The sequence below is a fragment of the Lonchura striata genome, chromosome 32 (assembly GCF_050655825.1).
Source record: "Lonchura striata isolate lonStrDom1 chromosome 32, ASM5065582v1, whole genome shotgun sequence".
NCBI classification, from domain to species: Eukaryota; Metazoa; Chordata; class Aves; order Passeriformes; family Estrildidae; genus Lonchura; species Lonchura striata.
This window is the reverse complement of record NC_140734.1, coordinates 5,264,451-5,400,888: the sequence shown is the minus strand read 5'-3', so window position 1 is coordinate 5,400,888 and position 136,438 is coordinate 5,264,451. Positions and strand designations below refer to the sequence as shown.

Sequence of the window (136,438 nt, the reverse complement as noted above, 5' to 3'; positions counted from 1 at the left end):
TGATCTTTGCGGGATCCGCACCCATCAGTTGCCAACACCACTGCCGGCATTTGATCATCAAACAAGCAAGGAGCTCAGACGATGAGGTTCCCGTCTTCTGTGGCTGATGGGGCAGGAAAACCCATTCCAAGATGTGCAAGGGATTGGACCATTTGTCACTCCATTGACCAGTGATACCTGTGGGATGAGAATCTGGAGTGGTAACAAACACAGTGATATCAACGGAAGACCAATGTGATAAACCTGGCAAGCAGAAACAGCTTGCTGAACCTCCTCCAGCACCTGACGTGCCTCAGGGGACAATGTGCAAGGTGATTTTAGATCAGAGTTTCCTTTCAACAGATCATAAAGAGGAGACAGTTGTGCATCAGTTAGTCCCAGGTATGGACGTAACCAGGTGATGACACCCATCAATTTTTGAGCATCATTCAGTGTCTTCACCAATGCACAAATTGCACCTCCTGGTGTCGGATTGTCCGTTCCAGAATTTTGACCCCCAAATACTTCCAACGAGGTTGCTACTGAACATTTTCTGGAGCCACCTGCAGCCCATGAGCATGCAAAGCATCGAGCAACCGAGGCTGAATCCTCAGCAGCTCATCCTGGGTGGACACAGCCACCAAGATGTCGTCCATATAATGATACAGACGTGCATCAGGGAACTGCTTGCAAACTCCAGACAAGGCATAGGCCACATATCATTGGCATGTGGCATGAGAATTGCACATCCCCTGGGGCAAAACTTTCCATTGATATCACTGTGAGGGCTCAGCATTGCCGACTGCTGGCACTGAGAAAGCAAATTTTGGTCTGCCATTGGGATGCAAAGGAATTGTAAAGAAGCAATCCTTCAAATCCACGGTGAAGATCGGCCAGCCTGCAGGAAGCATGGTAGGCGGTGGCATGCCCGCCTGTAATGTTCCCATGCCTTCCATGACAGCATTGACCTTCCAGAGGTCCTGTAACAACCTCCATTTCCCAGATTTCTTTTTGCTGCAGAAGACAGGAGTGTCCCAGGGAGTGGTAGAAGGCTGCAGATGACCCTGGTCCAACTGCTCCTGCACCACATTTAGAAGGGTGATCAATTAATCTTGAGGGGGGAGCCACTGGTTCTCCCAGATGGGTTTGTCCACCAGCCACTGTATAGGAGGTGTAGAACACTCTGCACCCTTCACTGAAGTGGCCCCCATCAAAAACCCATCCCGATGTGCACCCCCTACACAGACAGAACATCCCTCCCCCAGAAATCAGCAGAAGTAACATGAGGCCTGATCCAAGCCGTCTGTCCCTCTGGGTTTGTGACCAGCACGGGCCGCTGGCTCACATAACACCATGCTGTTCCTCCCAGGCCCGCAACAGATGTCTCCACTGGATCCAGGGGCCAGTCTGGAGGCCAGGCAGCAAGGGAGAGAACCGTGATGTCAGTGCTGCTGTCAAGAAGCCTTCAGAGGTGGATCTCTGACGGTGTCACACCAGGAATGACAAGGTACACAGCATCTCGGGACGGTCTTTGGTCAGGACAGTGGTCCAGTGAACTGGAGGCGGTCCAGTGGATCCAAAACTGCCATCACCTCACGACCAGTCAGCCATCCTGCGAACAGAAGACTTAAAAGGCATAAGTTGAGCAAGTTGTTGTCCCTTTCGGGATCATGATGGGAGGGGGTGGGTGTGGAAACCATTGCACAAATCTGCCCTGTGGAGTCTGCATCAATGAGCCCCAGGTGCGCAATGACACCCTGAAGGGTGGCACTAGACCTCCCTATAAGGAAGGCACTCACGTCCTCCCCCAAGGGACCAAAGGCATCGAGGGGAACCTTGTGTACTTTAAAAGATTCTAAAACAACTATTGCTGCTGTGCAGATATCCACACCTGCTGAGCCACAGGTGCTGGCTGCAAGCTAGCTGAGCAAACCTCCATGGGCTCCGGGGTCTGGAGAGGATGTCTGGGCGTGCCTCCCCTTTGCCCTCCGCTTCCCATTTCCTGTGCCTGGCAGTGCTTGGCCATTAACATGCACAGTCGCCTTGCAAACATCTGCTAGATGGCCTGGCCTTCCACACCGGCCACACACGTATGAGGGAAATTTTTCCTTCTGTGCTTTCTTCCCCTGTTTGGTGCTGGTCTGGGCATTCCCCTGCTGTTGCTGCCAGCCCTGCGGCACCGCCCAGACCGGCTGCGAGGCAGTAGCCCAGGCAGCCACCTTCCGAACTGAGGGGCTGAGGTCTGCACAGGCCTGTGCCATCTGCGAGACAGTAGGCTCACCAGGAAGAGCCTCTATGATCCTCTTACAGTCTGCATTGCAGTTACTTCTTGCCATGTTCGTAAGCACAAGTCTCCTTGTCTCAGGATCTGCCACCTGCCTCTCCACAGAGGCAGCCAGTCTCTCTGCAAATTCCATGAAAGGCTCATAGACCCCCTGGACAATGGTTGCAAATGGCTCCAGAGGAGCAGCCATTTCCAGGGTCTGAACAATTGCTGCCATGCCTAGTGTCCGGCACTGGTCAAGCACGAGGGGATCGTATCTGGCTTGTCCCTGAGGATCAACATAATTGCCTGTGCCCATCAACATGTCAGTGGTAACCACACGCCTGGGATCCTGCGGCCCCAGCGTAGTGTTCTTCTGCACTGTGCTGGCTGCCAAGTGAGCCCACTTGTCCTCGAAAATGTCAAACTGCACAGAGTTAAAAAGAGCACGTGCCAAAGAACGGATGTTGTAGGGTGTCAGCATGTCAGCAGCAAGCATTCGGAGCGTCTGCATAACTTCAGCAGACCCGACACCATACCGAGCAGCTGTATCATAGACTTCCTTCAGTACCTTAAACGATAAAGGCCGATGGGTGTTGTAAGTAACATTCCTGCGCTCAGGGAAAGCCTGGGGACCCCTTGGCAAGATTGCCACACCTGCCGCGTCCCATCCCGTGGGCTCCACAGGGACAGCGGCCGCCGCTTGACCGCGAGGCGGTGCAACATCACCGGACACCACGCTCCCCGCAGCATCAGCAGAGCCAGAGGAGCCTCCCCCGTGACCCGGCAGGCTCCGCGAGGGACCAAGGTCACACATCTCCTCAGCCTTATCCAGGATCTCCTGCCAAAACCGCCCGTGGTCCTTCGGACGCACGGTCACCTGGCAGGCGAGGAGGGTCCGCAAAGCCGCCGGGGAGGATCCGCTGCCCCGGGAACTCACCGGTCTCCCGCCGGCCGCGTCAGCAGTCGCGCTAAAGGCAAACATCCCAGCGCCCCGTCGCGCCGCAGCCCCGACCCCCGCGGCAGGCGGGGCAGGAGGGGCCGAACCGGCCGGCACCTCGGCGGCGCCGTCCGCAGTATCAGCAGCGGGCACGGCGGCGGAAACCGGCGGCGGCGCGGACCGCAGCCCCGGCACGGACCGCAACTCCGGCACGGACCGCAACTCCGGCACGGACCGCGGCCCCGGCACGGACCGCAACTCCGGCACGGACCGCAACTCCGGCACGGACCGCGGCCCCGGCACGGGGGAGGGATGGGGCACAGGGAGAGACGCGGTGCGCGGAGCCACGTTACCGCGGGGCGACACGAGGGAGTCCGGCCCAGGCTCGGAAACGAGAGACGCCGCTGCCCCGGAGGACGAGCCCGAGCTCGGAGCGGGCGAGCCCTCTCCCGCCGCCCCCAGGGGGTGTGTCGTAGCAACACCGCAATTTGGACAAAGCATCGTCAGCGAGTCAGACTCGATCAGAGGCGGAGGCTGATCCAAGGGCCCCCCGTCGCTCCCGGCCGCCGGGAAGGCACAAAGAGAGGACGGTCCTGCCCCCGGCCCGCCACCTCCACGGCGCGGGGCGCGGCGGGGCGGCCGAGCCGGCTCCACCGAGCCCCCAGAAGCTTGCGGGGCTCCGTCCGAGAGATCGCTCGGGGCCAGCTGGCTGGGAGCCCGATCCACCCCGGAGGCGGAGCCGTCTTTCGGCTCACCGTCCCGGGGAGAAGGGGAAGCGTCTGAATCCCGCAGAAACTCAAATTCCCCTTCGTCCACGTCCGAGATGGCAGGTTCCCCCAGGGAACTCCGAGAGCTACAAAATCCAGACCACCGCCAAACCGCATCCAACCTCTTTCACTGCATCAGCAGTGGTCTCCCGTCTGCAGAGCAATCTTCAAACAGGGCGTCCATGAGACTGCCTCCCACGAGAGACCACGTCTCCCTAGAAAGCGCCTCCTCAGGGAAAAGAGCCCTTGCTGCCTCGCCCACAGAAACAATCTCTTAAAATCACTCCAGGAAATGGAAACACATTTCCGCTCCAGGAGGTCCCTCCAGAGGTCCAAAACCAGAGTCCATCATGAAACCCGCAGGCAAAACGCCAAACAAAGGGGGGGAGCGGGGGGGAATAAGCACGATCTCACCCGGGCTAAGCTGCAATGCACGGCGGCGGTCACCAGATATCACTACAGGACACGAGAAAGCACGACGCGACCCGCTGCTATTGTAAAGGTAAAAAAGGCAAGTTTTATTTCCGACTCCAGCATTTATAGTTTTGCAAAGGTGACAGTGGATTGGAGGGTGAAAGTGCCACCTCTCCAACGACACTGGACAAATTACCAGTCCATCAAATTTCTCCACCTCTATGAAGGAATGCAAAAACAATAAGTAGTTTACAGAAAGTGTGTGAGAAAGTTTGCTACAAGAATGTAAACTCAGAAGGCTTTGGAAAATCTTAAAAAATCAGGGCGACAGGTGAGGGCAGTGAGCAGCAGCTGGGCTGGCAGGAGGCAGGGGTGCCATGGGGCGCTGCACCTTTCCTGCCCCTCTGCCAGCGGCTTTCCCCTCCAAGCTGTGCCCCAGCATGGCAGCTCCTCTGCTGGGCACCCTCCAGCCAGGATCCTCATGGCAAAGCTGTGCTAGCAGAACAGGCACAGACCAAGGTGGAGGGCAGATCTTCCTGTTATCGGTAAAAATTAATCCAGCCAAATTAAAAATAAAAAAATAATTTTATTTACCAATCAAATTCTATCTGAGGCAGCCACAAAGAAAAGGACGGTGCTGAGCCCGGGATCGGTGCTGGGTGAGACACAGGTCTGACCACTACAGCATAGGGTCCCCTATGTTTCACACCAACCATCCTGCGAAAGCGATTTTTACATGGTTTATTTTGCTTGAGGCCGGGATTTCAGTGATCAGTCTTTTCTTTCCATTCAAAGTCCCACAAATTCATAGAGTCTCTTTTCTCTGCGCTGAGTTGTCCAAACCATGGTGTTTGGGAAGCAATGTACATCCTTGATGGAGTTACAGGAACCGTCATTGAGATGCATCTTTTTGGTGGTTCCAGCGCTCTCAATCTTGGGTAGTCATTGGGATGATTATTGCCTGGGAGTTCCTAGATCACCTTGAGAAATGACCCATCTCCGGATGAGCTATGTGTATTAACTTGTAAATAAAGTTTTATCAGCAGTAGTTTCAACATATGTGAAGCAACCCCCTAGCTCTGGCTCATATGCTTTATGTCAATTATTTCAGTAATATGAAACATTACATACATATCACCCTACAGGCGCAAATTATCCATTTACACATAACATTCCCCTGCTCTCTCCCATTGCCAGATCCTCTGTGGCCCTTCCTTCTCTCTGTTAGATGCCCGTGGGTTACCTGTGTATGAAGAGGAGCAGGAAGCCATGGCATTCCTCCAGACCTGTGTCAGGCTCTCTTGCCCGGTAACCGCAGCCATCGGATGGTGGCTGTGCCCTGCTGCTCCCCCAGGGCTCTGGTTCTGCTGGCCATGTGTCCCCCCTCAGACCCCCGTGGTCTCTCTGTCCCTGGCTGCCAGATGAAGGATAACAAGCTGAAATTCCTTGAGAGCATCTGCACCCTGTGCAGAAGCACCACAGACTGTGAATCATTACCAGGCCTGCAGCTCGTCTGCTGCAGATATGAGCTGGCAGAGCAGATCAAGGTGAGGGCACACCTGGGGAAGGGCGCAGGGAACCCCAGCACCCTGTGAGGGCAGTGCTTGTGCAGGGCAAGGAGCTGGTGGCGCTGGGTGCTGGCAGCTGCCAGGTGCCAGCCCAGCTGTGCTGCGGAATGAGAAGCCCCAGAAGCAGATTTGCACAGAGCTGCAGCTGCTCACCATGCTGGCCATCATCAAACTGAGGTACCTGCTTATGCCTCTCAGAGACCCAGCCCAGCATTCTGTGTCCACCTGCACAAGGCCCTGAGACGCTGCTCCCATCACCAATATCCAACTGGAACCTCTCTCTCTGCAGCTCTGTGGTGTCAGTGCTGCAGGACAGCACACAGCTGATAAGCTCCTGCTTTCTGAGTGTCCTTTGTCTTCCTCCAGAAGAGGAAATGATGAGCCTGGAGGCTTGCATCTATGCTCAGGTAACTGCTGGGTGAGCTGCAGGAACCCCAGGCCCTCTGGGCTGCTCTTGGCCACGCCGTGCTGCCTCGTGATCAGAAACCCAAGGCATGGCAGGGTCTTGCTTTGTTTTCCCACCCCCATCCCTTCATCCCCTTCCCAGGGCTCGGCCATGGGCATCACAGGCTGCTGTGCCTGCAGAACACTGCCTGTCCCAGAATCACCCAGGCAGTGTGGACATCCTGCCCAAGGAATTCAGTCTCCAGGGTGGGAGGGACAGGAGAACCCCTGCTATTGCTCTCTGTCTTCCCTGCAGACCCTGGATGCCATGGGCATCATGCTGAAGGCTGTGGTGCTCAACTCTTCTGGCGAGGTGCTGCAGGACGTCTTGGAGGTCTGGGCTGTGCAAAGAGTGGGGGTCTTGGGACTGTTCGGTTCCCTGGGGGGGTTGCCCACTCCTGGGTGGATGGTCCCCAGTTCTGAGCAGGCAGAGCACACTGTGGGGAGGGTGCTGACCTGCCCGGGGGCTCAGCTGGAGTGCAGGGGCTGCAGAGGGCGGTGGCACCTGCCTGGCCACAAGGTTGGCCCAGGGCATTTGTCCCAGGCACAGGAGCCTCCTGAAGCTGAGCTTGAGGTGAGAGAAAGCCTTGAAGGATGGTAGGAGTCCAGCCCAGGAGGAGAAAGCCATGCTGCCACCATAGGAGCTGGTGTCTGCTCCCAGGGCTCACCTCAGCTTCTCTCTGCGCAGGTGCTGCTCACCTTCAGCAACTCTGAGTGATTTGTTGTATGGGAGAGAGCCTTGAAGAGGATTTGCATCCTGAGCCACTGGCTGGCCGGCTGTTCTACTCTGGAGGTGAGGACCAGGCACCCTCCAACCATCTCCCTGTGCCCGTGGCCAGTACAGCTGCAGCTCCAAGGTGCCTTCAACGCCAGCCTGGGCACAGACTCTGAGTTGAAAGGTCTTGGTCCCTCCATTTCCCCTGGGCTTCCCAGCCAGGAGCCAACTTTGCCCCAGCCCTGTGTTGGACAGGACTGCCCAAGCAGCATGGAGGGAGCTCTCCCTGCTGGGGCTGCTGTCCAGTGGATTCTCTGAGAGATGGGGCCTGCAGGGCCCTACCAAGCTCTGACCCACCTCCAGCCCTGGAGACACTGGGTGGGTCAGAGTTTTGGCTTCAGCTGCCACCTTCAGCCATTCTGCTCTTCTGCCTGCCTCCCTCAGGCTGGTCAAAATGAGGAAAGAGGTGATGCCTATGGACACATCCAGATCCCAGTCCTTGGGATGGGATCTGTTTGGATGCCTCATCCTCATGTCATTTGAGGAAGAAAAGACCAACCGTGTGGTTCTGGATGCTCTCTAGACCCTCCTCAATTTCATCTGTCAGCAGAAAGGTAAGAGAAGCTATGGTGGGCTGCATCCCTCCACACAGTGACACCCCCTGATAGATCTGATGGCCTTCCCCGGCATTTTGATGGACCCTTGTGCCTGGTGCAGATGCCACCATATCCCCAGCACTGCTATCACCTCTGTTCCTTCCCCACACTCTCTGTCCCAGGTTCTTGATGGTCCTGTGCAGCTGAGCTGCTCCTCCACACCGGCCTCAGCCCCATCCCACCCATTCCCCATGTCCCCCGGAGATCTCCTGTCCTTGCTGGTTTTTGTCTTTTTCTTCTTCTGTTGAGACTGGGAAACAAGGTACAGGAGACGATAGTTCATGTTTAGTCTCATTTAAGACTCGTGTTTAACTTATCAGTGTCGCAGCCTCATGGGCAGTGAGTTCTGTAGTCTTTCATTAACAAGGCACAAAATGGCCATCTCTTGTTACAAGGTCTTTTAAGGCTAAACTATCTAATTAAGAAATGACACCTAAATTATTTTCACTTTTAACCTAATAACTAATCACTTGAAGTCCACAATGCAGACTTTTCTGTCTAATTACAAAATACTACTCAAACTTATGAAGAAGAAGGCAGAAGAAGGTAAAGAAGAACAACTATTCACTGCCCTAAAACTTCTGTCTTGCCCTATATATATTTCTATATTCTAAAACCTTAAACTCTTAAGTTTTTCAGCCTGTGAAATTACATATTTCTAATTAACTACACACCTATAATCCCAGTGCTATCAATAAATTTTGGAAGTCTTTTTCACGGCCTCAGGTCAAATGTAGTGCTCTCCTGGGGGTCAGAGTTTGTCAGCACAGAAAGTCTGAAATTCTCAGCATGCAGATCTCCAACAAGGATGTGGCTGTCTTGCTGGCACCACTGCTGCATCCCATGGACGTGTCCAAGTTTCTCCACTCTTCAGGTGTGACACTGCCAGAGGGTAATGCACAGCTCCAAGCATGCTGGGAAGCTGGGATCACCTCCTTGCTTCATTCTCCCAGTGCCAAGGACTTCATCGAGGTATTGAGAGCTCCCCTTGCTGGGACTCTTGTCCACAGCCTTTGTGTAAGCAAAAAGTCCCAGAATCAGCAGGGCTCCTGTCCTTTCTGCCACAGGCCATTGGAAAATACCTCAGACCTTCTGAGAGGACACGCATCATCCTCTCAACCATTATGATGTCCCACTACTCATCTACCTGCAATCAGCAGGTGGCTCTCAGCATGCTGGAGGTGACTGGGAGAGACCCTGACTGGTGCCTGATGGATGTAATTGGCCTGTGTCTGGGTTGCCCTGCCATGTTGGCTTCCTGCCTCCCTCCATCCCTCCCAAATCCAGATGTCTCGGGCACCAGAAGCCACCCTGAGGCAGCAGAGAGGGATGGGAAGGGCAGCTGGGCTCCAGCGGCAGCACCACCCTCACCTGTGTCCCTCCAGGTGCCGAATGTCGTGAGCCACATCTACCACACTGGGCTGGTCATGGACACCCAAGTCCAGCACAACCTCCACTCCCTGCTCCTCTTGATGGCTGACAAGACTCCTGGGCAGGTGGCCACAACCTGCTGCAGATCGCTCCATGAGGAGACAGGTACTGGGGACCCTATGGGAGAGGGGCCCTGAGACCCTGAAACCCAAGAAACACTGCAGGACCCCCTGAGGAGCAGGGCTCTCCATCCCTCCACGCTTTCCAGCCCTGGTGAGGGTCATCCAGACCTGCAACAGCCCAGCCACGCTGCTCCTGAACCCTCTCCTGCCTGCCTGGGCAGGATCCCCAGCACCCCACGTCCTGCAGGGCTGGCCCAGGCCCTGCTGACAGCGCCCTGCCTTGCAGGAATGCTCTCAGTTTGTGGGAGGTGATGTTCTCAGTGCCCCACATGGTAGAAAAAGTCTTGAAGGAGCTGCACATCCAGCTCCAGGACCTGAAGCATGGCATTTTCCAGACCTCTCTTGAGAGCCACTGCCTCACTTGTGTGGCTGTGAGTGAGCAGGAAAAGCCCTGGTGACCTTGTCCTCAGCTGCGGGGGGAAGCAGAAGCTGTGCCAGAGGAGCCCTGCTGCCTCTGTGTCGTGCTTTGACACAGAAGTGAATTTTCTCAAGAAGTTAGGGTCAAACCCATCAGTGGTCAGGTTTAAATATTAGCATTTGGAGTGACCACTGAAGGGGACACACCTCTGAGAACACAGGGGGTTAAAAGCAAGAACTCCCAGGGGGAATTTTCTCTTTAGTTCCAGTCAGTGTGGAGTGCAAACTCTCCCCTGCCAGCCACAGGGGTTGGGGAGAGGAAACCATGCAGCTCGAGAGAAACAGGCCCAGAGTGTGAAAAGACTAGAACTGAGTCAGCCCCCACAGGACAGAAGGGTGGAGAAAATCTAAGATGTCTGTATTCCCCCACCAGAGAGAGAGAGAGCAAAAAAAAACCAAAAAAAACCCAAACAAACAAACAAAAAAAACCACCCCGAAAAAACCCCAACAAACAAAACAAAACAAAAAAAAAACAGAGACTGTGCTGCACTACGCCAGCAGAAGAAAAAAAGAAGCCGGGGGAAGGTGCCCAGCTGTGGGAGTTAGAGTTCTGGCTAGAAATTTCAGCTGTCCTTGGGAGTCTGAGACTTTTAACCCCCTCTTAAATAATAAAAGCTTTGTAAAATATTACTCCTCCTTAATCTGAGAGAGAAGAGAGATGGCCTGAGACTAAGAAAAAGATGGGAAAAAGAATCCGAGGTGAGAGGACATGATAGAGTAGCTTTTAGCTGAACTTTTCTTATATAGCCATAGACTAAACTAATTTCTCCTGCAACAGAGACTGCATTTTTAGGAAGATGCAATAGTTAGAGCCAAGAAAGTGATCTACTGCAGTGATGAGGAGGGTGTAGTAGTGCCCTGTCTTCAAGAAAAAGAAGATCTCTGTTCTTGAGACCCTCAGCCCCAGGGGAGGAGAAAATGGAGAGGAATGTTCTCCTAAAAATGAGAAACTAAACTGTTGTTGTTTTAATCCTTAACAAGCATCCTTAAAAGAGTGCTATGAACAGTTTTAGTGCATGCAGGGTGGTGAGAGCACTGTGACATAGAAAAGAAGGTGTCACACTAACAAATTTTCTCTGGGCAGTGCCATGTGTGACATGGAAACACCAGAAGTAGCAATTGTGTTTCCTGGGAGTCTATAGTGCAAGAGAAACTCCTCTCTCCCTTGATAAACTAAGTACTGATTATCTGAAGAGTAGTAACTTGATTGAAGATCCAAGCTGTGTCTCACTGTTAGACTTTAAGTGGGGGGAGGAGGATTGTTTTAGAAAGTTTTCATCCTAAATTCTGTGTCTTTTATTATAGTAGTTACAACTTAATAAGTAGTTATAATAAGTTAATAAGTAGTTATAGTTATACGTTAATAAAGTTTTCCCTTTGTTTTTAAACCCAAACCTACTCTACTCTGTTCCTAATCACATCTCACAGCATTTATCTAAAAGAGGTACATTTTCATGGAAGCTCTGGCACTGCGCCAGCGTCAAACCATAACGCTCTGCCAGGGGCAAAGGCTGCTCACTGCAGGGCTTCTTTCAGATGCTGGCCTCTGAAGATGTGCAAGAGGAGGAATTCGCTCCCCTGTGCAGTATCTGCAGGTTTCTGGTGCATTCAGATGAGAACGCAGACAGACAGATGCTCTCCCTGATGCTCGGGGCCCCCATCACAATGTCAGAGACAGATGACAGGGTGAGCAGCGTGGTGGCAGGGGCAGACACGTGGAAGCCAGGCTCTTGGCCTGGGCTGGTGTCTTGGTTTGAAAAGACAGGAGTCTGTGAAGGAAGGCAAAAGCCTCCTGTGAAATGGAAAAGGTAAACCCCCTCCCTCTGAATTACCACAATTTTAAAAAAGGCTCTCAGGCAAAGATATGGGAATGGGAATAACAGTTCTTTACTAGGAGAAAAATTACATAAAAATAATATTAATTAAAAAAATGTAATTGGTACAAAAGAAACTAGTCATGGCGTCAGAAACCTGACCCCCTGAGGAGTCAGGGTGTTGGGAATAGTCCAGTTAAATGGTGGCTGCTCCTCCTGGAGTGGCAGATGAAATCTGCTGAACTGGTGATCTCCAGAAGGGTGGAGTTTTCTCTGAAGGTCTCTAGTAGTTGGGCCTGGTCTTCCTCTGGGAATTCAGCAGAGAAGAAGCTGCTCCTCTGGGAATCCAGCGATGTGGCTGCCAGGGTCTCAAAAATGCTGATTTTATGCAGGTTGGAATGCTTGGCTCCTCCCTCTGGGCGGATCATCTCACAATGGGATGATGTAAATTGATCGGTCATGCAGTGAATTATTTAATAGTTTATTAACAGAAGATTCTCCCCGGAGGGCAACATTGTTCTTGGAAGAGATAAGAAAACTGCCCAACCTCCAACAGATGGCAATAGAATCCATGCTGATCTTACAAGCCAGGACATTCGGAGACCTGGTGAGGATGGTGGTGGGGAAGGAGAAGTGGATGAAGAACTACGTGCACACTGTCCTGGCCCCACTCATCCTTCGCATGGACGATGAGGCCCCCAGAGTGGGCCAGGTACTGATGTCAAGGCTGAGCAGTGACACAGAGAGGGGTGGCTGACACCCCTGGGGCTGTGGGGCATTGGGCAGCACCCACCCAGCACAGCCCCTGGCAAGGGTCACACAGAGGGGTGGCTGACACCCCTGGGGCTGCAGGGCATTGGGCAGCACCCACCCAGCACAGCCCCTGGGAAGGGTCACACAGAGGGGTGGCTGACACCCCTGGGGCTGCGGGGCATTGGGCAGCACCCACCCAGCACAGCCCCTGGCAAGGGTCACGCAGAGGGGTGGCTGACACCCCTCGGGCTGCGGGGCATTGGGCAGCACCCACCCAGCACAGCCCCTGGGAAGGGTCACACAGAGGGGTGGCTGACACCCCTGGGGCTCTGGGGCATTGGGCAGCACCCACCCAGCACAGCCCAGCCCCTGGCAAGGGTCACACAGAGGGGTGGCTGACACCCCTGGGGCTGCGGGGCATTGGGCAGCACCCACCCAGCACAGCCTCTGGCAAGGGTCCCTGCAGAACCAGTGCAGCAGGAGCAGACCAGCTGGCACGGCCATTTCCAACCCCTGCTCTGCCTACTCCTGCTGGGCTCAGCACCAGCCCAGCACCACCAAGGTGTGGACAGTTGCGTCCCCAAAGGGGTTGGAGAGCAGGGATTTGAGCCTCAATCCCTGTACCTAGGGGCCATTCCCAGGTGCTTTGGCAGGGACACGTCCCAGTTCTCTAAAGGCAGAGTAACCCCAGGTCACCTTTCCCAGGCCCTGGAGCCATCTCCCAGCTTCTGCTGTTCCACAGGTCTCCAGGAATGCCCTCCTTGCTGTTGCAGAACTCCTCAAGTGGAAGCAGATGAAGCATGTGGTGAAAACATGGCAGACCTGGAGGAAGGTGGACTGCTTGGTGAGGATGCACCCCTGGGACTGTGCCGGGCCATGGGCTCTGCATCCAGGCCTGGGGAAGAGATCCCACAGCCTGGAGCTGCATCCTTGTTCCTGGCTCAAGAACAGAGCCCCAGGGGCTCTTCTGCAGGCCCATCTCCCCTTCCTGCACCTCGTGGGAGGAGGAGGGCTCTTGATAATGGAGGTGCTGGAAGGAGGGGCTGCTCCATCCACCTGGAGGGTATGTGACGATGCTCACACCTTTACGGCCTCTCCAGATGGAAAAGGACAGCAGCAGGGCTAAGCAGCACCTTCATCAGAGCCTGCAGTACCTGTCGGACCCTGACGGAATGCGTGCCAGACTGGAGTGTCAGGTTCATGGGTGAGCCCCAACCCAGGGTCCCACTTTGGGCAGCTCCTGTCGCCCCCAGCCCTTCCCCAGTGCCACATCCAGGCTACTGGTGGTCCCTGGCTGCTGGGGCCATGCTGGGGAACAGCAGAGGCTGACAGAGCTCTGTGCTCAGGGACCATTGCACAGCATCTCAAGGAGCAGGAGCTGCCTGCTCTGGTTTTCAGAGGGGAATGGGGAGTGAGGGCTGGGAGTGTGGGGTGGTCTCTGCAAACACCAGAGCTCATCTCGGCTCTGTTGTGGTCACAGAGCTTCAGGCCTTGGAGGAAGATGGATCTGAATTCATCCGCTGCCTGGCGGCTCAGACCAGCTGGATCCTGAGGAGGTCAAGGAGCAGCGAACACTGGGAGAGTCCCGATGCGCTCTGTGGCGCTGGCACCGCTGAGCTGGGGGCCTGTTGTGTCCAGATTCAGGCAAGAATGATCAGGGACAGCCTCCAGCTGGTTCACAAGGAGCAGAAAGGACTTCCTGACTTCCTAAGGTCCTTCTCAGAGAAGGCTGGGTCCAACCCAACCCCAGACCTGGTCAGCATTTCATGTCTGAAGGGTCATGCAGGCATTGTTGAGCCTGGATATTACTTTGTCCTAAGGATTATGGCTGGCAAACCAGCTGTAGTTTTGTAAATAAAGTTAGGTTTTTGTTTAAATATTAGCTTTTTCCTTTTAAGACAAAGTGGCCCACCTGGTTGATCAAGGAAAGCCACAAGATGTAATCTTTTGGGATTCCAGCAAAGGTTTCCAGACTGTCTCTCCCAGGATCCTTCAGGACAAACTGTCCAGCCCCAGCTGGATAAACATGCCATGTGATGGGTGACAATGGGCACAAGGGCCGGGCACAAAGGGTGACAGTGACTGGGGTGGCATCAGTCTGCCACTGGTCACTCGTGGGGTTCTGCAGGGCTCCATCCTCGGCCCTGTGCCCCCCAACGTCTCCATAAATGACTTGGACACAGGAGTGGCAGGGATCCTGAGTTCTGCAGGGCTCCATCCTCGGCCCTGTGCCCCCCAACGTCTCCATAAATGACTTGGACACAGGAATGGCAGGGATCCTGAGTTCTGCAGGGCTCCATCCTCGGCCCTGTGCCCCTCAGCGTCTCCATAAATGACTTGGACACAGGACTGGCAGGGATCCTGAGCACTGCACAGCCAGTACAAAATGGAAGTCAGTTGTGGAGGGCAGTGATAGAGAGGATTTAGTGTGTGCCTGGTCTTGTCAGTGTCACAGCAGGGTGTCCCTGAACTGGTAGGGATTAGCATTGACCCCATGATTCACAGAAGGCTGATCAATCTCTTTATTATAGATATCATTATTAAGAAATCCATTGCTTTTATAGACAGTTGTGATACACCTGGACCTAACTGGTTAATCGTAACATCATCACCATTGGCTAATTAAGAAACCACCCTTTGGTAAGCAAATCTCCACAACACATTCCACATGTTCACAACAACAGATGCAGCAGGCTGAGATAAGGATTGTTTTTCATTCTTTTCTCTGGTCTTCTCACAAACTTTCCCAGGACAGTGCCTTGTGCTGCTCTCTGTAGCCACATGTCAGGGTCAACCAGCACAATAACTGCACACACAAATGAATAATTTAAAAACTACAGATATCTGCACATCCCAGCTCATCCAAGCACGGGGTGCTCAGCTCTGCCCTCCAGACCCCTTCCAGCAGCTGCTTCCCTGTGCCCAGGCCATGGCTCAGACACCTCTGCCCATGGTCTGGGGTGTCTGGGCTTTGGGGTTCAGCTCTTGGGGCAGCACTAGTTTGAGCTGTGGAAACCAAGGGCACCTCAGGACTGCTCAGGACACCCCAACAATCCCACCTGGTGCCTGACTGTTGTCCAAACACTCCCAGACTTCTGGCAGCCTTGGGGCCGTGACCATTCCTTGGGGAGCCTGCTCGGTACCCAAGCACCCTATGGGAGAAGAATCTTTTCCTGATATCCAACCTAAACCTTCCTGACATGGCTCCAGCCATTCCCTCAGGTCCTGAATGTGGTCCCAGAGAGGAGAGGTCAGAGCTGCCCCTCAGGGGGAAGTTGCCAGGGCTCTGCTGACTCAGATCCAACTGGCCATAGGATGGCTCAGGTTCCCAGCCCCTCATTCCCCAATCTGTGCATCCTACCCCCCATCCCAGGGGCAGAAGCCATCCCTTGTGTTTGTTGGTCTCCACATGGTTGGTGGTTGTCCCTTTCTGCCCTGTGCCCGTGTCTCTCTGAGGGCATTCAGGTCTTCCAGGGAGCCGACAGCTTTTCCCATTCTGTACTGGCTGTGCAGTGCTCAGGATCCCTGCCAGTCCTGTGTCCAAGTCATTTATGGAGATGTTGGGGGGCACAGGGCCAAGGATGGAGCCCTGCAGAACTCAGGATCCCTACCACTCCTGTGTCCAAGTCATTTATGGAGACACTGAGGGGCACAGGGCCAAGGATGGAGCCCTGCAGAACTCAGGATCCCTGCCACTCCTGTGTCCAAGTCATTTATGGAGACATTGAGGGGCACAGAGCCGAGGATGGAGCCCTGCAGAACCCCACGAGTGACCAGTGCCAGCCTGATGCCACCCCAGTCACTGTCACCCTTTGTGCCCGGCCCTTGTGCCCATTGTCACCCATCACATGGCATGTTTATCCAGCTGGGGCGGGACAGGATCCTGGAAGAGACAGTCTGGAAAGCTTTGCTGGAAGGCAGATTCCCCATCTGCACCCCGTGGGCAGCCAGGGGGTCACCGTGTCCCAGGAGGAACCCAAGACAAAGCCCCCAGGAAAATCTTTTCCAGAACTTTATGGGCAGTGAAGTGAGACTGCAAGGCTCATACTGGGGCCATGCAGCTCCTGCACTGGCCTATACTGGTCTCATACTGGTTTGTGCTGTTCTTTACTGGCTCATACTGGTTTGTACTGGTGTGTATTTGTCGTTTGGGTCTCTACTGGTCCCATACTGGTCCCATACCAGCCCTACTGGCTGCATAATGGTCCTATATTGGTCTAGTACTAATCCCTTTCTGGTTCCATACTGGTTCTTACTGGTCCCATTCTGGCTCAATACTGGCCCTTTTAATAATTCCAGAAGCAACTGAGCCATTTTCAGTGGGATCTGAATAATTTTGGAACTGCTCCATTTTTAGGAGTTACTGAAAAATTTTGAATAATCGTGTAAGTTTGAGTCATTGCTCAGAGCTTGAGGAGGGTCCTCTACAGGGAAGGAGTTTGGTTTCTGGGACCTTTTCCCCTTTTTTCCCCTGTTATTTTTTTTTCTCCCAGAACTGATAGATAAACAGAAGGAATTTGAAGCCAGCACTTGGAAATTAACTCAGGAAGAAAAAATTCCCATTGCTGTGCAGTACAGTGAAATCAGAGAGGAAAATCCAACATGATAAATGGATCTTTCCCTTCACCTGTGTAAAATTTGAGGTGATTTTTGGGATTTTCCCAGTTTCAGTATCTCATGATGCTTATTTGAAGGGCCTGGCAATGCAGGCTGATGAATTCCCACAACCTAGAGAGCTGCAGAGAGTAATGTCCATGTTTAATCCCAAAAATCACCCTAAGGAAAGGCCCCAGAGGAGATACAGGTGTAAAATTGTGGATTATTTCAGAAAACACCAACTGCACCTGGAGCAATTGCAAAGGTGCGGGCAGGTGGGCACACGCAAGTGTGATGGAGCTGGGTGGGATCAGGCCAGGAATTAGATCCTGATTTTGTGATTTACAGCTGGATTTCTCCTCTGATCCCAATTCTCAGTGCTGTGCTGGTGCCAGGTGTGCTGCTGGTGGGTCTGGAACCCTTAAACTGGGATCTGGGACCCCTAAACTGGGGTTTGAGTCTCTCAAATTGGGGGTTCAGGACTCCTAAACTGGGGTCAGGGTCCCTCAAACTGTAATCTGGCTTCTTTAAATTGGATCTGTGCCTCTCAAACTGAGATCTGGTACCTGCAAATGGGGGTCTGCAGCCTTCCAGCAGGATCTGGGATCCTCACACTGGGGTCTCAGCTCTCCAAACTTGGACCTGGGCCTCTCAAACTCATGTCTGGAATCCTTAAACTGGGTCAGGACACTCCCACCAGGAGCTTGGGCCCCTCAAAGTGGGGTTTGGGATCCTCCAACTGGGTGTGGGGCCCTTCAGCTGAGCTCTGGGACCCCTAAACTGGGTCTGGGCCCTTCAAACTCTTGTCCCAGCTATGGGGTCATTCCCCAGGTGCCAATTCCCTCACCAAGGCAAAGGATTTCTATTTTTCATTCCAGTTTCTCAGGGAGGAGATGGGGGTTCCTTGCAAAAGGCCGATCCCAGTACTGACCAGCAGAACTGACACTGATTTGGAGTAGGGGGTCAACGGGTCAGTGGTCACAACCCCCCCTTTTGTTGGTTATGAAGTGGCTGGTTTTGCATTGAGGGCAAAACTTGAGGGTTTTGAGGGTGACACCCTGTCGTGGTTCGACAAGACAGGAGTCTGTGAAAGAGGGCAAAGCCTCCTGTGCAATGGAGAACGGCAAACCCCCCTCCCTCTGAATTACGAGGATCTTTAAATTAAAAGGCTCTCAGGCAAAGATATGGGAGTGGGAGTAACAATTCTTTACTAGGAGAAAACTAGACAACAATTTAAAAAGGCAAATGCAATCGGTACAAACAAAACCAGTGAAAGAAAAAAAAAAAAGTCCAGAACCTGCGGGGTGCCAGTATCAGTTCTACTGGGACAATTTGCTTCCCTTGCAGTGGCTGGTGAATTGTAGCTGCAGTGGTGATCTCTAGAAGGGTATAGTTTCCCTCTGCAGATCTGGTGGCAGTGGGGCCGGTCTTCCTCTGCGCCGGGGTTGCCTCTGAGCTCCGCCGCCGTCGGCTCAACGCGCCGGCTGCTTCGCTGCGAGTGCCGCCGAAGAGAGAGCGAGAGAGAGCTGCTTCCCCAGGAATCCCGCGAAGAAAGAGAGAGAGAGAGCTGCTTTCCCCGGGAATCCCGCGCAGAGAGAGAGAGAGAGCTGCTTCTCTCGGAGTCCCGCGAAGAAGAAGGAGAGAGCTGCTTCCCCCCTCTGGGTGGGACCCCCTTCATTGAATCAGTCGAAGGTGTATACACAAACCATTGTCTCTGAGAGAGATAACAAAAAACCTGTCCAACCGGTTCGCCTTCGACAGATGGCAAATGGAATACAAGCTTATCTTACAACCCAGGACATTATCCACCCCTTATTCTATTTCCATCTGCACACCATGAAATCTTACACCCAGTTTTCTCTTAAGACCAAGTTTCCCTGTGGTACACAGCGGGTCTCCCCATCTTCCTGCATTACCCACTAAGTGTAACCAGGTCCTTGAGCAAAGACAATCCCACGAATGGGTTGGTCTTTGCCTGAGGTGGGATTAATCCAAACAGTTTTCCCTAAAATACCTTTCATATGTACTACAGGGACCTTATCTCCATCTACTGCGTGTAAGGGTTCTGACTGAGCAGGGCCAGCTCGATTGACAGACCCCCGGGTGTTGACCATCCAGGTTGCTTTTGCCAGGTTAATTTCCCAGTTTCTAAATGTTCCCCCACCAAGTGCCTTCAGGGTAGTCTTAAGGAGTCCGTTGCACCGTTCAACTTTGCCGGCAGCTGGAGCATGATAGGGAATATGATATATCTATTCGATACCATGTTCTCTGGCCCAGGTGTTGATAAGGCTGTTCTTGAAATGGGTGCCGTTGTCAGACTCAATTCTCTCAGGGGTGCCGTGTCTCCACAGGACTTGCTTTTCCAAGCCTAAGATGGTGTTCCGGGCAGTGGCATGAGGTACAGGGAAAGTCTCCAGCCATCCAGTGGTGGCTTCCACCATGGTCAGCACGTAGCGCTTGCCTTGGCGTGTCTGGGGCAGTGTGATATAGTCAATCTGCCAGGCCTCTCCATACTTGTACTTGGACCACCGCCCACCATACCATAGGGGCTTCACTCTCTTGGCCTGTTTGATGGCAGCACACGTCTCACAGTCATGGATAACCTGGGAAACACTGTCCATGGTTAGATCCACCCCTCGGTCTCGTGCCCACTTGTAGGTGGCATCTCTGCCCTGATGACCTGAGGCATCATGAGCCCATCGAGCCAGGAACAACTCCCCCTTATGGTGCCAATTTAAGTCTATCTTTGACACCTCTATTTTTGCTGCCTGATCTACCTGCTCGTTGTTTCGGTGCTCCTCATTAGCCCGACTTTTGGGGACATGGGCATCTACATGACGGACTTTCACCGTCAGCTTTTCCACCCGAGAGGCAATGTCTTTCCATATATCAGCAGCCCAGATTGGCTTTCCTCTACGTTGCCAGTTGGCCTTCCTCCACCTTCCCAGCCAGCCCCACAGAGCATTGGCTACCATCCATGAATCAGTATAAAGGTAGAGCTTTGGCCACTTCTCCCTTTCAGCAATGTCCAGAGCCAGCTGAACGGCCTTGAGTTCGGCGAGTTGGCTCGATCCACCTTCTCCTTCGGTAGCTTGTGCAACTTGGCGTGTGGGGCTCCATACGGCTGCTTTCCACTTCCGGTTCATCCCTACAATGCGACAGGAACCATCAGTGAAAAGAGCGTAGCAGGTCTCTTCTGCTGGTAGTTGGTTGTATGGTGGAGCCTCTTCAGCCCTTGTCACTTGTACCTGCTCTTCATCATCAGTGAGACTAAAGTTTTCACCTTCTGGCCAGTTCGTAATTATCTCCAAAATCCCAGGGCGATTCAGGTTTCCAATACGGGCGCGTTGAGTGATGAGGGCAATCCATTTGCTCCATGTGGCGTCAGTGGCATGGTGGGTAGTAGGAACCTTTCCTTTAAACATCCACCCCAGCACCGGTAGTCGGGGTGCCAGGAGGAGTTGTGTTTCTGTGCCAATTACCTCCGAGGCGGCTTGAACTCCTTCAAAGGCAGCCAAGATTTCCTTCTCTGTGGGAGTGTAGTTGGCTTCAGACCCTCTGTAACTTCGGCTCCAGAATCCCAGTGGTCGGCCTCGAGTCTCCCCAGGCACTTTCTGCCAAAGGCTCCAGGACAACCCATGGTTCCCGGCTGCAGAGTAGAGCACATTCTTGACCTCTGGTCCCGTTCTGACTGGGCCAAGGGCTACAGCATGAGCGATCTCCTGCTTGATCTGGGTGAAGGCTTGTTGCTGCTCAGGGCCCCAGTGGAAATCATTCTTCTTTCGGGTAACCAGATAAAGAGGGCTCACAATCTGGCTATACTCAGGAATGTGCATTCTCCAGAAACCTATGGCACCCAGGAAAGCTTGTGTTTCCTTTTTGCTGGTTGGTGGGGACATAGCTGTGATCTTGTTGATGACCTCAGTGGGAATCTGGCGCCGTCCATCTTGCCATTTCACTCCCAGGAACTGGATCTCTCGGGCAGGTCCCTTGACTTTGCTCTTCTTGATGGCAAAGCCAGCTTCTAGTAGTATCTGGATGATCCTCTCACCTTTCTCAAACACTTCTGCCGCTGTGCTCCCCCACACAATGATGTCATCAATGTATTGCAGGTGTTCTGGAGCCTCACCCTTTTCCAGTGCAGCCTGGATCAGTCCATGGCAGATGGTGGGGCTGTGTTTCCACCCCTGGGGCAGTCGGTTCCAGGTGTACTGCACGCCCCTCCAGGTGAAAGCAAACTGAGGCCTGCATTCTGCTGCCAGAGGAATGGAGAAAAACGCATTAGCAATATCAATGGTGGCATACCACTTTGCTGCCTTGGTCTCCAGCTCGTACTGGAGTTCCAGCATGTCCGGCACAGCAGCGCTCAGCGGTGGAGTCACTTCATTTAAGCCACGATAGTCCACAGTCAATCTCCATTCTTTGTCAGATTTGCGCACAGGCCAGATGGGGCTGTTGAAGGGTGAGTGGGTTTTGCTGACCACCCCTTGGCTCTCCAGCTCCCGAATCATTTTGTGGATGGGGATCACGGCATCTCGATCCGTCCGATACTGCCGGCGGTGCACTGTCGAGGTCGCAATTGGCACGCGTTGTTCTTCCACCCTTAGGAGTCCTACTGCAGAGGGGTTTTCTGACAGTCCAGGCAAGGTGTTCAATTGCTTAATGTCTTCTGCCTCTACAGCGGCTATTCCAAAAGCCCACCTGAGTCCCTTTGGGTCTTTGTAATATCCGTTCCGGAGGAAGTCTATGCCTAGGATACACGGAGCATCTGGGCCAGTCACTATAGGGTGTTTCTTCCACTCCTTCCCAGTCAGGCTCACCTCAGCTTCCACCAGAGTCAATTGTTGTGATCCCCCTGTCACACCAGCAATGGAAACAGGCTCTGCCCCCACATGTCCCGATGGTATCAGAGTACACTGTGCACCAGTATCAACTAAAGCATCATATTTTTGTGGCTCTGATGTGCCAGGCCATCGGATCTACACTGTCCAGAAGATCCGGTTTTCCCGTGCCTCTCCCTGGCTAGAGACAGGGCCCCTCTAACACTGGTTATCATTCCTTCCCTGGGCATACATACTAGAGGTCCCTTCAAGGGGGTCTGACAGATCGTACCCACAAGCTTGGTCACGGGAGGTTGAGGCTACCTTCACTTTGGTGGAACTCTCCCGGTTAGAGTTTCCCTCCTTGAGTTGACGGACCCGTGCTGCCAGGACAGAAGTGGGTTTCCCATCCCACCTCCCCATGTCTTCCCCATGGTCACGCAGGAAGAACCACAGATTAGCCCTTGGGGTGTACCCTCTCTCTCTAGCTGGGGATTGTTGGGTGCTGATTCTGGGGCCTGTGACTCTCACGGGTGCTGTATTAACCTTCCTTATCTCCTCCCTCATCTCCTCTTTAAACTCCTTAATCACAGCTGAGATATGAGCCTGCATTGGGCCATTAATCATACTCTCATAATTCCTAAGTTTGTTGGCAACAGAACCTATTGTCTCCCGGTGGGTGTCAGCATTGATCGTTGCAATGAAGGTGGCGTATTGAGATGGCCCAAGATTTGCCAGACTCCACAGCATTTGTCCCGTACACCTGACCTTGTCAGGATCATTATTGTGTCGTCCATCCCTCCCAAAGAGTACCTCCAATACTGCCACTTCTCTCAGCTGTTGGATCCCTTCCTCGAGGGTCTTCCAGCGCATTCTATGATGGTGCTCTTGCATTCTCTCTCTGTGGATAAACTTCTCCCTGACACTCATTAAGAGCCGCTCCCAGAGAGAAAGGGACCCTGGTTCCCTTACAAAAACCTGATTTATACCTGAGTCCTGGGTCAAGGGTCCCAAGTTCCTTGCCTCACCACCGTCCAGCTGCACGCCTGTACCCATAAGATCCCAAACCCGGAGTAGCCAGGTAGCATAAGCCTCACGCCCTCGTCGCACAATGTCTTTATGCAGATTGCGAAGACTTTCGTACGTCAGGGACTCGGTGATGATAGCAATCTCTGGCTCCCCTGTGGGTTGTGAGGTTCCTCCATTCCTGTCCCTATCTGCAGGGTGCTCTGCTTTCACCTTAGACTTCCTTGTTTCTACCGGGGCCACTGCTGCTGACCGTGACTGCCTTTGTGGTTCAGCTGGAACCTGGACAGTTGTAACATCTGTGGGTTCCACAGCTGTACTATTAGACTGTCCCTCCTCAAGGCAAAGGGCCGGTTTCTCACCAGCTGGGGAAATGCACTCCTTCAGCATCTCTCGTATCTCCTTAACCAGAACCCTCACCCAATCTGGGCGGTTCATTTCTGAGGTGGGCTGTGGGGCAGGGTCAGGCTCTGGAGCAGCAGCATCTCGAGTCTGTGGTGTAGGTGTGAGGGTAGTTATCCAGGTTAATCTTCCCTTATCTCTGAATGCTAAATATAACAGGACTATCAGCAACACCACCCATTGTATGGTATCATTAGCACTTATAAAGGATCTTAACCCTTTGAGAACTGGTGGAGCAGACCCAAAAAGATGGTTAAAAGGTTGAGAGAAAGTTTGCCCAGGTGCTATTTCCTCGCAGTAGGTACCGTTATTAAAGTAACCCCAAAAACATACAGTTAACGTGTGATAGCTATGAATCCATGTACCTGCCTTCCAGAGGAAATTAAAGATCCATGAATTCCTCACCCAATTAACCCAGAAGCCAAACTTGATAACAGACACCGTAGCTTTAGTTATAGGACCCATTTTTAGATAAGGGTCTGCAAATGGGAAAAGTATAGCTACGATCACATGCCACCCAAACCAAGGTAAACTAGACCACATGGTGATGCTGAAGATGTTTTTACACACAACAAAACCAAATTACTTAAGAACTGTTAATCCTTTTTCCCTCTCAATGCCCTCGGGCCCCACGTTGGGCGCCAAATTCTGTCGTGGTTCGACAAGACAGGAGTCTGTGAAAGAGGGCAAAGCCTCCTGTGCAATGGAGAACGGCAAACCCCCCTCCCTCTGAATTACGAGGATCTTTAAATTAAAAGGCTCTCAGGCAAAGATATGGGAGTGGGAGTAACAATTCTTTACTAGGAGAAAACTAGACAACAATTTAAAAAGGCAAATGCAATCGGTACAAACAAAACCAGTGAAAGAAAAAAAAAAAAGTCCAGAACCTGCGGGGTGCCAGTATCAGTTCTACTGGGACAATTTGCTTCCCTTGCAGTGGCTGGTGAATTGTAGCTGCAGTGGTGATCTCTAGAAGGGTATAGTTTCCCTCTGCAGATCTGGTGGCAGTGGGGCCGGTCTTCCTCTGCGCCGGGGTTGCCTCTGAGCTCCGCCGCCGTCGGCTCAACGCGCCGGCTGCTTCGCTGCGAGTGCCGCCGAAGAGAGAGCGAGAGAGAGCTGCTTCCCCAGGAATCCCGCGAAGAAAGAGAGAGAGAGAGCTGCTTTCCCCGGGAATCCCGCGCAGAGAGAGAGAGAGAGCTGCTTCTCTCGGAGTCCCGCGAAGAAGAAGGAGAGAGCTGCTTCCCCCCTCTGGGTGGGACCCCCTTCATTGAATCAGTCGAAGGTGTATACACAAACCATTGTCTCTGAGAGAGATAACAAAAAACCTGTCCAACCGGTTCGCCTTCGACAGATGGCAAATGGAATACAAGCTTATCTTACAACCCAGGACACACCCTGAAAAAACTGGAGGGACATGTTGGGGGGCAGGGAGTGAGGTAGGGGTTTATTTGGGGATACAAAGAGAAAAGGGAGAAGGGGAAACCTCAGGATGGAATTTTGGGTCCACCTTAGAGGAGGGAGATGAGTGGGAGAACCCCAGGATGGAGATATGGGATCCCCAGGGTGGGCTTTGTGGGGGTCTCAGGGGAGATTTGGGGGTCCCAGGGTGGGTTTTGGAGGGCCCCAGGTTGGATTTTTGGAGTCCCAGAGATTATGTAGGGACTTCCAAGATAGACTTTTGGGGTCCAAAATGGATTTTGTGGGTCCCAATATGGATTTTGGAGTCACAGGTGGGGATGTTTCAGGCATAGGCACCCCTGGAAGATGGGAGGACTCAGTGCCAGATTTTGCAGTCCCCTCAGCAGGGGGCCTTTTGGGGTTTGAGGATTCCCAGGGTGAATTTTGGATTTTCACGGTGAGTTTCACTCTCCCTGGGATTGATTCGGGCATCTCAGGTTGGGTTTTGGGGTTCTGGAGTAGGTTTCTGTGGGTCCCAGGTTGGATTTTGTGAGTTCTAAGCTGGGTTTTTGGGGTTCCGGGATGGATTTTAGGGTTCCAGCACCCGCAGTGCGAAGTCCAGGGCAGGAGCGCTGTGGGTCAGACACCCCATGGACACCACGTCGATGTGGGGCCCCAAGAACTGGGGGAGGGTCTCCAAAACGATGCCCCCGCTGGCCTCCACCGTCACCCCGGGGTGTGCAGCCTTGACCTTCGCCGCCGCCGCGTGCAGCTCCTGGGGAGGACACCCCGTTAGCAGGGAGCACTCCCTCCCCAAAATCTGGGGTCACCCTGGACATCTGGACATACAATGCATCAGGGTTGTGCAGGATTCTCCCCCAAAATGGGGGTCTCACCACCCAAATCTGTCCCATTTGGATCCCCCCCCCCCCCAAGAAACCACCAATTCAGGGATTACTCCAGCCACAGAGCTCCAAAACTGGGGTGTCCACCCAAAAATCCTCCATATCAAGGGTAATCCCCCTTAAACCAGAACCCCCCAAAAACCAGTTGTTTCCCACCCAACATCTGCCCATTTGGGGGCCCCACTCACCACTGACCTCCAGGAGAACCCGAAATTTGGGTTCTCCAATCCACTGACCAGCCAAACTGGGGTCCTCTCTGCTGAACCCCCCAAAGTTGTGGCTCCCTACCCAACCCCTCCAACCCAGGCATTTGCCCACCCACTGAGCTCCAAATTGTGGTTCCCCCACCTAAACTCCCCAAGTCAAAGGTCCCTCCACCCAGAAACCCACCAAATTGGGATTACCCAACCCTCTGACCCCCCAAAATTGGGATTCCCCCTTGTATCTTTGGGGCTGCCCCACAATTACAGCAAATTCCCATTTTACTGGTGTAGCCTCACCCCTGGGTGTCCCCCACTTTTGCTGCTCCCCTCGATTTTGGGGGCTCAGCTGTGAAGAGCTTTTTTTGAGGTCTTAACCCATTTCACTTCTCTGCCTCACATTTTGAAGGGTCCAGACCCCGATTTTTGGGGTCCAGCCTCACACCTGGAGGGTCCTCCCAGTTCTTGGGGGTCCCTGCCAGATTTTGGGAACTCACCTGGTGGGGGCAGAGGTCAAATCTCTGGCATTACCACCCGCATTTTTTGGGAGATCTGTGCCCCATTTTTGGGGTTTGTCCCCATTTTGACAATTCAACCCCTCCATTTCTGGGGTCCCACGATTATTGGTCCTGCTCTGATTTTGAGGCTCACCTGTGGGGCCAGGTTGTCCAGCAGGACGATGTCAGCCCCAGCCCCCGCAGCCACCAGCGCTTCCTCCGCACTCGAGCACTCAACCTCCAGCCGGCGGGTGAAGCCCCCGGCCCGGCGCACCCCCAAAATCATCTGGGGGAGAGGGGGGTCAGGGGGAACCCCAGAGAAACACCCAATCCCTCTGACCCAATACGGGGTGGGGTAAAATGGGAGATCCCCCCAGTGGATGACTCAAAATTGGAGTCCCCCCCATCGCCCCCCACAAATTGGGGTTCTCCTCCCAGATCCCCCCAATTCAAAGGTGTCCCTCGACCCCAAAAATTTGGGTTGCCTGACCTACAAACACCCAAATTTAGTTACCCAACACACGATCCCCCCCATTCGGGGGTTACCCTCTAATTTCCCTCCCAAACTGGGACCCCCCCCCACCCACATCCCCCCCATCCAGGGGTCCTCCCCCATCAGTCCACACCCAGATCAGCCTAATCCAGGAGTTTGTTCCAAAACCGGTGCTCCTTTCAAATATTGGCACTTCCCCACCACCCTTGAAATTCAGGGTTCCCCAAACCATCACTCTCCACAAAATCGAATCTCCTCCACCAGACCCCCCCATTTCCTCCAAACCTCATGTTCCCCCCATCCCACGCCCCCAAAATCGGGCTTGTCACTCCTACCACCCAGAATCTGCCAATTCAAGGGCCCCCCCACCAATGTCCCACCAAAACTGGTGCCCTGACCCCCCCCCCCCAATCTCCGCTAAGCACCCCACAACCCAGGGGTCCTGCCGCCACTACCGCCCAAATTCTGGAGACCCCCCCGCAACCAGAACCCCCCAATTCAACGCCCCCCCACCATTATCCCCCCAAAGTTCGGCGTCCCCACCTGCTCGAGCCCCCCCGCTGCCGCCGCCAGCGCTCGATGATTGTCCTTGAGCATCATGAGCCCCCCCAAACCTCCCCGGTGGGGGTCGGCGCCCCCCACCCCCAGCGCGTATTTCTCCGCCAAGCGGAAGCCGGGTGTGGTTTTTCGGGTGCCCGCCACGACCCCCGCCCAGCCCTGCGCCCGGGCCACCCCCACGGCCCTGGCGGCCATCGAGGCCACCCCGCTGCAGCGCCCCAAAATATTGAGCGCCACCCTCTCCCCCGCCAGCACCCCCGCGGCCGGACCCTCCACCTCGGCCACCACCGCCCGCCCGGGGGGCAGCGCCGCCCCCTCGGGCACCCTCCAGGTGACCCGGCACCCCGACACCCCAAAAACGGCCTCGGCGAAGGGGGCCCCCGCCAGGACGCCCCCCGGGCCCCCCCCGGCCTTGCTGAGCAGCTCCGCGCGGGTCGCGGTGTCCCCCGCGGCCGCCGCCGCCGCGTCCGGCCAGGGCGCGTCCTCGTCCAGCCACGCGTGGGCCAGGGCGCGCAGGCGGTGCGGGGGCGGCGCGGGGGCCCAGCCCCGGCCGGGGGGCGCCGAGCCGGGGGGCGAGCGGGCCATGCTCCGGGGGGCCTGGGCACAGAGACGGGGGCGTTACTCGGGGCCGGCGCGGGGAGGAGTTGGGGTCGTGGGGAGGGGTCTTGGAGGGGCTGCCGGGGTCCTTCGGAGGGTCCCTGAGGGGATACCGGGCTCCGCGGGGGGATTTTCAGGGAGGTGTTTGGGTCTAGAGATGATCTGGGGGCTACTGGGGTGCTGAAGAGGAAATTTTGGGTTGGGCTTTGGGGGATGAGGGGGTCCTTGGGGGAGTTTTGAGGGGATGCTGGAGGGGTTGAGGAGGGTCCTTGAGGGGATACTGGGGTCTAAGGAGGGGTTTTCAGGGAGATATTTGGATCTAGAGATGATCTGAGCGTTATTGAGGTGCTGAAGAGGAAATTTGGGTTGGTCTTTGGGGGGTTTGGGGGATACAAGGGTCCTTGGGGGAGTTTTGACGGGATTCTTGGGGGGTTGAGGAGGGTCCTTGAGAGAATATTCGGGTCTAAGGAGGATTTTCAGGGAGATATTTGAGTCTGGAAGGGATTTGGGGGTTACTGAGGTGCTGAAGAGGAAATTTGGGTTGGTCTTTGAGGGGTTTGGGGCATATGAGTGTCCTTGGGGGGATTTTGAGGGGATTCTTGGGGGGTTGAGGAGGGTCCTTGAGGGGATATTGGGGTCTAAGGAGGGTTTTTCAGGGAGATATTTGGATCTAGAGATGATCTGAGCGTTATTGAGGTGCTGAAGAGGAAATTTGGGTTGGTCTTTGGGGGGTTTGGGGGATACAAGGGTCCTTGGGGGAGTTTTGACGGGATTCTTGGGGGGTTGAGGAGGGTCCTTGAGAGAATATTCGGGTCTAAGGAGGATTTTCAGGGAGATATTTGAGTCTGGAAGGGATTTGGGGGTTACTGAGGTGCTGAAGAGGAAATTTGGGTTGGTCTTTGAGGGGTTTGGGGCATATGAGTGTCCTTGGGGGGATTTTGAGGGGATTCTTGGGGGGTTGAGGAGGGTCCTTGAGGGGATATTGGGGTCTAGGGAGGATTTTCAGGGAGGTATTTGGGTGTGGAGATGATCTGAGCATTATCGACGTGCTGAAGAGGAAATTTGGGTTGGTCTTTGGGGGGTTTAGGGATCCTTGGGGGGATTTTGAGGAGATTCTGGGGGGGTGGAGGGTCCTTGAAGGGATACTGGGCTCTGCGGTGGGATTTTCTGGGACATATTTGGGTCTGGAGATGATCTGGGGGTTATTGAGGTGCTGAAGAGGAAATTTGGGGTGGTCTTTGAGGGGTTTGGGGGATGGGGGGGTTCTTGGGGGAGTTCTGAGAGGATTCTGGGGGGTTGAGGAGGATCCTTGAGGGGATGTTTGGGTTCAGGGAGGATTTTCAGGGAGATATTTGGGTCTGGAGGGGATTTGGGGATAATTTAAGGGGAAATTTGGGGCGGTCTTGAGGAGCTTTGGGGGATATTTGGATCCCTGGGGGGATTTTGGGAGGGAGGCCTGGTGGCTCCTCTGTAGGATTTCTGTGGGGTCTTCAGTGGGACCTGGGGAGGGGCTGTGGGGCCGTTTGGGAGGTTATTGGGTCCTGGGAAGGGGATTTTGGACAGGTCCTGGAAAGAGGCTGGAGGTCCTAGGAGGGTCCGGGAGGGGCTATTTGGCTCCGAAGGGGATTTTGGATAAGATTTTTGGGTGCAGGGGGAATTTGGGGGGGTTATTGGGGTTCCGGGGTAGATCTGGGAGTCCAGGAAGGAGATCATATGTTGGGTCCCCAAATGTGGGTCCCCCTCCCCCTCCCCCCAGCTCGGGAGATCCAAAGTCCGGTCCGGGTTGGCCACATCACCCTCCCCTCCCCCTCCCCTTCCCGGGACTCCCGAGGGGGGAGGGGCGCCCCACTGACCTGGCGAGAGCTGGAGGCGACTGCAGCCCGAATTGGGGTCGGGGGGGTTCTTACCTGGGGGGGCGTGGCTCACCTCGCCCCCACGCCCAACCCCGGGCTGTGATTGGCTGCCCCGAGGGGCCCGCACCCCCCAAAAAAACCCCAGGCGGTTTGGGGTGGGGGAGGGAAAAATCCCTTTATTGACAATAAATGAGCGGGGGCGAGGGGCGCTGGGGGACACCGGGGTGGCGCCCCATGGCCGGGGGGACACTTGGGGTGACAGCAGAGGACTCCCCCGACTGACCCCCCCCAACTGAGACCCTGTCACGGGTGGGGGGGGGGGTTCCGGTGGCATCGGGGGGTGGCTGACACGTAGGGTGACAGGAGGTGACAGTGGCAGGGGCGTTCCCACAGTGGCCGTGATAGGAACACTAAACACTGGGATGTGATAGGGCAAACAGGCGGGGTGGGAAGGGGGTGGTGACAGTGCCAGGGCCGTGGGGGTGACGGTGACAGTGCCAGGGGCCGAGGGCAGAACAAGGTTGGGCTGAGGGGAGAAGATGGACATGGAGGGGAGAGGAGACTGCAGACATGGTGGGAGTGGGACAGGGAGGAGATCGAGGTGACTGGGCTGTGGTGGAGGGGACAGCAGAGGAGACATGGAGATGACAGTGGGGACAGGGACAAGATGGGACCGAGACATGGAGTTGGGATGTGGACATGGTGGCAGGGTCATGGAGCCAGGAGGAGATGGTCAAGGTGACAGCAGACTGCGGAGGTGACACAGAGATGGTCAATGTCACCTGGAGATGATGGTGAGGACATGTGGATGGTGATGGGAAGAGGGATCAGATGGTTGAGCTGACCAGGAGATGGTGGGGTAAGCAGGGAGGGCGGAGACAGGGTCAAGGACACCTAGAGGTCATGGAAGTGACCAGGACATAGTGGTGGTACATATGGAGAGGACAGGGAGGAGGTGGAGGAGACAGGACGATGGAACTGGGAACATGGAGATGGGCAGTAACATGTGGAAGGGGTGGTTGGGACATGGGGAGGACATGAGGGGGGATATGGGGATGTTCAGGGTGAACAGAACAGGGTGGTGGGACATGAGGAGGAGACAGAGAGATGGTCAAGAGGGTCACAGGAAGGGACAGAGAGGGTGCGGGGAGGAGCTGGAGGTGACCATAGACCATGCAGATCATCACAGAGGAGACCCGTGAGCAGAGGGCATGGTTCAGGTGGGACACGGGGCCATGGGAATGGGGGGATTGGGGATGCAGGGACATGGGGCTGTGGGGACATGATGATGATGGTGTGAGTAGTGTCATGGTGATGGTGTCAATGTTGTGGATGATGGAGATGAAGGTGATGATGAAGAACATGACAGTGATGATGGTACTGTTGGAGTTTTGGTGACGATGATGGAGGTTGATGGTATGGGATGATGATGATGGAGTTGTGGGTGATGAAGATGATGGTGTTGGGGGGGATGAGGTTGATGGTGTGGATGGTTGTGGTGATGAAGATGATGGTGATGATGAAGGCAAACCCTGCTAGCTGTTGAGGGAATTTCACATCTCGATGGGGCCCAGCACTGACAGCGCCATCGGCACTGGAGCCTCAAAGATGTTGCAGTCCAGACCCTCAAAGACCACGCTGGAACCTGCATGAAGAGGGGCTGGAGGGGGTCGCCAGGGGTCACCAGGCTGGAACACTTCGGGGACACCTTGGGGACATCCAGGGAGGACTCCTGGGGGCTGGGGAGGCTCCACTGGTGTTGGGATTCAGGAGCAGCAGTCACCAACCCAAACACTGTCACCACAGGAGGACTGTGCCGTGAGACAAGCGCAGAATGGAGCACCCTGAGATCAGGTCAAGGTGGGACAATTGTCCTGGGCTTACCTTGGACCTTGGGGGAGGTAAACAAAGCTGGGGGAGCAGAATGGATCCCTGGTGGTGGACAAGGAAATCCAACCCAGCACCCCTGCTGGAATTGGCTCCAACTGGGTCAAAGGGAATTGCAGAGGGGCAGATGGTGACCACCCTCTCACGGCCACCGAACCCAGAAACCTCCGGCTGAAGAGAAGGGACAGCCTGAGCTGGGACTAATTAGCACCCAAGGGCAGGGGATTGTTAAACCTATGGCATTGGAGAGCTGTGTAGCCATGAGCACCAACTCCTTCGTTTGCCAAAATGGAAAAACAGGGAAAAGTTCAGAATGACCTCAGGACCCCCCACCATCGAGAAGCTGTGGGGGAGAAAGGCTCAACAGGACGCTGCTGGATCCACGGGTGGTGCTGACCTTCTGAGTGACCTCTCTCCCTTCCTTCTCCATTTCTCACCCACACATTTTATTGCCCAGTAAATTCTATACGATTGACTTTGGCACAGGGTCCATTGTGCCCCTGGATTTGGGCAGAGGCACCTCAAGGATGGGATTGGAACAGCTGGGGATCCTTTAAGTGACCTCAACCGCCTCATTCCCACCAGCCATGAGCCCGGGAGTGCCGATCCTTGGGCAGGGAAGCGCTGTCGCTCCCCAGTGGGCCAGGGGAGCCAGGGCTCCAGGCTCCTGTCCATGAGCCACTCCTGCCCTGAGCCCAGCCTGTGCTCCCTGGGGATGCACTGGGGTGCCCAGAGCCCCGGGCAGAACCTGTTTCCCTCTGTGCCCCAAACCCTGGGGGTTCCAGAGGTGGCTTGGGGTGCCCCTTGTTCCTCCAGCTGTGGGGGGACATTCCAGGGTGTCCCAGCCTGCCCGGCCCAGGGTACGAGGCAGGGGGGAAAGGAAGGGGGACCCCTGGGAGCCCCCAGAGTCGCTCTGTTCATGGTGGGGGAGAAATTGGAGACACCCGGGGATGAGAAAGGGGGCACAGAACACACACGGACATGGAACACACAGGGACATGGAACACACAGAGTATAGTAAAAAAAGTAACCCTGCCAGGGAAGAAATTATGATGTCTGGCTCCAGAAGGCTGAAGGATCTGCTATATTAAAACTATATTCTATTACATTAATATACTATTTAAAGAGAGACTATCCTCTTCTAGATACTACTTACTTACGTATCAACTAACTACCAATTAACAAACAAACTCGTGACTGCTGAGAGTCCGAGCCACAGCTGGAATTGACTGGTCACTGAACCCAAACAACCTTCACCAGAATCCAACCCAGCAATCACTTCATGGAAAACAATCTCCATACCAAATTCCACGTGGAGAAAACAAAGAAGTGGAGATAAAGATTGTTTTCTCTTCTTCTCTCTGTGCTTCTCCTGAGAGACAGAATTATGTCTCTGCTCAGAGAATGTGAATGTCACACAGAGGGACATTGAACACACACAGGGACGTGAGAAAAGCACACATGAATACACAGAATTGCTTTGCTGAAGGGGTTTATTGATTATTCCAGGGAAATTCCCAGGGCTCCCAAGGAATTAGGGGGGTTCTCCAGGGATGATCATCTCCTCATGCCGCTGGAGAGGGACAGGACGCAAGTGTCACCACCAGTTCCAGGCCTGAAAGGCAGAGCCCAAATTATCACCTTGTTCCCTTCCCTCCCTCTGCAGGGACAGAGGCAGGAGAAGGGATTTGGAGCCCTGGGTATACCTGGGACAGGACTTGGCTCCTGACATCCCAGAGCCCCTCAGCCTGGAATATGCCAAAAGCTCCCAGAGCCCCCCCTGCTCCCACAGGGACACTGGGTGTCCCCAGAGCCCCCCAGTGCAAGGAAAGCCTTGGGGACAGCTCTGGGACACGGATCAGGGACAGCCCCCTCCATGTGCCTCTGCCATGCCCAAGCTCTGCCCACCCCAGAGGGCTCAGGGATTCACCCTGGCCCCCGAGGATCTCTTTGTGGAGCTGGGGACCCTCCAGGATTTCTCACCAGGGCATCCAGAGGGGCAGCCGGGCATCACTCCTGCAGAAGCTCCACCTGCTCAGCCACGCGGGGCCGGGGAGGAAGGCAGGGTTAGAGACACACCAGAGGATACTGAGGCATGTTGGGAGATACTGGGGCAAGCTGGGGTGTACTGGGGCAAAGTGGGGTGCACTGGGATGCCCTGCAGTGTCATGACCATGACAGGAGAGTCTCTGGGCCAGCAGAACTCCAGCTACCCACCTCAGCCATCGGTGGTGGAGGGAATTTTGGTTTCTGTAGAGAGATGGGGAGATGTCACTGGTCACTGGGGTGTCCCCAGTGCCAGCAAGGCATGGGGGCACCCGACTGGCCCCCAGTCCCCACACTGGTGCCCCAGGTCCAGGACTTACCATAATGCATCCACCTATCGCTCCTACAGCGCCTGACTGCAGAAGGAGAGCAAAGGTTTAGTCTGGAATGGCCCTTGTGGAGCTTAGGGGGTCACAGGTGTCCCCAAGTCCCGTGTCTGCCCCTGGCCTGAGAGGAAAAATCCCTTCTGCTCCCCCCAGTCCCGCTCGGGCCAGTTTCACCTGGCCCCTGTTCCTGCAGGGAGCGCGGCGGGGATGGAGACCAGGAGAGTGAGGGGGATTCGGAGCCTCCAAGGAGGGGACGGAGTGGGACAGGGGGGCTCCAAGAGAGAGAACTGGGGGGAGCTGGGGCCCCAAGGGGTGGGGCTGGGGGTGTTGAAGGGGTGGGAGGTGGGGAATGTGGGTGGGGAGGCAGCAATTCCAGTGTGGGGCCATGGGGGCTGAAGTGGTTGGTGGGTGGGGCAGAGGACAGAATGGATGGGTTTGGGAGGGGCTTTGGGTGTGGCAGTCAAGGAGGGGATCTGGGGGCACCCCTGTCATGGAGAATGAGAACAGGAAAGGACAGGAGGGAGAGGGGAAGGAAATGGACTGTGCACGATGCTCTTCGGATTGACTGGGGTGCACTGGGACGGGTGGGAGCACAGGGGTGACCCTGGGAAGGTGCAGCCTTGGGAAGCCCTGGGGTGCACTGGGATGTGCTGGGGTGCACTGGGATGCCCTGGAGGGGCTTTGCCATGAGATGGGAGGGTCTGGGCCCATCAGAAGAACTCAGGCTGCTCACCTTGCCGTCACTAATGCCACCAACTTGCTGTGGAGAGACCATGAGATGTCACCAGTCACTGGGGTGTCCCCAGTCCCAGTAAAGGCTGCGGCTGACCAAACTGGCCCCCAGTTCCCTCACTGGTGCAGCCAGCTCCAGGACTTACCCCAGCACATATGGTGTCACCACTGCCATCCATGGCTGCCTGGGGAAGGAGAGCAAAAGGCTGGTCAGGGTTGGCCCTGCTGGGACTGGGGGGACACAGGTGTGTCCCCAGCCCTGCTGGCCCATGCCTGTCCCCTGCTCTGAGCAGGGGGTGCCAGGGGATTTGGGGACACCAATGCTGAGTGAAAGGCAATGGACTGAAGGGAAGACTGGGAAGAAGACCCTGGGAATCACTGGGGGTGGGGGAGCATTTCCCAGTTTGGCCAAGTTCAGCCTATCCTGGTCTTTAGTTAGTTTGCACCTCTCAGCCCCGCTTCAGCCCAGTTCGGGAGTGGCCTCTGTCCTTGGGTAGCAAACAGGAGATGCTGCGGAGGTGGCCGAGGGGACCAGGAGGGTGGGATGGGGAGGCCCAGAAGGCCAGGATTTGGGGGGAGCAGGACAGGAAAGCGCTGGGGTCCTGCCAGGGAGGAGCTGGGTCCGACCATCCGCAGGGAAAGCCGGGCTCTGGCAGCTGGAGCTGAATTGCGGGAAGGGGAAGGACGGAGCCACTCGTGGCAAGGAGAAAGTGGCAGCGCCCGGGGCTGGGAGCCCGGGGCAGCCCCTGCCTTGGGAAGAGCCCCCAGCCCTGAGCCCCCCCCGTGGCCTTGGAGCCTCACCTTGCTCTGTGCTGGGAGGCACAGCAGGATGGAGAAGAGCAGGGCCACGCTGAGCACAGCCACCTTCATCTTCCTCTGGCTCCGGGCAGCGCTGGGTGAGGCTGCAGCAGGTGAGGAGCACCTTTATCCCTGCCGGGACTCCTCCCTGCACCCTCCCTGCCAGCCCCCAGGCCAAAGCCCGGCTTGGCACAGCCCCCAGCCCTGGCTACAAGCCCAGCCCTGGCCCAGAGTCCACCCCAGCCCAGCTGTGGCACAGGTCCAGCCCCCTTGCCCGGCATCCCTCCAGCTTCCTGCCCGGGGCAGCTGCCCCTGGAGGGGCCCAGGCACCTGGGGGGGCAGGGGGGCAGGCAGGGAGCCAAAGGCACCTGGGGACCCTGTGGGGACAGCCCCCAGTGCAACACAATCCATCCTCCCACAGCCCCCAGAGCCAGATCCCCCATCTCCTGCTGCCCCTTCCCTCCCAGAGCTTTCCCTGTGGGACAGCCCAGAGCGGAGCCCAGCGCCAAACCCAGCGTGGCTGAGCAGAATTGTCCCAGTTCCCACTCCAGCCCCATGGCTGAACTGGGGGCTGGACTGACCCCTCTTCTTGGGGCACCAGGACCCCAAGATGAGGGAAAACAGGGAGGTGTGGGGACAGCGGGGTCACAGGCCATGGAAATGCTGAGTGACTGGGATCTCCAGGTCCTTGAGGTGCTCTGGGGAGCAGTGGGGAGTGGTGGCACAGGGACACCAGGGCTGGGTTGGGGCAGGGCCGGGGTGGCCGCAGTGTCTGGAATGGTGGCACAGGGACACCAGGGCTGGGTTGGAGCAGGGCCGGGGTGGCCGCAGTGTCCGGCTCCAGCCCATTCCTGGCACTGCTGCCCCAAACTGCTCCAGGCCCTGGGGGAAGATCCCCTGCCCGGCCCCCCCATCCCACCCGGGACCTCTGTGTCCTGGTGGATCACCCCAGTCCCGCTCTGCTGAGCTGTCCCACACATCGGCTCCCAGGGGCTCTGCCCCAGCAGGGCTGTGGCTCCAGACTGGGCTGGCCCTGGGACACGGCTCCCACAGAGCCCCTGGCCCCAGCGCTGGCCCTGAGCAGGGCTCACCTTCCTGCCCGAGGGTCCCGCGCTCCTGTCCCAGCTCAGAGCCCTGCCAGGGTGAGCCCCGAGGGCACAGATCAGGGACAGGCCCTGGCAGGGCCTCCCGGGAGCTGCCAGTGCCTCCATTGTCCACTGACATTCCCTGACATTTCCAGGAGATGTTCCCTCCTCACGGGACACTGACCACACTGAAGGGACCTGTTGTGGGACAGCTGGGGAATCTTTCCGGCCCCTGGCTTGACTGTTTGCCTTGGGTTTTCCCCAGGAGCCGGCAGTGACCTGGGAGATTTTCCTTTTGCCTCTTGGTGCTTTGTGCCTCCTTTGCTGGAGAACTGAGGAGTGTTGGTCCTGGAGGTGCCCAGGGACATTTCCAGGCCTTGGACACAAAAATTGCCATTCTGGAATATCCCGGCTGTGGGTTCATGGGCTCTGCACAGACGTGTTCCTGTTTCTGGGTCTGCAGCTCATTGGAACATGGAAATATTCCCAGTTTGGTGTCCGATGGAGAGATGGGTTAGAGAAGTGACAGGGGGGTCATAGCTGTGGCTGATCCATCCTGGACTGTGTCCCTTCCTTTCCCTGAGCAGGACTGTGAGCAACATCGAAAATGTCTGATTTTACTGTCATCCTTTCCATGGGATTTTTTTGGAACTCAGATTCCAAATCAATTCCTGGCCTGGCCATTCTCCCCAGGCTGTGACCTCAGGGAGGTGTTGTGGTGGGTCACAGTGGGAAAAGAGTTCTGTTCTCCCCACATTTACATCTCCCTTGCAAATGTCCCAGAGCCCTCCAGCTCCCAGACTCCCTCAGTAGCTGTGGTGTGGGGGAGAGGAGGGGAGACAGGACAGGAGCAGGGGTCTCAGTCCTGTTGCTGCCTTGGCTGGGATAACTGGCTGGTGCACAGCTGCTGGCCATAGCAATGCCTTGCTGGGTCTCCCCTTCAGTTTCTCCACCTGTGCCATGCTCCTTTTCCTGCTGGAATTGTGATAAGTGGCTTTGGGCTGCAGTTGCTGCGCTCCGTGGGGGCTTCCTGGGAAGTGCTGTAAAATCCTGGCCTTGATCTTTGTCAGGCATTGGAGCTCCATGCTGAGCCATCCCTTTGCTTTGGGGATGGAGACAATTCCCAGTTTCACTTTTTTCCTTTTGTCCTCCAAGGTGTTTTCAGCAGAGGGCACACAGCATGGCACCTGCCCCACCTCCACCATAGGTGTGCTCTCCCTAATTCCAACAATTCCTCAGTGTCTTGAACATCCTTGTGAAACTAAATCCTCCTGGTGTTGCTCCTCTGTCGCCCTATTCTTTTAAAAGTTTTAAAGTTATTTTAAAAGCTTTCTGTGCCTTCTGATATTTACATATTTCTACTGGAGTTCTCACCCACTGTTCATGTAAATAATGATTGTTTTGCATTTTTCTTTGTGAGAGGAGAGAATTGACGGACTGTTGGTTTGACCAGTGTGGTTGGAGAGGTGGCAATTCCATCCTCCATTCCACCATCACTTTTGGAATTCTGTATATTGCGAGGTCAGAAATAAAAGTTACTTCCTTTTGCTCTTTTGATCTTGGTGTGAGTGCGTGCATGAGTTATTTCGTGTCGTAGTGTGACACTTCTCAAGAAGAGTTCCCCAGCTTTTCCTAAGGTTCACCAACTCTTCAGGAAGATCCCCCAAGGATTTGCCCCACCCCAAAGCAGTGCAGTCGTGGCTGACAAGGTGGGGAAACACAGGCAGGTCCCTCTGAAGGCTGTCACCTGCAGCAGTCTGGGACTTCAACCACGTGAGTTCAAGAGGGAGGGAATGTCAAGGGTTTGAACCAAGGGAGCCCCAGCACCAGCTCTGTCTGACACAGCCCCTGCTCCGCATCCAGGGAGGGGAACAGGGCAGATTTGGGGCTCTGGACACACAAACAGCAGACCAGGGCCCTTGGCTGGAGCCAGGAAGGATCCATGGAAACACAGGCTGACTTGGGAGATACGCAAAAATATTTCAGCCACTCTCAGGGAGAGCAGATCCTCAGCTGGTTATTCCAATGGCAGATACAGGGGCCAAGAGTAGGGAATTCGAGGATATGGAGCCCAGCTGGGGATTCCTTACTGGAGATATGGGAATTGACAGTGGGATTGGGAATGGGGCAGCAGTCCTCAGCCCCCAGTAGCATCTCCTGCTCACTGGGAAGGACAGGAATCTCTTTGAGCAAGATCTTGTGAGTTGCTGGTGAGGGATGTACCCAGGAATAGAGGGAATCACCTGTAGGGGAGACAATTTACAGCAGCCTGGAGAGCAAGCAGCCATCCCAATACCTGGATGGAATCTGCCCATGCAGAGAGAGTTTGTGCAAAGTGCTGACTGATGGTGTTCACCAAGAGCATGGGGATAATGAGCTGGGAATGTCCCTGCCTCCCTCGGGAACGTGTCTCAGCTGTGGAGAAACTGTCCCTACAGCCATCCCAGCTGTTAAGGAAGGATTTTCCTGCTCCTGTTGTCTGCTGTCTCAGCTATGAAGAATTTCTGCTCAAGACATGGGTCATGCATGTCACCCCGTGGTTCTGTCTGTGATACAAGGGGTTGGACATGAGGAAGTGGGATGGGGAACCATCCTGGAGACCCTGGGGACGGGAAGCTCAAGTACAGGACCTGGAAGGGGAAAAGAAAAAAAGCCAAAAAGCATTTCTCCAGTACAATCCCAGAATCCTATGATCACTGTGGTTAGAAAAGCCCTCCAAGACCCACAAAGCCACCCTGTGACTGATCCCCACCTTGTCACCAGACAGAGCCCTGAGTGCCACATCCAGGTGTTCCTTGGAACCCTCCAGGACAGGGACTCCATCATCTCACTGAGCATCCCCTACCAACTCCTGACAGCCCTTTCCAAGAAGGAATTCTTCCTGATGTTCAACCTAAAAGTCCCCTGGCACAGTTTGAGGCTGTTCCCTCTCATCCTGCCCCTGTTCCCTGGGAGCAGAGCCCAACCCCACCTGGCTGCTCCCTCCTCTCAGGGAATTGTGGAGAGTGAGAAAGTTCCACCCTGAGCCTCCTTTTCTCCAGGCTGGGTCCCCTGGCTCCATCAGACACTCCTGGTGCTCCAGCACCTTCCACAGCTCTGTTCCCTCCCTGCTCCAGCCCCTCAGTGTCTCTCTGGCCATGAGGACCCAGAACTGGACACAGCCCTCAAGGGGCCTCAGCAGGACCAGCACAGGGACTGTCACTGCCCTGCTCCTGCTGCCACCCCATGGCTGGGACAGCACAGGTGCCCTTGGCCTCTGGCCCACCTCAGCAAAGCTCTGCTGATGTTCAGGCACTGTCACCAGCACCCCCAGGACCTTTTCCAGTTTTCCAGCCTGTCTGCCCCAACCTGGAGCATCCCATGGGGTTGTTCTGACCCCAGTGTGGGACCTGGCCCTTGGCCTTACTGACCCTCACACCTTTGGCCTCAGCCTATCGATCCAGCCTGCCCAGGTCCTTCTGCACAGCCTTCATGTCCAGCAGAAGATCCACAGTCCCCCCAGCTGGGTCTTTTCCATGAATTTGCTGCTGGTACATTCAATCAGCCCTGAGCCCTGTTCCAGTGAAGTGCTGAACTGGAAAAAGGAGCACCTGAACCCCCAGCTGGGGTCATCTGGAATGGCCCCTCAGGTGTCCAAGGGCTGTAAATTCCTCTGCTGAGCAGCGTCATCTCCCCTGGGCCCTTCCTGGGACAGCGCTCCTCACTTCTCCAGCAAAGGAGGCACAAAGCACCAAGAGGCACAAGGAAAATCTCCCAGGTCACTGCTGGCTCCTGGGGAAAACCCAAAGCAAACAGTCAAGTCGGGGGCTGGAAGGTTTCCCCAGCTGTCCCACAACAGGTCCCTTCAGTGTGGTCAGTGTCCCGTGAGGAGGGAACATCTCCTGGAAATGTCAGGGAATGTCAGTGGACAATGGAGGCACTAGCAGCTCCCAGGAGACCCTGCCAGGGCCTGAACCTGATCTGTGCCCTCGGGGCTCACCCTGGCAGGGCTCTGAGCTGGGACAGGAGCGCGGGACCCTCGGGCAGGAAGGTGAGCCCTGCTCAGGGCCATCCCTGAGGCCAGGGGCTCTGTGGGAGCCGTGTCCCAGGGCCAGCCCAGTCTGGAGCCACAGCCCTGCTGGGGCAGAGCCCCTGGGAGCCGATGTGTGGGACAGCTCAGCAGAGCGGGACTGGGGTGATCCAGCAGGACACAGAGGTCCCGGGTGGGATGGGGGGGCCGGGCAGGGGATCTTCCCCCAGGGTCTGGAGCAGTTTGGGGCAGCAGTGCCGGGAATGGGCTGGAGCCGGACACTGTGGCCACCCTGGCCCTGCCCCAACCCAGCCCTGGTGTCCCTGTGCCACCATTCCAGACACTGCGGCCACCCCGGCCCTGCCCCAACCCAGCCCTGGTGTCCCTGTGCCACCATTCCAGACACTGCGGCCACCCCGGCCCTGCCCCAACCCAGCCCTGGTGTCCCTGTGCCACCATTCCAGACACTGAAGCCACCCCGGCCCTGCCCCAACCCAGCCCTGGTGTCCCTGTGCCACCATTCCAGACACTGAAGCCACCCCGGCCCTGCCCCAACCCAGCCCTGGTGTCCCTGTGCCACCACTCCCCACTGCTCCCCAGAGCACCTCAAGGACCTGGAGATCCCAGTCACTCAGCATTTCCATGGCCTGTGACCCCGCTGTCCCCACACCTCCCTGTTTTCCCTCATCTTGGGGTCCTGGTGCCCCAAGAAGAGGGGTCAGTCCAGCCCCCAGTTCAGCCATGGGGCTGGAGTGGGAACTGGGACAATTCTGCTCAGCCACGCTGGGTTTGGCGCTGGGCTCTGCTCTGGGCTGTCCCACAGGGAAAGCTCTGGGAGGGAAGGGGCAGCAGGAGATGGGGGATCTGGCTCTGGGGGCTGTGGGAGGATGGATTGTGTTGCACTGGGGGCTGTCCCCACAGGGTCCCCAGGTGCCTTTGGCTCCCTGCCTGCCCCCCTGCCCCCCCAGGTTCCTGGGCCCCTCCAGGGGCAGCTGCCCCGGGCAGGAAGCTGGAGGGATGCCAGGCAAGGGGGCTGGACCCGTGCCACAGCTGGGCTGGGGTGGACTCTGGGCCAGGGCTGGGCTTGTGGCCAGGGCTGGGGGCTGTGCCAAGCCGGGCTTTGGCCTGGGGGCTGGCAGGGAGGGTGCAGGGAGGAGTCCCGGCAGGGATAAAGGTGCTCCTCACCTGCTGCAGCCTCACCCAGCGCTGCCCGGAGCCAGAGGAAGATGAAGGTGGCTGTGCTCAGCGTGGCCCTGCTCTTCTCCATCCTGCTGTGCCTCCCAGCACAGAGCAAGGTGAGGCTCCAAGGCCACGGGGGGGGCTCAGGGCTGGGGGCTCTTCCCAAGCCAGGGGCTGCCCCGGGCTCCCAGCCCCGGGCGCTGCCGCTTTCTCCTTGCCACGAGTGGCTCCGTCCTTCCCCTTCCCGCAATTCAGCTCCGGCTGCCAGAGCCCGGCTTTCCCTGCGGATGGTCGGACCCAGCTCCTCCCTGGCAGGACCCCAGCGCTTTCCTGTCCTGCTCCCCCCAAATCCTGGCCTTCTGGGCCTCCCCATCCCACCCTCCTGGTCCCCTCGGCCACCTCCGCAGCATCTCCTGTTTGCCACCCAAGGACAGAGGCCACTCCCGAACTGGGCTGAAGCGGGGCTGAGAGGTGCAAACTAACTAAAGACCAGGATAGGCTGAACTTGGCCAAACTGGGCTCGACTGGTCCAGTGCCAAGCCAGGCTGAACTGGCACAAACTGGGAAATGCTCCCCCACCCCCAGTGATTCCCAGGGTCTTCTTCCCAGTCTTCCCTTCAGTCCGTTGCCTTTCACTCAGCATTGGTGTCCCCAAATCCCCTGGCACCCCCTGCTCAGAGCAGGGGACAGGCATGGGCCAGCAGGGCTGGGGACACACCTGTGTCCCCCCAGTCCCAGCAGGGCCAACCCTGACCAGCCTTTTGCTCTCCTTCCCCAGGCAGCCATGGATGGCAGTGGTGACACCATATGTGCTGGGGTAAGTCCTGGAGCTGGCTGCACCAGTGAGGGAACTGGGGGCCAGTTTGGTCAGCCGCAGCCTTTACTGGGACTGGGGACACCCCAGTGACTGGTGACATCTCATGGTCTCTCCACAGAAAGTTGGTGGCATTAGTGACGGCAAGGTGAGCAGCCTGAGTTCTTCTGATGGGCCCAGACCCTCCCATCTCATGGCCAAGCCCCTCCAGGGCATCCCAGTGCACCCCAGCACATCCCAGTGCACCCCAGGGCTTCCCAAGGCTGCACCTTCCCAGGGTCGCCCCTGTGCTCCCACCCGTCCTAGTGCACCCCAGTCAATCCGAAGAGCATCGTGCACAGTCCATTTCCTTCCCCTCTCCCTCCTGTCCTTTCCTGTTCTCATTCTCCATGACAGGGGTGCCCCCAGATCCCCTCCTTGACTGCCACTCCCAAAGCCCCTCCCAAACCCATCCATTCTGTCCTCTGCCCCACCCACCAACCACTTCAGCCCCCATGGCCCCACACTGGAATTGCTGCCTCCCCACCCACATTCCCCACCTCCCACCCCTTCAACACCCCCAGCCCCACCCCTTGGGGCCCCAGCTCCCCCCGGTTCTCTCTCTTGGAGCCCCCCTGTCCCACTCCGTCCCCTCCTTGGAGGCTCCGAATCCCGCTCACTCTCCTGGTCTCCATCCCCGCCGTGCTCCCTGCAGGAACAGGGGCCAGGTGAAACTGGTCCGAGCGGGACTGGGGGGAGCAGAAGGGATTTTTCCCCTCAGGCCAGGGGCAGACACGGGCCTTGGGGACACCTGTGACCCCCTAAGCCCCACAAGGGCCATTCCAGACTAAACCTTTGCTCTCCTTCTGCAGTCAGGCGTTGTAGGAGGGATAGGTGGATGCATTATGGTAAGTCCTGGACCTGGGGCACCAGTGTGGGGACTGGGGGCCAGTCGGGTGCCCCCATGCCTTGCTGGCACTGGGGACACCCCAGTGACCAGTGACATCTCCCCATCTCTCTACAGAAACCAAAATTCCCTCCACCACCGATGGCTGAGGTGGGTAGCTGGAGTTCTGCTGGCCCAGAGACTCTCCTGTCATGGTCATGACACTGCAGGGCATCCCAGTGCACCCCACTTTGCCCCAGTACACCCCAGCTTGCCCCAGTATCTCCCAACATGCCTCAGTATCCTCTGGTGTGTCTCTAACCCTGCCTTCCTCCCTGGCCCCACGTGGCTGAGCAGGTGGAGCTTCTGCAGGAGTGATGCCCGGCTGCCCCTCTGGATGCCCTGGTGAGAAATCCTGGAGGGTCCCCAGCTCCACAAAGAGATCCTTGGGGGCCAGGGTGAATCCCTGAGCCCTCTGGGGTGGGCAGAGCTTGGGCATGGCAGAGGCACATGGAGGGGGCTGTCCCTGATCCGTGTCCCAGAGCTGTCCCCAAGGCTTTCCTTGCACTGGGGGGCTCTGGGGACACCCAGTGTCCCTGTGGGAGCAGGGGGGGCTCTGGGAGCTTTTGGCATATTCCAGGCTGAGGGGCTCTGGGATGTCAGGAGCCAAGTCCTGTCCCAGGTATACCCAGGGCTCCAAATCCCTTCTCCTGCCTCTGTCCCTGCAGAGGGAGGGAAGGGAACAAGGTGATAATTTGGGCTCTGCCTTTCAGGCCTGGAACTGGTGGTGACACTTGCGTCCTGTCCCTCTCCAGCGGCATGAGGAGATGATCATCCCTGGAGAACCCCCCTAATTCCTTGGGAGCCCTGGGAATTTCCCTGGAATAATCAATAAACCCCTTCAGCAAAGCAATTCTGTGTAGTCATGTGTGCTTTTCTCAAGTCCCTTTGTGTGTTCCATGTCCCTGTGTGTGTTCTCATGTTCCTGTGTATGTTCCATGACCATGTGTGTGTTCCCATGTCCATGTGTGTTCTGTGTCCCCTCTCTCAGCCCTGGGTGTCTCCAATTTCTCCCCCACCATGAACAGAGCGACTCTGGGGGCTCCCAGGGGTCCCCCTTCCTTTCCCCCCTGCCTGGTACCCTGGGCCGGGCAGGCTGGGACACCCTGGAATGTCCCCCCACAGCTGGAGGAACAAGGGGCACCCCAAGCCACCTCTGGAACCCCCAGGGTTTGGGGCACAGAGGGAAACAGGTTCTGCCCGGGGCTCTGGACACCCCAGTGCATCCCCAGGGAGCACAGGCTGGGCTCAGGGCAGGAGTGGCTCATGGACAGGAGCCTGGAGCCCTGGCTCCCCTGGCCCACTGGGGAGCGACAGCGCTTCCCTGCCCAAGGATCGGCACTCCCGGGCTCATGGCTGGTGGGAATGAGGCGGTTGAGGTCACTTAAAGGATCCCCAGCTGTTCCAATCCCATCCTTGAGGTGCCTCTGCCCAAATCCAGGGGCACAATGGACCCTGTGCCAAAGTCAATCGTATAGAATTTACTGGGCAATAAAATGTGTGGGTGAGAAATGGAGAAGGAAGGGAGAGAGGTCACTCAGAAGGTCAGCACCACCCTTGGATCCAGCAGCGTCCTGTTGAGCCTTTCTCCCCCACAGCTTCTCGATGGTGGGGGGTCCTGAGGTCATTCTGAACTTTTCCCTGTTTTTCCATTTTGGCAAACGAAGGAGTTGGTGCTCATGGCTACACAGCTCTCCAATGCCATAGGTTTAACAATCCCCTGCCCTTGGGTGCTAATTAGTCCCAGCTCAGGCTGTCCCTTCTCTTCAGCCGGAGGTTTCTGGGTTCAGTGGCCGTGAGTGGGTGGTCACCATCTGCCCCTCTGCAATTCCCTTTGACCCAGTTGGAGCCAATTCCAGCAGGGGTGCTGGGTTGGATTTCCTTGTCCACCACCAGGGATCCATTCTGCTCCCCCAGCTTTGTTTACCTCCCCCAAGGTCCAAGGTAAGCCCAGGACAATTGTCCCACCTTGACCTGATCTCAGGGTGCTCCATTCTGCACTTGTCTCACGGCACAGTCCTCCTGTGGTGACAGTGTTTGGGTTGGTGACTGCTGCTCCTGAATCCCAACACCAGTGGAGCCTCCCCAGCCCCCAGGAGTCCTCCCTGGATGTCCCCAAGGTGTCCCCGAAGTGTTCCAGCCTGGTGACCCCTGGCGACCCCCTCCAGCCCCTCTTCATGCAGGTTCCAGCGTGGTCTTTGAGGGTCTGGACTGCAACATCTTTGAGGCTCCAATGCCGATGGCGCTGTCAGTGCTGGGCCCCATCGAGATGTGAAATGCCCTCAACAAGTAGCGGGGTTGGCCTTCATCATCACCATCATCTTCATCACCACAACCATCCACACCATCAACCTCATCCCCCACAACACCATCGTCTTCATCACCCACAACTCCATCATCATCATCCCATACCATCAACCTCCATCATCATCACCACAACACCAACAGTACCATCATCACTGTCATCTTCTTCATCATCACCTTCATCTGCATCATCCACAACATTGACACCATCACCATGACACTACTCACACCATCATCATCATAATCATCATCATCACCACAAACCTCATCTTCATCTCTCATGCCGTCACCCACTCTATGATGAAATCCAACAGCAATATCTTCCTCATCTAACACTGTTGACACTGTCACTATGACACCAGTAACACCAGCATCATGTCTATCATCTTCCTCACCCATACCATCATCTTCATCATCAATACCATCATCACTGCAGTCAACTCCAACACAACCAACACCATCACTGTCACCATCATCGTTACTATCACCCACACCTTGGTCTGCATCATCACCACAGTGAACTCCATCACCTCCATTATCATCACCCAACACCATCGACACCGTCACCATCTTCACCAACAGCAGCACCATTTCATCACTTAACACCATTGTCACCACCCCCGTCTTCAACACTCAAATCCCTAATCATCATCATCGCATGACCACCACAACCACCATCACCATCACCACCATGCCCTCCATGATGTCCAGTGTCCTTTCAGTGCATCCCCCCATGTCCTCCCCCATAGTGACCCACACCCCTTCCCCACCCTCCATCCCCTGTGCATGTCCAGCTGTGTGCCCCACCCCCATGGTGACCCCCAAATGTCCCTGATGCACCCCCCATTGGAGAACCAATCTCTGGCTCGAATGTCTCTTGCTACCATGTCCCCCAGTGTCCTTGTGGTGTCCCTCATCCACCTGTCTCCCCCAGGGTGACCCCTTAATGCCTCAAATGTCCTTCCCAACCTGTTGGAAAACCAGATGTTGTCCTGGGTAAACATCTGGCTGATGGGCTCCATCCATCCTCTGCTCCTACCATGTCCGTCCCAATGATGACTTCCCAATCTCTCCCCCCATGGACATCCCCCATTTGTTGCATCCCAAGACATGGAAGGGGATGCTGAGGCAGGGATGCCTTGGCAAGAAACATCCCTTCAAGTGAGGGTGACACAAGAAGATATTTTCCTACAGTTCCTTGTGCCTTTATGTCAATGGGCCCAGTTACATCATCCCTTTTTTCCTCCCCACTTCTAGAACGTTCCTCGTTGATGCTTTCCCAGTTGGACCCCATTCCTTGCCACTCCTCCCCTGGATCCCAGTGGTTGTTACCCTTTAACCCCGTCTCTGTTCCCTCAACCCATTGGCCCTCAGCCCTGATGCTCCACCCCCCTTGTCCCATTTATAATCCTGGACCCCGCCTGGTTCTTGGTTCTTTGTCCCTGGCTGCTTTTGCTGTGCTGTCAATAAACACCCCTGGAATGCAAAGAACCCCTCCCATCTGCTTTTCCTCCCCGTCAACCTTCAAATACCAACATGTGGCGCGAGCGTCCGGAGCGCTGAGCTGTCCCCGTCTCCAAGAGAACGCTCTCAGGAAGGAGGTTGCTCCAGGTCAGAAGGTTGAAGGACATGTTTTATTAAAACTATATTATATTACATTAATATACTATTTAAAGAGATACTATACTATTCTACATACTTCTTACCTATCTAACTTCTAAAAAACTTGTGACACTCTGCTGAGAGTCCAACACACAGTTGTATCTGATTGGTCATTGAACTTAAATAACTTTCGCTAGAATCTAATTAAGCAGTCACTTCAGGTAAACAATCTCCATACTAAATTCTACATGGGGAAAACAAAGGAGCAGAGATAAAGATTGTTTTCTCTTCTTCTCTTAGTGCTTTTCCAGAGAGACAGAATTATGTCTCTGTCCAGAGAATGTGAATGTCACAGGCGGTGGCTTCAGCAGCTCCTGCCCCACTGCCACAGCAGTGTCCAGATGTCCCCCACAGCCCGTCACGGGATAGAACCAATCACTGGGCTGGTGTCTACTGGGGTGAACATCTACCAGGCTGAACAGCCCACCTGGCTGATGGGCAGGACCCCTGGATTGTGGGCTGCTAGGCGAGGAACCCCAAGGTGGGGGTAGATGGGTGGGGGAACCCTTGAACTGGCAGGTTCTGGGTGGTAGGAGTGACAACCCCAATTTTGGGGGTGTGGGATGGGGGGAACAGGTTTGGAAGAATGGGGTGTTTTGCTGAAGGGGGCTCGAGTTTGGAGGGAGTGATGATTTGGGGTACCCCAAAGTTTGAAGGTGGTGGAGAAGCACAAAGATTTGAAGGGGGTACCAATTTTGGGACACACTCCAGGATTGGGGTATTCTCGGCATGGACTGATGTGGGAGGACCCCTGGACTGGGGGGGGATGCATAGGGGAGGTTCCAGTTTGGGGGGTAACCCCTAAATTGGGGGAGATTGTAGGGGGGGGGTGGAGTCCCAACTTTGGGGTCAAGGGATAACCTTGAATTGGGGGAATCTAGGGAGTGGACCCCAGTTTGTGGGGAGCAATGCTGGGGGTAAAAGAGGATGCTCATTTTATCCCTCATTTTATGTCAATCACAGGGGGCAGCCCCCCATTTTACCCCACCCCATATTGGGTCAGAGGGATTGGGTGTTTCTCTGGGGTTCCCCCTGACCCCCCTCTCCCCCAGATGATTTTGGGGGTGCGCCGGGCCGGGGGCTTCACCCGCCGGCTGGAGGTTGAGTGCTCGAGTGCGGAGGAAGCACTGGCGGCTGCGGGGGCTGGGGCTGACATCGTCCTGCTGGACAACCTGGCCCCACAGGTGAGCCCCAAAATCAGAGCAGGACCAACAGTGGTGAGACTGGACCCCAAAAATGGGGGGTTGAATTGCAAAAAATAGAAGATAGACCAGTAAAATGGGGGAGGAAACCCCTGGGAAGTGGGGGGTAACCACACAGCTCAAGGCTATGCAGAGCGCCGCAGGTGAGACCCCAAAATTAAGGGTGTGACAACAATAGGGGACTCTAAGGTGTAAGGCTGAACCAATAAACTGGAGGGAATCTGCTGTAAAATGTGGAACAGCCTCAAAAGATAAAGGGTAGAACCCAATCTTTGGGGGTCAGTGTTGGAAAATCCCAGTTTTGGGTTTTTTTTTTGCTGGAGGGACTGCAGTTTTGAGTAGGTGGAACATGCCTGGATTGGAGGGATTGTGCAGGGAACTGCAATTTTGGGCATTTATGGAAGTTTTGCACCCTGGATTAGAGGGTGCTAGAGGGAGAGAATTTGAATTTTGTTGGCCAGTGGGTTGACAGCTGAAATTTGGAGTTGTTCTGGGTGCTCAGATCATAATTCTGGGGATCAGTGTGCGGTGGGGAGCCCCCATTGGGCAGATAATTGGGAGGTTTCTGGTTTAGGGGACTCTCAATTTTGTGGTGTTAACTGCTGATTTGGAGGGTTTGGGTGAGAACTCCCCATTGTTGGTGGTCGATGGATGGAGTAACCCCTGAAATGGTGGTTTGGGGTAGGGGGGCGTGTGAAATTGGACAGATTTGGGCTGTGACACCCCCCCAGTTTCAAGGGTACAGTGTACACCCAGCTTTTGGAGAAGGATGGGAAGTTGTGAAAGGTGGAAGGTATCCCCCCAGGAGCTGCATGGAGCAGCAGCCAGTGGGGGGATTGTTTTGGGGACCCTCCCCCAGTTTTTGGGGCCTCACATCGGTGTGGTGCCCATGGGGTGTCTGACCCACTGTGCCCCTGCCCTGGACTTTGCACTGCAGGTGCTGGAACTCTCTAATCCATCCAGGAGCCCTCAACCCACCACAAAACCCACCCTGACATCCCAAAATATGTCCTGGGGATCCCCAAAATCCACCCTTGGAACCCTCAAATCCCAGCCCCGGTGAGGGGAAACCCATCCCCAGGTCCTCCCAGTGAGCAGGGGGTGCCAATGCCCAGGAAACCCTACCCCCACCGACCCACCCTGTCCAGGGGACCCCAAATCTACATCCTGGGGTCCCCAGGGCTCTCCCATCACATGCCCCACTTAGGAGGGACCCTCCTCTAAGCCCCCTCCTCCCCCTGTAAGCAGGACCCCCACCATGGGTCCTTCCATCCAACACCTGACATGCCAAAACACAGCCCAAAAACCCCAAAGCTTGACCTGGGCTCCCTCCAACACCCTCCCCCACTTAAGGGAGATCCCAAAATCCACACTGGGGTCTCCCCATGCCCTTTTGTCTCTGTGCCCCCAAATAAGCTCCTCCCCTACACATCCTCCAGTTTTATTGATGTGTGACCCCCAAAATCCACAAAGTGCAAAACCAGCCACTTTATAACCAACAAAACAGAGGGCTGTGATCACCGACCCACTGACTCCCTACTCCAAACCAGTGCCAGTCCTGCTGGTCAGACTGGGATCAGCGTTTTGCAGACAGCCCCAGCTCCTCCTTGAACAACTGGAATGAAAAATAAGAAATCCCTCAGTTTGGGGTGGAAACTGGCAGACAGTGAATGAGCTCTCAGGCACGAGAGTTCAAGGGTCCAACCCATAGTCTGAGGATCCCAAACTCCAGTTTGAGAGGCCCAAACCCCAGGTGAAGGGGGCTGGAATCTGAGTTTAGGATCTCAAACCCTGGGATGTCATGAGAATGTCCAGGACAGGGCAGGGGACAGTCGGGTCTCCCAGCCCATCCCTCGGAAAGGCAGCGCTGAAATTCCAGTGCCACGTGCTGAAAGCCAAGGAGGAGCAGCTGGCACGGGACAGGGAGGTGCTGCAGGGGGCCTGGCAGAAGCTGAGGCTGGAGGAGGAGCCATACAGCAAGAGGAGGCGATCCCAAGTCTGACCAAGAGCCGTGATGCACCTGCGCTGCAATTCCCAGGTGTGCCAGGCTTGGTGTACAGCTGGGCTCCACATCCCTTCCAAATCCTACTGCTATCCCAGGAGGGGGACAAAGGGAGCCCAAAGGAGCAGTGCTGGCCCTGAGCACCCTCCCCAGTCGCTCTTCCACAGGGCTGATCCCATGGAGCAGGATCCATGAAAGAGCAGCTCCACCTGCTTCCTTCACCCCCTTGCACCTGATGCGCTGGTGCCAGTGCCCAGTTCCCCATGGAATGTCCAAGCTGTTTCCTCCCTGGAAGGGTTCTGCTGGTCTCTTGTACCATCATTCCTTTCCCAAGACCCCTCCCAGCTTTCTGGGCCCACCCACACAAGCTCCTGTACCCCATTTCTCACTGGGGACACCTTCCCCAGGTAGGTTCTGCTTTCCTTGCATCCCAGGGTGCCCAGCACAAGCCAGGGCCCCCCGAGCCCCTGGGGGTGTAGGTGGATCCCAAGGCACCCCAAGGTGTGGGTGGAGTGCACATGAAGCACAAACACCCAAAATGAAGTGGGGCTGACTGCAAGAGAAAACTTCCCAGGGGTGCAGAGTGGATCCAAGAGCTCCCAGAATCAGTGGGACTTAAGCCACCCCACTGCTTGTCCCTGGTACAAGAGCAAGGCCCTGGGGACTCAGCTGGCAGCTCCCCAGGAATGGGTGATGACACCCTGTGCTGTGCATTCCCAGCTCCCAGGAGTGGGTGACACCCTGTGCTGTGCATCCCCAGCTCCCAGGAGTGGGTGACACCCTGTGCTGTGCATTCCCAGCTCCCCAGGAGTGGGTGACACCCTGTGTCTGTGCATTCCCAGCTCCCCAGGAGTGGGTGACACCCTGTGCTGTGCATTCCAAGCTCCCCAGGAGTGAGTGAAACCCTGTGCTGTGCATTCCCAGCTCCCAGGAGTGAGTGACATCCTGTGCTGTGCATTCCCAGCTCCTCAGGAGTGGGTGACACCCTGTGCTGTGCATTCCCAGCTCCCCAGGAAGCTGCAGACAAGGTTTACAGGGAAGCCTCTTCTGTTGGGTCACAGCCTGCAGGAGGGATGTCCCATCATTCCAGAGGCCAGAGAGAAGCCTGGGATCCAACCCCAGCCCCACACAGGATCAGGCGTCTGGATCATAGCTCTGGGCTGGCCGGAATGTGCTCAGTTTAACTGGAGACCTGCAAGAAGCACAAAACATTCCAAGTTTAGGGCCACGCTGACCACAGATGCCACTTCCTGCCTGCACAATCCCACCTGCAGCTGCACCAGCCCAGCTGCACACACAGAACCTGCACAGCTCTGACAGCTCACAGGGGCTCAGGGACACCCTGAGACAACACTCCCACATGCACGTGGACACAAATTCCAAAACCATGGAATTCGGGACATGTGAGAGATTCGCAGGGGCACAAAACCCACAGCTCAGCCCAGAACTGCACCTGCCCCACCTGGCAATGGGGCACATCCCAACTGGGACCTCCTCTCCTCAACCTGGCTCCAATTCTGCATGAGGACTCCATCCCACAAGTGCCAAAAGCTCCACTGACACAGGGATCGGGGGCTTGCCGGGCCTCAGAGTAATTCTAGAGCTAAAGCGGTGAGAGACATCAGCTCCGCTCAGATAATACATGCCAGCGCTCATCCCGGGCCCGACAACTGCCGCTTCCTCCTGCTCCTGCCCGTCCGCCCGGCGCTCCCAGCCCGGAGCCGCCGCTCCCAGCGCGGGGCGCTCCCTGCGCCTGCAGCCGGGCCCCGCCAGCGCAGCCCCGGGCCCGGCGCTGCCGCCAGCGCCGCCGGCCGCACGGAAAACCCCCCCGGCCGGAGCCGCCCCGGCCCGGGCCCTGCCGCCGCCATCGGCCCCGGCCTCCTCCCGCCGCCGCCGAGCCCGGCCCGGCCGCTCCGCCCTGGGCCGCGCCGCTCCGGCAGCGCCGCGCTCGGCCCAGCGCCCGCGGCTCCGCGCCTCGCCCCGGCCCCTCCACAGCCCCGCCGGCCCCACCTGCCCCGGGCCCGGCCCGCACCACGCGGCGCTGCCGCCTCCGCTCCGCTGCCGCCGGCATCCGGCCGCGCTGGGGCGGGAACAGCGGCCCGGGAGCCGCCCTCAGCCGCCTCCATCTCCCTCATCCCCGCCCCGTCCCATTCCCCGCCTCTTCCCCTGCCCCGATGGAGTTTGGGTACCTCCGGCAGCCCCGCAGTAGCGCGGGGTGGGGGCTGTCCCCGGTGGGTCCTTGCCCAGGCCCTCCCTAAGACGTGTAATTTTTATCTTTTTCTCTTTCCTGCAGCTTTCCAGTTTCGTGAAACTATCCCCTGTGAGCACGAAGGTTTTTCCACGTGTTTCCCTCACTTGGCCTCCCTGTTCCTCACCACTGCTGTGACCAAACCATTGGGAAAAGCTCTCTAACACTCCAATTCCTATATTAAAAGCAGACGTAGCTTATTTTGGCGCTGAGATCACACAGCTCCACCTATCTCCATTTGCTACCTATGTCATAGGTGAGATGATCTTGCCCCACAGATCTGAGTCCAAGCGCCCTCAGCCGCCTCCATTTCCCTCATCCCTGTCATTGCCACTGCCATTGCCTTCCATCCACCTCCAAGGGCATTCATCCCCATCCCATACTCTTCCTTCCCCCTTTATCGCCTTCCATGCCCACACCATCCCCATTCATCCACCCCGTCCTGCTCTCTACCGCCTCTATCTCCATCCCCCTCCATTCCCACAGTGACCTTCTCCTCCCCAGGAGACTCCATCCACACTACCTCTATCCCCATCCCAGCTGCTTTTGTCCTACTAATGTCTTCATAAAAAACTCGATGTGGAAAGATGGGTGTGGGGTTCTTCACTACTGTCACAGAAATGGATATTAATGTCTTTTAAATGAGTATTAATGTCTGTGAACATCCACCCGGGCAAGTTTGTTACAGAGCCCAGGCAGCCTGACCTAGAGTGAGCTCCTGAAATGTAGGATAATAGGACAAACGGAAGTGTATTGCACACGGTATGAACTTCTGATGGATCTGCAGAACCCAGACAGCCTGCACTTCTGAACTCCAGGGGGAAATGGTGACACATGTACAAGGGGGGATGTGTGGCAGGTGGTTTGGGAAAGCTGTACCTTCCTGGTACCTCAGTCAATGGGGAAAGGAAGAGGACAACATACGTCAGGAGTTTAGAATAAAAAGAGACTGCACTCTCCAAAACCAAGAGAGAGAGACCCCCCCACGGGTCTTTGCCCCAGTGGCCTCTCTCCCTTTGTTCAAATAAAGTTGCAGGACTCCTCTCCTTTGGCTTTTTGTAGCATGGCTTCTTTGCACAGTCCCCATCCACTTCCATCCCCATTCCATCCTCCCCTGTCCATTCCCAGCCCACCCCATTCCCCCCATAAGCTCATCCTGTGCTGGGACCAACACGTGGCGGTGAATCCCACCAGAACCTGTGAGGAGTGCGGGATCAGGTGCTCCTGCCCCGTCAACACCAACAGCATTTATTGGGACCTGGCAGTGGCTCCAGGACAGCCTTTTTCCAGGGAAATCCTCTGCACCACACGAGTCTCATTCCTGGCCTTTATCAGTCTGTCAGGGCAAGGCCCAGCTCAGCTCACACTGCCATGCCCAAGCCCAGCTCATTTCCTGCACACTTTTCCACAGGATGAGTAAATTCACGTTCCCATTGCTCCATCCTTCTTCCTTCCTCCCAGGACATATTTAGCCCCTCTCACACACCGTCATTACCACTCACCCATCACAAGGAATTCTGCTTCAAGGCACGAGAAACATGGATTCACTTTAGTTTTCCTTTAGATTTGGCTGTTGAAAGGCTCCAAACTTAGTGTTTCCTACGGATCTTGGGAACTGGGGCCCTGGAGCCTAAGTGCCAGAGCCAGCTCAGCCCTTCCACAGGAGGAAAAGTCAGGTTTATTAAGTTCCCTGAGGTTGATCCAGTTGCCATCACCTAAGCCCCAAGAATAAACGAAGGGAGTGGATTGGTGCCATTAAAAACACAGAAACATCCCAAATCTGACTCCTGGGATGTGCTGGATTTTTGCTTTCACTGACAAAAATAAATGTTAAAAAATGAGAATTTTGTTCACTCTTTGCTCATCCAGGTTTGCTGGGGAAGGGTTTTGTCTCCTTTGCTGCTGAAGGCCAAAGGGAGATTTGGAAAGAGCGATGTGATCCCTGTGGGATTTTGGGATGTTTGGGATCGTCAATCAGTGGGATGGGCTCAGGGGATGGATGGGGTCCCAGAACTTGTGCTGGATCAGGCACAAGAACAGGAGTTTGATGGAAAAGGGCTTTCCCCATGTTTTTCTAATGGAGCAATGCAGCACAATCCCTTTCCCTGGAATACCAGGCCTGGAGCTGCCGCATCCCTCATGCCTTGTGTCTGCCCAGGTGCTCACGGGCAATGATCACTCGCTGGATCTGTGCCGTGCCCTCATAGATCTGCAGGGAAAACCAAAAACAGGTGAGCCAGCAGCTGGGAAAGGTGCTTGACCAGAGTCTGCACACCTGTGACCCCTCCCTGTGCCAAACCAGGGGGCAGGAAGAGGGGGAACTTGAAAAATGAGTGTGACAATGACCCGTAAGAGGCAATAACCCATGCAGGTGTGTGTTCAGTGCAGGAGGGATCCAGGGATTTCCCAGTTATCCAAACACCTCTGTGTGCCCAGCACAGGAACAAATTCAGAGATCCCGCAGGCAGAGCCCAGGGCAGCTCCAGGATAGCAGAATTTGGGGATTTCAGTGTTTCAGCTCCCAATCCTGCCTGAATTTGCTTTGGCAAATCACTCTCATACCTGCAAATCCACTTTCTCTGCAGTCACAAAATCAGGATAATATTCCCCAAACTGTGCAAAGTTTCTCCAAGTAAAGCTGCTGGAATTGTAAGGTCCAACCCCTTTCCCAAGTTCTTGCAGGGATTGAGGGTAACAGGAAAAACACCCCAAAATTTCCCACTAAATGAGAGTAATTAGAACAATTTCAAAATCTCAGCATGCCTAGCCATGCATTGACAATGGAGCTGTGTGATGGAGAATCTTGGTGGAAAAAAACCCCTAAAACAGGAAAGGAGCCCAATTCTGACAAAGTCTTATAGCTTGTTAAGTTCCTCTCTGAGGACTGAAATCAGGACTGAGAACTTTTTCATTCCAAACATCTGCTTTCTGTCCTTGGAGAGGCAAAAATTCCTGACTGGTGAGAACAGTTGGAATTTTAAAGTCAGCTGTAAAAGGAATGTCAACCACCTGAAATCTCAGCAGCTGTGGTCACTTGCTGCCAGGTCAGAGCCCATATGTGTTCCCTGAGACCTGTTTGGATCAGTTCCAGGCAGTCATGGTTAGTGTTGGAAAGAGGGAAAAGGTGAAGGTCGCTGGGCTTCCTAAGGAAATTAATTCATTCCTGCTAAATAACAAACTTGAACCAGCAGAGGAATTCTGGCATGGGATAATTTCTTGGCAATAACATTGCAAAAAAAGCACTGGGGATTAGGGGTGTCTGTGGGCTGAAAATGAGGAAATATGACCATGTTTTGTTCTTTTGGAAAAGAAACCAATAAATAAATATCTGAAGAAGTGAATCACCATGGGCTGTGCCCCATGGCTGTTTCTGCAGCACACAGAGGGTAGTTAATGCTAATTAATAAGTCCATGGACCTCAATGCTGGTGACATCTCAACCAAAGCATCTGCCTAGTGAGTGGTAAGTTCAGAAGTGATTTAATGATTTAATGCCTTTCAGTCTCTAAATCTTTTTAGCTTGTGTGCATCCTTATTGCAACTAATCAGCAATTAATTACTTTGTATTGAGTGCTCTGTCCAACTCACCTGATAGATTTTGGCATCCCTCATGAGCTTCTCCACAGGATATTCTGTGTTGAAGCCATTGCCCCCGAAGATCTGCACAGCATCAGTGGCCACCTGGTTGGCGACGTCCCCGGCGAAGGCCTTGGCGATGGAGGCGTAGAAGGTGTTGCGGCGGCCGGCATCCACCTCCCAGGCGGCTCGCTGGTACCCCAGCCGGGCCAGCTCCACCTTCATGGCCATCTCTGCCAGCAGGAATGCCACGGCCTGGTGCTGGGAGAGTGGAGACCCACCGGGTGAGCCTCAGAGGGCTGCAGGGGAAGGAGCTTTCTGCTTAGGATCATGGAATTCTTGGGGTTGGACAAGATCGTTATGATCATCAAGGCCAAGCCTCACCCAGGCACCATCATGGTCATCATTAAACTGTGTCCCCAAGTGCCACAAGGACAGGGACTGGACCAGAGACAGGCCTTTCTGGGAATAAATGTTCCCTAATATATAATTTTATCTTAATTTCTTAATTTGCAAATTCAGTGCCCTTGGGAAGTTGTGTTCAAGGAGTTCTATGGAATTGGGATCTGTGTTGAGATCAGATGTTCCCATGTCTAACTCTAAATGTGTGGGAGAGGTTTTACAGCAATTTCTGTGAGCCAGAGAGAAGTTTGATAAGAGGATTCATGTTTACCCCTGAAAGAATTTTCTACCAAGGTCGTTGACATAGAAACCAAGAAAAAAAGAGGGATAAATAAGAGAAACCTGCAACTGTCTATTCCAATGAGCACTTTGTCTTTCCTGACCCATGAGTAAAGTGTAAACTATGAGTTTTGTAAGAATGTATAAAAAGCATGCATGCTATAGTAAAAACAGGTTTGAAGCCCTCTGAAAATGGGATTGTTTGCTTTGTATTGTGACTGTCTCAACTAGGACATAAACGCACCTCCACAATGGGTTTCCCGAAGGTTTTCCTCTCCAGCGCGTACCTGGTGGCCTCGTCGAGTGCTCGCCTCGCCAGCCCCACAGCCCCCGCTGCCACCTGGGTGGGCACAGTGCGGGGTGAGCAGCAGAAATTCCTGTCTGCTTTGTGAACAACCCTCTCCTGGCACTCACCGGGGGCCTGGTCTTGTCGAAGGCGCCCATGGCGATCTTGAAGCCAGCGCCCTCCGCGATCAGCACGTTCTCCTTGGGGACGCGCACGTCCTCAAAGACGATCCCGCGCGTGTCCGAGCAGCGCTGGCCCATGTTCAGCTCCTGGAAGAGGGAGGTGACACGGAATCAGATTGTTCCCAGGCGCAACCAATCCCATCCTTTAGTTCGCTTAAAGAATAAATAAAGCTTTTTTACAGTAAAAAACCCACTTCTGTTTTAGCTAAAATGCACCAGAGAAATAGGAAATACCAGTTTGGCCTCCCCAGCCCAGCAAGCCCCTGACCTGTCACAACTGAGCAGGTCATTGGGAGATCAATTCTGAGACTGGAATCCCTCCTTTGGCCCCTTCTGGTTCAATTTATCCCATGGAGGATTCAATTCTACATATAATTCAATTCTATCCTCTCACATGGGAGAGAAAACAGTAAAGAACCCACTTGCAACAGCTGCGAGACCCAGGTGTGCTGCCAAAAGACAAATCCATAAATAAATCAGTTTTTCAGGCTCCAAATATAAGCAAAGAGAGAGAAAACCAGGGCCTCCGTGGTGCCTTACTTGGGCAGGAGCAGCTGAAATTGCAGAAAACCAGGTGGTTTTGGGGAAAGTTCTGCCAACTTCACTCCCCCTGGACATCCTTGGCAATTCCATGTTCTCAAAGGCTCTTTTGCAGCTGGGTAAAATTGTCTGCTTTAGGCCCTTCTGAGTAATTCTTTATCTAAATTCATACAATTATAATTCTATTGTCATTGTATCTGATTATATACATTACATATAATTACATATTATATAATTATATGTAATATAATATGCATATATAATTTCATAAATATATATGTATGTAAATATAATTATTAAATGTGCCTTATGAACAGTTTCTGGGCACTGTGAGAATTCCGATATACCTGTCTATGAGCCCTGACAAAGTTCAGTCATTAATCTCTCATGGCAATTTATCATGTTATTGGTTCAGGAAGGAGCAAGAATTCCTGATGGTTACCTTCCTGCCAATCTGGATGCCAGGGCTGTTGGCCTCCACGATGAAGCCCGTGAAGGCTTTGCTGGCTGGAGCCCGGGGGTCAGGATCAGTGCGGGCCAGCAGGAAGTACCTGGGAGGACAGAGAGGGGGGTTCAGCTCATCCCCAACATCAGACACTTCGTGGCAAAAATGCTGAGTGGTCTTGTCCATATTTGTATTGTACAAGAAATTGAGTGGTAAAGTAACAACCCTTTTTAACTGGCCCTTCAAAAGAAAAAAAAGAAAACAAATGAAGGGGAAGGAGTGTGAGAAATATCAGTGCCTTCTGGGCATCTCTTCCTGCAAAATCAAGGTTTTATGAAATTTCCTCCAGTAAACTTGCAAAGCTTCTCCACCTCTTCCATGTACTGTCTCAATATACCACTCTGCCTCCCAAATAGCCCAAAATAAGACAATTCCCAGCATATCTCTAAGGATTATTTTACTGGGAATGTAGCATTGTGTGTAAGGCCTTTTCCTCTCAATTGAAAATATTTCCATTTTAGTCTTCCCAGTATCATTTGTAAATTAGGTTTTTGTATCAGCAATTGCTGTAAATCCCATTTAGGGGGGTCAGGAATGTGCTGGGAGAGTTTCTGTGATGGTTCTGCCTCGGGCAAGAAGTTAAACAGGGAGAAATCCCAATTTTCATAGATAAATGTATGAAGTTTTTCCTCTTGTACTGAGAAGTGTTTGTGTGTTGGGGTGAGGCAAGTGTAAGCCTGAGGAAGGGTCTGTGCTGCCCTCCCCGGACTCTGCAGCACAGCCTGGACTCTGGGATTTCTTGGAAATGTATTACTTAAGACAATTAAATCCCAGAGTTTTTCTGTTTTCCCTGTGAGTGGGAAGCGTTCCCAGCTGAGTCAGAAGCAGCTGATCCCTGTCTGGGAGCCAGGTCAGGGCTCTGTAACCCGAGCATTTTGGAGTTGGCTCTGAGTCTGCTCCAAAGGGAAAGAGGAGGGAGCTGTGTCTGGTTTCAACCCAAATGAGCGGCATTCTGACCGGAGCTGTGGCACCATCGAGCTCTGGTGTCATCAGCCTGTTCCCTCTTTGGGCACCCACAGCACTGGGGCTGCTGGTGCCTCTTCCCGATGGACTGGTGGCACACTGAGCACTCTGGTTTGTGGCACACCCTTCCAGGAACCCCAGTACAGACCAGTATGCCCCCAAAGGAACGCACCAGTTGGCCTTCCCGCCGTTGGTGATCCACATCTTCTGCCCGTTGATGACGTACTCATCCCCTTTCCGCTCCGCCCGGGTTCTGATCCCGGCCACATCCGAGCCCGCGCCCGGCTCTGTCACACAGTAAGCCTGGAAGAACAACCCCCAGATCCCAAGGGATATACATTCTGGGTCTGGGAAAGCACAAAACCATTGTGGAATGTGAGCCATGACCAGCCCGGGTCACACAAACATCAGAGGCTCATCTGTCATTAATTAATTACTGAAGTCATGGGATTCCCTGATTAAACACACATCAGGGGTTCTTCTGTCATTAATTAATTAATCAATAGGATTCTCTGGTCACACTCACACACATCAGGGGCTCCTCTGTCATCCTGCCCAAGTATTTTTTCTTCTGTTGCTCATTACCAGCGATGATCACGGGCATTTGCTGGAAGAGAATGTTCAGAGCATTAACCTATCACCTCAAGGGCCCAGAGCCCAGTTTGGAGGACTCAGAGGCCAGTCTGGAGAACCCAGAGCCCAATTTGGGGGCCCCAGCCCCAGTTCCAGGTGGGTGCAGGACTCACCCCCAGGGAATTGGCCTCGATGGCTGTCTGCACCCCAGTGCATCCGTATGCCAGCTCCTCTGTGATCAGACATGCCTCAAAGGTGCCCAGCCCCAGCCCACCTGTGGGGGGACAGGAGGGGACTCAGGGGGGTCTCGAGTGCAGAATATTAATGTTTTGCAAGCATTTGTTATCCAAAACATCTCGCATGGGCACCGAGTTCCTTCAGATGATCTCCCCTGGGAATGCCTTGCGCAATAGCGTGCTGCCAGATTGATATTTTTGTTATTTGTTTCTTTTCATTGAAATCAGGTGATTAAAAATCCCATTTCACCATTCTCAGGGGGATTAACTTTGTGCTCAAGGTGGGACAAGTGGCACAAAACGGCGAGAAGGTGCCACCAGGATGTGTGACTTCTTTACATCTGAGCATTCCCTGGGAAGTTCTTGGGAGGTGGAAAAGGGCTACATGGGCTCTGATGTCTCTCAAAACTATCAATTATATCCCTCAAACCCCTTTTTCCAGAGGCAGGGATTAGTGCAGCAGACACCATTTTATCTGAGAAATTTTAATCACTTCTTCCCTTTCCCATCTCTTTTTCCATTTTGAATTTCATTTGAACACTCATTTCCATGACCTTCTCCCACAACTCTTCACGTCAACCTCAACTTTTCTGCACCCATAAGGCTCATCAGTACCTCCTTTTCCAGGCTATATATGGATATCTAGCCAAACTGTGCTGATGATTTCCCACTATGAAACCTGATGTTTTTTCAAATTAATTCCTGAATTTCAAGTGTTTTCCACACACCCAGCCCCTCCCTCTCACTGCTGGGGGTTAGATAAGGGGGACCTTTAAAGGCCACTCTTGATTCAAACCTTCCCATGATTCTCAGGCTATGCTGCAGAAAATCAGTTTTTGATACCAGATACACCAAATCAGCCAAAAACACCCAACAGGACCTGCTCTGGACACTTCACAAGTCCACTTTCAGGGAATCTGAAATGTAACATTTTTGTCTGTGTTTACATGCTGGCTGCACCTCGGCTAAACTGGTAACTGATTCTCAGGAATGAGCCCTAAAATCCCTCCATCCAGAGGAAGGATCAAAGTAAACCCTTGAATTCCTGACACGGGGATCATAACAATTGGGATCATGGGAGAAAATCTGGCCAAAAGTTACCACATCAGAATCTAATTCCTCGCCTGATCCCATCCAGCCTCATCACAGCCACGTGTGCCAACCTGCCCACAGATTGCTTTGGGATTGCTCCTGTGTGCAACAGGTAATTTTACATGTAATCCACAATTTCACACCACAATCTCCTCCAAGGTCTTTTCTTTGGTTTATTTTAGGGATTAAAAGGGATCACGCTCACCACAGCTCTCTGGGATGTGTGAATTCATCAGCCCAAGCTCCCAGGCCCGTTTAATGAGTGGCACTGGATACTGAAACAGAAAATCACAGGTGATTATCACAGGTAAAATTTCAAATTTAAGAGAAGAATCTGGTTTTTCCTCTTGTAGGGTGGACTTACCTCCCCAGTCCTGTCATACTCTGCAGCAACAGGAATAATTTCCTCCAGTGCAAATTTCCGGGCAGTAGCTTGGAATTCTTTCTGCTCATCTGTCAGTTCTGTGGAAAAAATAAGGTAACATAGTCATAAAGAAACTCCTTCCCTCTGAACCCCCCTGAGCTCTGAGCAATGCCCACAACAGCATTAGTTATAAAATTATTCAAAAATTACTGGGAATGGAGCAGAAAGTGCCAGGTAATAAAATGTTTTTACCAAAACCATCTGTCAAGCATCTGCTGCTGCACCAGAGAATTTGCTGTAATAGCTCAGGTGTGGAGAAAGTTGTGTCGCATCCCTAGACCCACTATGCTCCCCTGGTGCTGCTCTCAGTTATTCTAATGGTTTAAAAGCCAACAGGGGATATTTGCTCAGTTCTGAGGCCATTTGTGAAGTAAAAAAAGCTCAAGACTGTTATAAAAAAGAAGAAAGCCTGAAATATCACCCCCTGCCCTGGCTGTCCTGAGCTGGAGACAAAAAGGGCTTTTTGTTTTCAAATAGTTTTTATAAAAAGAAATCTATTCTGAATAAACACTTGTCTTGGAAATTCCTCGTGAGTTGCAGTACTTTTGCTTGGGTTTTTTGGTCGGTTGCTTTGCTGGGGTTTGTGGTGGGGATTTTTGGTCTGCTTATTTTGGTTGTTTGCTTTTCCCCCCTGCGCTGCCATCTGTCCCTCCCTGTTCTCTCCCTTCCCAGCCCTGCCACACTCACCAAAGCTGAAGCCGCTCCCAGGCTTGCTCAGCTGCACGTTTTGGGCAGGTTTGCTGGAGTGTGACTTCCAGCCGGGCCAAACCAGGGTCCGGAGCAGCTGCAGCAGGAAAGGACCATGAGCATGAGGGAATATCCCAGACCAGAATGAGGGGCCTGTCCTAAAAGGGTTGGTGTAGCCTCACAGCACAGCAAAGGACACAGGCTGTGACAGATGGCACACAGGGAAAAAAGGTATTGTCAGAGAACACTGAAAATAGCTGTAAAGCCAAAAAGTGAACTGTGGGGAGAGCTGGGATCCAGCACGGAATTCTGAACAGTGTGTGTGCACAGCTTGGGGGTGTCCACAAGATTAAGTTTTATCTGTGGGGTTTTCACAAGACACAAGTGTTGCAAAACTATCCTTTCTTACCCATGTTTTCCCTTTGTGCTTCAGTTTTCTTACCAAACTGCTGCCACAGATGTGTAAGGAAATAAAACAACACCACACCAAGAAACAGCCCTCCCAAGTGTTTTAGACATTGTTTGAAGTATAACTGATAAAAAGATGAGGTAGGAAAAAAAGACAGGGTATTGCAATCATGGGGGTTTGTTTCTGCTTTGGTTTGGGTTTGGTTTTGCTGTTTTTTTTTCTTAAGCATGATCCAGTCCTACACAGCATCTCCACCAAAAAGTTTACACAAAACTAGGAAAAGCCCAGAATTCTCAACAAAGCTGAAGGTGACATACCCCACAAAGGAGTTGCCAAATACCCCTGCACTGCTGAAGGTGAGGGTTGGGCAGGGGGGATCTCCCCAGGGGTAACAGAGAGTGGCAAGAGACCCAAATCCTCTCACAGGGATGAGGCACTGGAGTAGTGGGGGTGCCCCACGCTGGGAATATTCCAAGTCAGGTGGAATAGAACTGGTCCAGCTACTCCAAGTTGTCAGTGGGGTGGGACTGGTGGTCTCTGAGGTTCCTTCCCATCTAAACCAGTCTGGGATTCTGTTATGAGGGTTTGGGCAAGCACCTGCTCACTCCATCAGCCTCATTGTCCACTCCATGCTCAGACCCAGCTCCTCATGCCCTCCACCTGCTCTGCTCCCACTGAACCTCAAATCCCGGTGCCAGGAATATAATCCATTAGATCCCGTGCCCTCGGGGACAGTTGCCCCCGCCGCTCCCGCTGTCACTTGAGGCAGGTGGCCACGTCCCAGCGTTGGGAAGGACACGATGGACACGGCAGAGCGGGCGCCCTTCACCTTTCCCCTACTTCAGGAATGACGGGGAGAACTGGAACTGCCGACGCGGTTCCCGGGGCGGGCGATCGATAGATCCCGATAAAAGAAATGTTCCCAATTTCCAACGGGACGGGCAGCGACTCCCGGGGGAGCAGCGGGCAGCGATCCCCGGGGGAGGAACGGCGCGGCGCAGGAGGGGCAGCGCGCACCGACCCCGATTCGGGACCCCCGGGATTGAGGCTGGCAGCGCCGCCCCAGCCCCAACACGACCCCGGCCCCGTCCTTCCTCCCCTGATTCCCCCCGTGTCCCTGTGTCCCCCGTGCCCCGCTCACCCGGCTGGCGCTGAGCGCGGACATCGCTGCGGCGCTTCCAGCGCTGCTGGCGCGGGGCGGAGCGGGGCGGTCGCACCGCCCCAGACCGGCGGGCGGCGGCCGCCCCCGAACAAGGCGCTGCCCCCCGAACCGAGCGCTCCGAGGTCTCCTCCGCGCCCCTTACCCTCCTCTGGCCCGTTCTGTCGGGATGACAAAGAATCGGCTGCTTTGATTTCCCTGGGAATAACCTTTTGCCGTGTGAAATTGCCTCGCCGTGGGTTCGGGTCTCGCTCGCGGGTTTCTCACGGAGGTTTTGAGTCTGCCTTGGGCAGACACTTCTCGGGTTAAACCAGAAGGTTAAAAAAACTGATCGTGGTCTCACACAGGCTTTGCTCCGACCACGCCTGGCTTTTCACTCCGGTATCGGTGGAACGGCGCGGCCAGAGATGGGACCGGAGCTGCGGCAGGGACTGGCGCACCGGGAGCGGCTGAGGGAGCTGGAAAGGGGCTCAGCCTGGAGAAAAGGAGACTCGGGGGGGACCTTCTGGCTCTGCTCCACTCCTGACAGGGGGGAGCAGCCAGGAAGTGGTCGGGCTCTGCTCCCAGAGAACAAGAGGAAACGTCCTCAAGCTGTGTCAGAGCAATTTTAGGTTGGACATCAGGAAGAATTCCTTCATGGAAAGGGTTGTCAGGCCTTGGAAGAAGCTGTCCAGAGAGGTGCTGGAATCCCCCAACCCCTTGAATCCCCGCGGTTCAAGGAATGACCGGGCATGGGACTCAGTGCTCTGGCTGAGTGAAGAAGTAGTGTTTGATCAAAGGTTGGACTCACTGATCTTGGAGTCTTTTCCAACCTTAGAGATTGGAAGACTTTATGACTTTTTCCTCCCTGTAGTTAAATAAAAGTTAATTTATAACTTTATGTTTTTTCAATATTTAATTAAGATTTTCACATGTTCTTCCTGTTTTAAATCCAGTCTCAAGCCCACAGGATGTGTGGGTTTGGGGCTATTAAACATTCCCTGTCCAGCACTGCAGGTTCTGCTCCACAGGTCATATTTCTGACAGCAGCTGTGAGTTCAACTCCTGAGCAGCCCAGCTTCTGTCCATGGATTATTTATGCCTTACTTGTACAGTTCCTGCACACCTCAATAGTCCTCAGGTGATTTATCACCACAACAGCCCCAGGATGCAGAGACATTTCTCCATCACATTTAAGAGAAAGGTTCAGGTGGGTTTTCCAATGAGAAGCATGGATTTCACTGGAGTTCACTAACCAGGATCACACACCCCAGAATCACAGAGGCAGGTAGGAAACTTCTGTATCCCTGTGGAAAGGTAATAGCATAGGCAATATCTGCTCTCCTGGTCACAAACAGCTGCAGCTGCTTCAGGTGCCTGAACACCTGTAGGGACAACCCCACCCAGCGTGCTGCAGGGAGTGGTTTTGGGAAAACATGGGCAGAATTAAGATGCTGTTTCCAGATGCCATCAAGAACATATCAATAACTTTTCTGGAAAGAATGAGCTCCCGAGATTTGTGACCCAGGTATGTGCTGGTACAGGGGGGTTTTGAGACAGTCCAGGTGCAGAAATAATTAATGGGGCTGGAAGCAGGAATGCACGTCCTGGTGTGGATAAGGGAACACACTGACAAGGTCGATGCTGGTCCTGCTATAGGGGACCACGCTCTTGGTGTGGGCACTAGGCCCATTGTGGATAAGGGATCACGGTCACAGGACGGATGCTGGTCCCAGGATCAGGGATAGGACACATCCATGGGGTGGATGCTGATGCTGGGATAAGGGATTGTGGTCATGGGGTAGATGCTGGTGTGGGATGGAGGTCCTGTGCAGGGGAGCAGCGGGTGACTCCCTTGCTGGTGGCAGGTGTGGATCTGTCTGTCCTGTGCCTCTCTATGTGTCTGTGTGGCTCTGAGACACCTGCTCACCATGGCAGGTTGAACCTGCTGACGGGAGAGGCTGCAGCCATACTGGGCTGGATTTACTGGCAGCTCAGGACACCCACTCTGCAGCTCCCTCACCTCCACCTGGGCGCTGGGACCCAGACAATGTGGGGCAGGATCTTCTCCTGCCAGTGACATAGATACCAACCTGTGACATAGATACCAACTGGTGTGATATAGCTGGGGCTGTGTGATCCCAGTGCCAAAAAAAAGTTACCTCTGCTTTGAATATAGGAATGGGAGTGTTAGAAAGATTTTCCCAATAGTTTGGTCACAGCAGTAGTGAGGAACAGGGAGACAACGGCCAAAGCAGGGAAACACGTGGAAGAACCTTCGTGCTCACAGGAGATAGTTTCACGAGCCTGGAAAGCTGCAGGAAAGAGAAAAAGATAAAAATTAAACATCTTAGGGAGGACCTGGGCAAGGACCCACCGGGGACAGCCCGCGCTACTGCGGGGCTGCCAGAGGTACCCAAACTCCATCGGGGCAGAGGAAGAGGCGGGGGATGGGACGGGGCGGGGATGAGGGGGATGGAGGCGGCTGAGGGCGGCTCCCGGGCCGCTGTTCCCGCCCCAGCGCGGCCGGATGCCGGCGGCAGCGGAGCGGAGGCGGCAGCGCCGCGTGGTGCGGGCCGGGCCCGGGGCAGGTGGGGCCGGCGGGGCTGTGGAGGGGCCGGGGCGAGGCGCGGAGCCGCGGGCGCTGGGCCGAGCGCGGCGCTGCCGGAGCGGCGCGGCCCAGGGCGGAGCGGCCGGGCCGGGCTCGGCGGCGGCGGGAGGAGGCCGGGGCCGATGGCGGCGGCAGGGCCCGGGCCGGGGCGGCTCCGGCCGGGGGGGTTTTCCGTGCGGCCGGCGGCGCTGGCGGCAGCGCCGGGCGCGGGGCTGCGCTGGCGGGGCCCGGCTGCAGGCGCAGGGAGGGCCCCGCGCTGGGAACGGCGGCTCCGGGCTGGGAGCGCCGGACGGACGGGCAGGAGCAGGACGAGCAGGAGGAGGAGGCATTTGTCAGGCCCGGGATGAGCGCTGGCATGTATTATCTGAGCGGAGCTGATGTCTCTCACCGCTTTAGCTCTAGAATTACTCTGAGGCCCGGCAAGCCCCCAGTCCCTGTGGCAGTGGAGCTTTTGGCACGTGTAGGATGGAGTCCTCATGCCAGAGTTGGAGCCCGGTTGAGGAGAGGAGGTCCCAGTTGGGATGTGCTCCATTGCCAGTTGGGGCAGGTGCAGTTCAGGTTTGAGTCATGGATTTTGTGCTCATATGTGGCTCTCACGTGTCCCAAATTCCATGGTTTGGCAGTTTGTGTCCTGGTTGATGTGGGAATGTTGCCTCGGTGTGTCCCTGAGCCCCTGTGTGGTGTCAGAGCTGTGCAGGTTCTGCGTGTGCTGCTGGGCTGGTGCAGCTGCAGGTGGAAGTGGCACCTGTGGTCTGCATAGCCCTGAATGTTTTGTGCTTCTTGCAGGTGTCTGGTTGAGCGTGGGCTGTTCTGGCCATCCCAGAGGTATGATCCAGCATTTTTGAGCGTCCCCATGGCTGCAGTTCCCATTGGTATGTATCAAGTGAGGTTTGGGATAACTCAGGGGCTGGTGATATCACAGGTCTCCGGAGGCTTAGGTTGTGCAGTGAGATCTGCAGCACCTTGGAAGGTGTTGCTGTAAGTGTGCTCCAATGCATTTTGATTCAGGAGAGCCAGGTGGGAATACCCAGAAACCTCCCTGGGAGGGAGGCGTAGTGGGAGGAAATTTTGACACAGTGTATGGCAAGAGTGTGGATCTGTTTTGTCATATGTATTGGTGTGGTAATAGGCACAGAAATGAAAATGGGCCTGAGGAGCTTTGGGCATCCTTGAGTGTTTCTCACCCCTCCTCAGCTGCCCTTCACGTGAATGTCCCTTGTACATGGGTCCTGCCTGGGATGGGGGTTTTACAACAGAGCCCTTCTGTGTATGGGAGGTGTTCAGTGCCTCTGGCCAGAAATTTTGCCACACACCAAAAACCTCTTTTTGAACCCTTTGGGTGATAGGAGTGTGTGCCAACCTCAGGGCATTGTGTCTGTGGGCCATGGCCTCCACCACGCCAAAGCCAGCCAGAGCTGATGTTCTGGAAATAGCTGTGTTTGGCTTTGTCTTGGAGACTTGCTTCTCCCTGAGCATTGTTTATTTGTCTCTATGCCTGAGATAATTGAACAACAGTGTCATCTTCATTTATCTCAGGTTCCCTTAAGGGCTTATGTCTCAGTCTAAAGTTGCCCTCAGGAGGAATCCTCAGAGATGGGTGGGCTTCAGTGGCCGCAGCCTCTTTATGCAGTTTAGGCAAAATGAGCAAAAAATCCTTCATAGCAAAGTTTGAGCCATTGCTGAGGGTGTTTCAGTCTCTCCAAGATGGGAAGAGAGGGGATGGGAGTGAAAGGAGGAGGCAGTTGTCGGGCCCGGGATGAGCGCTGGCATGTATTATCTGAGCGGAGCTGATGTCTCTCACCGCTTTAGCTCTAGAATTACTCTGAGGCCCGACAAGCCCCCGATCCCTGTGGCAGTGGAGCTTTTGGCACTTGTGGGATGGAGTCCTCATGCCAGAGTTGGAGCCAAGTTGAGGAGTGGGGTCCCATTTGGGATGTGCCCTATTGCCAGGTGGGACATGTGCAGTTCAGGTTTGAGGCATGGATTTTGTGCCACTTTGGGTCTCTCACGTGTCCCGAATTCCGTGTTTTGGCAGTTTGTGTCCTGGTTGATGTGGGAATGTTGCCTCGGTATGTCCCTGAGCCCCTGTGTGGTGTCAGAGCTGTGCAGGTTCTGTGTGTGCAGCTGGGCTGGTGCAGCTGCAGGTGGGAGTGTGCAGGAGGGAAGTGGCATCTGTGGTGAGTGTGGCCCTAAATCTGGAATGTTTTGTGCTTCTTGCAGGTGTCCGGTTGAGCCTGGGCTGTTCTGGCAATCCCAGATGTATGATCCAGCATTTTTGAGAGTCCCCAAGGCTGCAGGTCCCAGTGTGCTGTGTCAGGTGAGGTTTGGGGTGTTTTAAATTCTGGTGAGGTCCCGTGTCTCCTGGGGCTTTGGATGCACAGTCAGAAAAGCAGCCCCAGAGAAGGTTTTGCTTTAAGTCTGCGCCAATGGATTATGATTCATGACAGCCAGGTGGGAATGCACAGGTACCCCCCTTAGGGAAAGGGATGTGTGTGGCAGCACGTTTGAAACAGTGTCTGGGAAGAGTGTGTTCATCTGTTCTGTCACATGTAGTGCTGTGGTAAAGGCCTCTGAAATGAAAATGGATCTGAGCATCTTTGGGGGTCTTTGATGGTTTCTATCCCCTCCTCAGCTGCCATTCACATGAATGTCCTGTGTGCCTGGGGCCCTTCTGTATGCTTCTGTTGTACAGCTGAGCCGTTTTGTGTATGGGAGGATGGGTGTTCAGTGCCTCTGAGGAGAAGTTTTGCCACACAGCGAAAACCTGTCCTGCAACCCTTTGTCTGGGGGAGTGTGTGCCAACCTCAGGGCATTGGGTCTGTGGGCCATGGCCTCCTGCACTCCAAATCCACCCAGAGCTGATGTTCTGGAAACAGCTGGGTTTGGCTTTCTCTTGGAGACTTGCTTCTCCCTGTGCATTGTTTATGTGTCTCTAGGCCTGAGATAATTGACCAACAGTGTCATCTTCATTTACCTCAGGTTCCCTTCAGGGCTTATGTGTCAGTCTAAAGTTCCCCTCAGGAGGCATCTTCGGGGAGGGGTGGGCTTCATTGGCCGCAGCCTCTTTACACAGTTTAGGCATTATGAGCCAAAAAACCTCTGTAGAAAAAGTTGAGCCATTCCTGAGGGTGTTTTAGTCTCTCAGAGACAGGAAGAGAGGGGATAGTGGTGAAAGGAGGAGGAGGCAGTTGTCGGGCCCGGGATGAGCGCTGGCATGTATTATCTGAGCGGAGCTGATGTCTCTCACCGCTTTAGCTCTAGAATTACTCTGAGGCCCGGCAAGCCCCTGATCCCTGTGGCAGTGGAGCTTTTGGCACTTGTGGGATGGAGTCCTCATGCCAGAATTTGAGCTAGGTTGTGGAGAGGGTATCCCGCTTGGGATGTGCCCCATTGCCAGGTGGGGCAGGTGCAGTTCTGGGCTGAGGCATGGATTTTGTGCCCATGTGTGGCTCTCACCTGTCCCAAATTCCATGGTTTGGCAGTTTGTGTGCAGTTACATGTGGGAGTGTTGCCTCGGTGTGTCCCTGAGTCCTCGTGGGATTTGAGAGCTGTGCAGGTTCTGTGTGTGCTGTTGCAGGTGGGAGTGTGCAGGAGGGAAGTGGCACTTGTGGTCAGCGTGGCCCTAAACCTGGAATGTTTTATGCTTCTTGCAGGTGTCCGTTTGAGCGTGGGCTGTTCTGGCCATCCCAGATGTATGATCCAGCATTTTTGAGAGTCCCCATGGCTGCAGTTCCCAGTGTGCTGTGTCAGGTGAGGTTTGGGGTTACTCAGGTGCTGGTGAAGTCCCAGATTTCCCGGGGTTTTGGTTGTGAGATTTGCAGCCAGGGTCTGGTGTTGCTGGGGGAGTGCTCCAATAGATTATGAATCAAGAGAGCCAGATGGGCATGCCCAGGTATCCCCTCTCCAGGAAAGGGGATGAGTGGGGCACAAGGTTGACAGAGTGTGTGGGAAGAGTCTCTGCATCTGTTCTGTGACGTGCAGTGCTGTGGTAGAACACTACAAATGTGACATGTGTGTGTCCTTGATGGTTTCTCACCCCTCCTCAGCTGCCCTTCATGTGAATGTCCTGTGTGTGTGATCTTATTGGGGTGCGAGTTTTAAAGAGAACTGTGTTGTGTTAGGGAGGATTGGTGTTCAGTGCCTCTGACCAGAAGTTTTGCCACACACTGGAAACGTCTTCTTGAACCCTTTGGGTGATAGGAGTGTGTGCAAACTTGAGAGCATTGTGTCTGTGGGGCATGGCCTTGACCACGCCAAAGCCACCCAGAGCTGATGTTCAGGGCTGTTGGTGGGTTTGGGTTTCTAGGGGATATTTGCTTCTCCCTCAGCCTCGTTTACTTGTCTCTAGGCCTGAAATAATGTAAAAACTGTGTCCCCTTTATCTATCTGAGGTTCCCTTAGGAGACTTAAGTCATAGTCCAACGTTCCCCTCAGGAGGCATCCTCAGGGAGGGGTGGGCTTCAGTGGCCTCAGCCTTTCTACACAGATGTGGCATAATGGGCAAAAAATTCTTTGTCGAGAAGTTTGAGCCGTTGCCCACAATGATTCGTTGTCTGAGAGACGGGAAGAGAGGGGGATGGGGTGGAAAGTCGTCGAGGGCGGCTGAGGGCGGCTCCGGGGCCGCTGTTCCCGCCCCAGCGCGGCCGGATGCCGGCGGCAGCGGAGCGGAGGCGGCAGCGCCGCGTGGTGCGGGCCGGGCCCGGGGCAGGTGGGGCCGGCGGGGCTGTGGAGGGGCCGGGGCGAGGCGCGGAGCCGCGGGCGCTGGGCCGAGCGCGGCGCTGCCGGAGCGGCGCGGCCCAGGGCGGAGCGGCCGGGCCGGGCTCGGCGGCGGCGGGAGGAGGCCGGGGCCGATGGCGGCGGCAGGGCCCGGGCCGGGGCGGCTCCGGCCGGGGGGGTTTTCCGTGCGGCCGGCGGCGCTGGCGGCAGCGCCGGGCGCGGGGCTGCGCTGGCGGGGCCCGGCTGCAGGCGCAGGGAGCGCCCCGCGCTGGGAACGGCGGCTCCGGGCTGGGAGCGCCGGACGGACGGGCAGGAGCAGGAGGAGGAGGAGGCAGTTGTCGGGCCCGGGATGAGCGCTGGCATGTATTATCTGAGCAGAGCTGATGTCTCTCACCGCTTTAGCTCTAGAATTACTCTGAGGCCCGGCAAGCCCCCGATCCCTGTGGCAGTGGAGCTTTTGGCACTTGTGGGATGGAGTCCTCATGCCAGAGTTGGAGCCAGGTTGAGGAGAGGGCATCCCAGTTGGGATCTCTGCCCTATTGCCAGGTGGGGCAGGTGCACTTCTGGGCTGGGCTGTGGGTTTTGTGCCCATATGTGGCTCTCACGTGTCCCGAATTTCATGGTTTGGCAGTTTTTGTCTTGGTTAATGTGGGAATGTTGTCTGAGGTGTCCCTGAGCCCCTGTGAGCTGTCAGAGCTGTGCAGGTTCTGTGTGTGCAGCTGGGCTGGTGCATCTGCAGGTGGGAGTGTGCAGGAGGGAAGTGGCACCTGTGGTGAGCATGGCCCTAAACCTGGAATGTTTTGTGCTTCTTGCAGGTGTCTGGTTTAGCCTGGGCTGTTCTGGCAATCCCAGATGTATGATGCAGCATTTTTGAGAGTCCCCATGGCTGCAGTTTCCATTGGTATGTATCAAGTGATGTTTGGGGTAAGTCAGGGGCTGGTGAAATCGCGGGTCTCCTGAGGCTTTGGTTGTGCAGTGAGATCTGCAGCACCTTGCAAGGTGTTGCTGTAAGTGTGCTCCAATGGATTTTGATTCAGGAGAGCCAGGTGGGAATACCCAGAAACCTCCCTGGGAGTGAGGCGTAGTGGGAGGAAATTTTGACACAGTGTATGGCAAGAGACTGTGGATCTGTTTTGTCATATGTACTGCTGTGGTAATAGGCACAGAAAAGAAAATGGGCCTGAGGAGCTTTGGGCATCCTTGAGTGTTTCTCACCCCTCCTCGGCTGCCCTTCACGTGGATGTCCCATGTATATGGGTCCTACCTGGGGTGGGGGTTTTACAACAGAACCCTTCTGAGTAAGGGTGGATGGGTGTTCACTTCCTCTGGCCAGAAATTTTGCCACACACCAAAAACCTCTTTTTTGACCCTTTGGGTGATAGGAGTGTGTGCCAACCTCAGGGCATTGTGTCTGTGGGCCATGGCCTCCACCAAGCCAAAGCCAGCCAGAGCTGATGTTCTGGAAATAGCTGGGTTTGGCTTTCTCTTGGAGACTTGCTTCTCCCTGAGCATTGTTTGTGTCTAGGCCTGTGATAATTGAACAACAGTGTCATCTTCATTTATCTCTGGTTCCCTTAAGGGATTTTGTCACAGTCTGAAGTTCCCCTCAGGAGGCATCCTCAGGGAGGGGTGGGCTTCAGTGGCCACAGCCTCTTTACACTGTTTAGGCATAATGGGCAAAAAATCCTTCATAGCAAAGTTTGAGCCATTGATGAGGATGTTTTAGTCTCTCAGAGACAGGAAGAGAGGGGATGGGAGTGAAAGGAGGAGGAACAGGCAGTTGTCGGGCCCGGGATGAGCGCTGGCATGTATTATCTGAGCGGAGCTGATGTCTCTCACCGCTTTAGCTCTAGAATTACTCTGAGGCCCGGCAAGCCCCCGATCCCTGTGGCAGTGGAGCTTTTGGCACTTGTGGGATGGAGTCCTCATGCCAGAGTTGGAGCCAGGTTGAGGAGAGGGGATCCCAGTTGGGATCTGCTCCATTGGCAGGTGGGGCAGGTGCAGTTCTGGGCTTGAGGCATAGGTTTTGTGCTCATATGTGGCTCGCACGTGTCCCAAGTCCATGGTTTGGGAGTTTGTTTCCTGGTTAACGTGGGAATGTCGTCTCAGATTGTCCCTGAGCCCCTGTGTGGTGTCAGAGCTGTGCAGGTTCTGTGTTTGCAGCTGGGCTGATGCATCTGCAGGTGGGAGTGTGCAGGAGGGAAGTGGCAGTTGTGGTTAGCGTGGCCCTAAAATTGGATTGTTTTGTGCTTCTTGCAGGTGTCCGGTTGAGCATGGGGCATTCTGGCCGTCCCAGATGTATGATCCAGCATTTTTGAGAGTCCCCATGTCTGCAGATCTCAGTGTGCTGTGTTAGGTGAGGTTTGGGGTGATTTAAGTATTGGTGAGGTTCCTTGTCTCCTGGGGCTTTGGATGAACAGTCAGAAAAGCAGCCCCAGAGAAGGTTTTGCTTTAAGTCTGCGCCAATGGATTATGATGAATGACAGCCAGGTGGGAATGCACAGGTACCCCTCTTAGGGAAAGGGATGTGTGTGGCAGCACGTTTGAAACAGTGTCTGGGAAGAGTGTGTGCATCTGTTCTGTCACATGTAGTGCTGTGGTAAAGGCCTCTGAAATGAAAATGGATCTGCGCATCTTTGGGGGTCTTTGATGGTTTCTATCCCCTCCTCAGCTGCCATTCACATGAATGTCCTGTGTGCCTGGGGCCCTTCTGTATGCTTCTGTTGTACAGCTGAGCCGTTTTGTGTAAGGGAGGATGGGTGTTCAGTGCCTCTGAGGAGAAGTTTTGCCACACAGCGAAAACCTGTCCTGCAACCCTTTGTCTGGGGGAGTGTGTGCCAACCTCAGGGCATTGGGTCTGTGGGCCATGGCCTCCTGCACTCCAAATCCACCCAGAACTGATGTTCTGGAAATAGCTAGGTTTGGCTTTCTCTTGGAGACTTGCTTCTCCCTGAGCATTGTTTGTCTCTAGGCCTGTGATAATTGAACAACAGTGTCATCTTCATTTATCTCAGGTTCCCTTAAGGGATTTTGTCACAGTCTAAAGTTCCCCTCAGGAGGCATCCTCAGGGAGGGGTGGGCTTCAGTGGCTGCAGCTTCTTTACACACTTTAGGCATAATGGGCAAAAAATCCTTCATAGCAAAGTTTGAGCCATTGCTGAGAGTGTTTCAGTCTCTCCGAGACAGGAAGAGAGGGAATGGGAGTGAAAGGAGGAGGAGGAGGCAGTCGTCGGGCCCGGGATGAGCGCTGGCATGTATTATCTGAGCGGAGCTGATGTCTCTCACCGCTTTAGCTCTAGAATTACTCTGAGGCCCGGCAAGCCCCTGATTCCTGTGGCAGTGGAGCTTTTGGTACTTGTGGGATGGAGTCTTCCTGCCAGACATGGAGCCAGGTTGTGGAGAAGGTATCCTGTTTGGGATCTACCCCATTGCTAGGTGGTGCAGGTGTCGTTCTGGGCTTGAGGCGTGCATTTTGTGCCCATGTGTGGCTCTCACATGTCCCAAATTCCGTGGTTTGGCAGTTTGTGTCCAGGTGCATGTGGGAATGTTGTGTTGGTGTGTCCTGAGCCCCTGTGGGCTGTCAGAGCTGTGCAAGTTCTGTGTGTGCAGCTGGGCTGGTGCATCTGCAGGTGGGAGTGTGCAGGAGGGAAGTGGCGCCTGTGGTCAGCGTGGCCCTAAACCTGGAATGTTTTGTGCTTCTTGCAGGTGTCCGTTTGAGCCTGGGACGTTCTGGCCATCCCAGATGTATGATCCAGCATTTTTGAGTGTCCCCATGGCTGCAAATCCCAGTATTGTGTGTCAGGTGATGTTTAGGGTGACTCTAGTGTTGCTGAGTTCCCAGGTCTCTTGATGCTTTGGTTGTGCTATGAGATCTGCAGCCCCTGGGAAGGTTTTGTTGGAGTTGTGCTCCAATGGATTATGATTCAGGAGAGCCAGGTGGGAATTCCCAGGAACCTCTCCAGGGAGGGAGGTGAGGAGGGCAGCAAGTTTGACCCAGTTTCTGGGAGCAGACTCAGGATCTTTTCCATCACATTGCTTCACGTGCAGTGTTGTGGTAAAGGCCTCAGTAATTGAAAATGAGTCTGAGGAACTTTTAGGGTCTTTGATGGTTTCCTGCCCCTCCTCAGCTGCCAGTGAATGTCCTTGTATGGGGCCTTACTGAGTGGGGGTTTTAAAACTGAGCTGTTTTGTGTAAGGGAGAATGGGTGTTCAGTGCCTCTGACCAGAAGTTTTGCCACACACCGAAGACCTGTCCTGCATCCTTTGGCTGGGGGAGTGTGTGCAAACCTCAGGGCATTGGGTCTGTGGGCCATGGCCTCCAGAACAACAAATCCACCCAGAGCTGATGTTCAGGACGGTTGGTGGGTTTGGCTTTCTGGGGGATACTTTTTTCTCCCTCATCCTTATTTACTTGTCTCTAGACCGGAGATAATTAAACACAGTGTCAGTTTTATCTATCTTAGGTGGCTTAAGTCACAGTCTGAATTTTTCCTCAGGAGGCATCCTCAGTGAGGGGTGGGCTTATGTGTCTGGAGCCTCGCTACAGTTTAGTCATAATGGGCAAAACATCCTTTGTAACAAACTTTAAGCCTTTGATCGAAATGATTCGGTCTCTGACAGACGGGAACAGCGGGGGATGGGAGTGAAAGGAGGAGGCGTTTGTCGGGCCCGGGATGAGCGCTGGCATGTATTATCTGAGCGGAGCTGATGTCTCTCACCGCTTTAGCTCTAGAATTACTCTGAGGCCTGGCAAGCCCCCAATCCCTGTGGCAGTGGAGCTTTTGGCACTTGTGGGATGGAGTCCTCATGCCAGAGTTGGAGCCAGGCTGAGGAGAGGGGTCCTGGTTGGGATGTGCTGCATTGCCAGGTGGGGCAGGTGCAGTTCTGGGCTGAGCCGTTGGTTTTGTGCCCATGTGGGGCTCTCACATGTCCCGAATTCCATGGTTTGGGAGTTTGTGTCCTGGTTAATGTGGGAATGTTGTCTCGGTGTGTCCCTGAGCCCCTGTGTGCTGTCAGAGCTGTGCAGGTTCTGTGTGTGCAGCTGGGCTGGTGCAGCTTCAGGTGGGAGTGTGCAGGAGGGAAGTGGCACCTGTGGTCAGCGTGGCCCTAAATCTGGAATGTTTTGTGCTACTTGCAGGTGTCTGGTTTAGCCTGGGCTGTTCTGGCCATCCCAGATGTATGATCCAGCATTTTCGAGAGTCCCCATGTCTGCAGGTCCCATTGGAGTGTTTCAGGTGAGGTTTGGGGTGACTCAGGTGCTGGTGAGGTCTCGGGGCTTTGGTTGTGCAGTGAGATCTGCAGCACTTGGGAAGGTGTTGCTGGGTGTGTGCTCTGCGACACGCAGCTCTGTGCGGTGTCCTGAGCTCCTGTCAGCTCCCACAGCATTGAGTTGTGGGGAGGGGAAGGAAATGGGGCAGGGCCTCTTGTTATTTCAGGTGCTTTTGTGTTTTTTAAATCCAGGTTTTGCTTCTTGTGCTGTATTTTCTGCTGGAATTTCAGCATTTCTTTGATTTTATTAAAACTATTTTGTGTTTCATTTTTGTGTCCTTGGAGAGAATGATCATTGTATGGGGAGGAGGGAGAGCTCAGGAAGGAGGAAGGATGTGGGCAAGGTGCTTGTGAGTCTTGTTTTTACTTCTCAGTATCCTCTGATATTTTTGGCAATAACTTCAGCTAAACTCCCCCATTCGAGTCTGTTTTCCCAGTGATCAGTGAGTTATTTCTCCCTGTCCTTAACTCAAGGCATGAGCCTTTCCTTATGTTTTCTCTCCCCTTTCTGCTGAGAAGAGCAGTCATAAAGCAGCTTTGCTGGGTACCTCTCATGCAGCCAGCGTCTGATCACAAGCTGGACCCTGTGACACTGAAGTCTTACGTTTTTCTGTGTGTTGTGATAGTTGTGTTCATCTACAGGGAGGCAAAATATGGGATCCTGAGCCTCTAGATCCAAAATATTACCATTTCCATATGGGTGTGACCCTGTTAGCTGAGGTACCATGTATTCCTTCTGTTGCCGGGAGCAGTGGATCCTTTCAGAGGTGCTGACACCACCAGGCAGGACCCCCATGGACCCTTCCAAACATCCAGCTTCCTGCATGGAGCAGCTTTCCTTGGAAGGGCTGAGGCTCTGGGTGTGGCTGGGGTTGAGGAGACCAGCCCTGAGCACTGGCCATGCTGCACTGGTGAGCCCACAGCTCCAATGTGAAGCCACCCACCAACAGCTTCCAGAGGCAGATCCCCCCATCTCCAGGGCCCCATAGCTCCCAGCGCTGCCTTTCCATCCGAAATTCCCCTGGAGCTGACCCCAGCCTCAAACTCAACATCTCCATGTGTCACCCCTTACTCCTGTCAAATCCCTTTGGCTGAATGTGGGCCTGCACTGACCCCTCTTCCTGGGACACCAGGACTCTGGGATCAGGGAAAAGGGGGAAGTAGGAGGACAACAGGGTCATAGGTCATGGGAACATCTGCATGACAAGGATCTCCAAGCCCTGGAGGCACTGGGGAGCACTGGGGAATGGTGGCAAAGGGACACCAGGGCTGGGTTGGGGCAGTGCCAGGGTGGCCGCAGTGTCTGGAATGGTGGCACAGGGACACCAGGGCTGGGTTGGGGCAGTGCTGAGGTGGCTGCAGTGTCTGGAATGGTGGCACAGGGACACCAGGGCTGGGTTGGGGCAGGGCCGGGGTGGCCGCAGTGTCTGGAATGGTGGCACAGGGACACCAGGGCTGGGTTGGGGCAGGGCCGGGGTGGCCGCAGTGTCCAGCTCCAGCCCATTCCCGGCACTGCTGCCCCAAACTGCTCCAGGCCCTGGGGGAAGATCCCCTGCCCGGCCCCCCCGTCCCACCCAGGACCTCTGTGTCCTGCTGGATCACCCCAGTCCCGCTCTGCTGAGCTGTCCCACACATCGGCTCCCAGGGGCTCTGCCCCAGCAGGGCTGTGGCTCCAGACTGGGCTGGCACTGGGACACGGCTCCCACAGAGCCCCTGGCCCCAGCGCTGGCCCTGAGCAGGATTTGCCCCTCAGGCTGGAGCCCAGTTCAGGATCCCTCCTGGAGCAGGGAATCCTTCAGGACATGGGGTCCCCACAAGGGTTGGGCATAGATGCAGCTGTGGCTGCCTGTGACCTATTCCAGCAGCTTTCTGTGCAGATCCCATCCCTGCCTCTGGAGCACTTATGGTCGGACCCCAGGCCGTGCACACCAGTGAGATTTAGCTGCTCATGGAATGCCACAAGAGTTGAGGGCATGTCTCTTTATCGTGGGATAAAGGACCCCAGAAATGCTGAGGTGCTGGAAGGGATCCATGACCCAGGCATAGAAAGTGGCTGTGCAGGGACAGAACCTCCAGCCCGGATCAGGGGCTGGTTCCCTCACACCGAGGTCAGGGATTGAATTCCCACTCCAGGGCAGGAGCAGAGTGACCTTGAGATGACTGTGGCCATGAAATTGAGATGACCGTCGGGTCATTGTGAGACAAGATGACTGCGACACAACCATGAGATGCCTGTGACAATGAGGTGACCATGACATGACCATGACCAGAAGACAACCATGATGTGACCATGACATGACCACGACCCAGATCCATCTCTGAGTCTCAGAAGGACACCCAGGGTGTTCCAAGGAGTTTTTTTCCCTGACCCTGTTCCCTCTGTTTTGGCTTCACTGGATGGTTCATCCCATCCTTTCCAATCCCTGTCCACATGTTCATGTTGCCCAGGCTGGGACATCTCAGCATCTCCAGGGCCAGTGTGGGGATCAGGTCCAGCAGAACTGCAGGGACCATTTGGAGATGCCCTACTCACCAAGGGGATGACCTTGACTGGAATGACCTTGACCTCAGTCTGACTGTGCTCTCTCCCCCCCCCCCCCAGTTCCTGGTTGACCACAGGACACGGGAGTCACCATCAGCTTTTATTACCCCCCCAATAAAAGTTTCACCTTTGAGCCTCCCCAGGTCCCATTTGGGACCCCCCGGGGGCTCTGGGATCCCCCTAGCCCCAGCACTCAGGGGGCCCCCTCAGCCGTGCTGTGGCCGCAGCTTCATCTCGGTGAAGGGGATGGAGACGTTGAAGCCTTTCCAGGGGAACCAGTGGATGCCCTGCAGGGAAGGGGTGTCAGAACCCTTGCAAACTTCTAGAGACCCTCCCGTAAATCCTCATAGACCCCTACAGACCATAGAGACCCCTGCAGACCCTATGGATCCCTATAGACCTTCACAGATTCCTGTTGCCACTCATGGATCCTCACAGATCTCCATAGACAGACCCCCAGAAATCATACAGATCCCCACAGGCCCTATAGAATCACATAGACCGTTTTCCATAGAGCCCTATGAAACCCTACAGACTCCCACAGACCCCTATGGACCCTTAGAAACCACCACAGAACCCCCACAGACCCCCCTGCCACAGGTTCCCTCATATACCCCCAACCCCCCCATAGTCCTGTAGCCCACCTAAAGGCCCCCTAGACTTCCCTGTTCACTCCCATAGCCCCCCAAGCCTCCTATAGCCCCCTAAAAACGCCCAGCAGCCCCTTGCAAAGCCTCCTCAGACCTCCCAAATTCCCTCATAGCCCCTCCATAGCCCCCTCTGGCCCTGGTACCTGGTGGTCTCGGGGGGTCCCGTAGCGCCCGTTCAGGTTGGCGTAGTGGCAGTTGCGGTACCACCAGGCTCCCCCGTAGGCCACGGCGCAGGGTGGGGGCCGGGGCCGCCCCGAGGGGTCCCGGCGGTCCCGAGGGTCTCGGGAGTCCCGGTCCCGTGTCGAGAAGGGGCTGCCCGAGTGGTAGGAGAGGGCGTCCCCTGCGGGGGCCGCTGTCAGCGCCTCCAGAGACCCCCAAACCCACCAGAAACCCCAATACCCCCCGGGGTCCCAAAACACCCCAAAAACCCCACCCCAAAACCCACCAGGGACCTCCAAATCCTCCAGGGACTCCACAGACCCCTGCCAGCCAGCGGGCCCCAAAACCCCCAGGGATCCAAAATCCCACCAGGACCCACAGAATTCCCCAACGCCCCCGGGAACCCCCGAGCCCCGCTCCGCGCACCGGCGGTGCCGCTGAACGCTCCCACTCGGAGCCGGTATCGCTCCTCGGCGCTGCCGACAGCGAAGTCGCGGTAGAGCGCGAAGGCGGAGTCGCGGGCAGTCCGCAGGTCAATGCGCAGCTCCGTGGGGGTCGCGCTTGTCAGCTCGTGCAGCGCCTCGTTGCCTGCGCCCCAAAATTGTCCGGCACCCCAGAAATCCTGCAGGCCCCGCCAGTTCCCCTGTCCCCCCCTTCCTTCTGGAGATCCCTCCCCGCCCAAGTCCTTCCCTGTGACCCCCAAACCAGACCTGCATGTCTGTGGACCCCCCAAGCCCCTCCGACCTTTGGGCAAACCCCCTGGACTCCTTAGTCAGTGCCTCTTTCCCTGCACCCCAAAACCTGCCTCCCAATTGCCTGGACCTCCCCTGGATCCTTCAAGTCCCCCCCTCGGCCCCGTGGGGAACCCCCAAGTTCTGGGACCCCACCGAGTACTCCCTGCTGCCGCCCCGGCAGCTGGCTCTCCTCAAAGTTCTCCCTGTCCCCAAACCCCCGGAGTGCCTCTGTTGACACCATATCCCCTCAAATTTTTATGCATCCCCTGAGCCCCGGCATCCCCCCAGCCCCCAGTGCCCCGCTCACCGAGCCAGAATTCGCCGCTGATGTTGCCGAAGCCGCGGGCGTACGACTCCCACCCCCGCCAAAAGTCGGTGCTCCCGTCCTGGCGGCGCTGGAACACCTGCGGGGCGGGGGGGAGTCGGGGGCACCCCAAAATTCCCTGTACCCCTATTTCCCTCCCATAAACCCTGTAGAAGGCCCCCAGCCCCTCCCAGTACCCCCAGTTCCCCTTCCAGTGCTTTCAGATCTCCCCTCCACCTCCCCAATGCCCCCCAACACCCCCTGCTTCTGCAGGACCCCTTATTGCCCCCAAAGCCCCTCATTTCCCCCCCAGTGCCCCCCAACACCCCCTGCTTCTCCTGCAGGACCCCCTATTCCCCCCAAAGCCCCTCATTTCCCCCCCAGTGCCCCCCAACAACCCCTGCTTCTCCTGTAGGACCCCCCATTTCCCCCAAAGCCCCTCTTTCCCCCCCCCAGAACTCCATATAGCCTCCTCCCTGTAGAAGCCCCCCCCCCCAGTGCCCCCAGTGCTCCCAGTCCCACCAGCCAGCCGCCGCCGTCCGTCTCCATGTCACAGAAGACCCTGAGGGGCCGGGCCGGGTCCCCCCGGAGGAAGATGAGGGTCTCCCGCGAGGGGCCCGGCCCGTTCTGCTGCTCCTCGGCGCAGTCCCGGGGGTGCGGGTGTGGGAGGGGAGCTGGGGGGGAATGGAGGTCCCCTCAGACACCCCAGGGGCTTCTGGGGACTCAGGGTGCTGGTTCCCCACTCCCCAAAAGGTCACAGAATCTCTGACTCAACAAGTGTCCCACCCCTATCCAGGGACCCAGGGGGTCGGGTGTTCCCCACCCAATAACCGCCCCCCACCAGGACCCAGCCGGCACCCCCGGTATTCATCCCCTACAAAGGACCCAGGGGTACAGGTGTCCCCACAATGTTTTTTCCCCTCTCCAGTGACCCAGCTGTTCGTGTCCTAGCCCCCCCAAACGACACCCCTTTCCCCAGGATCCAGCCCCACAAAATGGACCCAGGCAACCAGGTGCCTCTCTCAAGGACCCACCCTTGCCCATAAACCCAACCCCCTCCCCCAAAGGACTCGGGCACCCTCCCAGGTAACCCCCCAAAAAGGACACAGATACCTGGGACCCCCCTCACTCCAAGACACCGACACCCAGAAGACCCAAGTGTCTGGTTGTGTACACTCCCACCCTCCCAAATAACTCCCTTCCAAAAGGACTCAGGTGTTTGGGTGCCCCCCCACCATAACCCAACCTCTCTCTCGGGTGTCCCCCTCCCATGGACCCACCCACCCCCCACAAAAGCACTCGGGAGTTCAGATGCCCCCACAAAGTTCCAGCCCTCCCTCCAAGGGACATAGCTTCCCCCACCAATAACCCCACCCCCCACAAAAGGACCTGGGGGTCCAGGTGCACACCCTAATGACCCCTCCACACCCCTTAGCTCTCCCCACTCACGAGTGTCAAAGGTGGCTTCGAGGGGGGCTGTTTGGGGGTCTCCCCCTCGGCCCCACAAGCGCACCCCATAGTGTCCTGCCGGCTCTAGTCCCCACAGCTGCTGCGACGTAGCCTCGGGAGGCAGCCATAGGGTCTGGGGGCACAAGGGGTACTGGGTTATCCCAGGGGGATAGTGGAGTCCCCAGGGAGGTATTGGCATGCCCAAAGGCATTATTAGGGTCTCCTGGAGGTGTATTGGGGTGCCATTACCAGAGGAGGGTAATGGGATGCTCTGAGGTGTTACTGGGGTCCCCAGGGGTGTTACTAGGATACCTGAAGGTATCCAGCAGGTTATTGGTGTCCCCCAAGGAGATACTGGGGGGACACCCTGGGTGTTCCAGGGTTTTTAGCATCCTTTGGGGGGCTGTTACCTGCTGGGGTCCGGCGGGGGGGCCATACTCCAGCTCATAGCCATCAGGGGGGACTTGCAGGGGGTTCCAGTGCAGCCATGCACTGCGGGGCCACACAGAGCCTACCCAGAGGGTCCCTGGGGTGCCTGGGGAAGAACACAATGCTGTCACCTTAGACAGCCCAGCTGACACCCTGAAATCTCACACTGTTACCCCAAAAAGCACTGCTTCCACCCCAACCCCCCCCCCCCCCATCTGCTGGTACCCCAAACAGCCCTGCCCACACACTGTGCCCAATGGAGATGCTCCAGTTCCCCCTCATTTTTCCCAGACTCCTGAGATCAGTCCTCCTCCAGTCACCCTCAGGCCCCAGTTTCCCCCCAGTGCCTGCCAGACCTGTTCCTTCAGTACCTCCCAGTCCCCCTATGTCCCCTGAGTTCTTCCCAGTGCCCAGTTTCCCCCAGTACTTGCCAGGCCCCAATCCCCTCCTGGACCCAGTTTCCTCTCATTCTCCAGTCACCCCCATTCCCAGTTCCCCTCAGTCTCCCTCAGACCTGTTTCCCCCAGTCCCTTCAGTCCCCAGTTCCCTCCAGTTCCTCCCAGACCCAGTTCCCCCAGTGCCTCATAATCCTCTCTCACTTGTGCCTAGGCCTCTGAGTCCCCAGTTGCCCCCAGTTCACCCCAGTCTCCCGTTTTCCCCAGTTCCTCACACCTCACGGTTGTCCCAAGTTGTTTGAGTTCCTCCAGATGCCCCAGTCCTCAGTTCTCCTGCCAGTTGCTCCCAGTGCTACATTGCCCCTAATCTCCAGTTCCCTGCAGTCCTCTGGCTACCCCCAGCTCCCAGTTTCCCCCAGTTCTCCCAAGTATCCTCAGCCCCATTTGCTCCCAAAATCCCCCTTTAGTCAGCCCCATTTGCTCCCAAAATCCCCCTCTAGTCAGCCCCAGCTGCTCCCAAAATACCCCTCTAGTCCCAGTTCCCCATTGTTCTCCCTGGTCCCTACTGAGCTATCAGTGGGACCCAGTCACCCCAATAACTAATCCCCCATATTCCTCCAGTTCCCCAAGTCCCCAGTCCCTCCCAGTTCACAGATCCCCACAGCTACCCAGTACCCCCCAAATTCTCCCCTGTGCCATTTCCCCCAGTCCTAGCCAGTTCTCAGCTCCATCCCAGCCCCAGTTCACCCCGGTTCCCCCCATTGCCCAGTTCCACACAGTTTCACCCAGGCCCCCAAAGGCCCCAGGCCCCATTTCTAGCCAGTCCCCCTAGCTGTCCCCAGTTTCTCAGTCCCCAGCTGATCAGAGTCCCTCCAGATGTTGCACTCCCCCTAATCTCCAGTCCCCTCCAATCCCTGGTTGCCTCTAGTTCCCACTTTCCCTGAATTCCCCAGTCCTCAGTGCCCCCCGAGCTCCCTCGTCCCCTTAATTTCTCTGGCTCCCCCAGTACAGCCCCATTCCCCAATTCCTTCCGCTCCCCCCAGGCCCCACTCCCTGCCCTGTCCCTACTCCAGCTCCATTCCCTGAGGGGCTCTGGGGGAGTCCCTGCAGCCCCTTACCAGTGATGGCCTCAGTGGAGACATGGTCAATCCTTTTCCCACCCTGCAGTCCATAGAGGTGGAAGCGGTACCGCTGGGAAGGGGACAGGCCCGGCACTGTCACTGATCGGGACCCGCCATCGATGGGCAGGGCCTGGGGCTGGCCCTGGGCATCCCGGTATTGCAGCGTGAAGGACTCAAAAGAGCCCTCAGGGACACTCCACTGCAGCTGCACAGAGTTGGGTCTGACACTGGAGACCTTCAGCTCCCCCAGCTCTGCCCGTGCCAGGGGGGCTGCAGATGGGGTGGTCTCAACTTGGGGATCTTTTCCTTTGGGATCCTCAGGTTGGGGGTCCTCTGAGGGCAGGGGCAGCTCCTCTGTCTTGGCTGTGGCTGCAGTGGAGACAGGAAGATGATGTGTGTGAGAATCCATGTGTCTACCAAATGTCCATCCATCCATCTGTTCATCCAGTTATGTTTCTTCCATGCATCTTTGACATCAACTGGTTCTTTAACCTCTTCCTCCATTGGATTATCCAGTCACCCAACTACTAACCTGATATATCAAACCACCAATAAATTGCCACAACACTCATCATGCATCATCCACTTTTATCTGTCCATTATCCATCATCAATCTAACATCCATCCATCATCCATCTTTGTAACTTCAGTCAGTCCTTGAATCCATTCCTCCATCTATCCCTTCCCCCCTCCACTTACCCCCTCCTTCACCCAGGGCACAAACCAGCCATGGGCTCAGCCAGTCATCCATCCATCCATCCATCCATCCATCCATCCATCCATCCATCCACTGATCAACCAACCAACCAATTCAGGAGCCCTTCATCTATCAATTGATCCATTCTCCATCTACTCACTCCTGTACCTCTCTGTACCCTTCATTCACCAACATATTCCTCCATCACCTGATCTCTCCATCTCTCTCTCCATCCATCATCCTTCATCCCTTCATTCCCCCACCCTCACCCCTCAGACTTCCCCCACACCTGTGACGATGTCGGTAGAGGCACGGTCAATCCTTTTCCCTCCCCGCAGCCCATAGAGGTGGAAGCGGTACCGGCGGGATGGGGACAGCCCCGGCACCATCACTGAGCGGGAGTCTCCATCGATGGGCAGGGCCTGGGGCTGGCCCTGGGCATCCCGGTACTGCAACGTGAAGGAGTCAAAGGAGCCCTTGGGGACACTCCACTGCAGCTGCACGGAGCTGGGTGTAACACTGGAGGCTCTCAGCTCTCCCAACACTGCCTTTGCCAAGTGGTTGTCAGTTGAGGGGGACTCAACTGGGGGATCTTTAGATTGGGGATCCTCAGGTTGGAGCTTTTCTGAAGGCACAGGTTGCTCATCGAAGTTGTCTGCAGCTGTAATGAAGAGGGGATGGTGATGGATATCCACATGTCCATCCAAATGTGCATTCATCATCCACAAAATGAACCATCATTCATCATCCATCCATCCATCTACTCATCAATCTGTGTCTCCATCCATCTCACCCAGCATTTAACCCAATGCCCTAACCAATCCCTCAAACATCTTTCTGACTCTTTCTATCCACTCAAGCTTTCACCTCTTCCACCCCCCATTTCCCATGGACAATCCTCCATCCTTCAGGACATCCAACCACCCACCAAGAATGCACCATCCACCTCTACTTCCCAATTCCATCCAACCACTCATCCACCTCTTCACCTTCTTCCATCACCCTGGGAAGAAATCCATGCACAATCCAGTCCAGAATCCATTCAACCATTCAGTTCTTCAACCATCACGGATGGATCATAATGGTAAGATGATGATAAAAATGATGATGATGGATGATAGATAAAGAGGATGATGACAATGATGGTGGATGATGGCAGGTGGTGGTCAATATGTTGGTAGAAGGGTTGATGATTGATTGGCTTGTTCTGGGGTCTGTGGGGAATAGATGGCAGGTAGAGATGAGATGGCCATGGTCTCTCAATCCATTCATACTGTGTTCCATCTGGTTCTCTGACCATCCCCCTCACCTGTAACAGCTTCAGTGGAGGTATGGTAGACCCTCTTCCTGCCCCGCAGCCCATAGAGGTGGAAGCGGTACCGGCTGGACGGAGACAGCCCCGGCACTGTCACTGAGCGGGAGTCTCCATCAATGGGCAGGGCCTGGGGCTGGCCCTGGGCATCCCGGTACTGCAGCAGGAAGGAGTCAAAGGGCGCCTCAGGGACACTCCACTGCAGCTGCACAGAGTCAGGGCTGACACTGGAGACTCTCAGCTCCTTCAGCACTGCTCGCATTGGGGTTGTTGCAGATGAGGGGGCCTTAGTTTCGTGTTGCTCATCTTGGGGCTCCTCTGAGGGCAGGGGCAGCTCCTCCGACACAGCTGCAGCTGCAATGGAGATAGGATGATGATAAACATGGGCATCCAAACATCCATCCATCCATCCATCCATCCATCCATCCATCCATCCATCCACCCACTCTCAATCCTCTGACCTTCCCCATCAGCTGTGATGACATCAGTAGAGACATGGTTAGTCTTCCTCCCACCCTGCAGCCCATAGAGGTGGAAGCGGTACTGGTGAGATGGGGACAGCCCTGGCACCATCACCAAGCGCAACCTGCCATCGATGGGCAGGGCCTGGGGCTGGCCCTGGGCATCCCGGTACTGCAGCATGAAGGAGTCAAAGGAGCCCTTGGGGACGCTCCACTGCAGCTGCACAGAGTTGGATGTGACACTGGAGACCTTCAGTTCTTCCAACACTGCCCATGCCGAGGGGGCCGCAGATGGAGGGGCCTCAGTTTGGGGATGTACAGTTTCATGATCCTCAGTTGTGGAGGCCTCATTTGTGGGGTCCATTGAGGGTGGGGACAGATCCTCTGGGTCAGCTACAGCAACAACAGAGAGGGGACAATGATGGGTGTAGGCATTGGTATGTCGATCCATATGTTCATCCATCATCCACCCAACTATCCATTATCCATCATGCACCATTTCCTCCCAGTCCCTCTCACTATTCCCTCCTCTCACCCATCACTGAGCACCCATTGACCCCAGCCCCATTCAATGAATCACTGAGTTCCATGAACTCACAGAGTAGCATCTGCCATCATCCACCATCTTCATCATTGCCATAATCAACATCATCCATCATCTTGATTCGTCCAGTATTCACCATCCATCCATCCATCCATCCATCCATCCATCCATCCATCCATCCATCCATCACACCACCTTCTCATGGTCCAGCCATCTCTCCATCTCCAAGCTGTCTCTAGTTTCCCTGCCCAATTCCACCCATTGCTCCTTCCCCTCCACATCACCATCCACCATCAAGCAGTCACAAGTCCCAGAAAACATCCGCTTAATGATTGATACTAAATCCCGCCTGCCTCCAGACAAACAATCCTCGTCATCTGTCACCCATGTACCCAGCCCTCCATTTACCCTTTCACTATCCATTTCTGCAGGCATCCAATGATATTCATGTCTATCCTTCTACTCATGAATCAATCCAACCCTCCAAGGATCCATCCATAATTCACCTTTTTCTCCATCTTTCCATTAATCTCTCAATCCCTACTTCTATCTCCCCATTCCTTCCATCCTCTGACCTTCCTCCTCACCTGTGACAACATCGGTGGAGACACGGTCAATCCTTCTTTTGTCCCGCAGCCCATAGAGGTGGAAGCGGTACCGGCGGGATGGGGACAGCCCCGGCACTGTCACTGATCGGGACCCTCCATCAACAGCCAGGGCCTGGGGCTGGCCCTGGGCATCCCGGTACTGCAGCGTGAAGGAGTCGAAGGAGCCCTCGGGGACGCTCCACTGCAGCTGCACAGAGTTGGGTGTGACACTGGAGACCCTCAACTTCCCCAGCACCACCTGTCCCTGGTTAGCCTCAGTTTGGGGCTGCTCAGTTTGGGGCTGCTCAGGGTTGTGGTCTTCAGGCTGGGGCTCCTGTGAAGGTAGGGGCAGCTGCTCTGGCACTGCTGCATCTGTGATGGAGAGGGAATGATGACAGCCGTGAGAATCAACAAGTTCACTGAACCATCTATCACTCCATCATCCATCCACATTTTATTCTCCTGGACCATTCATTCCAGTATCCGTCATCCACCATCCCTCAATTCAACCACATGGGTTTCAATGTGGCTTTTCCTACGACTGATTATGTAGCTTCTTCTTCCATTGGATCATTCAATAATCAAACTGTTGATTGGATCTGTGAAACCCTAACCCCAACACCCATCATCATCGTTATCCATCCATCCATCCATCCATCCATCCATCCATCCATCCATCCGTCCGTCCGTCCATCCGTCCATCCATCCATCCATCCATCCATCCATCCATCCATCCTCCACTGTCCACTGTCCATCAATTGCCATGCCATTGTCCGTGCGCCATCCATTGTTCATCCATCTTCCATCACCCATCATCATCATCATCATCCATCCATCATGACAAGCATCAACATAATGATTTACCTATTCATCCACCCCTCTACCTTGCTAACATTCCTACACATCCTGCGCTACCAAACTGGGAAACTGGGGAGAAGTGGAGCCGCCTAGGAATGGAGGGATCAGTGACTGGGGATGGACACATAGTGGATCTATCCAATTAAATAATGATGATGATGAGTATTGGCTAATAGGCCAGAGGAAGGGTCAATGGTTGATTGGATGATGCTGGTGTCAGTGGGTACCGAATGGCATGTAGGGATGGCATTGGGATAGGATCCTTTGATCTCTCCATCTCTCCATCCATACAGCCACCTCTCCAACCCTTTCACTTTCTCATCTTCCCCCTCACCTGTGACAATGTCGGTGGAGACACGGTTGGTCCTTTTCCTGCCCTGCAGCCCATAGAGGTGGAAGCGGTACCACTGGGAAGGGGACAGGCCCGGCACTGTCACCGATCGGGACCCACCATCAATAGGCAGGGCCTGGGGCTGGCCCTGGGCATCCCGGTACTGCAGCATGAAGGAGTCAAAGGAGCCCTCAGGAACACTCCACTGCAGCTGCACAGAGCTGGGGGTGATGCTGGAGACTTTCAGGTCTCCCAGCACTGCCCGCACTGGGGGGACCTCAGTTTGGGGGTGCTCAGGCTGGTTGTCCTCAGTTAGCAGAGCTTCAGTCTGGGGCTCCTGTGATGTGGAGGGTGGCTCCTCTTGCTTGTCTGTGGCTGCTGTGCAGAGGAGACAGTGGTGGGTGTGGCTGTCCGTGTGTTCATATACATGTCCATCCATCATCTACTCAACTGTCCTCCCACCCATTGTCCATCACAGCCGTCCATCCATCATCTGTCCATCCCACCACTCGTCCAACACCCAACCCAACTCCCCACCCAACACCACATTCATGTCTCTGTTTCTTTCCCTCCACATTCCCCCATTGCCTTCACCCCTCCCAGCCTCCATTTCCCATGGACAATCTTCTGTCCATCAAAACACATATCTGGACATGAACCCTCCATCCACCCATCCATCCATCCATCCATCCATCCATCCATCCATCCATCCATCCTTCCATCCATCCATCCATCCTTCCATCCTTCCATCCTTCCATCCTTCCATCCATCCCACCTTTCCAACCACCCATCAACCCATCCACTTACTCCCTTCAGTTTGGATAGGAACCCACCCAACATCCAGACCAGAATCTCTAAAACGATTCAGTTTTTCATTCTTCATGGATAGAAAATCATGATGACGATGAGATGATGAGGATGAAGATGATGATGATGATGATGACGATGATGGATAGTGATAATGGATATTACTGATGGTCATGCATTGTTGATAACTGATGATGATGATGATGAATCATGATGATGGATGACGATAATAATGATGGATGATGGCAGGTGTTGTTCAAAAGGGTTGATGGTTGACTGGATAATGCCAGACTAAAAAAGTGCTTGATGTGGGATTGGTATGGGAATGGAAACCCTTGATTCACCCATCCCTTGATGTCACTACCTCTCGAGCCTTCCATCTATCTTTCATCCCATCTTTCCTCTGACTTTCCTGCTCACCTGTGATGACGTCGATGGAAACATGGTCAATCCTTTTCCCTTTCTGCATCCCATAGAGGTGGAAGCGGTACCGGTGGGATGGGGACAGTCCTGGCACAGTCACCAAGTGTGACCCGCCATCGATGGGCAGGATCTGGGGCTGGCCCTGGGCATCCCGGTACTGCAGCATGAAGGAGTCAAAGCGGCCCTCTGGGACACTCCACTGCAGCCCCACAGAGTCAGGTGTGATACTGGAGACCTTCAGCTCTCCCAGCACTGTGTGTTCCAAGGGGGCCTCAGTTGTGGGGGCCTCGGTTGTGGAGGCCTCATTTATGGGGTCCATTGAGGGTGGGGACAGATCCTCTGGGTCAGCTACAGCAACAACAGAGAGGGGACAATGATGGGTGTAGGCATTGGTATGTCGATCCATATGTTCATCCATCATCCACCCAACTATCCATTATCCATCATGCACCATTTCCTCCCAGTCCCTCTCACTATTCCCTCCTCTCACCCATCACTGAGCACCCATTGACCCCAGCCCCATTCAATGAATCACTGAGTTCCATGAACTCACAGAGTAGCATCTGCCATCATCCACCATTTTCATCATTGTCATAATCAACATAATCCATCATCTTGATTCATCCAGTATTCACCATCAATCCATCCATCCATCCATCCATCCATCCATCCATCCATCCATCCATCCATCCCTCCATCACACCACCCTCCCATGGTCCCAGCCATCTCTCCATCTCCAAGCTGTCTCTAGTTTCCCTGCCCAATTCCACCCATTGCTCCTTCTCCTCCACATCACCATCCACCATCAAGCAGTCACAAGTCCCAGAAAACATCCGCTTAATGATTGATACTTCCTGCCTGCCTATTGATCAACAACCCCCATCATCCTTGTATCCATCCATGCATCCATGCATCCATCTCTCTAAACCCAGTGTTCATAATGGAATCTCACAGTCCATCCATCCAGACTTCTTCAGCCACATGCCTATTCATCAATGGTTGTTCAGTCACCATTCATCCATCCACCCAACCCTCTATTCATCCCATCATCATCCAGTTCTTCTTCAAGCATCCAATGATCCTCAAGTTCATCTGTCCATCCTTATCATGATTCCACCCAATACTACACAAATGTATACATCATCCATTCTCTCCATCCATCTTCATGTCAGTCTCTCCACCTTTACAAACATCTCTCCAACTCTCCTCCTCTCTAAGATTCCCTGTCACCTCTTATGACATTGGTGGAAGCATGGTCAATCCTTCTGCCTCCATGAAGCTCGTACACGTGGAAACAGTACAGATGAGATGGGGACAGCCCCAGCACTGTAACTGAGTGGGACTTACTATTGACCAGCATGGGCTGGGGCTGTCCTTGGGCATCCTAGTATTATAGCATAAAGGAGTCAAAGATGTCCTCAGGGACAATCCATGACAGCTCCACAGAGCTGGGGGTGAAAATGGAGACACTTAGCACTCCTAAAAGCACCCGCACAAGAGGTGCCTCAGGTAAGGAAGCCACAGCTGGGGGCTCTTCAGGTCAGGGCGTCTCTGAGGATAGGGGCAGATACCCTGGCTCTCCTGCAGCTGCGATGCAGAGGGGATGATGATGGGCATAGGAATGTCTCTGTCCCTCCAAGCATCCAACACACCACCAAACCCATCCATCCATCCATCCATCCATCCATCCATCCATCCATCCATCCATCCCTCTATTGCTCCACTCTGCCACCAATGCATGCCATCCTCACATCAACCATTCCTCCATCCCTCCATTCCCCCATCCCACAATATATGTAGAATTCTTCATCCATACATCCACCCAGACGTCCTCCTCCTGACCTTCCCCATTACCTGTGATGACTTCGGTGGAAATATGGTTGATCTTCTTCCTGCCCCGCAGCCCATAGAGGTGGAAGCGGTACCGTTGAGAAGGGGACAACCCTGGTACTGTCACTGAGTGAGACCCGGCATCGATGGGCAGGGCCTGGGGCTGGCCCTGGGCATCCCGGTACTGCAGCAAGAAGGAGTCAAAGGAGCCCTCAGGGACACTCCACTGCAGCTGTACAGAGTTGGGTGTGACACTGGAGACACTCAGCTCGCCCAGCACCGCTCGTGCTGGGAGTGCCTCAGATTCAAGGGACTCAGTTTTGGGCTTCTCCTGTTGGGGCTCCTCTGAGGGCAAGGGTTCTTCGCTGGCTGCAATGGAAAGGCGATGGTAAAGGGCATGAAAAAACCTTGTGTCACTCCAAATGTCCATCCCACTACCAAGTAACCAATTCACCCATCCATCCATGTGTCCATCCATTGGAACATCCATCCATGCATCCATGCATCCATTCATCCATCCATCCATCCATCCATCCATCCATGCATCCATCCATCCATCCATCCCTCTATTGCTCCACTCTGCCACCACTCCATTCCATCCCCAAATCATCCACTCCTCCAGCCCTCCATCCCTCAATCCCTCCATATATCCATTATTCTTCGTCCATACATCCAACCATCCTTTCTTCCCTGCTTACCTGTCATGGTCTCAGTGGAGACATGGTCGATCTTCTTCTTGCCCCGCAGCCCATAGAGGTGGAAGCGGTACTGCTGGGAAGGGGACAGCCCCGGCACCGTCACGGAGCGGGACCCGCCATCGATGGGCAGGGCCTGGGGCTGTCCCTGGACATCCCGGTACTGCAGTGTGAAGGAATCAAAGGAGCCCTCAGGGACACTCCACTGCAGCTGCACAGAGTTGGGTGTGACACTGGAGACACTCAGCTCCCCCAGCAGCGCTCGTGCTGGGAGTGCCTCAGATTCGGGGGACTCAGTTTTGGGCTTCTCCTGTTGGGGCTCCTCTGAGGGCAAGGGTTCTTCGCTGGCTGCAATGGAAAGGAGATGGTAAAGGGCATGAAAAAACCTTGTGTCACTCCAAATGTCCATCCCACCACCAAATAGCCAATCCAGCCATTCATCCATGTGTCCATCCATTGGACCATCCATCCATCTGTCCTTCTGTCCGTCCGTCCGTCCTTCTGTCCGTCCGTCCGTCCATTCTTCCCATCACACAACCAACACACAACACAACCCCCTAGACAGTTCCACATCAATCTCTCTGTCTCTTTCTTAGCACATCTATCCAAGCCTTTATGTCTCCTGCTCCCATTTCCCATGGTCAATCTTCCATTCATCCATCATTCTATCCATCCTTGATGGATAGAGACAGAGGGAATCAAGGAAGGATAGATGGATTCATGATACTTGATGGATTATAGTGAAGGTGATACATGGTAGATGATGATAGATAATGGAAGGTGCTAGTCAATCGGATAGTGGAAGGGTTGATGTTTGATCAGATGATGCGGAGTCTATGCTGCTGACTGGTGGATATGTGATGGGCATGGGTCCTATGAGGAGTCTATTTAGTGATCTTTTCATCCCTTTGACCTTCAGCCTCACCTGTGACAGTGTCAGTAGAGACACGGTCAATCCTTTTGCCTCCACGCAGCCCATAGAGGTGGAAGCGGTACCGATGGGATGGGGACAAGCCTGGCACTGTCACCAAGCGAGACCTGCCATCAATGGGCAGGGCTTGAGGCTGGCCCTGGGCATCCCGGTACTGCAGCAAAAAGGAGTCGAAGGAGCCCCTGGGGACGGTCCAGTGCAGCTCTACGGAGCTAGGGGTGATGCTCGAGACCCTCAGCTCTTCCAGTACTGCCTTTGCTGTAGTAGCCTCAGATGTGGGGGCCTCAGTTTGGGGTTTCTCATGCTGTGGTTCCTCTGTGAGCATGGGCAGTTCGTCCGGCTCTTGTACAGCTCCTATGGAGAGGGGATGGTGATGGCTATTGAAATGCCTGTGTCTCTCAAATGTCCATTCCCCCATTCACTAACTTATCCATCCATCCATCCATCCATCCATCCATCCATCCATCCATCCATCCATCCTTTCGACTCATAGACAATTCATTTTGGGAACCAACATTGACCCATTCATCCATTCATCCATTAATTTATAGATAAAGTCATCCTCCCATCCATGTAACCATCTTTAAATCTCCTATCCATCCATCCATCCATCCATCCATCCATCCATCCATCCATCCATCCATGCATTGATCCCTGTATTCGTCCATTCCTCCACCACTCCATCCCATCCTCAAATCGCCCATTCCTCCATCTCTCCATCCCTCCATCTCTCTATATATCCATTATTCTTCATCCATACATCCAACCACCTTTCTTCCCGGCTTACCTGTGATGGCCTCAGTGGAGACATGGTCGATCTTCTTCCTGCCCTGCAGCCCATAGAGGTGGAAGCGGTACCGCTGGGAAGGGGACAGCCCTGGCACCGTCACTGAGCGGGACCCGCCATTGATGGGCAGGGCCTGGGGCTGTCCCTGGACATCCCGGTACTGCAGCGTGAAGGAGTCAAAAGAACCCTCAGGGACAGTCCACTGCAGGTGCACAGAGCTGGGTCTGACACTGGAGACTCTCAGCTCCCCCAGCACTGCTCTTGCTGGGAGTGCTTCAGATTCAGGGGACTCAGTTTTGGGCTTCTCCTGTTGGGGCTCCTCTGAGGGCAAGGATTCTTCGCTGGCTGCATTGGAGAGGGGATGATAAAAGGGTAAGGACATCCCTGTGTCTCTTCAAATATTCAAACTAGGACAACCCACTACCCAGCAGCCAGTCCACGCATCCATGTGTCCTCCATCCGTCTGTCCGTCCGTCCGTCCATCCATCCATCTATCCATCCACCTGTCCATTCTTCCCATCACACACCCAAAACACAACACAACCCCCTAGACAGTCCCACATCAATCTCTCTCTTTCTTAGCATATCTATCCACACCTTCATCCCGCCCACTCCCATTTCCCATGGGCAATCAGCCATTCATCGGTCACTGAATTGATCATAGATGGATAGAGGTTGAGGGAAGTATGGAAGGATAGATGCTTGCATGATAATTGATGGATGATGGTGATGGCGATACATAGTGGATGAAGATGAGAGATTACAATGGATAATTAATGGTTGCTGCTACTGATAGTGGATGATGGATGATGGAAGGTGCTGGTCAACAGGTTGGTAGAAGGTTTGATGCTTGATGAGATAGTGCTGAGTCAATGGCTGCAGACTGCTGGGTATGTGATGGGCATGGAATGCCTTGATACCTCCATTTTGTTATCGGTCCATCCCTTTGACCTTCAGCTTACCTGTGACAGTGTCAGTAGAGACATGGTCAGTCCTTTTGCCTCCATGAAGCCCATAGAGGTGGAAGCGGTACCGATGGGATGGGGACAAGCCTGGCACTGTCACCAAGCGAGACCTGCCATCAATGGGCAGGGCCTGGGACTGGCCCTGGGCATCCCGGTACTGCAGCAAAAAGGAGTCGAAGGAGCCCCTGGGGACAGTCCACTGCAGGCCCACTGAGGTGGGGGTGATGCTCGAGACCCTCAGCTCTTCCAGCACTGCCTTTGCTGTAGTGGCCTTGGATGGGGGGGCCTCAGTTTGGAGTTTCTCATGCTGTGGTTCCTCTGTGGGCAGGGACAGTTCTGCTGGCTCTTCTACAGCTCCTATTGAGAGGGGATGGTGATGGCTGTGGAAATGCTTGTGTCCCTCAAATGTCCATCCCCAACTCACTAACTCATCCATCCATCCATCCATCCATCCATCCATCCATCCATCCATCCATCCCTGTGTTCCTCCATTCCTCCACACTCCAGCCCATCCTTCAATCACCCCTTCCTCCATCTCTCTATCCCTCCATCCCTCCATATATCTATTATTCTTCATCCATACATCCAACAACCTTCCTCCCCTCCTTACCTGTCATGGTCTCAGTGGAGACATGGTCGATCTTCTTCCTGCCCCGCAGCCCATAGAGGTGGAAGCGGTATCGCTGGGAAGGGGACAGCCCCGGCACCGTCACGGAGCGGGACCCGCCATCGATGGGCAGGGCCTGGGGCTGTCCCTGGACATCTCGGTACTGCAGCGTGAAGGAATCAAAGGAGCCCTCAGGGACACTCCACTCTAGCTGCACAGAGTTGGGTGTGACACTGGAGACACTCAGCTCCCCCAGCACTGCTTGTGCTGGGTGTGCCTCAGATTCGGTGGACTCAGTTTTGGGCTTCTCCTGTTGGGGCTCCTCTGAGGGCAAGGATTCTTCGCTGGCTGCATTGGAGAGGAGATGGTAAAGGATAAGGACATCCATTTGTCCCGCCAAATATTCATCCCACCACACAGAAACCAATCCATCCATCCATCCATCCATCCATCCATCCATCCATCCATCCATCCATCCATTCATCCATCTGTCCATTTTTTCATTACACAGCCAACATACAACACAACCTCCTAGATAGTTCCACGTCAATCTCTGTCTCTTAGCAGTCTCTCACCCCTATTTCCCAGCTTCAGTGTTCCATTCATCCATCATTCTATCCATCCTTGATGCATAGAGGTGGAGGGAAGCATGGAAGGATAGATTGATGCTTGATAATTGATGGATGATGGTGATGGCATTACATGGTCAATGAAGATGATGGACGACAATGGGTAATCGATGGTTGCTGCTACTAATGGTGGATGATGGATGATGGAAGGTGCTGGTTAACAGGTTGGTGGAAGGTTTGATGCTTGATCAGATGGTGCTGAGTCAATGGCTGCTGACTTGTGGGTATGTGATGGGCATGGGATTCCTTGATGTCTCCACTTCCTTCCATCCCTTTGACCTTCAGCTTACCTGTGACAGTGTCAGTAGAGACACGGTCAGTCCTTTTGCCTCCACGCAGCCCATAGAGGTGGAAGCGGTACCGATGGGATGGGGACAAGCCTGGCACGGTCACCGAGCGAGACCTGCCATCGATGGGCAGGGCTTGAGGCTGGCCCTGAGCATTCCGGTACTGCAGCAAAAAGGAGTCGAAGGAGCCCCTGGGGACAGTCCACTGCAGGCCCACAGAGGTGGGCGTGACACCTGAGACCCACAGCTCTTCCAGCACTGCCTTTGCTGGAGTAGGCTCAGATGTGGAGGCCTCAGTTTGGGGTTCCTCATTCTCTTGTTCCTCTGTGGGTTGGGTCACTTCCTTTGGTTTTGCGGCGTCTCCTGTGGAGTGGTGATGGTAATGGATGCTTCTATCCAAATACCCATCCTAGCACTTACCAACCCACTCATTCATCCACACTTCCATGTTCTGGACCATCCATCCATCCATCCATCCATCCATCCATCCATCCATCCATCCATTCATCCATCCATCCATCCATCCATCCATCCATCCATCCATCCATCCATCCATCCATCTCTGTGTTCCTCCATTCCTCCACCACTCCATCCCATCCTTTAATCACCCCTTCCTCCATCTCTCCATCCCTCCATCTCTCCATATATCCATGATTCTTCATCCATACATCCAACCACCTTTCTTCCCAGCTTACCTGTCATGACCTCAGTGGAGACATGGTCGATCTTCTTCCTGCCCCGCAGCCCATAGAGGTGGAAACGGTACCGATGGGAAGGGGACAGCCCTGGCACCGTCACTGAGCGGGACCCGCCATCGATGGGCAGGGCCTGGGGCTGTCCCTGGGCATCCCGGTACTGGAGTGTGAAGGAGTCAAAGGAACCCTCAGGAACAGTCCACTGCAGCTGCACAGAGCTGGGTCTGACACTGGAGACACTCAGCTCCCCCAGCACTGCTCTTGCTGGGAGTGCTTCAGATTCAGGGGACTCAGTTTTGGGTTTCTCTTGTTGGGGCTCCTCTGAGGGCAAGGGTTCTTCGCTGGCTACAATGGAGGGGAGATGGTAAAGGGCAAGAACATCCATGTGTCCCTCCAAATATCCATCCAACCACACAGCAACCAATCCATCCATTCCACCATGTCTCCACCCAGCTATTCAACCATCCATCCATCCATCCATCCACCTGCCCATTCTTTTCATTACACACCCAACATACAGTACAACCCTCTAGACAGTTCCACATCCATCTCTGTCCCTTTTTAGCACATTTATACATGCCTTTGCATCTCTCGCCCCCATTTCCCACGGTCAATCTTCCATTCATCCATGATTCTATCTATCCTTGATGCACAGAGGTGGAGGGAAGCATGGAAGGATAGATTGATGCATGATAATTGATGGATAATGATGATGGCGATACATGGTCAATGAGGATGATGGACGACAAAGGGTAAGTGGTGGTTGCTGCTACTGATGGTGGATGATGGATGATGGAAGGTGCTGGTCAACAGGTTGGTGGAAGGTTTGATGCTTGATCAGATGGTGCTGAGTCAATGGCTGCTGACTTGTGGGTATGTGATGGGCATGGGATTCCTTGATGCCTCCATTTTGTGATCAGTCCACCCCTTTTACCTTCAGCCTTACCTGTGACAGTGTCAGTAGAGACACGGTCAGTCCTTTTGCCTCCACGCAGCCCATAGAGGTGGAAGCGGTACCGATGGGATGGGGACAAGCCTGGCACTGTCACCAAGCGAGACCTGCCATCAATGGGCAGGGCTTGAGGCTGGCCCTGGGCATCCCGGTACTGCAGCAAAAAGGAGTCGAAGGAGCCCCTGGGGACAGTCCACTGCAGCTCCACGGAGCTAGGGGTGACGCTCGAGACCCTCAGCTCTTCCAGTACTGCCTTTGCTGTAGTAGCCTCAGATGTGGGGGCCTCAGTTTGGGATTTCTCATGCTGTGGTTCCTCTGTGGGCAGGGACAGTTCTGCTGGCTCTTCTACAGCTCCTATTGAGACAGGATGGTGATGCCTGTGGAATTGCTTGTTGCTTCAAATGTCCATCCCACCTCTCACTAACGAATCCATCCATCCATCCATCTAACCATCCATTTTTCCTTTAATCTCCTGGACCATTAATTCCTGCACTTATTATCTCCCCATCCATGTAACCATGCACCTTTTCTGTCAACTTCTTCTTTAATCTCACATTCTGTTGAGTCATCAAATTATTCACCCTCTGATTTGACATGTCAAACCACCAACATTATGCCCCCAACAATCATGCATCATCCGTCATTCATCATCCATCCATCCATCCATCCATCCATCCATCCATCCATCCATCCATCCCGCTGACCTTCCATCTCACCTGTGATAATGTCAATAGAGACGCGGTCAGTCTTCTTCCTGCCTCGCAGCCCATAGAGGTGGAAGCGGTATCGCTGGGAAGGGGACAGGCCCGGCACCGCCACTGAGCGGGACCCACCATCGATGGGCAGGGCCTGGGGCTGGCCCTGGACATCCCGGTACTGCAGCATGAAGGAGTCAAAGGAGCCCTCAGGGACGCTCCACTGCAGCTGCACAGAGTTGGGTGTGACACTGGAGACTCTCAGCTCCCCCAGCACTGCCTGCAACACAGGGGCTGCCGATGGGGGGGTCTCAGTTTGAAGTTTCTCATGTTTTTGCTCCTCTGAGGGCAGGCGTATCTCATCTGGCTCTTCTGTGCCTGCAATGGATGATGGCATGGTGGCATGGTAATCCCTGTGTCCATCCAATCATCCATCCCACCACCCACCAATCAAAGCATACATCCTTCCATTTACACTTTTATCTACAGGACTATTTATTCCAGCACCCATCACCTACCCATCCATCTAATTACAGGTCATACAGTCAACATTTTCCTTCAGCTCCTTTAATCTCACCAAGCATTGGGCCATCCAACCACCCACCCACTGATCTGACATGTCAAACCACTGGCAAACTGCCCCAACAGCTATCATGCATTATCCATGTTCATCCATTCATTCATCCATCCATCCTGATTGGTTCAGTCAGTCCTTGAATACAATCCTATTTGAATACAATCCTACATCCCTATTCCCCTACACTCACCCCATCACTCATAGCAAAAACCAGCCATGGGCTCAGCCACATGTGCATCTGTGCAGCCATATGTCCATTCAGCATTCATCCATCCAATCCACCCAGGAGGCCCCTCTCTATTGATATATCATCCACCACCATCCATGCATTCCCCACCATCCCACTATCCTTCAACCTACCCAACCAACTAACTCACCCAGGAGCTACCATTCATTCAGTCATCAAACCATTCCTCATTTCTTCCTCTGTTCATTCATCAATCCATCCATCAATGCATCCATCTTTCACTGTAACCCCCCTGACCTTCCCTGCTTACCTGTCATGACCTCAGTGGAGACATGGTCGATCTTCTTCCTGCCCTGCAGCCCATAGAGGTGAAAGAGGTACCGCTGGGAAGGGGACAGCCCCGGCACTGTCACCGAGTCTGACCTCCCATCGATGGGCAGGGCCTGGGGCTGGCCCTGGGCATCCCGGTACTGCAGCAAGAAGGAGTCAAAGGAGCCCTCGGGAACACTCCACTGCAGCTGTACAGAGCTGGGGGTGACACTGGAGACCCTCAGCTCCCCCAGCTCTGCCCGCACAAGGGGGGCCTCAGATGCAGGGGACTCAGTTTGAGGTTTTTTATGTTGGGGCTTATCTGAGGGCAGAGGCAGCTCCTCTGGCTCTGCTGCAGCTGTGGTAGAGAGTGGAGAGTGACGGTTGTGGGAATGACAGTGTCCATCCAAACATCCACCCCACCACCCACCAACCAACCCATTCATTCACAGAGCATACCATACACCTTTTCCTTCAACTCCTTCTTTAATCTTACCTTGCACTGGGTCATCCAACCACCCAGCCACTGCTCTGATACATCAAACCACCAACAAAATGCCCCCAACAACAATCATGCATCATCCATCCATCCATCCATCCATCCATCCATCCATCCATCCATCCATCCATCCCTTGATCCCTCCATCTTTCCACCTACCCATCATCCTTCATCCACCACTCTACCCACCCTCTCTGACCATTCCCCTTACCTGTCACGGCCTCAGTGGAGACGTGGTCAGTCTTCTTCCTGCCCTGCAGCCCATAGAGGTGGAAGCGGTACCGGTGGGATGGGGACAGCCCGGGCACTGTCACTGAGTCTGACCTCCCATCTACAGGCAGGGCCTGGGGTTGGCCCTGAGCATCCCGGTACTGCACCATGAAGGAGTCAAAGGAGCCCTCAGGGACGCTCCACTGCAGCTGCGCAGAGCTGGGGGTGATGCTGGTGACCCTCAGCTCCCCAAGTACTGCCCGTGATGGGGAGGCTTGAGATCCAGGGACCTCAATTTGGGGTTTCTCATGCTGGGGCTCCTCTGAGAGCAAGGACTGCTCCTCGGGCTCTGCTGCAGCTGTGATGGAGAGGGGATGGTGATGGGTGTGTCCATCTGAACATCCATCCACGCTTTCATCTCCTGGATCATTCATTCTAGCTTTCATCATCAACTCATCCATTCAGGCACGGTTCCTTGCATGCACCTTTCCCTTCAACCAATTCTTTAACTTCTCCCTCATTTGGATTATCCAGCCACCTAAGCACTGATTTGATACATCAAACCTCCAGCAAATGTATGTATTTTGTATTGCCAACACCCATCATCCATTCACCATTGATCATCATCATCATCATCACCATCCATCATTGCCCATCACAGTCACCATCCCTCCATCCATCCATCCATCCATCCATCCATCCATCCATCCATCCCACCCACCCTACCATGCTGTTATGCATTCTCCACCCCCGATCTGGTGTACTTGGGATTGGGGGAAACTGGGGACAGTTTGGGTAGAAGGATGGGGGATGGTTGATGGGTGATGGATGATGATGGCAACAATGACGATGGGTGATGATGATGAAAGTGGGTGTTTGATAGCAGGTGAGGATGGGATGAGATGGGATATGTTGATCCCTCCATCCATCATCTATTAATCCATCCACCCTTACCTGTGATGACATCAATGGAAACACGGTTGATCCTCTTCTCACCCCTCAGTCCGTAGAGGTGGAAGCGGTACCGGTGAGATGGGGACAGCCCCGGCACCGTCACCGAGCGGGATCTGCCATCAATGGGCAGGGTCTGGGGCTGGCCCTGGGCATCCCGGTACTGCAGCACAAAGGAGTCAAAGGAGTCCTTGGGGACAGTCCACTGCAGCTGCATGGAGCTGGGGGTGATGCTGGTGACACTGAGGTCACCCAGGACTGGCCGGGATGGACGGAGCTCTTCTGGCTCAGCTTTGACTGCAATGGATTGGGAACCGTGTGGGCACAGGCATCTTTCTGTCCATTTACATGGTCATCTATGTCTCCAGCCCTCCCTCCATCTATCCCTCTCTTATCCCTCCACCTCTCCATCCATCCCCTCCTCCATTCATGTCTCCATTCATCAGTCTCTCCATGCCTCTAATGCATGTGCATCCCTCTAATGCATCCATCCATCCATCCATCCATCCATCCATCCATCCATCCATCCATCCATCCATCCAACCAACCCAGGTATCACAGAATCACAGAATCTTCTAAATTGGATGGGACCCACAAGGGTCAAGTCCAACACCTGAATTCATCCCATCCATCAGCCCCCACATCAGTACCTGTTTTCTCCACGTCCCTCCATGGCTCTGTCAGCTTCATCTCATCCATGTCCCCCCATTCCAGCACTATCTCCTGTTTTCCACCCTCTCCTGCCCCCAGAAAGTGTGTTACAGGATATCTCTGCCACCCCATCTCTCTCTTTCCCTCCCCAGGGTGCCCCTTCCCCTGATCCCTGTTATCCTCCTTCTCATGATGTCCCTTCCACCCATCCTCCCCATCCTCCCTGTTCCCCTTCCCCCATCCCCTCCATCCCACCCTTCCCTGTCCCATCCCATTCCCCACTCCCACCATCCCCTCAATCACCTCCCTGCATTCCCCTCACTGTGATGTTCCTTCCTCCCCATCCCCCCTGTTCCACTTTCCAGGATGTCCCTCCCCTTGTACCCCCGCATCCCTGAGGCATCCTTTCCCTCCCCCCCCGCTCCCCAGTATCCCCACCCCCTCCTGATTCAGCGCCACTGTGACATCCACCTGTGGGTCCCTGTCCTCTCCCAAGGGTTGGGTGCCGGCGCAGGATGTAGGCCAAGATGGCACGGGCCACCCCTGGCACTGTCTGGTTGCCACGGAGGGGGAAGTTGGTGGCCCGAAGGTGGCTCTCGAGACGCTGGAGCAGGGTTCCACTGTATGTGGACAGCCGGGCCACCAGGTCCTGCAGGGAGGGGATGCCTGGGGACAGTGAGGGCCATGGGGACACTGGAGACCATGGGGGTGGAGGGGACCCTGGAAACACTGGGGACTCTGGCAGCTCTGGGAACTCTGGAGACAATGGGGACTCTGGGGACACTGAGAAATCTGGTGACACTGATGACCCTGGGAATTCTGGTGATGCTGGTGGCTCTGGGGATTCTGGTGACACTGATGACCTTGAGGGTGCTGGGGATCCCAGGGACTCTCGAGCTACTGGAGATGCTGGAACCTTGGGGGGTGCTGGTGACCCCAAAGACCCAGGTGACCCCAAGGACAAGTCTGGTGATACAGGTGACACCGGTGACCCTGGTGACCCCAGTGACCCTGGGGATCCTGGGGACTCTGGAGGCCCTCGGGCTGATGGTGCCACTGCTGGGGACCCCAGGGAGCCCTGAGGCAATCCTGGGGACCCCTCATAGTGGGGCACAGATGGGATGAGCGCTGTGGAGCAAAGGGGACTCTTGTCACCAATCTGTCACAGAGAGTCCCTGGGGGACATCCCTGTCCCAATACCTGGGCCATCCCCACCCCGTCCCCATGTCCATCTTACCCCCTGTATCCGTGCCCATGCTACTCCTATCCTGGTCCCCTGGCATCCCTGTTGCCATCCTTGTCCCCACCCCCTTGGCCATGCCATTGCTGTTCCAAACCCCATCCTTGTGCCATCCCATCTCTGTTCAATGCCACACTGTCCCCATGCTGTCGCCACCCCTGTGCCATTCCTGACCACACATCTGGGCTGTCCCCTTAATGGTGACACTGCGCTATCACTGTCCCCATGCCTCTCATCCCTGTCCCCATGCCCATGTCAGCCTCAGCCCCAACCTTGTCCCCTTGCTATCCCTGCCCCCATGGTGATCCCATGTCATCACTGTCCCCATCCCTGTGCCATCCCCATTCCCACTGCCACCTGTATACCACCCTGTCCCTGTCCCCATGTCACCCACTGTCCCCACTCCTTTCCTTCCATCCCCACTCCCACTCCTGTCTCTGCTGTGTCCCTAACTCCATCTCTGTGCCCCCTGCCTTGTTTCCACGTGTCCCCCACCAGTGCACAGGTGCAGGACCGCAGGCCCTCTCCATCCTCATCCCCATGCCATTCCCACCCTCACCCCTGCTCCTGTTGCCCCACCCCCTTCCCTGCTCCCACGGTGTTCCCAGGCATTCCTGTGGTGTCCCCAAGTGTCCCCCACCTGTGCGCAGACGCAGGACCCCGGGTGCCCCCAGATGTGGACCCCGCCGGGCTTGGACCAGCAGCTCGAAGGGGTGGCCTGGAGACAGCCCTGTCACCGAGAAGGCAACAGCAGAGCTGGGCAGTTCATGCGTTGTCATGGCCACAGGGTCATCCTGGGGGTGGGGACAGTGTGGAGTGGGTGGAGGGGAAACCATGGGGACACCATGGGGAGACACTGGGGACACATTGAGGATACACTGGGGATACCTTAGGAACATGTTGGGAACTTCAGGGACACATAGGAGACATGCTGGGGACATAATTGAGGGCAGTGTGGCGACTCATTTGGGGGTGTGTTGGGGCATACATTGGGGACATCATGGGAACAGACCAGGAACATGGTGGAGACACAATAGGGAACACTGGGACACACTGGACACAGGCTGGGGACACCATGGGACATACTGGGGTCATGTTAGGGACATGCTGGGGGGGTGCACTGGGCACATGTTTGGGACACTAGCAGGGCTGATACATACTTGGAACACGTAGGGGATACCATTGAGGACACCCTGGGGACACATGGGGATGGTCTGGGGGCATACTGGGGTCCTCCCATTGTGGCCACATGGGTGGCACTGGGGTCTGGCCCCTTCCATGTGCCTGTTGCCCTCTGTGTCCCCTCCTGTCCCTGTCCCATCCCCATGCCCCCACCCCCATGTCTCCTGTGTCCCCACTCACCAGGGGGACGAGTGTCACCCGGTAGCCATCAGGAAGAACGAGGGGCTGGGGCCAGGTGATGCGCAGGGACGTTGGGGTGCGGGAGGCCAACCGTGGTGTTACCCAGGGCACCTCTGAGGGGACAGTGCAGGGACACCATGGGGACACCAGGGGACACACATGGGATGGGGGACACCTTGGGGACACCACAGGGACACCCTGGGTTGGAGCATCTAGGGGATGGACACATGCTGGGAACACTGTAGGACACGCTGGGGACACGCAGGGATGGGTGCACGCAGGGGTGGGGCACTGGGAGGCACTGAGGAGCACTAGGAGTGGCACATAGGGACACCTGGGGACACGGTGAGGTGGCATGAGAACCCCCCATGGATGGGGAGAGAAGTGGGCGTGTACTGGGAGCACTGGAGGGCACTGGGGAACAACTGGGGATGCACTGGTGTCACAGTACGATGGGAGGGGAGGAGAGGGGGCATTAAGAGCGCTGAGGTGGCGTCACTGGGAAGTCGCTGGAGGAACACTGGCGGGGCACCGGGAGCGCTGGGGAGCCGCCGATGTCGCATCAGGTTCCCCTCCCACCCAGGGCTACCCGCGGGGGTGTCGCAGCGGGGGCACTGAGGTGGGGAAGATGGGAGGTGGCTGAGCGGTACCGGGAGCACTGTGGGGGGCACTGGGACGCACCGATGTCGCAGCGGTCCCCGGGGTACCCCAGGGGTACCCGCGGGGATGCCTCAGTGGGAACACTGAGGGGGGCACTGAGGTGGGGAAGATGGGAGGTGGCTGAGCTGTACCGGGAGCACTGTGGGGGGCACTGGGACGCACCGATGTCGCAGCGGGCCCCGCCCAGGCCCGGCGGGCAGGCGGGGGTGGCGCAGTCGGGGCCGGCCCAGCCCGGGAAGCAGCGGCAGCGGCCGCGCTCGCACCGGCCCTGGTCGCTGCAGCCGCGCGGGCACGCGGGGGCCGGGGCCGGGGCCGCGCCCGAGGCGGCGGGGCAGGCGCAGCCGCCGCCGGCAGGGGGCGCACAGAGCTGCAGCGACTGGCCTGGGGGACACGGACACGGGGGTGACCCCCAGTGACCCCCCCAGTGACCCCCCCAGTGACACGCAGTGACCCCACAGTGACCCCGATGACTGCCAGTGACTCGCACTGGCCCCCTTTTACCCCCCAGTAACCCCCAGTGACCCTCCCGACCCTAGCAGTGACCCCCCCCGCCACTGACCCCCCAATGACCACCGCTGACTCCAGCAGTGACCCCCCCCAATGACTCCCACTGACCCCGCTGACTCCAGCAGTGACCTCCCCCACTGACCCCCCCCCCGACCCTGGCAGTGACCCTGGCAGTGACCCCCCAATGACCCCCCCACTGACCCCCCCCTGACCCTGGCAGTGACCCCCCCCACTGACCCCAGCAGTGACCCCCCCCCCACACACACTGACCCCCCCAATGACCTCCCCACTGACCCCCAGCTGGACCCCCACTGATGCCCTCAATGACCACAAGAACCATCATGACCCCAATGTCCCCACAAATAACCACCTCACTGACCCCCCCAATGACCCCCCAATGACTCCCCAGTGACCCCCCCCCAATAACCTGCTATGTCCCCCCTCTTCTTCATTCTCCTGTGTCCCCTCCATGTCCCTAACCTCTGCCACCTGTCCCAGCCTGGGGTTCTGCCATGTCCCCTCCCTGTCCCTATGAGCCCCATGTTCCCCCATGTCCCCTGTGTCCCCCTGCCCTCCCTGTGTTCCCCTGTCCCAGCCTGGGCTCCCCCGTGTTCTTCCCCTTGTCCCCTGTTACCTGTCCCGGCCTGGGGTCCCCCCGTGTCCCCGCAGTGTCCCCTCAGTGCCTGCACGTGTCCCTCGAGCTCCCGCAGCCGCCTCAGCACATCGGCCAGCGCTGCCCCGCACGTCTCGGAGGAGGAGGGGGACTCGGGGGGGGACGTGGCAGGGGACACGGAGGGGGACACTGCCTCCCCCCGCAGCGCCAGTGCCAGCAGCAGGAGCCGCAGTTCCAGGGTCACCGGCATCGTCCTGGGGGAAAGCAGGGGGACATGGGGACACCCAGAGGCAACCACGAGGGAACACGGACATGGAGAGACACAGGGACAACTGTGGGGACACCCATGGGGGGACACAGGCACACGCTGGGGGGACACAGGGACACCTGTGGGGGCAGCTAGGGCACACAGGCACAGGCGTGAGGATGCAGGGACAATCACGGGGACATCCACGGGGACATCCACGGGGACACACAGGCACGAATAAAGGGAATAAAGGACATCGGGACATAGCCATGGGAACGTCCAAGGGAAATAACCCACGGGGAGGATGTGGAGACACCCTGGGGACACACAAGGGGCACACACGAGGCACAGGGAACACCCAGGGGGGATGCAGGGGGACAGGGACATCTTGGAGGACACCCCAGTGACACAGACGGGGAAGAGAGACACCTGTAGGGTGGCACCCCCCAGACACAGTGGGGACACCACTGGGGACATCCTCAGGGATACACACGCACCAGTAGGGGACACAGGAACACCTCTGGAGACACCTGAGGGACACAGGGACACACACGAGGGGGGCACATAGCAACACGGGCACGGATGTGGGGGACATGAGGGACACCTGGGGGACAATTCCCGGAGACACACAGACACCCCAAACCACAGCACCTCCCAGTAACCCCTAGTGACTCTTCAGTCACCCCCAGTGACCCCCTCAGTAATTCCCAGTGATTCCCAGTCCCCCAATCCCCACATTCCTCCAGAGCTGCCTGGTGCCCCCCATTCCCCCCGGTGCAATCCAATTCCTCCAGTCTCCCGCAGTGCCCCCTAATTCCCCCCAGTACCTTCCCAGTCCCCCCACTTCCCCAAGCTCCCCCTGTTCCCGCAGTGCCTCCAGTTCCCCCCCATCCCTCCCAGTCCCTCCCAGTCCCTCTCAGCTCTCCCAATGCTCCCAGTCCCTCCCAGTGACCCCAGTTCCCCCCCCAGTTTCCCCCAATTCTCTCAGTGACCCAGTCCTGCCCAGCTCTCCCAAGCTCCGCCCAGTCCCCCCCCAGTGACCCCAGTTCCCCCAGACCCCCCTGTGCCCCCCAGCGACCCCCCAGTCCCCCCAGCTGCCCCAGCACCTCCGGCCGGTCCCGCCGCCTTCTCGCTCTGGGTCGGGCGGGGTGGCCCAAGGGGGGCGGGGCCGGGGGCGGGGCCGGGGCCACGCCCTCCCCGCCCCCCCCAGGGGAGCCGCCCCCGCCCGTGTTTGGGGAGTCGCCATGGAAACCAAACAACCGAGCGGGAAGGGCTCCCAGTGCTCCCAGTGACACCAGTAACGTGCCTCAGGCTGACCCCTGGCTCATGAGAACCCAGTGCAGTCCATCCCAGTGCTCCCAGTGACACCAGTAACGTGCCTCAGGCTGACCCCGGCTCACGAGAACCCAGTGCAGTCCATCCCAGTGCTCCCAGTAACACCAGTAATGTGCCTCAGGCTGACCCCTGGCTCACGAGAACCCAGTGCAGTCCATCCCAGTGCTCCCAGTGACAGCATTAATGCACCACAGCACGTCCCAGTGCTCCCAGTAACACCAGTAACGTGCCTCAGGCTGACCCCGGCTCACGAGAACCCAGTGCAGTCCATCCCAGTGCTCCCAGTGACACCAGTAACGTGCCTCAGGCTGACCCCTGGCTCACAAGAACCCAGTGCAGTCCATCCCAGTGCTCCCAGTGACACCAGTAACATGCCTCAGGCTGACCCCTGGCTCATGAGAACCCAGTGCAGTCCATCCCAGTGCTCCCAGTAACACCAGTAACGTGCCTCAGGCTGACCCCGGCTCACGAGAACCCAGTGCAGTCCATCCCAGTGCTCCCAGTGACACCAGTAACGTGCCTCAGGCTGACCCCGCCTCACAAGAACCCAGTGCAGTCCATCCCAGTGCTCCCAGTAACACCAGTAATGTGCCTCAGGCTGATCCTGGCTCACAAGAACCCAGTGCAGTCCATCCCAGTGCTCCCAGTAACACCAGTAACATGCCTCAGGCTGACCCCGCCTCACAAGAACCCAGTGCAGTCCATCCCAGTGCTCCCAGTAACACCAGTAATGTGCCTCAGGCTGATCCTGGCTCACAAGAACCCAGTGCAGTCCATCCCAGTGCTCCCAGTAACACCAGTAACATGCCTCAGGCTGATCCTGGCTCACAAGAACCCAGTGCAGTCCATCCCAGTGCTCCCAGTGACAGCATTAATGCACCACAGCACATCCCAGTGCTCCCAGTAGCGTAGGACCTGTCCTACACCTCATCCCAGTCCTGCCAGTAGCATCAGGGACACAGGGCACCTCATCCCAGTGCTCCCAGCAGCACCAGTAACCCCAGTGCCACCTGCCCTCCAGCCCCCAGTGCTCCCAGTAACACCAGTAATATGGCACACCATCACTCCCAGTGCCACTAGCACGGCCCATCCCAGTGACACCAGTACCATGGGAAAGCCCATCCCAGTGATCCCAGTACAGTCGGTGCCAGTGCTCCCAGTAACACCAGTATAGCCTGCCTCGGTGCTCCCAGTGACATCAGTAATATGGCACAGCGCACCCCAGTCCTCCCAGTAACACCAGTATGGCCCATTCCAGTGACACCAGTAACCCCAAAAACCCCTGTAAGCCTAACCCATGCCTCCCAGTAAGACATCCTGATGCTCCCAGTGACACCACTGACACGGCACAGTCCACCCCAGTCCTCCCAGTTACACCAGTACAGTCTGCCCAAATGCTCTCGGTAACACCAGTAATGCAGCACAGTCCGACCCAGGACTCCCAGTAACACCAGTGTGGCTCATCCCAGTGCTCCCAGCGCCCCAGCACAACCCCTCCCAGTGCTCCCAGTCCGGGCGTGGCCGTGACTCACTGCCCCGGCAGCAACAACAACAGCGGGGGGGGCTCCTGGGCCCCCCAAAAAGCCGCGGGGAGGGGGGGACAGCGGACCTGGGCGGGAGCAGAGTGGGGGGAGCACCCCGTGTCCACCCGATGTCCTCCCCTGGTCCTCGCCCTCTTCTCCCCCCCGTGCTCCCCCACCGCGTGTCCCCCCGCCCCCGCCAAGGAATTTTCTCCATCAACACGATGAGCTCATGGCGGGGGAGGGACGGCGGGGCCCCGCCGGGGTGTCCCGGCCCCAGCCCCACTCCCGACGCGTTTAGTGCGTGATTTATTGATGTGTTGTTGTATAGATCTGCGGATTTATTGATCGATTTCACACTCGGTCACTGTCACAGCCCTGGCCCCGAAGTCACCCTCCCCACGGTGTCCCCATCCTCCGGCACCGTCCTCATCCCTGCTGTCACAGTCTCCATCTCCAGCGTCCCCCTCCCAGCCCTAGTCGTCCCCCTCCCCATCCTCAGTGTCCCCCGCTGTCCCCCACGGGAGGGTCCTTAGCTCCCCGGGGGTCCCCAGCTCCCGCAGCCGTCCCCCCTCCAGCAGGGCCACCCTCGGTGCCCGCTGGGCCAGGGCCACCCGTCCTGTCACCAGCAGCACCGCCGGCCCCTCCCCTGTCCCGGGACACAGCAGCTCCTGCTCCACCTGCGGGGACACAGCAGGGTCAGGGCACGCGAGGACACGGGGGACACGGGGGTGTCAGGGGACGTGCAGAGCACAGTGAGGCACTGCAGAGTGGGGACACGAGCACCCAGAGGACATCGGGACCAAGGGGACCGTGGGACTGGGGTCCCGTGGGACAGGGACCCGGGTGATAGGAGGATGTGGGGACCCAGGGTAGGTGGGGACATTGGGACCAAGGGGATGCAGGGGTGGGGTCCTGGGGGATTTGATGGCACAGGGGACCCAGGGGACATGGAGGCAGCAACCAAGGGGACACAGGGAGTAGGAACAGAGGGGATACAGGGCACTCAGGGAGTGGGGACCTTGGGGACAGGGGGCACATGGGGGACACAAGGATTGGGGACCCAAAGGACATGGGGAGTGGGAACCCAGAGAACATGGGGACAAGGAAGGGACCTAGGGGATACATAGGATCCAAAGAGACACAGGGGCAGGGACACAGGGAATTTGGTCACCTAGGAGACCCCAGGGGACATGGGGGGCAGCAATCAAGGGGACATGGGGTGTGGGGACCCAGGAGAGATAGGGCATATGGGGGATATGAGGACTGGGGACCCAGGGCACACACTGAGTGAGGACCCAGAGGACATGGGGACCCAGGGGACCTGTGGGATGGGACCATGGGACACAGGGACACAGACAGGGCTGTGACCTACCTGGCGCCGGGTCATGGGGTCGAGTGCCCGCGTGGGCTCATCCAGCACCAGCACTTGGGGGTTCCTGAGCAGGGCCCGGGCCAGTGCCACCCCTTGTGCCTGTCCCCCTGAAAGCTGCATCCCCCGTGGGCCCACCTCTGGGAACAGAAGGGACACCTTGGGAACACCACAAGGATACCGTGGGGACACCATGGGGACATTGCATGCACACATTGGGGAGCTGCACCCACTGTGCACCTGCTGCTCCAGGGACAGGGAGGAGACAGGGAGGAGGCAGAGGGGACACTGAGGAGACACCATGGGGAATTGGGAGCAGGCAGAGAGTGGGCAGTGAGGGGACAACAACGGGGCACTGTGATGACAGCATGGGGACACTGAGGGACACCATGGAAACACATTTGGGACACCAAGGGGAGACAGAGAGGACATGTTAGGAAGGACACCCCCTGCACCCCCAGCTCTGGGGCACACAGGGAGAACAGAGATGGGACAGCGAGGGAACAGGGAGGAAGCATTGAGGGGACAGCATGGGGAGACCATGGGGACATCATGGGGACAGTGAGGGGACAGAGGAACATGGTAGAAAGACTGTGGGGACATTACAGACACCTTGGGGATGGTGAAGGGATGTCATGGGAACAGCAGGGGACACTATGGGAACATAAGGGGTCACAATGGGGACAAATTGGGGAAAGTAGGGAAATCAAGGGGACACACTGGATGTATTAGTGGGACACTTTTCGGACATCTTTGGAACACACTGGAGACCCCACAGGGGGACCATGGGAGCGCTTGCTGTACCTGTGTCATAGCCATGCAGCAGCTGTTTGGCCCAGTCATGCACTCCCACCCGCCGCGCCGCTGCCATCACCTGTGTCCCCTCCTTGTGTCCCCAGCCCAGCGTGATGTTGGCGCTGAGGGAGCGAGACAACAGGGACGGGCACTGCAGGACACCAGCCACCTGCGGGGACACGGGACATGGGGGAACAGGGGGAATTTGGCAAGGACAGGCCACATAGGGATTTGGCAGGGACAAGGAGGGGACACGTGGAGACGTGGAAGGGTGGCAGGGTCATGGTGAAGCTGGCTGATGACACAGGGATGGCTGTGAAGAACTGTTGGGAACAGGAGTGACCTGAGGATGGCAGTGGGGATGTGTTGAGAACATAGGGTGACACGGTAGCCATGGCTGCTGGGACAATGGTTGGCCTGGGGGTAGCCATGGTAACCCACTGGTGACATAGGGGTGGAACTGGGGACCCACATGACATGGAGGTGGAACTGGGGACCCAGGTGGTGGCACTGAGGCACACACTGGTGACTTTGGTGAGGCAGTAGGGACCCATTTGGGGCACAGGAGTGACCTGAGAGTAGCAGTGGGGACCTGTTGAGGACCAGGTGTGAACCCAGGGGTGGCTGTGGGGACCTGCTGGGGACAACAGGCCACGCAGGGTGGCCATGGGAGAACAATGGAGAGGTTTGGTGACAGGGGGACAGCAGCAGGGAGTGGATGGTGACCTAGGGGTGGCCCGTGTGCGTCACCTGCTCCCGCAGAGCCGGGTCCGAGTGCGGGGTCAGGGGGGCCCCGTCCAGCAGCACCGCCCCGCCCGCCAGGGGGCGCAGCCCCAGCGCGGCCGCCACCAGGGAGCTCTTCCCGCCGCCAGGGGGCGCCAGCACGGCCACGACCTCTCCCGGGCGCAGCGACAGCGACACCCCCTGGTGGCAGCAACAGGGATCGCACCCGACACCCCCGCCTCCCCAGTGTCCCCTTGTCCCCCCATGTCCCAAATATCCCCTTGTCCTCCCATGTCCTATGTGTCCCCAATATCCCTTGTCCCCCCATGTCCCCAATATCCCCTTGTCCCCCCATGTCCCACGTGTCCCCCTATGTCCCCAGTATCCCTTGTCCCCCCATTTCCCATGTGTCCCCAATATCCCTTGTCCCCCCATGTCCCATGTGTTCCCCATGTCCCCAATATCCCCTGTCCCCCTGTGTCCCCGATATCCCTTGTCCTCCCATGTCTCTTGTGCCCCCATGTCCCCAATGTCCCATGTCCCCCATGTCTCCAATATCCCCGTGTCCTCCGATGTCCCACGTGTCCCCTCATGTCCCCATTATCCCCTTGTCCCCCTGCATCCCCAATATCCCCTTATCCTCCCGCGTCCCCAGTATCCCCTTGTGTCCCCCCATGTCCCATGTGTTCCCCCATGTCCCCAATATCCCCTTGTCCCCCATGTCACCAATATCCCGTCCCCCATGTCCCATGTGTGCCCCCATATCCCTAGTATCCCCTTGTCCCCCCATGTCCCATGTGTCCCCAATATTCCCTTGTCCTCCCATGTCCCTTGTGCCCCCATGTCCCCAATATCACCTGTCCCCCCGTGTCCCAAATATCCCCTTGTCCTCCCATGTCCTGTGTCCCCCCATGTCCCCAATATCCCCTTGTCATCCCACGTCCCTTGTTGCCCTGTGTCCCCAATGTCCCATGTCCCCCCATGTCCCCAATATCCCCTTATCCCCCCATGTCCCATGTGTTCCCCATGTCCCCAGTATCCCCTGTCCCCCCGTGTCCCCAATATCCCCTTGTCATCCCATGTCCCTTGTTCCCCTGTGTCCCCAATGTCCCATGTCCCCCCATGTCTCCAATATCCCCTTGTCCCCACATGTCCCATGCATCCCCCCATATCCCCAATATCCCCTTGTCCCCTTCAAGTCCCCAATATCCTCTTGTCTCCCATGTCCCCAATATCCCCTTGTCCTCCCATGTCCCCTTGTCTCCCCATGTCTATAATATCCCCGTGTCCCTGTCCCGTATCCCCCCCAAGTCCCATGCTTCCCCATGTCCTCCCCATGACCCCAATATCCTCTTGACCCCCATGTCCCCAATATCCCCTTGTCCCCCCATGTCCCACGTGGCCCCCATGTCCCCAATACCCCCATGTCTCCCTATGCCCCTGTGTCACCCATCACCTTGAGGACTGGCTCGGACCGCCCCGGGTATGACATCCAGACATCCCTGAGGCACAGGCCTCGAGTCCATGTGGTCTCATGGCCCCGCGGGGTAACAGGTGATGGTGGCCCTTCGAGTGTCACCGTCCTGGCCTGCTCCAGCAGTTCCAGGAGTGTCTCAGAGGAGCCAATGGCCTTGGCCAGGATCGGGACGTACAGGAGCATGGCCTGGGGACATGGACACAATAGGGACATGGGGACATGAGGAGGACACATGGAGACATGAGGTGACATGGGGGGGCTCTGGCATGGTTTGGGGGTATGAGAGGACTTGGGGGACACAAGGGACATTGGGGATACAGGAGAAGTGGGACATGGGGGGGTGATGGGGACATGGCAAAGCCTAAGGACACAGGGGAGCATGGGGGAACATGGGGACAGGGAGAGGCACAACAAGGTGGGAATGGGGTTTGAGGGCATGGAGGGGACACAGCAGGGTTATGTTGGACAGTGGGGGAAAAAACATGCCTGGGACAGGTTAGGAACATGGAGAACAGGCACAGGGACAAGGACGGGGATATAGGGAGCTGGTGGGCACATGGCAGGGGCACACTGGGACATAAGTGAGGGAACACAACAGGGTGGGGCTGGGGACACAGGAGACAGGGACGTGGCCAGGAGAACTTGGGGACATCACTGTGAGGCTATGGGGACATGGTGGGGGGACATGGGACACAGGGAATGGGGTTGGGGACAGGCTAGGGACAAGACAGGACATACTGGTGACATACAGGACACACTTATCACCTCCACAGCCTTGGTGAAGTGTAGCTGGCACATGAGGATGGTGACCAGCTCCCCACGAGTGACAGTCCCTGCAGCCACCAAGCGTCCCCCCAAGAAGAGCAGTGCCAGCTTCAGGACCAGTGCAGGAAACTGGGGACACAAGGACACAGGGTGTTAGCCCAGCCTCATGTCACTGTGTCCCCCAGCCCCATGGCACCATGTCCCCTTCCCCAGGCCATCCATCCCCATGCTCCTCAGCCCAGGAGGAGGAGCAGGCCACCATGTTTCTATGTCTCCCGGCCCCACACTGCTGCTCCCCATGTCCTACCACCCCCATGCCACCATGTCCTCATGTCTCCTGGACCTTTGCCACTGCGTCCCTGTTCCCCAGCCCCTGTCACCACATCTCCCATCCCTGTGCCACCACCCCTGTATCCCCATGCCCCTATACCCCTGTCTTAATCCCCCTGCCACCACATCCAATGTGACCTCCTGCTGCCATGTCTTCACATCCCCTATTCCAATGCCACCACATTCCCACGTCTCCCAGCCCCCTGCCACCGCGTGCCCTTGCCCCCAGCCCTGTGCCAACACATCCCCATTCCTACGCCACTGTCCCTCACCCCCTGTGCCCCCAGTATCCCCATGTCCCCATACCCCACTGGCCCAGAGCCCGGCCGCGTAGGCCAGCGCCTCCTTCTGCTCCAGCCGGTGTCCCTGGGCCAGGCGCTGCCGGACACGCTCGGTGACACCGGCCTCGTGCCCGAAGGCCCGGACGGTCCCCATGGCCCCCAGGGACTCCAGGGCCACTGCCGTGGTGCTGGCCTGCGCTGCCCGCACCTGCCGGGCCAGGTCCTGGGGACACAGGGGACGGGCGGGTCACCCTGGGGTCACAGAGGGGCCACCACAAGGATGGGGGGACATGGGGTGGATGGAGTATGGGACAGGGGATCACCACAGGGTCACCGTGGGGTCACAGAGGGAACAGGAAGGTTACATCAGGGTCATCTCAGGGTCACCATGGAGATAGGGGGTGGGGGGACAGGGAGGAAACATGGCACAGGAGGAGGTGAGGGAGGGCATGGGGAAGTGATAACAGGCACAGGAAGGTGTAGGGAGACGACAAGGGGCCTCCAGGGAGGTGACGCTGGGGACAGGGAGGTGACAAGGGCCCCTCACACCCCGTGTCCCCTCAGTACCTGTTGGATGCGCCCGACGGCGCGTGGCAGCAGCAGGAAGAGGGGCAGTGCCAGGAGGGTGAGCAGGCCCAGCAGCGGGGACAGCCAGGCCACCACGGCCAGCAGCGACACAGCCCGGGTCAACGCCCACAGCCCCGGCACCAGCACATCGCCCAGCGCCGAGTGCGCCGCCTCGGCGTCCCCTGTCACCCGCGCCGCCACCGCGCCCGGCGTGTCCCCCAGGCTGCCCCCCGGCCCGGGCACGTCCCCGCGGAGCACCGCGGCCACCGCGCCGCGCTGGAGCCGGTCCCGCGCCCGCGTCAGCGCCACAGCTGCCATGCTGTCACAGGCCAGCTCGGTGATGGCACTGTGGGGACAGCGGGGTCAGGGCTCGCTGGCACCTCGGGGTGGCCCCGGGGCTCGGGTGTTACCCACCTGCCGAGCCCCACCAGCACAAGGGGCCACACGGCCGCTGCTGCGTCCTCCTCCGCCACCCGGTCGGTGACACGGCCCGTGAAGTAGGGGGCAGCCACCTCACCTGTGGGGACACAGCATCAGGGTGGTGACCCCTGGACTGGGGGCAGAGGCCCGAAAATTGGATCCTGATTCCGCAAATTGGTACTCACTACTTCTAAATTGGGTCCTGACCCACAAATTGATTTCTGACCTCCCTCAAATCCGATTCTGCCTCCCTCAGATTGGGTTCTGACCCCTCCAATTGGATTTGCAACACCCCATCGGGTTCTGCCTCCCACCCAGTTATGTCCAAACCCTCCAAATCGGATCCCAAAGCCCCTCAAGGGGGTCCTGCCCCCCCAGGTCGGGGTCTCTCCATACCGAGAGCAGAAGCCGACATCAGCCCCCCCACCAGCGTCCAGCGCCCGCGCTCGGGGCCCAGCAGGGCCAGGAGCCGGCGGATGGGGGGAGACAACATCGGGGACATGGGGACCGGTGGCTCCTGCTGTGTCCTGGTGGGTCTCGGTCTGTCCTGCTGGGTCCCGGTGCTGCTCCCGGTTGCTCCCAGTTCTTCTCGCCGTTGCTGCCGGGCAGTCGCACGGGCTCCGTGCGGCTCCCGGTGCTGCTCGCAGCGTGTCCAAGCCGGGACCCCGCAGGTCCCGGAGGCTCCCGGTGTGGGTGATGCCGGCCCGGTCCCTTTCCCGCCGCCGCCGCCTTTTCCCGGAAAGCGCGCGCGGGGGGCGGGGCGGCACGGCGGGAATCCCCCGAAATCCCGGGCCTGCAGCAACGCCTCTGATTGGTCACGGTGGCGGTGACATCATCGGTTGCCAGGTAGAGGGAGCCGGAGCGGGTTGTGAGGCGGAGGAGGCGATGCCAGAAGGGGGCGGGGCCTGGGCGGGGCCTGGGCCGGCGGGGGCGGGGCCCGGGTGCGAGGGGGCGGGGTCCGGGTGCGAGGGGGCGGGGTTTATGCGGGAGGGGGCGGGGTTTAGGCGGGAGGGGGCGGGATCTGGGTGGGAGGGGGCGGGGTTTAGGCGGGAGGGGGCGGGATCTGGGCGGGGAGGGGCGGGGTTTGGGCGGGACGGGCGGGGGATCGAAAGCGGAACCTCGACGGGATTCACTGGGAGCTACTGGGGGGCTGAACTGGGAGCACTGGTGTGGACTGGTGAGTGCCCCGAGCTGGACTGGAAACATTGGTATGGGCTGGGGAGCTCAGGGGGCTTGACTGGTAGCACTGTAGTCTAGACTGGGACCACTGGTGTGGACAGGGGAGCACTCCAGGCTGGACTGGGAGCACTGGCATGGACTAAGGAGCATCCTGTCTAGACTAGGAATTGCTTCGTCCAGACTGGTGAGTGCCTTGTCTGGACTGGGAAGTGCCCCAGCCTGAATTGGGTGCACTGGTGTGGACTGCTGAGCTCAGGGGGCTTGACTGGTAGCACCACAGTCTAGACTGGGACCACTGGTGTGGACAGGGGAGCACTCCAGGCTGAACTGGGAGCACTGGTGTGGACTGGTGAGTGCCCCAAGCTTGACTGGAAACACTGATGTGGGCTGGGGAGCTGAGAGGGCTGGACTGGGGGCACTGGTATGGACTAAGGGGCATCCTATCTGGAGTGGGAATTGCCTTGTCCAGACTGGAGAGTGCCTTGTCTGGACTGGGGAGTGCCCCAGGCTGAATTGGGAGCAATAGTGTGGACTGAGGAGCACTCCAGGCTGGACTGGGAGCACTAGTGAGGACTGGTGACTCCCCCAAGCTTGACTGGAAACATTGATATGGGCTGGAGAGCTGAGAGGGCTGGACTGGGGGCACTGGTGGGGACTGGTGACTGCCCCAAGCTTGACTGGAAACATTGATGTGGGCTGGGGAGCTCAGGGGGCTTGACTAGTAGCACCGTAGTCTAGACTGGGACCACTGGTGTGGACAGGGGAGCACTCCAGGCTGGACTGGGAGCACTGGCATGGACTAAGGAGCGTCCTGTCTGGAGTGGGATTTGCTTCGTCCAGACTGGAGAGTGCCTTGTCTGGACTGGGAAGTGCCCCAGCCTGAATTGGGAGCACTGGTGTGGGCTGAGGAGCACTCCAGGCTGGACTGGGAGCACTAGTGAGGACTGGTGACTCCCCCAAGCTTGACTGGAAACATTGATATGGGCTGGAGAGCTGAGAGGGCTGGACTGGGAGCACTGGTGTGGACTGGTGACTGCCCCAAACTGGACTGGAAACATTGATACGGGCTGGGAGCTGAGAGTGCTGGACTGGGAGCACTGGTGGGGGACTAAGGAGTGTCCTGTCTGGAGTGGGAATTGCCTCGTCCAGACTGGTGAGTGCCTTGTCTGGACTGGGGAGTGCCCCAGGCTGAACTGGGAGCACTGGTGTGTGCTGCTCAGCTCAGGAGGCTGAACTGGGAGCACGGTAGTTTAGCCTGGGAGCACTGGTGTGGACAGGGGAGCGCCCCGGTCCTAACTGGTTTTAACTGGTGAGTTCACAGGCTGTTGATCATTCCCCGGGAGCCGCACAGGGAGAGCTGGTCCGTACTAGTCCCACCATGGCGCTGCTGTCCGCTGGTCTCCTGCCCGGTGTTCTGCTGGCGGCCGATGCCCTGGCACTGGTGTTACTGGCGCCGCTGGTGCCGGTGCTGGCGCCACTGGGTTTGGTGGGCGTGTGGCTCGAGGCCACCCTGCGCTTGCCCGTCCTGGCCGTGGCCGCCTGGCTGCTGGCCCCTCGCCATCCCTCCAGAGCCACCGCGGCCGCCGTCACCGTTGCCACCACCCCCGCGGTCTTCGGAACATTCCAGCACCTCCTGGGGCAGCCCGGGGCTGGGCCGGGGCTGTTGGCCACCGCGCCCGCCTGGCTCGGGGTCGCCCATGCCGCTGCTGCACTGGCCCTGCTGGCCTGGGCCGCGCCCCCGGTGCCCGGTGGTGTCTCTGAGACCCCCGGCGATGTTCCCAAGTCTCCTGGCACCGTCTGGCGCACTCTGGCACTCACCTGGGAGGAGCGGAAAGTCCTTGGAGCTGCTCTCCTCTGCCTCGTGCTGGCGATCGTTGGTGGGTGACAGGCGCTGACAGCCCAAATTTGGGTTTGGCAGCTCCAAATTGGGAACCCCCCCCAGTTTGGGACCCCCAAGATTGGATGCTGGCCCGTAGAAATTGAGTGCTGAGACCCTAAATAGGCGATGACCATGCTAAAACTGAGTGGTGACCGCCCTAAATTGTGAGTTGACCCCTTCAGTTGGGTGCTGACCCTGCTGAAATTGGGTGCTGACTTTCCAAATTGGGTTCTGACCCTGCAGACTTGACTGTTGGACCCTCAAAATTGGGTGCTGACCCTCAACCTGATTGGTCTGATGCCCAAAAATAGATGTTGACCTCTAAGACCTGAGATCTTAAGGTCCTGATCTCCTATGTTTAGGTTCTGACCCATAAAATTGTGTGCTGAACCCCCAAAAATTGGGTGTAAAATTCCTACATTTGGCACTAAACCCCTAAAATGGGGTCCTGGCCCCTCTAAACTGTCTCCTGTCCAAATCTTGTCCCGATTAGATACCCACTCCCCAGAGTGGGTCCTGCCCCTCACAAATAAGGGTCCCCCTGTGTCAGTGGTCACAGCCATGGTGACACAGTCTCGGTGACCCCCAGGGGAGATGTCAGGACCATACGTCACTGGGAAGGTGCTGGATGCCATCGGGAGTGGGGATGGACTCACCACCGGAGCTGTCGGGATGGTGGCGGCTGCTGGAGCCACAAGGTGGGTTGCAGCATTCCCAGGGCCTGTCCCAGTGTCCCCAACGTCCCTGATGTCACCGTGCCCCTGTGTCCCCACAGTGTGCTGTTTTCCGGGTGCCGTGGGTCTTTCTTCATGCTGTTGAAAGCACGTCTCTGTAAGAACCTGAGCCTCCGGCTCTTTTCCCACCTGGTGCACCAAGACCTGGACTTCTTCCAGGGAACGCCAGCAGGTAATGGGGCACGACCCAGACCCATCCCACCTGACCCATCCCACCCCACCTGACCCATCCCACCCCACCCCACCCCACCCCATCCCACCCCACCCCACCCCACCCCATCCCATCCCATCCCATCCCATCCCATCCCATCCCATCCCATCCCATCCCATCCCATCCCATCCCATCCCATCCCATCCCATCCCATCCCATCCCATCCCATCCCATCCCATCCCATCCCATCCCATCCCATCCCATCCCATCCCATCCCATCCCATCCCATCCCATCCCATCCCATCCCATCCCATCCCATCCCATCCCATCCCATCCCATCCCATCCCATCATCATTTTCCTGGTTTTATTCTACTCTAATGTCTCATCCTGTTCCCTTCCCACTTTCCCGTTCTATCCACTGTTCTATCCTATTATTCTTATTCCCATGCCTCTATTCTATTGCATATCCCCAGCTTCCTCCCACCATCCCATCACCCCATCCCACAATCTCCATTCCTACCATCCCATCTCCACTGTCCCATCTGTTCCACCCTGACCATCTCCACACCCATTCCCATCATCCCATCCCACCGGTCCCCGTCACATCATTTCCATCCTGTCTCACCTGCCATGATCCCAACCTCTCTTCCCACCCTGCAGCTGAGCTCTTGGCTCAGTTTTCCCTGGAAGTGCCACGGGTGTGCATGTCAGTACCGATGGGAGCCAACCAGCTGCTCCGGAGCCTGGTAATGGCCGTGGTGGTGGGGACGTTCATGGTGGGGCTGGCACCAGGGCTGGCGCTGCTGGCACTTCTGGAGGTGCCTTTTGGAATCGCCACCCACCGTATCCAGAGCGCCCGGAAACAGGTCAGGAATACAGGAGGGAAAGAGTGGGAGAGGGACACACAGGTGGGACAAGGGGGTGGAAATGGTGGAGCTGGGACGGAGGCTAGGGGAATGTGACAGTGGGGATGGGGTGGAGAATGGAAAGGAAGATGGTGGAGATGGAAATGGTGGGATGAAAGGGGATAAAGACCAGGGGAGTGGGATGGTGGGAGTGCTGACATGAGGATAGAATGGAATGGTGGACATGGGAATGGTGTGGATGCGAAGAGAAGGATGGGATAAAGTGGGATGGTGAGGAAGGGACAAGGTGGGGATGGGATGAGGATGGGCATGGGTGGATTAGGACTGGGAGAATGGATGGGAATGGTGAGGTGGAGAGAGAGGGATGTGGGATGGTGGGAATGCAATAGTGGGGATGCAGTGGGTGTGGTGGGATGGAAACGCTGGTGACAGGATGAGGATGGTGGGCCAGGAAGGTGACCTGGGAATGCTGGAGATCCCCCATTGCTGCCACAGGCACTTCAGCAATCCATGATGGAAGCATCCGCCCGGACAGCCGCAGGGGTGCAGGAATCTGTTGCCGCCATCGAGACAATCCGTATCTATTCGGCGGAGAAGGAGGAGGAGGAGCAGCATAGGTGCAACCTGGCCAAGGAGCTGAAGCTGAAGGAGCAGATGGAGCTGGAGCTGGCATTCTTCACCCTTGTCCATAGGGTCAGGGGGGACTGGGAGTGAGAACACCAGGGAATGGGGGTGCCAGGATCAGGGATGAAAACAGTGGGAATGGGGATACTAGGAATGAGGACACTGGGACCAGGAATAGGAAACCAGCAGCTGTGATGGAGGCATTGAGAGCAGAATGGGGACACCAGGAATAGTGGGACAGGGAGCAGGAACATTTGGGTCAGGAACCGGCTTGCCAGGAATGGGAATGGTGACAATAGAAATAGGATGAGGACACTGGGACAAAGGTTGGGAACATCAGGATCAGGAATAGGGACATCAAGAGTGAGATGGGGATGTCAGGACTGGAATGAGGACACCAGGAGCAGGGGTGAGGACACCAGGAACAGAGATAAAAGACACCAGGAATAGGATGGGGACAGGCAGAATGGGAACACCAGTGGGTTGGGGGCACCAGTATCCCTGTTCCCACCCACAGGTGCTCCAACTGTTCATCCGGGTCCTGGTGCTGTTCCGGAGCCACCAGCAGCTCCGTGATGGCTACATCACTCCTGGGGTCCTCGTCACCTTCCTGCTGTACCAGGACAGAATCGGCAGCCATGTCCAGGTGGTCCCATGGAATCCATGTGTCTGTCCATCCGTCCGTGCTTCTGTCCATCCCAGTGCCACGCCCTTCTTTCTCCCCAGGTGCTGCTCTATGGTTTCAATGAATTCTTGACCAATGCAGCTGCTGGACAGAAGATCTGGGAATACCTGGATCGGAAACCCACAGGGAGTCTTGGGGGGACGCGGGAGCCCCCCGAGCTTCAGGGCCACGTCACTTTTCAGAAGGTCTCCTTCACATATCCTGGGAATCCAGAGCACCCTGTGCTGAAGGTGGGTCTGGGGGGAGGTGGGGTTTCCCAGGGGTCAGAATTCTGGCATCACCTGTCCCCATCCCACAGGACGTGACCTTTGAGGTGCGTTCTGGGGAGGTGACAGCACTGGCAGGGCCCAATGGAAGCGGGAAGAGCACGGCCGTAGCGCTGCTGGAGCGGCTGCGGGATCCTGGGAGTGGGACGGTGCTGCTGGATGGGATCCCGCTGCCAGAATATGAACACCAGTACCTGCACCGCAAGGTGGGGACAGCAGAGACACTGGGAACACTGGGAATGGAATGGGGAAAATGGGGATGAGATGGAGACACTGAAATGGAACTGGGACCACGGAGGCATGGGTGGAGCCATCAGGAGCAGGAATGGGGACACTGGGAAGAGGGATGGGGACACCAGGAACAGGATGGGGACAAGAGGATATGGGATGGAACACTGGGAAATGGGATGGGGATGACAGGGATGGGGATGGAAAGCTGGAAGTCAGGGGTGGGGACAGTGAGGAAACAGATGGGGACAATGGGATCAGGGATGGAGACTGTGGGGGAGCCAAGGTGGGGTGAGGTCATGGAACAAGGATGGGGACACCAGGAGCCAAGACAGCATCACAGGGCTTGTGGCTGGGGCAGGTGGTGCTGGTGGAGCAGGATCCCCTCCTGTTTTCTGGAACGATCCGTGAAAACGTCGTGCTGGGGCTGGAGCACTGCAAAGAGTCAGAGCTGCAGGAGGCCGCCACTGCTGCTGGAGCCATGGACTTCATCCAGGGACTGGAGCAGGGCTGGGACACTGGTGAGAGCTGGGGGATACCAAGGGAATCCTGGGGCCTGGGACTTCATCCTGGGGTTGGAGTGGGGCTGGGATATTGATGAGAGCTGGGGGGATGTGGCATCCCTCGGGCACATCTCCCTGATCCCAGTATCCTTGGCAGAGATGGGAGAGCATGGTGGGTGGCAGATGGTGTGGTGTGCGGGGGATCCCTGAGGTCAGATCCCCTGATCCCATGGGATTGCTCACACGGTGCTGAGGGAGTGTAGGGGGTAGGGCAAAGTGGGGAGACCTCTCGGGCTGGGATCCCACTGATCCCAGAAATCCTCCCTAGAGAGGGGGGAGCACAAGGGGTGGGGAGAAGAGAGAGAACTCCAGGGCAGGATCCCACTGATCCCATGTGATTGCTCCCCAGAGGTGGGGGAGCATGGGGGGCGGCTGGCAGCAGGGGAGCGGCGCCGTGTGGCCCTGGCCCGGGCTCTGCTCCGGCGTCCGGCTGTCCTCATCCTCGACGAGGCACTGGATGATGGAGATGAGGGAGCGGTGAGTGGGGTGGGATGGAGGGGGTTGGTCTGGATAGGGGTGCAGTTGGTGAAAATGGGGTGTGGAAGGGTGGAATGGCTGGGATGAGAGGGTGGCATAGGGACTGGAGAGATGGGGTGGTGGGAATAAGGGATAATGATTGGGATGGAGTGGGAATGATGTGATGAAGACAGAGAGTGGATGGGGTGGTGTGGGTCAACAAGGTGGAGAAATAGGACAGGATAGTAGGTGGGAATGGTGAGGACGGGATAGAGACCAGGGGTGTAGGATGGCAGGAAAGTAGAATCAAGGGATGATGACAAGGAGATGTGATAGGGGAGGGTGGGGTGAGATGGTGTGGGAATGGAGGGGATAGGAATGCTGGGATGAGGACAGAGAGATGGAATGCAATGGGAAGGGTTGGGGTGGTGGGAGTAGGATAGAATGGGACGGTGGGGATGGGGATGGTGTGGAGAGGATGGCTTAGTGGGCAAGGGGATTGGATGGAGAACAGGGAGGTGGGATGGTAAGAACAGGATGGTGCGGTTAGAGTGCGACTGAGAGAAATGGGACAGTGGGGTGAGGCTGGTTGGTTGGGACTGGGTGGGATCAGGTGGGACTGGGTAGGATGGGATGGGATGAGAGTCCTCTGGCTCCAGGCACAGCGCTGGGTGCGTGCTGGGCTGGCCCAGACCGTGCTGGTTGTGTCCCACCGGCCGCGGGTGCTGGATGCGGCCGATCGCCTCGTGGTGCTGGGGCACGGAGCCGTGGTGGAGACGGGAACACCAGCGGAGCTGCGGGAACGCTGCGGGGCCTACAGCCGCCTGCTCCTTGGAGGAGACAGCACTGGGCAGCCTGAGGCCCCCAGGCTGGGCAGCGAGAAGGGGGCTGCATCTGGCAGGAGATAAAGGGGAATTAGCTCCAGTGTCCCCATTCCCAGTGTTTGTGTCCCCAGCCAGCTCTTGGTGTCCCCAGACAGTGTCCTGTGAATCCCTTATCCCCACATCCTCAGGATCTCAGCTCCCTGTGTCACCTTGGTCCCTGTGTCCCCCATGTTCTCACTGTGTCCCCCAGATCGGCCCATTCCATGGATGTCTGTGTCCCCTGTATCCTTTATTGTATCCAATCCCCACTGTGTCTCCATGATTCCTGGTCCCCATGTCTGCTCCTGGACATGGGACACAGAGTGGGAAATAAATCCCAAGGAATGGATCTGGGCATGGGCATATCCTCATCCCACTCCTGCTGTGCTCACTCCAAGCTCATGGTGTCCCCAGTCCTTTCCCACTGTCCCCATCCCTATCCCCAGTGTCTTCATCCCAGTTCCCCATGTCCCCTTTTCTATTCCTGGTTCCCTGATAGGAAGTGCTGGGCACTGGAGGAGGGAACTGCGATTTATTGTCTAAACCAGGGTATTTTCACATCAGAATTAAAACAATTGGAATAATTGTAATTCTTGTGTTTAAAACATGGGGAAACAGGAAGTCAATCTGTTGGGAAGGGCTGCTATGTGATAGGTGGGAACAGCAGGAGGAGCTCTGCCAGCAATTTGCAGCTTTCTGCAGGGAGAGGGAAGGGGTTGGACCTGGCACCGTGGATCATTCAGGTGGTTATTCCTGATGGGATGAGAGTAAGAGTTGGTGTCACCCTGTCTCTGTCCCCATCCCATGGTCTGGATCTGACTGAAGAGCCCACAGAGAGCAGGAATTACTCTGGAATCCCACCAGATCCTACTGTATCCATTGTGCCCCAGTCCTGCTCCATCAATACCACCTGATCTGCTTTGGAATGCCTCCAATCCTGTTCTGGAATCCCACTCCAGTGCTGCTCCATCCATCCCACCTGATCCGACCCTGGAATGCAGCCCAGATACACTTTAGAATTCTACCTGATCCTGATCTGGTATCATGCTCTGGTCTGAAATCCTGCCCTGTATTCCTTGTGGAATCCCACACAAATCCCACTCTCTACCTGTGGTCAAGAAATTGGTTTCTCTGCCTGTTTCTGCATTATGAGAAGATCTGTGAGATTCCAGCATGGATCACACACCAGGGTTCATCTGCATGGAGGTGATCCAGAGCTGGATCTGCCACTGTGTTAGGTCATGTGTGGGGGGTGAGGGGTGCAGGAGACAGAGACCCCTCACCCTGATGTTCGTGTGGCAACAGAGAGTTTTATTTTCCATGCCCTCCTTTATATATGGCATTTGAAAGGCCCAGTCTGGATGCTCTCATTGGTTTGAGATCCACTCGGGGCCACTGAAATGCCTGCAGTCATCTGAGAGATCTAATTGGCCAAAACTCTTGTCACTCAGCCCAGGGGCTGGCATTGTGACACCATCATCTCACCCTTTCTGTTCTATAAATTTTGATTTGCATTATAGCTGCAGCATTTATGTCCAGGACCTGATAGGGGAGAGCCACAGGCATTAGGTTACAGATTACAATTTATTTGCAAAAACAACAAACCATTTAACCCTTGAAGAAAATGAAAACAGTTTGTAAGAACAAGATTCATTTAAACCTTATTAAAGAAGAAGAAGAAGAAAAAAACAACTTGAAAACTAGGAAACAATCTGCAGACAAAGGAAACAGTTTGTAAACAGAGAAATAATCTGTAAACAGATCAAGTCGTTTTGTGAACTGCAGTCCCAGATTTCCATGAGGTAGTCATCAATCACTCTGATCACACGGCCCTGCGATGTCTGCACAGGGTTTATCAGGGGGGTTCTGTCTGTGGCCCCAGCAGGATGCAGTGCAGGCTGGATGCATCTGGCAGGTACCCAACGTGTCTCACTGTCTGTTGAAACACAGCCCCACATGCATATCCCCAACCCCAGGCAATGAGATCCCAAGGACCCCTCCATGCAGTGATAAGGAGGTCTCTTACCATTACCTTGGGTTTGGGCAGCTGGGCATCATGACTGCATTGATAAGAAGTGATTTACCATAACTGCGTTCTGGGATTTTCCTAATACTGTTAAGTGATTTAATGTGTATATAGCTTTAGTTATTCCACTCTGTGGGGTCACACATACCTCCCTTTTGTTTATTAAGTACATCTTTTAAGGCACCATGTGCCCTTTCCACTTTCCCTTGTCCAGTTGGTAAATGAGGGATGCCAGTTTGGTGTCATACACCCCAGAGCTGTAGAAATTGCCTGGTTTTCTGTGAAGTGTATACAGGGCCACCATCAGTTTTGATGGTTTGAGGAATGCCCAAAGCTGCAAAACTGATTGCCAGTGTGCAATAGCATCCCATCCTCTTTTCCCTCTATGTACAGTAGCCCATATAACTGAGAAAAAGCTGTCAGTTGAGACATGGGTGTATTTTAAATGGCCAAACTCAGGGATGTGTGTGACATCAGTTTGCCAGACTTGCAAAGCACGTAGTCCATGAGGGCTCACGCCCATCTGCAGTGGTGCAGCGTGACCTTGACAGTCAGCACAGATGCTAACAATATTATGAGCATCTGTGTTTTTGGAAAAGTTTGGAAAGTTTGGAAAGCGTTTGGCAGCTGAAATTGCTGTTGTAAAGCTCGAGCACTTAGGTGGAAAAAATTGTGCAATGCCTTTTCTTGCGCCAGCATGTCTGGCTGTGGTGCTACCCAATCAGGGCTAGCTAGCAGAACTGCTCTGGTATTGCCCTCTGTGATAGAACCTGGCAAATTTGTGTGGCTCCTGATGTGTAGGATGTAGTACGGGTAAGTCCTGGCCTGCATGGCTAGACACAGAAATTTTAGCAATTTAAACAGTTGTGCATTATCTATCTCTTTTAGTAGTGCCAGGTCTAACCTTTGTGCGTACGCAGAATCAGTTACGACATTTAGGGGAGAGTGGGGAAAGTGTTGAAAAGCCAAAGCTACAGCCCATAGCTCTGCTATTTGAGGTGATCCATTCTCATGTCCCTCCAATGTTTCTACCCATGTCACAATGGCCTTTCCTGTTTTCCTAGAGCCATCAGGAAACACCACAACACCCTTAAGGGGTGTTCAGATATTTATTTAGAGGTTTTAGAGGGAGTGTAGTTTCACCACTTAATTTTAGTAATCTATGGCTTGGTAAGTGGTGAGTGATTTGTCCAGTAAAGTTTTGAAGGGTGCATTTCAAGGCTGTGTAGTTAGCAAGACTCCACTCAAATTCCTCTTGTTTTATGGGAATAATAATTTATGCAGGGTCTTTTGCATTCAATTGCAGACATCTGTGATGGCATTTAATGATTAGCTGTGCAATTAGCTCAGAGATGGTAGGAGCCATCTTTTTCGATTGGTGAGGTAAAAACACCCACTCTAGAAAGTGCAAAGGGTCAGGCCATTGTGTGTTCCACAATAACACCAGTAAAATGAGAGTCAACTATGATAAAGAATATGGTGATATACAGCTCTGGGCATATCCAGTGGACCTGTCTGTTTGTGATAGCTTGCTTTACTGTTTCGAGAGCAGCTTTTGCCTCTGGGATTAGTTTTCTGGGGGAAGTTAATTCAGGGTCTCCTTTTAGGAGGTCAGATAAGGGGTGCTCATTGTGAACTGTTTATTCCCAGATACGGTCTGACCCAGTTAATAGTACCCCAAAGTTTCTGTGCATCATTTAAAGTCTCAATTTTGGTTGAAAATTGAATTGCTTGTGGCTGTACAGTTTGAATCATTTTAAGTCCCAAATATTTCCAGAGTGCTTGCTATTGCGCTTTCTCTGTCGCCACCTGCAGCCCAAATGATTTCAATGCTTGCAGCAGTTTTGGCTGGATCTGTGAGAGTTCCGAAATACCATCCAGTAGTGGTAACAGTATGCCCCTGGAAACTGTTCTGTCATGGATGAGAGTGCTTGTGCAGCGTTCCACGGACAGACGCTGGGGCTGTTCTGTGTGGGAATCCAGAGCATCCCTCTGGCTGCACTGGGACCCTGGCAGGGGTCAGGAACCCCCCTGGACAGAGCCCCAGAGACACTGGCTGTGATCTCTGGCCATGGAAAAGAGTTTTCAATCTTACAGGATAAATTACAAGCTCTGACTGTTTGATATAAGTAATAATTAAGTGTGGTACAGGTGCAAAAGTAAAATTTTAGGATTCTAGATTAGGGGTCCAAAGGGGACAAGATGGAGGAAATTGGGTGTGCCTTGTCCTTTTTCTCCTTCTTCATGCCCTCCATGTTTCACTGTGGTGTTGGCATTTTTCTGTTGGTTCAGGCTGGGGACACACTGTCCAACGTAGGTGACAGATATTGGCACGTTATTGTAAATCCAGCCCAGGGAGTTTCTGGTATTTAATGTTTGTCACATCCCACTGAGGGCAGAGCCCCACACACTGCCCGGCAGGACAGAGCTGGGCAGGGCAGCAGAACATGTTAGAGATAAACAGAATAAACAACCTGGAAACCAGCACAGACCAATTCTGGCTTCTGCTTTGGCAGCGGGGCTGAGAGACAGAGACTTTCTACAATCTGGGGATCATCAGTACCTCAGATTCCGACAGTTCTGCATTCCTTGTGGAAGTACATGCCATTGATAACGTTCCACTGGTGCAGTGTTATTAATGGAAGGCACTGTGAAAGCAAACTTTGGGGTGTTGTCTGGGTGAAGTGGAATAGTGAAAAAACAATCTTTTAGGTCCACAATCAGGATGTCCCAGGAGGCAGGTATCATTGTAGGAGAAGGCATTTTACCTTGCAAAACACCCCCATGCCCTCCATTGCCGAATTGATTCTTCTCAGGTCATGGAGCAACTTCCATTTACCAGATTTCTTTTTTTACACCAACTACAGGGGTGTTCCAAGGGCTCATAGCTGTTCTTGTACTAATGATTTTAGGGCATCTAGCTTCTGTATCTCAAGGGGTCACTGTAAGTATCCACACAGGCTGATTTGTGGCTCCACTGTGGCTCCACACAGCCGTTTTAGAGCTGGTGTGGAGCACCTTACGCCTGTCAACACAGTGGCCCCTGTTAAAAATCCATCGCCACCTGAGCTCCCCATGCAGACAGAATGTCCCCCCACCACAGGTTCAGTGGTGCAGCAGTGATGTACAGCTGGATTGTTGCTGTTCAGCCCTCAGGATTCTTCATCAACACAGGATTGCTGCTTAAGCAGCTCTGTGTGAGCCCTCCAAGGCCAGCAATGGCAGATCCTGAAGGTGAAGTAGAGGCCACATGTTGGCAGAGATGATGGTGATGTCTGCTCCTATGTCAATCATCCCACTGACCTTTATCTGCGAGGGCTTTGCCTTGAGCATGGTCACAGTACAAACCATGTTGGGTCTTTGATTACCCACAACCTGAGTTCAGTTCACCTGGGGTTTTCCTGTGGATCCACAGCCTTGATCTCCTTCCTTTCTAGAATATGTTTTGGGGATATAAGACATAAAAAGGACAAGCTGAGCAATTCTAGGCTTTTTGAGAATGATCACAGGTGGAGCAGAGGTGGAAACCATTGCAGGTATTTGTCCAGCAAAACTTGTTTCGATAACACTAGGCTGTACAGTTAAACCTTGCATTGTGGTACTGCTCTTTCCAATTAACAATGCGCTCGACCCTTCCCTGATCAGCTGCCAAGCCCCTGTGTACCTGTGAAGTACATACAATTATTGTGACAGGGGTGGACACATCCACACCACATAGGGGTGGGAAATTACTCGTGCCATCACACGATTTCTGTCTGCGCTCGGTATCCTCTTTCTCTGGCCCTTGAGAAATTACCCATGAGAATGAACCTTTGACTTGCATACCTTGGTTATATGTCCGGTCCTTCCACATTGGCTGCAGCTGGTATATGCTCTGTTCTCTTCTTGAAATATCCTCTGTGGAAAGGATTTCTGGAGACAGTTCACTCTCAGGTGGCCTTGCTGACCACACCAGAAGAATTGAGGTGCTGCCCTCACAGCAGCTGTTATAGAATCTGCTAACGTAGTCATGTTATGAACATTGGATCCAACCTCAGCATTGTCAGAGTCCAGAACATCCCTCTGGCTGGCCTGGCTGTCTCAAGACCCTAGCAGGGGTCTCAGAGACCCTGGCAAGAAGTCAAAAATATCTGTGGCTTCGATTTTAGCCTGTGCAAAAATGTCAGTTTTGTACGAGGAATTACAAGTCACAAGGGTTTTAGTAGAGTGATATTTGAACTAACACAGGGTGGAAAAGTAGAATTTTGGGTTTTTTAGAATGTAATTCAGGGGTACAAGAAGGAAGAACCTGGGTGTGTCTTAGCCTTCTTTCCTTTCTTCTTGTCCTCCACGTCTTACTTGATAGTGACACTTTTCTATTGGTTTAAGGTAGGGACACACTGTCCAACATAAATATTAGGTATTGGTAAAAAATTGTAAACATAGTATATGTAACTTTTGATATAAAAGGTAAACACTGCCCGAGAGGGCACGCAGAATGCTATGGCCTCTTTGCTAGCCAGAGTTCGGCAGGTCAGATAGAAAATGTTATAGATAAGAAGAAATAAACAACCTTGGAAAAGCACAAATGGGAGCATTCCAAGACTCCTCATTTGTCTGTGTTCAGGCTAGGGAAGCAAAGACCCTTTTTGGATCTCTCTTGTGGTCACCCTGACCCTCAGGAACCTCGAGAGAGCAATCCACACAGCACAGGCATTTATCAGGTAATTTAGCGATGGGTTCTCATTAGGTAACAGTTCTATCACTCTCCAGCAGTTCTTGTTGGTGTTGTTTTTCCATTGCATCTTGCAATCTCCCTATGAATTTTAAGTACGGTTCTTTGACTCCTTGTCATATCTTTAAGTATGTTTGGTATGTTTTGTCATGTTAGTTACTTCGAATAGTGCTTGCAGACCCAATTCCTTTACATGTGCCAGTATTAGTGGGTGCAACCTGTCTTGGAGCCTTGTATCACCCACTGGCATGAAACCCAGAAGCTGAGGGACCCCTGCCCCATAACGTAGGTCCTCCCATGGAAGATTTAGATTATTTAACCCCTGTTTTCCAGCACTGCTCTCCCATGCTGGTTCAAAGATCCTATATTGGGCAGTTGTAAACATTGGTTTTGCTAGATGCTTTATATCAAAGGGAGTTACCTCCTTGGTGGTTAAGAACCGTAGCATATTTGCAAATGCAGTAGAACCCAAACCATGCTTGGCCACAAGCTAATGTAGTTCAGATAGGGCTGGCCATTGAAAAGAGGTATATTTATCAGAACTAGTTCCACTGCCCCTTCTTGTGGCAGCAGCTCTCTGGCCACAGAGAGAAACAGGTAACTTTCCCAGGCACTGTCCTGGGAAAGGCTGTGAGAAGATCAGAGAAAAGAATGAGAAACAATTCTTATCTCCACTTGCTGCACCTGTTGTTGAGAACATGTGGGATATGTTATGGAGATTTGTTTACCAAAGGGTGGTTTCTTAATTGGCCAATGGTAATAGTGTCTTGATTGGAGGATGAATTAGGTCCACTTGTAGTGAACTAAGCTATAAAAGAATGGGTTTCTTAAAAAAGAAATAATCAGCCTTCTGTAAATGCATGGAGTCTGTAACTTATTGCCTGGTCCTGGCCTGTTGCACTGACATCTTATAATGGGATTAACTCCTGGTGTCTCATCCTGTGGTTCCCCACCCCCTGACACAAGAACATTAATAAGTTCTGCTCCCTCATAGTCTCCACTCGTGATAGCAGTGTTAATGTTCAGGAACACACATAATCATGGGATATGATTATATGCAGGTGCTTTTATTGTAGAGCTCTGGGAATCAGGGGTACAGACCAAAATCTGACTCCAACATGGCTTTTGAGCTGAACATATTTTATATTCTATCGTTATATAACTTACATATTAATTATTAAACTGATATTGTTCTATTGTATACATTGATCTTATTCAACCATGAGTTTCTCGTGATCTTTTTCAAGCCCCTGACTACAGTTTCTCATTATCATTCTTATGATTAAACAGCAATTATATTTGATTACTAAACAATCATCACATCTAACAATTATATAATTTATCATATACTAGCTACACAGGTGCAGTTCTAGCAAGTACAAGGCCTTTCCCAGGGTATTTTCCCAGGGCCTACTAAGCTTAATTTTCCTTCTAACTCCCCAGATCCCCATGATTTTAAAACCCTTTTACTATCAGCAGCAAGCTTTACCTTTTCCCAGACCCTTACATTATCTGGCAGGGCTGTCAGCAGCCAGACGACTGTGATATTGTCATGGTGTTCTGCAGGGGGATGATGATTTCTTGTGTCCCTTGCCAGCATGTAAGGCTGTAATTCCCATGCTGGGGCTCAGGGGATGGCTGCTCCACTTCCAGGCTGGATGTCTGCTGGGGCTCCTGATGGTTGTGCTCCCCCAGACCCGGCCTCAGGGGTAAGGTTGGTGGTGGGGCCTCTCCCATTGGAGGCAAGCCTGTGTTCCACAGAGGCTGGTTTGGGTGCAGGGGTCCACCCCCTGTCATGGGCAGGATTTGGGCCGGTTGTAGACACATCCCCCGATGTAGGTGCGGCCAGGCTCCATGGAGATGTGGCTTTGGAGCCAGCCCACTCCTCCGGAGGGGTGGTCTTGGTGTTTCCATGGTGATGGGAGATGCAGGCAGCCTGGTGTGAGTGGTGGGGGGCAATCTCAGTGGCCACCTGACACGGTGAAATCGCTGCGGAATTCGCCTTTATCCCGGGAGGTCTCAGAGCAGCCACTGTGGAGCAGCTGCCGTGGGGTCTGGTGTCGTCACAGGCCCCCAGCTGGGTAATAACTAGCATTGACTCCATGATTCCAGAAGGCTTATCAAACTCTTTATTATGCTCTACTATACTCTACTTATTAAGAGACTCACAGACAGTGTGTCCTGGGTTGTAAAATAAGCTTGTATTCTATTTGCCATCTGTTGAAGGCAAACCTGTTGGACAGGTTTTGTTATCTCTCTCAGAGACAATGGTTTGCCCCGTAGAGGCAATGGTTTGTTTATACACCATTGACTGACTCACTGCCGGGCTGGTAAATGTAACACCATCCTATTGTGAGGGGTCCCACCCAGAGGGGGAAGCCAAGCACTCTATTATTGTTTAAAGGGGTAGCTTTTGGGGAGAGAGGCAGCTGGCTCTCTCTCTTCGCGGGATTCCCAGGGAAGCAGCTCTCTTCGGCGGCTCTCGCAGCGAAGCAGCCGGAGTGCGCTGAGGTGGCGGCGGCGGAGCTCGGAGGCAACCCCGGCACAGAAGAAAACCGGCCCCACTGCCACCAGATCTTCAGAGGAAAACTATACCCTTCTAAAGATCACCACTTCAGCTGCAATTCATCAACCACTGCAAGGGGATCAAACGTCCCAGCAGGACTGCTACTGGCACCCCGACTCCTCAGGTTCTGGACTTTTTCACTGGTTTTGTTTGTACCGATTGCATTTGCCTTTTTAAATTGTTGTCTAGTTTTCTCCTAGTAAAGAATTGTTACTCCCATTCCCACATCTTTGCCTGAGAGCCTTTTAATTTAAAGATCCTGGTAATTCAGAGGGGGGGTGGTTTGCCGTTCTCCATTGCACAGGAGGCTTTGCCCTCTTTCACAGACTCCTGTCTTGTCGAACCAAGACACAGTCCAATACAGACAGACCAGATTGGTCAATTGAATCCTATGGCTTTGCTGGCCCCATGCTGGGCTTCTCCCTGGGGGCTCCCCTAATAGGGGAAGCCCTCCTGGAGCATTCTGTCTCAGGAACAAGACACACATTGGACTTTTTCCATCTTCAGCTTCTTGCTTATTGTTATCTTATCAAAACTTCAGCATGCCATCTGCACTAGACCTTGCATGCAGGAAAACAGCACAAAAATGGCCACAGATGTACAGTTTCAATGTCTTTTAAGGCTGAACTAAAACTAAATACCCAATTAGGAAATGATACCTAGATTATTTTCCCTTTTAACCCAATAACTGATCTCTAAAGACCCGTAATGCAGACTTTTCTGTCCAATTGCAAGATACCACCCAAACCCAAGAAGAAGGAAGAAGGTGAAGAACAACCTGCCTCTGCCCTAAAACTTCCATCTTGCTTCATATTTATTTCTATATTCTAAAACTCCAAACTCTAAGTTTTTCACCTTCTGATATTACACACTTCTAACCAACTACACACCCAGTAATCCCAGTACTATCAATCAATTTTTAGTCTTTTCCACAGCCTCAGGTCAAATGCAATGTTCTCTTGTGAGTCTGTACCTTTCAGCACAGAAAGTCTAAAATTCTCAGCATCCAGGATTCCAGCAGAATCCAAATACCATCACCAGTGGCCAATTCAGAAATCACCTTTTGGTAAACAAATCTCCACAACACATTCCACACGTGCACAACAACTGGTGCAGCAAGTGAAGATAAGAATTGTTTCTCATTCTTTTCTCTGATCTTCTCACAGCCTTTCCCAGAATGATGCCTGGGAAAGTCTGTGGCCACTCTCTGTGGCCAGAGAGCTGTTGCCACAGTCTGGTCCCCCAGAACAGGGCGGCACCCACCTGGATTGGTGATATATTGGCCTGGGGTGGCTGCATGGTGCTTACAGCAGTCTGGCATGGACAAAGTGCATCCCAGAGCTGCGGTGGCTGTCCTCTCTCCACATGGCTGGACTGTACAACTGGCACCGGCAGTTCCCTGGGCAGTGTTGGTGTCTGCAGCTTGGGCA

At 55.3% G+C, this 136,438-nt stretch overlaps 8 protein-coding genes, 2 long non-coding RNA genes and 8 other non-coding genes across 65 annotated transcripts in view; 10 read left to right on the top strand and 8 right to left on the bottom strand.

Annotated features, from left to right (window-relative positions):
* Positions 1-6,529, bottom strand: part of LOC146764633 (uncharacterized) — an 8,364-nt gene extending 1,835 nt beyond the window's left edge. The window contains exons 1-2 of one of the 2 annotated variants that reach the window (XM_085564361.1): positions 3,183-6,529; positions 1-1,605 (exon numbers count right to left, since the gene is read on the bottom strand). The exon at positions 1-1,605 is cut by the window's left edge and continues 1,835 nt beyond it. In XM_085564361.1, the coding sequence (XP_085420487.1) occupies positions 1,573-1,605; positions 3,183-3,683 (534 nt within the window). In that variant the 5' untranslated portion in view covers positions 3,684-6,529 and the 3' untranslated portion in view covers positions 1-1,572. The remainder of the gene's footprint in view (positions 1,606-3,182) is intronic. The other variant, XM_085564362.1, reaches the window with a different exon arrangement.
* An 18,015-nt stretch (positions 6,530-24,544) lies between these two features.
* Positions 24,545-27,778, bottom strand: QPRT (quinolinate phosphoribosyltransferase). Its single transcript, XM_021553731.3, has 3 exons — positions 27,164-27,778; positions 26,282-26,413; positions 24,545-25,300 (listed from the first exon to the last, which is right to left on the bottom strand). The coding sequence occupies exons 1-3, from the start codon at positions 27,761-27,763 to the stop codon at positions 25,115-25,117; spliced, it is 918 nt and encodes a 305-aa protein (XP_021409406.3). The 5' UTR covers positions 27,764-27,778; the 3' UTR covers positions 24,545-25,114.
* Positions 27,779-32,990: 5,212 nt separating this feature from the next.
* LOC144247861 (uncharacterized) lies at positions 32,991-35,572 on the bottom strand. The gene is made up of 7 exons (XR_013341339.2): positions 35,421-35,572; positions 34,766-34,804; positions 34,621-34,647; positions 33,882-33,917; positions 33,733-33,765; positions 33,499-33,546; positions 32,991-33,130 (listed from the first exon to the last, which is right to left on the bottom strand). It is a non-coding gene; the product is annotated as an uncharacterized LOC144247861 (long non-coding RNA).
* A 5,959-nt stretch (positions 35,573-41,531) lies between these two features.
* Positions 41,532-44,282, top strand: LOC144247862 (uncharacterized). The gene is made up of 7 exons (XR_013341340.2): positions 41,532-41,806; positions 42,469-42,507; positions 42,626-42,652; positions 43,356-43,391; positions 43,508-43,540; positions 43,727-43,774; positions 44,143-44,282. It is a non-coding gene; the product is annotated as an uncharacterized LOC144247862 (long non-coding RNA).
* Positions 44,283-44,890: 608 nt separating this feature from the next.
* LOC110481229 (uncharacterized) lies at positions 44,891-54,230 on the bottom strand. The gene is made up of 2 exons (XM_085564203.1): positions 52,610-54,230; positions 44,891-51,791 (listed from the first exon to the last, which is right to left on the bottom strand). The coding sequence occupies exon 2, from the start codon at positions 46,340-46,342 to the stop codon at positions 45,860-45,862; it is 483 nt and encodes a 160-aa protein (XP_085420329.1). The 5' UTR covers positions 46,343-51,791; positions 52,610-54,230; the 3' UTR covers positions 44,891-45,859.
* On the bottom strand, positions 52,180-52,263 carry LOC116184670 (small nucleolar RNA SNORD45). Its single transcript, XR_014950713.1, has one exon. It is a non-coding gene; the product is annotated as a small nucleolar RNA SNORD45 (small nucleolar RNA).
* Positions 54,231-54,374: 144 nt separating the features above from the next.
* On the bottom strand, positions 54,375-65,027 carry LOC110481226 (medium-chain specific acyl-CoA dehydrogenase, mitochondrial). Its single transcript, XM_021549743.3, has 12 exons — positions 64,142-65,027; positions 62,592-62,688; positions 61,845-61,942; positions 61,686-61,755; positions 60,326-60,426; positions 60,106-60,186; positions 59,752-59,882; positions 58,554-58,662; positions 57,518-57,658; positions 57,348-57,443; positions 56,435-56,683; positions 54,375-55,056 (listed from the first exon to the last, which is right to left on the bottom strand). The coding sequence occupies exons 1-12, from the start codon at positions 64,163-64,165 to the stop codon at positions 54,985-54,987; spliced, it is 1,269 nt and encodes a 422-aa protein (XP_021405418.3). The 5' UTR covers positions 64,166-65,027; the 3' UTR covers positions 54,375-54,984.
* Positions 65,028-65,174: 147 nt separating this feature from the next.
* On the top strand, positions 65,175-77,001 carry LOC110481227 (uncharacterized). 35 transcript variants are annotated; one of them, XR_014950641.1, is made up of 9 exons: positions 65,175-66,729; positions 67,146-67,307; positions 67,536-67,621; positions 68,559-68,699; positions 68,970-69,066; positions 70,403-70,499; positions 72,281-72,366; positions 73,725-73,821; positions 75,171-77,001. XR_014950641.1 is itself a non-coding variant. In XM_085564205.1 (5 exons), the coding sequence occupies exons 1-4, from the start codon at positions 66,605-66,607 to the stop codon at positions 70,459-70,461; spliced, it is 432 nt and encodes a 143-aa protein (XP_085420331.1). In that variant the 5' UTR covers positions 65,175-66,604; the 3' UTR covers positions 70,462-70,499; positions 75,171-77,001. The 35 variants fall into 35 exon arrangements, 3 of the variants coding, with proteins under 3 accessions (XP_085420331.1, XP_085420332.1, XP_085420330.1); XR_014950644.1 differs by lacking the exons at positions 67,146-67,307; positions 68,559-68,699 and having other exon boundaries at positions 66,599-66,729; positions 75,171-75,267; positions 76,603-76,699; positions 76,926-77,001; XR_014950635.1 differs by lacking the exon at positions 68,559-68,699 and having other exon boundaries at positions 66,599-66,729; positions 75,171-75,267; positions 76,603-77,001.
* Positions 67,085-67,168, top strand: LOC144247872 (small nucleolar RNA SNORD45). The gene has a single exon (XR_014950712.1). It is a non-coding gene; the product is annotated as a small nucleolar RNA SNORD45 (small nucleolar RNA).
* LOC144247875 (small nucleolar RNA SNORD45) lies at positions 68,498-68,581 on the top strand. Its single transcript, XR_014950711.1, has one exon. It is a non-coding gene; the product is annotated as a small nucleolar RNA SNORD45 (small nucleolar RNA).
* On the top strand, positions 69,944-70,027 carry LOC116184671 (small nucleolar RNA SNORD45). Its single transcript, XR_014950710.1, has one exon. It is a non-coding gene; the product is annotated as a small nucleolar RNA SNORD45 (small nucleolar RNA).
* Positions 71,807-71,890, top strand: LOC144247874 (small nucleolar RNA SNORD45). Its single transcript, XR_014950715.1, has one exon. It is a non-coding gene; the product is annotated as a small nucleolar RNA SNORD45 (small nucleolar RNA).
* On the top strand, positions 73,252-73,335 carry LOC144247873 (small nucleolar RNA SNORD45). Its single transcript, XR_014950717.1, has one exon. It is a non-coding gene; the product is annotated as a small nucleolar RNA SNORD45 (small nucleolar RNA).
* Positions 74,698-74,781, top strand: LOC144247876 (small nucleolar RNA SNORD45). Its single transcript, XR_014950716.1, has one exon. It is a non-coding gene; the product is annotated as a small nucleolar RNA SNORD45 (small nucleolar RNA).
* On the top strand, positions 76,131-76,214 carry LOC144247877 (small nucleolar RNA SNORD45). Its single transcript, XR_014950714.1, has one exon. It is a non-coding gene; the product is annotated as a small nucleolar RNA SNORD45 (small nucleolar RNA).
* Positions 77,002-79,362: 2,361 nt separating the features above from the next.
* On the bottom strand, positions 79,363-108,883 carry LOC110481232 (tenascin-X-like). Of its 11 annotated transcripts, XM_085564195.1 has the most exons (35): positions 108,729-108,883; positions 108,120-108,152; positions 107,397-107,629; positions 106,418-106,636; positions 105,596-105,708; positions 104,874-105,027; positions 103,465-104,121; positions 102,993-103,082; positions 102,346-102,639; positions 101,393-101,749; positions 100,684-101,040; positions 99,631-99,987; positions 98,909-99,268; positions 97,963-98,307; positions 97,271-97,630; positions 96,355-96,699; positions 95,742-96,101; positions 94,780-95,124; positions 93,987-94,346; positions 93,065-93,409; positions 92,391-92,735; positions 90,534-90,884; positions 89,310-89,684; positions 88,118-88,489; positions 86,987-87,379; positions 86,523-86,879; positions 85,503-85,874; positions 84,514-84,885; positions 82,982-83,106; positions 82,572-82,704; positions 81,645-81,796; positions 81,126-81,222; positions 80,511-80,672; positions 80,069-80,265; positions 79,363-79,562 (listed from the first exon to the last, which is right to left on the bottom strand). In XM_085564195.1, the coding sequence occupies exons 1-35, from the start codon at positions 108,866-108,868 to the stop codon at positions 79,482-79,484; spliced, it is 9,708 nt and encodes a 3,235-aa protein (XP_085420321.1). In that variant the 5' UTR covers positions 108,869-108,883; the 3' UTR covers positions 79,363-79,481. The 11 variants fall into 11 exon arrangements, 10 of the variants coding, with proteins under 10 accessions (XP_085420321.1, XP_085420322.1, XP_085420319.1 ...); XM_085564196.1 differs by lacking the exon at positions 108,120-108,152; XM_085564193.1 differs by lacking the exon at positions 108,729-108,883 and having other exon boundaries at positions 89,310-89,681; positions 107,397-108,459.
* A 1,914-nt stretch (positions 108,884-110,797) lies between these two features.
* Positions 110,798-117,963, bottom strand: LOC146764632 (antigen peptide transporter 1-like). Its single transcript, XM_085564202.1, has 10 exons — positions 117,604-117,963; positions 117,202-117,304; positions 116,788-117,133; positions 116,246-116,443; positions 115,610-115,738; positions 114,824-115,030; positions 113,395-113,568; positions 112,654-112,813; positions 111,853-111,989; positions 110,798-111,157 (listed from the first exon to the last, which is right to left on the bottom strand). The coding sequence occupies exons 1-10, from the start codon at positions 117,707-117,709 to the stop codon at positions 110,954-110,956; spliced, it is 1,764 nt and encodes a 587-aa protein (XP_085420328.1). The 5' UTR covers positions 117,710-117,963; the 3' UTR covers positions 110,798-110,953.
* Positions 117,964-118,302: 339 nt separating this feature from the next.
* On the top strand, positions 118,303-126,292 carry LOC146764631 (antigen peptide transporter 2-like). Of its 3 annotated transcripts, none has more exons than XM_085564191.1 (12): positions 118,303-118,384; positions 119,708-120,263; positions 120,855-120,963; positions 121,041-121,171; positions 121,812-122,017; positions 122,513-122,710; positions 123,159-123,287; positions 123,368-123,556; positions 123,625-123,798; positions 124,182-124,341; positions 124,733-124,860; positions 125,499-126,292. In XM_085564191.1, exons 2-12 carry the CDS (start codon positions 119,765-119,767, stop codon positions 125,745-125,747), a joined length of 2,172 nt encoding a protein of 723 aa, XP_085420317.1. In that variant the 5' UTR covers positions 118,303-118,384; positions 119,708-119,764; the 3' UTR covers positions 125,748-126,292. The 3 variants fall into 3 exon arrangements, with proteins under 3 accessions (XP_085420317.1, XP_085420315.1, XP_085420316.1); XM_085564189.1 differs by lacking the exon at positions 118,303-118,384 and adding an exon at positions 118,612-118,735; XM_085564190.1 differs by lacking the exon at positions 118,303-118,384 and adding an exon at positions 119,399-119,415.
* The last annotated feature ends 10,146 nt before the right edge of the window (positions 126,293-136,438 follow it).

Coding starts and splice junctions, on each gene's coding strand:
- QPRT (XM_021553731.3), bottom strand. CDS start 27,763: ATGGCCCGCTCGCCCCCCGGCTCGGCGCCCCCCGGCCGGGGCTGGGCC. Junction 26,414..27,163: donor CAGCGGGGGGGCTCGAGCAG/GTGGGGACGCCG, acceptor CCTCTCCCCCAG/ATGATTTTGGGGGTGCGCCG. Junction 25,301..26,281: donor TGGACAACCTGGCCCCACAG/GTGAGCCTCAAA, acceptor TGTCCTCCCCAG/GAGCTGCACGCGGCGGCGGC.
- LOC110481229 (XM_085564203.1), bottom strand. CDS start 46,342: ATGGTGTTAAGTGATGAAATGGTGCTGCTGTTGGTGAAGATGGTGACG.
- LOC110481226 (XM_021549743.3), bottom strand. CDS start 64,165: ATGTCCGCGCTCAGCGCCAGCCGG. Junction 62,689..64,141: donor CCGCGCTCAGCGCCAGCCGG/GTGAGCGGGGCA, acceptor TTCCTGCTGCAG/CTGCTCCGGACCCTGGTTTG. Junction 61,943..62,591: donor TGGGAGCGGCTTCAGCTTTG/GTGAGTGTGGCA, acceptor TTTTTTCCACAG/AACTGACAGATGAGCAGAAA.
- LOC110481227 (XM_085564205.1), top strand. CDS start 66,605: ATGAGGGGGATGGAGGCGGCTGAGGGCGGCTCCCGGGCCGCTGTTCCC. Junction 66,730..67,145: donor GCGGGCCGGGCCCGGGGCAG/GTGGGGCCGGCG, acceptor TCACCGCTTTAG/CTCTAGAATTACTCTGAGGC. Junction 67,622..70,402: donor CATGGCTGCAGTTCCCATTG/GTATGTATCAAG, acceptor TGCTTCTTGCAG/GTGTCCGTTTGAGCGTGGGC.
- LOC110481232 (XM_085564192.1), bottom strand. CDS start 108,099: ATGTCCCCAGTGGTGTCCCCACTGTGTCTGGGGGGTGCCACCCTACAG. Junction 94,347..94,779: donor CTCCACTGAGGCCATCACAG/GTAAGCCGGGAA, acceptor CCCTCTCCATAG/GAGCTGTACAAGAGCCGGAC. Junction 83,107..84,513: donor CTCCACTGAGGCCATCACTG/GTAAGGGGCTGC, acceptor GTTCTTCCCCAG/GCACCCCAGGGACCCTCTGG.
- LOC146764632 (XM_085564202.1), bottom strand. CDS start 117,709: ATGTCCCCGATGTTGTCTCCCCCCATCCGCCGGCTCCTGGCCCTGCTG. Junction 113,569..114,823: donor GGTCCGAGCCAGTCCTCAAG/GTGATGGGTGAC, acceptor TGCTGCCACCAG/GGGGTGTCGCTGTCGCTGCG. Junction 111,158..111,852: donor ACCCCATGACCCGGCGCCAG/GTAGGTCACAGC, acceptor GTGTCCCCGCAG/GTGGAGCAGGAGCTGCTGTG.
- LOC146764631 (XM_085564191.1), top strand. CDS start 119,765: ATGGCGCTGCTGTCCGCTGGTCTCCTGCCCGGTGTTCTGCTGGCGGCC. Junction 120,264..120,854: donor CCTCGTGCTGGCGATCGTTG/GTGGGTGACAGG, acceptor GGTGACCCCCAG/GGGAGATGTCAGGACCATAC. Junction 124,861..125,498: donor ATGATGGAGATGAGGGAGCG/GTGAGTGGGGTG, acceptor CTCTGGCTCCAG/GCACAGCGCTGGGTGCGTGC.